Source organism: Carassius gibelio, chromosome A9 (genome assembly GCF_023724105.1).
Source record: "Carassius gibelio isolate Cgi1373 ecotype wild population from Czech Republic chromosome A9, carGib1.2-hapl.c, whole genome shotgun sequence".
NCBI lineage: Eukaryota > Metazoa > Chordata > Actinopteri > Cypriniformes > Cyprinidae > Carassius > Carassius gibelio.
This window is the reverse complement of record NC_068379.1, coordinates 7083457-7227635: the sequence shown is the minus strand read 5'-3', so window position 1 is coordinate 7227635 and position 144179 is coordinate 7083457. Positions and strand designations below refer to the sequence as shown.

Genomic DNA, 144179 nt, shown 5'->3' with positions numbered 1-144179 from the left:
GAGACCAATATTTTATTTTGAACATACATGTTTGCTATCATATAATTTAAGATGTATTCATATATAAATATCAGAATTTACTTCTACAATAACTCTATATTTATGAAGCTTGAAAATACAGATTATCTAAACTATAAATGGATTAACAAATATTATGAGAAAACTAAAAATATATTAATTTATGTTGTAAAGACAGACAAAAGTCTTATAGGTTTGGAATGACTTGAGGGCAAGTAAATGATTTTTTGTGTGAACTTTACCTCTAAGAGCGCAGACCAAGAATAATGACTCTCCAAATCAGACAACTCCAAAGTTGGTTTGAGTTCTGCAATAAAAAACACAGACATCAATGGTCTTAATGAAATGAGCACGTAATCACACTGTTGTTGCATCAAAATGTGAAGTAAACTGGCAGGAGACAACAAAAAAATTTATTTTCTAAAAATAACTTACATAAAATCTCAAGGGAATGATGATCTCCCATGTCTCTTGCTTTTAACATCTACAAAAACAAAAAACAAACATTATTTTACTCTTAGTAAAAAAACAACAACTGATAACATGAAATTATGAAGTTTACTTGCCTTAAACGATCTTTCCCTCTCTTCAGAAGAAGCTGAGAAAACCACCTCCTCACACAAGCAGACTTGTGTGTCCTTAACTCCAGTTAGTTTGAGTTCTGCAAAGAGGGACATCAATGGTTTCAATATAACATATACATACATACATATATAAAATCACACTGTTTTTGCATCAACATGTGAAGTTGACAGGCAGGACACAACAGAAACATTAATTTTCAAAAAAAAAAAAAAAAGTAATAATAATTTAACTTACATCAGTCTCAAAAGAATGAAGTTATCTTGTCTCTGGATTTCAACATCTAAAAAAACACACATTATTTTAGTCTTAGTAAAAATAAAGATAACTTGATGTTATTCTGAAGTTTACTCTCTTTAAACCGTCTGTCCCTCTCTTAAGAAGAACACCTCCTCCTCATCCTCACACAGGTCTGTGACTCCTCACACAAACAGCTTCTGTGTCTTTAACTCTCGGCGCGAGGACAATGAAGACAGGAGCTGGACAAGTCTGAAACATTACATGTAAAACATACTTTTAACAGTTACCACTTCAACAGCCTCAAAATAATTATGCTAGTCTTTACTACACAATGCCGTTTCCTTTAGGAGACAAACATACATTCAGTTTAACCGCGAAAAAAAAAGACAAATTCACATGAGCTTAACCGTGACCATAACCGTCTGTTAACGCCTCAAAGAGAACAGATAATGTAAAATCTTATGTAAATATGACAAAATACATTCACAGACGTTATATTAAAAGTACATCCTCCGTTCAGTAACGTTACATGAGGCAGTTAAGACCTCCGTGTCCGAGGCGAAAACCGCGTCCGTTTTTTTTATATAACGTTAGATATAACGTTAAGCTCCTTTGTTTCCGCCTTTCATAAAACCTTCCGCCTTTCATACAACCAGGTAAACAATAAAAGATAACTTTACATTTTGAATACTTAACGTTACTTACCATAGTCTTTCACTCGCTTCTCGCTTCTATCACGCTGAGAAAATGGCGGCTGCTCGCACTGGAGAGACGTACGATTTTGACGTGACGTGCGTGCTCTCCTTCACGTCCGCGTCCTCAACCCACCCCCGCTGGGTTAAAAAAGATAGTTATTTTCAACCCAAACTTGGGTTAAAACATCCCAAAGTCCTATCCAACGGCCTCAACCCAGCAGTTGGGTTGAAAAAACAACCCAGCGTTTTTTAGAGTGAACCAAACTTTGGAATGGTAGTGTATGTTTATAAAGAAGACAATGATTTCAAATGAATTCGCATGAGGTCTGACTGTGTTTCCTGTATATTGTAGAAGAAATGCTTGTTCAAATAATGTCAAGACATTCTTTTACTCATATATTCAGAACTGTTTGCCATTCTAAAACCCATTTGAAATTCCTGTGAAATTCCATGTTAAAATGCTAATATCAGGAATACAAACTGACCTGTATGGTCACAAGTTCTGTCCTTACGAACAGAGTTCAGTGCAACTTGTGACCATAGTTGCTTTCAGAAAAAACATCCCTTCTCTCTTCACCAGAATCAAGACACACCAAACTAAACACAGTTCAAAGTACGATGAAACACCTCAGTGAATTTAATCTGATAGGGTGTTTCTGCTGAAGCGTCCCACAGCTGCCGGGGGTGAGGAGGATATGGGAGCAGGACAAGGCTGGGGTGGAGGGATGTAATGAGGGATGTTTTACAGGTGCAGTCGGAGCAGGATTCTCTGAGATACTCGGCTGCAGGCTGTGGGAAGGCTATATTTAGATCAAGAGAGAGAGAGACAGTGAGTCTGGGAGAAAAAAAAACGCTTATAATTTTCTGTATTTTTAGTCCCCTCTTTGATCATTACAGTATGTTTAGTCTCTCAGGACTTGTTCATAATTGCTAACTGCTATTTTAATTATAGCAAAAGAGTAATTCAAAGATCAAATTGGTCAGAAAAGTAATAGCACCTCTTATATTCCTGTCTTTGTGTGAGTATGTGGCTTTTGAGTCTATTCAGTCAATGCAGTCTGAGCCGGAAAGAGAATTGATTAGTTAATCTCTCGAGTCTCCTGGTTTTTCAAATCATTCGTTCATCACGTGACAGACCCATAAGCTTTAACCTATTGAGTCTGAGCCGGAAAGAGATTATTAATAATAATAATACCCAACTCTTTATTACCTTTGTAACAACATTCAGTGTATGGAAAATGAAAAAGTAAAAAGCTACAATTTGGGTGCAGAAACGCAGTAACTGTAAGAGTATATAATAATTATAATAATGATGATGATAATAATAACTCTGCACCTGTTTATAAGGAATTTGTAAATTAATTTCTCTATCCAATGCTGTCATGTCACGTGACAAAAGAATGAACGATAGGTTAAAGCCTTTTATACAGTCTTTAAAGCTTATGGGTCTGTCACGTGACGAAGGAACGACTCAAACCCGAAGACTTGTCAGATAAGACGTGAGGTGAGATAATCATTGACTGAAGTCCCAGGAAAACAATGAATTAATCTTTTCTGATTCTTATAGTATTATAGTTTTGTATTGTTTGTAGTGTGATCAACGTTTGTGTATAGAAATGTTAGGGTAGTAACACTTTTAAGATTTTAATTATATTTGATAAAATGAATGAAATGAACGAAATGACTCAGAAAAGATTTGTTCATTTGCTGAACGAGACTCAAAGGTCAGAGTCTGTAAAATTATCCAAACTTCCCATCACTATTTTGAGCTTCCTTTGGGTTCTGTCTGCAAAATGTGACATTTTAAGGATATATTACTATACTATACGGCTTTATTCTACACAATTTCAGGCAGCATTGTTGACTTGACTGCACTATTGGAGGAGAACCGAACTGAACTGGATGAAATCATCCCTGAATCAACAATGAACTGACTTTATCTGATAAACTGACTGTTCTCTATTGTCCTCTTGCATTATCAGCACATGTTTTTCCTGTTTAACACTGTAAAGCTGCTTTGACACAATCACTATTGTATAAAGAGCTATATAAATAAATATGACTTGACTTCAGTCGTTCTACAAGTAGGTTTTTTTTTATACACTTCTAAGATCAGAAAAGTGTACATTAAGGGACCATTCACAAATTTTTATTTTTATTTTTATGCAGTGCAGAATGCACGGGTCTCAAGATGACTATAACACAAAAATAACACAAAAAGCCAAACAGCAGAATAGATAAAGAATTTCAGGCTTTTTTTTTTTAAGAAACAGATTGTGATATCGGGACACCATGATGCCGTCAAATAAAACAGTGGCCATGCCAACTTGATACTGTATACAAAAGTTTGTAACGCTTGCCCCGCCTCCAGGGTCTTCTGATTGGTTAACAGCAGCTCTTCGTGTAAAAAGTTACATTCTTTCATCTTGACACGTCATTGCAAGCATGTTTACATGGAGAAATGTGTTCTGTGTAAACAGTCCCTGAGCTCATTTGTTTTTAACACGGGACACTGTGTCCATGAGTGTGTCTTAACCGCATACAAACACATTCCGCTCTGATGAATATCTGGCTTTGGAGCTTCTGGACTATTGAAGGGAGTAGTTACAGTTAGGGATGCACGATATTGGATTTTGGCCGATATTCGATATGCCGATATTTTCTAAATAATTTTGGCCGATGCCGATACCGATATCGATATATATACAAATATATACTGATATATTTACAAATATATACTGATATATTTAAACTTTAATTTTACTGAAGAGAAATCCATGTATCTCTTCTGTACTGATTCTACCATAAATTTATTATTTTACAAATGTAGACAGACATTCACATCTGAAAAACAGGTCAATTATTTCACTTGGAGAATATCGGTTTGGCTCATCGGCAGAAATATTCATATCGGCCGATACCGATAATGGTCATTTTAAGCTTTTATCGGCCGATACCGATGTTGTGCCGATATTATCGTGCATCCCTAGTTACAGTATGTAATGTTTTGGTTGCAAAACCAGCAATAACCATTCTGCTTGAAAAAAAAAAAAAAAAGGATATGGTGTTATTTCAAGTTTAATTTTGTGAAGCTGAATGGAAATGGATCCCAGCACAGACACTTTGCTTCCATTAACACAAAACAGAGGCTCTGTGTTCCCATTAGTACATGTGTTAGATCCACAGAGACACAACACATCAACAGTCATGAAAGACACACTCATGTCATGATTGTGTGAGGCCTATGAAAATCTACACTTATAGGTACAGTGTAATATCAAAACAGAAGAAATATTGATTTGACTTAGAAATACTCACTTGTTAAATGTGAGGTCCAGAATGAATTGTGATCCAAAGGCCTGAAGTTGAAGTGAAGCCTGAGCGAGATAGACTTTCTATTGGAGGAAGAGAAAAATCAAGATTAGTGTCAGACAAGCTGAACGACCGAACGTCACTGTTTACAGATCATTTCCCTCGAGTATTCTCCAGAAATGTTCCTGTTTTTACTGCACGCTGTAATGTGATGTAATGTAATGTGTAACAATGTGAAGCAATTCCAAGTCAAGGCATTTGCAGCTGCAACAATCACAAACACTTCTTATCGTGATGAGAAGCAGAGCTGGGTGAAACGTGACTCCCCCAGTCCCAGTTCTTAATGTAGTACTTTGTGTTATAATCTCAAATGGTATATAATTTAACCTGGTTTTGAATTTATTTTTTTGGTTTGCTTCCATTAAGTTAATTAATAACAGAGAAATCGCATGATAAATTATCTTTTATTTGTAGTATTTCAATCATTGTATTTTAATGAATAAATAAATAGGCTTTATCAAATGGTGTTGTAATACACAAAATGTTTGGGTTGAATTTCTAGGCTCATTAATATAAAATATTTACAAATTAAAAGTGTATCATTAGTCACAGTCCTACTTCTTTAAGACTTTGAAGTGTGGGCTACGTATTAGGAGTTTGGTCACACAAATTTTTAATGTTTGGGTGAACATTTCAATTAAAACCAATTAATATAACTACCAGTCAACCTTCAATATTTAGATTGGGTTTCTGTGGATATAACCCATGTTCTGTAACAGATGCTGCACTCACCTGTCCATGTGGGTCAGGAATCTTACGGCGAGGATTCAGGTCATGATAAATGCTCTCAGAAGCCTTGTTCAGGAAGTAGATGAGGTGGGAGGGGTATGTGAGCGTGTGTTCGGTCTGCTGTGGGCCGCTGGCATTGTACTTCTGTCCAGCTGCATCATTATCCTTCTGTAGCAGCAAAGACACTGTCTCCTCAGGGATCTCAGGCTCCAACACTGACAACACACACACACATTTCATTTGATGAACACTCCTGACACTAATGTCATCTAAACTAGGCCAGTCTGACGCTCAACCACAGAGAAACCTCAAATTAAACTGTCTGGAGTACTGCGTGCAGACTACAACACGTGCTTCACAAGCAACAAACAATAGCTTGATCTGTTTAATCCACCCTATACCTAAACTTAACTACTCAATTGTAACTATTAATAAGCAGCTAATGAAGAATTTATTGAGGCAAAAGGCATAGTTAAATGTTAGTTAATAGTGAGAACTGGATCCTAAAATAAAGTGTGAATAAAATATCCTCAGTGATATAACTTGAAAAACTTTTATAATTCATGACTGAAAACATTTTTGTAACATGATTTTGATGTACCATTTACATGGTAATGCAATGTCTGATTTAAAAATGGGTTTTAAAGGATGAATTTTGAGATTTTAAGTTTTCAGTTGATAAATAATTTCCGATTATTTCTAAAATGTGATAGAGAAAAAGGCAACGAGGAAGTCTTTTTTTTTTAAACAAAGGTCAAAACTCCTGTTATAATGTAGATTTTTGAGGGTGCACTCTTGTCATAAATTAATATATTACTTTTCCTACATCATTTTTAACAAAAAACCTTGGTAAAATATATATTTGGGAGTCTTAGACCTTTCCAACGATATAGTTTGTCAAGATTAGATTAGATTTGATTGTAATATAGTGAAGTAAACGTAGGCATTATTTGGGACAGGGTGACAGTTAAGGGGTTAAGGGATCTAAAATATGGTCATGAAGAATAAGGCATTATTATGTGTTTTATTAGTACTAATAAACAGTCAATATGCTAGTAATATGCATGCTAGTGCAGCACGATTATCATAATTTTCGAAAGAAAGAAAAAAATCGCATCATAAGCATGCAGAATAACATAAGTAGACTTTGAACGATTAATTGACGCTTTGAACAATTACATAATTGTGACATCCATAATTGTAATCGTGATTAGAAACTCCATAAATTGTGCAGCCCTAATGCATGCTAGTTAATAGTGAGCAATATGTTATACGCATGCTAGGTAATGGCCTCTTAAAATAAAATGTTAACCTATGCATATTACTATTATTTTGGCTGTTTATGGCCATATTCTACATTCCTCAACATAACTACTAAAACCAAAGTTTATTGAGGGGAACTCTTAGTTAATCTAAAGTGTTACCCAAATTATTTGTTTGTTCATTATTCATTAATAATACTTGTTTATCTTTTTATATATTATTATATTTACTCACATATGTTAATAATTACCATTTCATTGTGTAATATTTGTAATTATGTAATGTTTCATATATAACAAATGCATCTGAGAAATAATACCAAACTGAAAGTAGTTGTAAATTTATATATATATATATATTATATTATACTATTAGATTAATAATTCCTGAATCAAAGACTCATGGGAGATTACTAAAGTCAGTTTTTCTAAATAACACGTATGACACTCCAAGCCAGAAGCAATGGTCTCATTTTGCATTAAGTTTAATCTAACTCATGTCTAGGAGAAACGATGAGAGATATTAAAGAGATTTAATTTGTGACGAGTTAAAGACTGAATACTTCTAACAAAACAAAAACATCTGCAGTGTTCTCTGTGAGCTTAGACCATATCAAGCAGCAGAACAACAGTAAAGGAAAAACGCACATGCATGTCCCTCTCAGGAAGGATACTTTGCTCCCTGCACTGCTTTCTTCCGAATCCCCACACAGGATGTACTTGCAGAGCACAACTCACAGAACACATCCCAAACCGGACACACCTGAGGCACATCACATTGCTTCATAAACCCCACCACAACCATCAGATCCCACACTGGCAAACTGTTCAAGTTTTTTACAAAGTGATGCAGTGAAGGTAAAGTACATACCGGCTGATGTCATGGAAGGCTGATTTTGAAAGTACTATCACACACATGATTCATAGCTGGGGTTTGGGATAGATTGACATATGGATGCGGTGACTCGCTCGTGACTCATTGTCCCTGATGGTCCTGATGCTGCACTGTGGGTAGGTGGTGGCCAGCCCGAGATCTCCACGAGCACGCTCCAGATAATGATGAGCCCACACACATGGCCGCCCTGCCCAGCTGATCTACCTGCATACTATTATTAGCATACAATACATAGAATTAAAAAAATACGGAACTTTGAACTATACAAACATATTTCCAAATAATGTTATGCAGAGTTCTATAGTATCTTATACAGTATATAGAAGACCTAGTTAATATATATTAGCTATATGGTCTGTATAATTTTATGTATAAGAATGTATGTATGTTACAGTGACGACGTCCCAGAGATTCCTACTCTGAAGGTCTGTACTGAGGTTGTTATGTTACTGTTTATGTAATTTATTTGTTTGTTCTGAATATCTGCAGGGCTATGACTTGACCACAGGAAAAAAATTTAACAATGCAGTATTCCTGCCAACATACTCTTGTGTTATTGAAAGAATAATGTTTGAGCAATTCGGTTGAGTGAATATTTCAGTGAGTCATTCTTAAAGACTGACAAAGCAAAGCTACCTGCAGAAGGTTTCAATTAAAGTTGCACTACACAAGATTTTTGTTTAAAAATAAAAACGACTGAGTGACTGCACACTTTATTAAACTGTTTTCAAATCCAAGTAATTGCGTTACCCTGCACTATGGTAAATCTATAATGTTGATTTACATTTTGAGCTTTTGTGGGGAAATTCCAGGCTTTCAATATTGTGTATTTACACCATGCCCATTGTTTAAATGTCTACATAATATTACATCAACACAGAAGAGGCTCTAGATTCTATCAAATATGGGCCATTTTACAGAATTAATGTTCTGTTCCACAACCAAAAAATACATTTAAAATGCATTTAAGTATTCAAATCTTTGATGTTTATTAATATTATTCTGTTCTCTATCGAAACCCACAATAATACTTAAAATATTAGCAAGCTTAAAGGGTTAGCACCGAAAAATGAAAATTATGTCTCATGTCATTCCAAACCCGTAAGACCTCCGTTCATCTTCGAGACACAGTTTAAGATATTTTAGATTTAGTCCGAGAGCTCTCAGTCCCTCCATTGAAGCTTTGTGTACGGTATACTGTCAATGTCCAGAAAGCTAAGAAAAACATCATCAAAGTAGTCCTGACATCAGAGGGTCAGTTGGAACTTTTTGAAGCATCGAAAATACATTTTGGTCCAAAAATAACAAAAACTACGACTTTATTAAGCATTGTCTTCTCTTCAGTGTCTGTTGTGAGAGAGTTCAAAACACAACAGTGTAGTGATATCTGGTTGTAACCGGATCTTCTTGAACCAGTTCACCAAATCGAACGGATTCGTTTAAAACTAATCTCCAATAAGCATTAATCCACAAATTACTTAAGATGTTAACTTTTTTAATGTGGCTGACACTCCCTCTGTGTTAAACCAATATCCCGGAGTAATTCATTTACTCAAACAGTACACTGACTGAACTGCTGTGAAGATGAACACCGAGCCGAGGCAGATAACGAACAATAGATTGACTCGTTCACGAGTCAAGAACTGTTTCTGTCAGACGCGTCCGATTCGTGAACCGAGGTGCTGATGATACTGCGCATTTGTGATTCAGCGTGAAGCAGACCGACACACAGAGCGCCTGAACCAAACTGATTCTTTTGGTTATTGATTCTGAACTGATTCTGAGCTAATTTTATAAGACCAGGTAAAACAAAGGCTTGAGTAAAGGGCAATCATCGTCAATGAAGTCATTAGGGGAGAGTGGGGTGATTTGTGCCAGGGGGGAAGTAGTTCCCCCCCTTGTTTCTGGAAAACCATTGAAGAAATTGGTCATTTGACCACATAATTTTAAAAAGCCATCCATTTTACTCATCCTCCAAAGAAGAGAGACATATGGCATATGGAGGGAATCACATTTTAGCTCAAAAAACTGTTGTTTTTTTTCCTTTCAAAGTAAAATTTCTATTGTCAAGGTTTTTTGATTGTAGCGTCTGAACAATTCTAGAAAAGTTTGAAAACATTTCACATATGTTTTAGTGCTTTACCTGTCACAGTGTCTGGTCTGTGTATCCCTGGGTGTCCACTAGAGGTCTCACTTCCCTTATCGTCATTGTTCATTGTTTTCAGCTGTTCCCACTTACATCGTTTGCACCCGTCTATAAAAACCTGGTTTGTTTCTGTCTTTGTTACGGAGTCCTTGTTTAATGTCGATGTTTCCTGCTATCCGTAGTCTGACCCTTGTAGTGTACTCTTGTCTGTTTTCTCGTTTGTTTGGATATACTGGTTTTGACCCTGCCTGGACTGTTTACCCCTTTGGATTTGCCCTTAAATAAACTGCATACCTGCATTTGGATCTCTCCTTGATTTCTGAATCGCCGTACGTGACGGAAGGACTCCGTCCACAACGAGATCCAGCGGTATGTCGGTTGACGCTTCTTCCCCAGCCACCGAGCGGGAGAGAAGCAATCGATTTGAGGGAACCCGCCTGGTCGTGTTTCACGGGACCAGGGGAGGTCGCCGAGGAGGAGGTGGGTGAGAGGAAGCTCAGCATCGCTCTCCACCATGGCCCCCCTTCGACTCGGGGCCCACGTGGGAGGGACCAGAGCTGCCGTCTCACCAGGGCAGAAGAAGAAAGCCAGCGACACTGCCCATGATGCCCGCAGGTCCCAGGCCCACTGCCATCCACGAGGACGTTCCCGAGCGGACCGCTGTCGTCCCCGAGGCGGTGCCCGAGGTGGTGGCCGATGCTGTTCAGAAGGTCGAGGCGGTGCTCGATGCTGCTCAAGGGGCAGGGATGGTGCACGATGCCGAGGCGGTTCCCGATGCTGTTCCAGAGGCCGAGGCGGTGCCCGATGCCGAGGCGATGCCCGAGGCTGTTCCGGAGGCCGATGTTGTGCCCGAAGCCGCTCCCGATGCCGTGGCCGAGGTGGTAAAAATGGGGGGAAATGATAGCTGTGTGCAGAATCTCCTAATCCTGATTGTAAGCCTAAAACAGATATTTCTTGAAAAGTTATATGTCACTTCTGGTTGGTTGATTGGAATGTTGTTCCTGGATCAACAAGGATGTTGTTGTTTTACTTGGTGAAATCGTGCTTGCCAAGAAAAAGATAGGAGAAGTAACAAAGAAAGGGTATAAGAGAACATCTCTAAAGTGATGGACCGGTAATCATCAATCATAGGATAACATATTTTCTCTCTCTCTCTCTCTCTCTCTCTCTCTCTCTCACACACACACACACACATTTAAAGAAAATAATGAAGTGTTATCCCTGAAGGTGATATGCTCCAGAAACTACCCACACCCCAGTTTATATTCCCCTGAAGCATTGACAAGTGGGATGTTAAGCAGTATGCCAAATCCAGATCATCTAGACCTACACACCGACGGGATAATATGGAGAAGTGAGGAGATGGTTATGACTCATCAGTGTTTGACTTACCTGCCATTTGTTTAATTTAGCTAACACTGATTTTAGTTTTGAGTTTGCACTGTGTTATTAAAGAGAAGTTTCATTCAGTTTTTAAGTTGCTAAGGCACAATAGGATTTAAAAAAAATTGCCTACTAACTTTATTCTTATATGTTAAATAATTGACCGACAGTGTTCTATGTCAGGCATATATTACCAAACCTTACCACCATACCACCTTTTTGCCTGAAATGATCCACAAATAAATCATATATTGTGTATTTAAGTTTGTGTTTTCCCAAAAACTACAAAATATGTCTTATTCCAGCAGTTTAATAGGGTAACAATATCTGAATTAACCTTAAATTTGTAATTTTTTATTGAACTTGTCTTGCTTTCATATAACATTACAGTTCATAAAATTAAAATGTTCTGTTTTCGTTCAGAAATCACTGGCACTATTTACCCCAACGTATTCTCACAAAAGGCACAACTTACCTCGACCAGGGGCAAGTTGTGCCACGAGACCAAAAGCTATATTTCTGAAACAATTTAAGATCCAAAGTTATTGTTCTCAGGGATGCACCACATCCTGAAATATATGTACATTCTAAAGTGAAAGAGATTACTGTCATGGCCTCACTTTAAAGTCACTTTAAGTAAAAACTGGCACAACCCACCCCACTTTCCTCCTACGTTTTCTTCAACCGGTTTATTGAATTGAACTGTCCGAAAGAACTACTGGTGATCCGAATACCGATGCAACCGGTTCTTGACTCGTGAACGAGTCGGCTCGGTGTTCATCTTCAGTTCTCTCTTCACAGCAGTTCAGTCAGTGTACTGTTTGAGTAAATGAATGACTCCAGGATATTGGTTTGTTTTAACTCCGAGGGAGTGTCAGCCACATTCAAAAAGTTAACAGCTTAAGTAATTTGCGGATTAATGCTTATTGGAGACGTGAACAGTTTAAAACGATTCAGTTCGATTTGGTGAACTGGTTCAAGAAGATCAGGTTACATCGAATGATTCATTCATGAACCGGATATCACAAACTAGTTTGTTTTGAACTCACAACAAACCCGGAAGAGAAGAAAATGATGAAAGTCAGTTTATGCTATTTTTGGACCAAAATGTATTTTGGATGGTTCAAAATATTCTAACTGACCCTCTGATGTCACATGGACTACTTTGATTATGTTTTTCTTACCTTTCTGGACATGGACAGTAGACCGTACACACAGCTTCAATGGAGGGACTGAGAGCTCTCGGACTAAATCTAAAATATCTTAAGCTGTGTCCCGAAGAAGAATGGAGATCTTACAGGTTTGGAACGACATGAGGGTGAGTTATTAAATTTTTCGGTGAACTAACCCTTTAATATTTATAAAAATCATAATTTATTGGGTACTTTCAAATGGGAGGTGGCTGTCTCGAACCCTAACGCCTGAATTTCAACTCGATTTAAAAAAAATATTTTTCCCAGTGTGGTTTGAAAAAAAAATGTATTTTTTTGTAAGGGAACACATAATTCTCATATTTGGGGAAAATAAACTACATTTTAGTACGGTTAAGCAATTTTTTGTGTGTGTATTTTAGAAGTTAAAATTCTGTAATGTGGTCACTATCAAAGCATTACTGTCACTACCGGAAATGTGAAGTCACAACCGAAACATGAGATGTTTTGTCAAAAATAAAGTATACTGAATTAGCAACTAAGATGTTATGATTGTGTCACAGGTCAGGGGGGCCAAGCTGGACTGCGCCCACCCTTAAACCAGGACCACCTCGAGGAGTGTATCAGAGGGAAAAGTCAGAGACAGAGAATAAATTTAACAAGTTTTATTTTGAAGTAAAATCAAATTGGGAATCCTAACCTAAAATCTTCTTTGTTGCCCTCAAGGATTGAAGGTGAACAGTGCAGCGACCGGGGACTCTCCCGCCCTCTTCGGGCCCCGCAATAGATGGACAGATGGGTGGTCAAGTAGGTATTTCACAGGTGGGGATACGATCGGCAAGCCAGCAGTCTGGTAAGTCTCCTTTGGTAAGTATGTAATTCCAGCCTTCCTTCCTTCTTCCACAGGTACGGAATTTGAGGTGAATGATATCAGTTGAGTACGTATACGGCAGGTGCACCGTCTTACAGTAAGGTGGCTTCTCCTGACACCGTTAGAGTGGATATTCCAGACAAAGCGTGCCCATCTCACGTTCGTGACAAAGGACAGTCACCTCTCTCAGCACAGGTGGGCCACAAGGATGCAACAAACTCTAAGTCAACAGGCTGTGCCGGGTTTCTACTGAGACAGACAGAATGAATGCTTCAGACAAGTATACAGTTCACATGCGTTGGAAGGAACGAACACTTCTCACAATACAGATGAATAGCAGAGATACAGTGGACTCGGAGTCAACGGGCTAAACGGGGCTTCTTCTGACACAGACAGAATGGATATTCCAGACAGAGCATGCCAGCCTCCGATTCGTGACAGAAGAACAGTCGCTTCTCTCAGCACAGATGGGTTACAAGAATGCAGCAAACTCGACGTCAGCAGGCTGTGCAGGGTTTCTACTGAGACAGACAGAATGAATGCTCCAGACAAAGTATACAGTTCACATACGTTGGAAGGGACAACCACTTCTCACAATACAGATGAATAGCAGAGATACAGCAGACTCGAAGTCAACAGGCTGAATGGGACTTCTGAGACCGACAGAATGGAAGTTTCAGGCAAGTATACAGTTCACATGCATTGGAAGGAGCGAACACTTCTCACCATACAGTTGAATGGCAGGGATACAGCAGACTCGAAGTCAACAGGTTGCACAGGGCTTTTCTGAGGCAGATAGTAAATTTCAACAGGGCATCTCTTCTATTAGCACAACAGAGGGGTTAATTCATATCCCAGATGATAATTCCTCAACCTCCAGACAGTTGGAACAGATCAGTGTCACAGGACTCTTACTATTGACGGTCAGCCCTCATAACACATAGAGAGTGCATGGCAAAAAGAAATGTAGCTTACACACACACACGACAATTCCACTTCAAACATATAATGTGGGGGAAAACATCAATTTTAGCCACTGCAAACTCACTTCACGAAGTGCAATTTAAAGCCAGCACTCACATTCGGGTTTCTGTCCGAGGGGAAGGGGGGGGGGGGCGCGATCCTCACTGCCACTGAGGATGTTCTGAGATGTTTTTCTTCACAGTCAGAGTTCACATCACCATTTATAGAGGAGGGAGAGGTAAGAGATCGGTAATGAATCAGTACAATCCACTCAGTGATATTTATGATCGTGATCCAAACACTCCAAACCTCATCCAATTCAGTGTCAAACGTGTGCAACTACAGGACTCAGTTCTCAGTTACTCGGCTCCTCTCCAATGCAAACAGGGTATTTCACTCTCCTTCTGTTGTCCTCGAATCCCTCATCAAGCAACACTTTCCTCTTCATTCACCCATCCTCCAGTAACTATTACCACCCAATAAAACGACTTTTCACAAGGGAGAAAAACCACACCAACCACCTCTCTCTCTTGCTTTTTATCCTCTCCACTGTTGATGAGGCCTCACGCAAACTCTGAGTAAATCCCCCACACCTGTTGCCAATCCGTCATTTGGGGTTGTCACAGCAACAAACGCACACACAGGCCTGGGAACAGGGTTACACTCAAAGCGTTCCCCCGGGAACACTGCTTCAGCGGGAATAAGTTCCACATGCCATTTGTCACACTGTGACAATTGTTTTTAGTTCAATGTTGTAATTGCAAATCAAGGTGAGGAAGCAAGTGCAAGTAAAAAGGGATTTAATGAACACAGTCAGATACACGAGTAATACTAAACAGGATAACAGGTGAGTGAGGCGAAGTCTGATGGCGATACGGGAAGTAGCAACATTCGATGGTGATCCAGGAAGTGGCGGTGAGGAAATGCAGCAGGAGAGAATGACACAGGAACTGAGATGAGCGATCCGTGGGGGTGAATGGTATAATCCGTGGGGGTGAAGAGTGGATGGGATTCCAGAGACACAGACGATCCAACGAAGAGACACAGAGAACAGGAACGAGAGACCAGGCATAGACACGGGAGACTGCAAACAACGCTCTGACAAACACAAGACGGAAGACAGGGCAATAAGTAGGGATCAGTTAATGAGTAGAAGCTGGTGTAGAAGAATAATTAACGGAGACGCCCACATGAAACAATCAGTGCTGACGAGAGACACACACAAACTCCACTCCACCCTCCTGCCAGTCCCAGACGACTCTACCTGTCGACTAACTCCTCTCCTCCGGACCGTAACCCTCCCAGTCCACCAAGCACTGGAATCCTCGTCCCCTCCGTCTCGAGTCCAGAATACGATTGACCGAATAGGTTGGTTCCCCATCTACGAGACGCGGTGGTGGGGGAACCGTGGTGGACAGATTAATTTGTGAATAAAACACAGGTTTAATTTTGGACACATGGAAGGTGGGATGAATCCTCCGGTACACCGGAAGTAGTTTGAGGTGGACTGTCACCGGACTAATGATCTTGGTGATAGGGAACGGACCAATAAATTTGGGAGCTAACTTATTGGAAATGGAATGGAGCGGAATGTTGTTGGTAGAAAGCCACATTTTTTCACCCATGATGTATACGGGAGGCTTAGACCGGTGGCGATCGGCTTTGGACTTGGTGTGCGCCCTCACCTGGAGCAGAGTCTCGCGGGCTCTGGTCCACGTGCAGTGGAACCTCTGGACAAATGCGTGGGTGGAGGGGAACGCGACTTCAGATTCTCGACTGGGAAAAATAGGTGGCTGGCAACTTATGCTACACTCAAACGGGGAGAGGCCCGTGGATGACACTGGTAGCGGGTTATGAGCGTACTCAACCATAGAGAGTTGTTGACTCCAGGAAGGATTCTTGGAGACTAAACGTTGCAACGCTCTCTCCAAATCTTGGTTGGCCCGCTCAGACTGACCATTGCTCTGCGGATGATAACCCGAAGACAGACTAACCGTCGGTCCCAATAATTTACAAAACTCCCTCCAAAATTTGGACACAAATTGGAAAGACATGATCAAGTACAGTAACTGCTGTTTCCTTGGCTGAGGCTAATTTGGGCAAGGGAATAAAATGTGCTGCCATCTAGAATCGGTCCATTATGGTCAAAACGACTGTCATGCCATTAGAGGGCAGGAGGGCGTTAACAAAATCTAGAGCGATGTAGGACCAGTGTCTCGAAGGGACAGAAAGCAGATGAAGAAGCCCATCCAGAGGTCATTTAGACATCTTACCACTGGCCACCAGAATCATTGCTTTACTAAGCCCTTGGTACGGCTGGATGACAAGCGACATTGGAGCAGTGACCCCACTGAATAACGTCGGACTGTAACTGTCGGACTCCTCCGGAATGCAAAACCGATTCGGTGGGCACCCGGGCAGAGGCGTTACCCCTTCTAAGGCCTTCTCTTGACCTTTGATTCGACCTCCCATATGAGTGATGAGATGACTATACTCTAAGGTAAAATACACTCGGGGGTCACCGGGCATTCGGATGAATCAAAAATATGTGACAAAGAATCTGGTTTGACGTTCTTGGAACCGGAGCGGTACGATAGAGTAAAATCAAGATGAACGAAAAAAGTGCCCACCGAGCCTGCCTGGAGTTGACAACTCTTTTACCAATGTCATAATTACATTCAGCAGGAGATAAACGATGGGAAAAGAACGCGCATGGATGCATCTTGTCGTCTGAGGCAGCACGCTGGGAAAGAACTGCACCTACTCCCACCTCTGATGCGTCGACCACCACGAACTGAAGTGTGGGATCAGTGGATACTAAGATTGGAGCCAAAATGAAGCAGCCCTTAGGTTGGAAAATACAGTCTCGGCTGTATTAGACCACCTGAACGTAGTACTGTGGGAGGTCAAGGCGGACAGAGGTAAGACTACTTGGCTGAAATTGCGAATAAAACACCAGAAACCCCTGTAGGACCTTACGGGAATCTGGACTTGGCCAATCTATCACAGTCTTAACAGGGAACTACACTAACCTTTTCCACTGGTGGCACTTGCGCGACTAACTTTTTCAGTTACTGGCGCAAAACATAATTTGGTCCCACACATTTTTCATAGTAAGCCACTCTGGATAATAATGAATAATAATGAAACTGTATTGCATGCAGATGTGCTTTTTATTTTACTTGTCATCTTTTAAACCACATGCCTTCTTGTTTTATTTCTTACAGTACACACAGTGCATTGCTCCGTCTTGGTACCTTAACCCAGGGCCGCAGCTGGGGTTAGAAGGGCCCTGGTGCAGTGGGCCCTGTTTGAAATGGTTTAATATTTACTGTATGTTCATTCTATTTATTGATTTGTACTACTTACACAATGATTTTTTTTTACATTTGTAGGTGTCCAGAAACTAATTTAAAATAGCACTGCATAGTCTTCACTGTAAAATGAAATACACAGTCAAACCAAAGTGTATTCAGACACTTTCAACATTTCTCACATTATCATAGTTTATTTGTTATAGTTTAGAAATTGGTAATAAAATATATTAAACTGTTCTTGATAATGTCAGATAACTTTGATAGAAAAATATGTAATGGAATCAACCAAAACTGTCAGTATGACAATATTTACACAAATATCAATACTTTGTTGAACAATTACCAAGCAATGCTTAATTTTGTTTAGTAAAGGTTGCATTAGCAATTAAAGAAATAAAACACTTAAGCAAAACATGGTCAGGTCCCTAATTCAATATATATATATAAATTTCACTGGTAGTCTACAGTATGAAGAATTTTTGGGTATAATATTTCACAGTTCGCTGTATTTTGCTACACTCACTTACATAAATAAACTAAGCCCCTTCCACACTGCCATTCCGGCAAATACACGGGTAAAGTGTTCTGGCAATTGTTCCCGGGTTGCTAAATTTTGCACTTTCACACTGCTAGTGATTACCCGGGATATGTGCATGCTTTCACACACAACCGGTAAAGATCCCGTAACGACACTTGACATCAGGCGTGACGTGTTATGTAAGAGTAGAAAACGCTAGGCACGTTATACTTTCACAAAAGCTGGTGAACGATCTCAGCTTCAGCGCGGAAAGTGAGGAACTAACTGATCTCTACTTCATTACAATTTGAACATATTTTTTCGGCGCAAACGTTGATCTTCCTTCAAAACAGCCGGTAAAACAGTTTTGCTATAACGCGCATCATCACTTCGACACAGCATTAGATCTGGCTTCTGTTCACACAGCGCTCATCCCGGGTTGAACCCGGCAATGTTACTAGGTCCCCGACCCGGTTTCAATGCCGGAATCAATACTGGGACATGTTTGCTTTCACACAGAGGGCAATGTTCCGGCAATATGCCGGGTCCGACGTGCAGTGTGAAAGGGGCTCTAGTGTCCTGCACCCACTAGTAAAACAATATAATCAATTATATCTGATTTTTAGTTTGACTGTGGATAAATTCTTCTTAAAACTACAAAGTAATTCAGTCAAGAGCAGTGAGTGATTTACTTTCATTCTCTTGGATTAACATTAAAGACACTGATAGCAGAGCTAGTAACTTAGGCGCGGTCACTTTAAGAGACAGTGCATCTATTATAAGTATACACATCCTATTTCTTTCCAACTCTTTACTTTCACTTAAGACCTAACCACATACTTTTCGAACACACTTTCCAAGACAGGTATTTTGACATATTTAGTACGTAATTGTTGTCGTACAAAAGCAAAAAGACTTTGAGACGCACCCTGAACATCGCAGTGCTGAATTAAGCTCTTTCGCATCTTTTTCTGTTTGTTTAACCTGCGATATGTATTTGTTCGTTCAGGTGCAGGAGGAAGCGAACGTCCTGAAAGAGAGCTCGGTTCAGTGTTGCTGTCCATGTGACACGACTCTCTCGTGCGCACCGAACATGGCACGCGAGTAACCAGATGCTCAGTCAAGCTTACCCGCATCGCGGGGCTGAAGCCAACTTGATGTGTTGAATGATCAGAGCACGTTATAAAATGTTTTTAAAGTACACATTTCTGTTTTAATAAATGCTCATAGTAAATCATAGTATATTGCCTAAAACATAAGGTAGGTACAAAAATAATCAGTAATACATTTGCCACCTCATAAAAATTAGGGTCGCATTGTCATTTCAAAAGGTCGCATATGCAGCCATTTTGGTCGCAGTGTAATTCCCTGCTTAACCTTGTCAGGATCCATACGTATTCCCTCAGACGAGATGTAACCTAGGGAGGGAACAGACTGTGCATGAAATACACATTTCTCCGCCTTGACAAAAAGCCCATTCTCTAGTAACCTGGAGTACTCGTCTGACGTGTTGCACGTGTTCCTGGAGAGTCGAGGAAAAAAAATCAGTATGTCATCTAGGTAAACATATATGAACTGATCTACCATGTCTTTCAACACGTCATTAACGAGTGCTTGGAAAACCACTGGTGAGTTGGAGAGCCTGAACGCCATCAAGTTTTCAAAGTGCCCTCTAGGGGTGTTAAAAGCGGTTTTCTACTCATCCCCTTTCCTGATGTGGACCAAATGATAAGCATTACGTAAATCCAGTTTTGTGAAGACGGATGCTCCCTGTAACCTCTAAGGCTGAAGACATCAACAGCAAAGGATACATATTCTTTACCGTGATGTTGTTAGCTCTTGGTAATCAATACAAGGTCACAGGTAACCATCTTCTTACCAACAAAAAAGAATCTCGCCCCCGCTGGAGAAGAGGAAGGGCGAATGAACCTTGATGCTAGAGAATCAGAAATATATTTCTCCATGGCCTCCCTCTCTGGAATGGAAAGAGAGTAAAGTTTGCCTTTAGGCAGGGACTTACCTGGAACTAACTGTATGACACAGTCATAGGGATGATGCAGAGGGAGAGAAGCAGCGCGGGACTTACTGAACACTTCCTTCAGGTCCAGGTACTCCACGGACACGTTTGACCAAACCGTTGCCTCCTCCTGAAAAACAGAAACAGACACAGCAGGACAAGCAGAAACCAGACAAGACTCATGACAACATTCACTCCATGAGGTGATAGTGTTGGATCCCCAATCTACTCGTGGGTTGTGTTTCACTAGCCAGGGGTGACCTATGAAGATGGGTTCCACAGTGGAGTCCATGAGGAGGAGGGGAAGGGTCTCGGTGTGGTTGCTGGAGGTGAGGAGAGTTATAGGTCCAGTGGTGTGGGTGATGTATCGCAGTTCCTGGCCATTGAGTGCACTGATGGTAATCTGATCTGAAAGGGGAGTGATGGGGAGCCTCAGGTGTTGTGCAAGAGTGGTGTCCATGAAGTTACCCTCTGCTCCAGAGTCCAGAAGGGCGTGACAGGTGTGCGTGTTGTTGGCCCATCTCAGTTTCACCGGAAGGAGAGTGGATGATGTTGAGGACTTGCCGGCGGAGATCCCACCCGATAGTAGCCTCGAGTTTACTACTGGGCTGGCTCCTCTTACAGGAGGACAGGAGAGTAGAAGATGTCCCACCGCAGTACATACAAAGTCCTCAGGACCTCTGCCTCTCTCTCTCCACCCGGGTCAGTTGAGCTCTACCCACCTGCATTGGTTCGTGATCGACGACGGGACCGGCTGTGTTCTCCCGGCTCGGGTCGTTACTCTCAGTGTTGGCAGGGAGACATCTAGGACAGGCGTGAGCCCCCAGTTAATCAATATGAGCATACACGCAGAGCGCCAAATCGATGAGTCAGTTGAGAGGTTGGTTCACAACTCGAGTAGGTAGATCTCCCTGTGAACATGGTCAGCCAGCCCATGCAGGAACATATCCCAATGCGCCTCCTCATTCCACTTGCATGCGGCCGCCAAGGTGCGGAACTTGTTGGAATAGACTGCCACGGAGTGATTCCCCTCCTTGAGGTCCGCCAACTCTCAGGCCGCCTCCTTGTCAGCCACGGCCCGGTCGAATACCTTGTTCATTTCCTTGGAGAGTGAGTGGAACGAGGCGCAGCATGGGTCTCAGTTCTCCCACACCGCCGTTCCCCACAAGACGGCCCTCCCAGAGAGCAGAGTCAGAACGAACGCCACCTTGGACTCCTCAGTCTCAAAGGTGCGAGGCTGCAGGAAGAAATGCATGGAACACTTGGTCAAAAATGTTTCGGGGATAGCCCGGGGAACAGACAGCGGGAGTGGTCAGCTGTTGGATCTGCTGGGTGAGCTTGGACACCTGTGTCACCAGCGCTTGGACAGCGAATCCGGTGTGGACGATGCTCTCCTGCTGCTGATCCATGCGGGTGATGGTGTGGTGGATGAATTTGGAGAGTGATGTGGAACTTGCTGCTTCCATGATTGGTCAGAGCATTCTGTAATGGCACATCAAGGTGAGGAAGCAAGTGCAAGTAAAAAGGGATTTAATGAATACAGTCAGATACACGAGTAATACTAAACAGGATAACAGGTGAGTGAGGCAAAGTCTGATGGCGATCCGGGAAGTAGCAATGTCCGATGGTGATCCAGGAAGTGGCGTCGAGGAGATGCAGCAGGAGAGCGTGACACAGGAACTAAGATGAGCGATCCGTGGGGTTGAGTGGTATAATCCGTGGGGGTGAACACAACAAAGAGAAGAACACAGAGAACAGGAAACAAGAGACCAGGCATAGACACAGGAGACTGCAAACAATACTCTGACAAACACAAGACGAAAGACGTAAGTAGGGATCGGGTAATGAGTAGCAGCTGGTGTAGATGAACAATTATAAGAGGCGCCCACATGAAACAATCAGCACACAAACTCCACCCACGTAGTGCAAATCCAGAGACCATGGTTTACCAACCGTGACAAATGTATATTCAAACTAATGAATCCTTAACTTTGAAATCAGAATTGCCAACTTTCTGCCTTTTACAAAGAAAGATTGGATTCAAAATACAACAAATCTGATAAATTACACTTGAAATATTGTTAAAAATGTAATTGTTATTGAATAAATATAAAAAATATATATTTGCAATGTAGATTTAAGCAAAATAGTCAATGTAAAGTCAATATAAACATTCTAATTATTAAATTATGACTACTGTGCTTCAGTGGTGACACATTTGGGGAGATTAAAAATATTCCAAAACTTTATGAAAACACAATATGAGAATTAACTGCACCAAACTATGGGATGAAAAAGACGTGTTTATTTGTGACAGCAGTTCAGAGGGTTGAATACCAAATTATGAGAGGACAGAGTCATCTCAGGCAAAGGTTAGCCTGTGATTGATGTATTTGACTGCAACAATGAATTGGATTAAAAAGAAGAAAAAAAAATAGGACAAGAATGCTGACATTGTTCCAGTTTGTTAAATGTCGACTGGTCAACTGGAATGGTGTTTTATTGAGGCAGCTATTCTTGTAATTTGAATTGGGAATTTACCCTTTAAAATGTAGTCTGAAAGAATAAAACCATGTGTTATAATTAAGCTTGTTAGCTAGTTCTGTTGGTATGCTGACTCATTCACTACAACAGTAATAAACCCTTAACTTCTGAATCCAATGGCAGGGAACAAGGAGAGGGAAGAAGAGGCCAGATTAGCAGTAAGGGAAGAGGAAAACAAAACTATAAATTAAAAATAGAGTTTGTGTAAAAAAATGATGTTGTGTTAAAAATAGTGGAGATATTTAGTTATTTAAATGTATTTATTTATTTATTTATTTATTTATTTGTGAGTCTAAACCATTTGACATTATACATATATCAAGTTTTCAAAAAGCATCTACCTTTACCTTTATTAACCTTATATATTATTTATGTGATATCTATCTAATATATATGCAGGTATGTATGTATGTATGTATGTATGTAATCTCATACCTAAAGTATAAAATGTGTAATGTGGTTTATAAAATGTATATTGTATCCTTAATTTGTAATAAGATATTTGAGTCCTGAAATATCCTATGTGAGATTTTATTTATATATATATATTTTATTTATAATCTCTCTTAAGATATGAGATTCTCATAGTATTCTAAATATAGGCAATCAAATCTATATGTTTGCATAATCCTATGTGAAACTTTAACCTCCTATAAAGTGTTAAACTTTTGTGGTCAATTTAAGTCTTAATACGGATTTATTTTCTTTATTTTTTTTGGAGTGGGGTTCAATTCTTATTCAACTTTATTAATATAACAAAGGCCAAATATGCAAGAAAACAAGAGCCACTATACAAATAATTAAAGCACAATTTAAAAATGTTTTCGTAGATGAAAAATGAAAGAATACATAAATAATGCATTCAAGCTTAATGTTTACCTTAGTGGTTTTGTGTTCTCTAACAGTCTGTCCCAAACATTATCAAATTCCAGGACATCCTGTTAGATTTATTGGGCCCCAGTGGAGCCGCTGTGGCAATGCTGAAAACATGCCTGAGATTTCTGTGCTCAGATGGCATCCACAGCCTTAAACTATAACCCCTAAACAGCCCTTTCCTTCCAAGTTCAGATGTCCTCGCTGACCTCTCCATTTCCACAGAACAGACTGTTCACTTTACGGTCATCAGCACACCTTAAAACATTATTAACACTATTCATTATTAATCACACAGATCATTTAGATACAATAAATGATTAAAAACAAGTCACAGCAAAACTGCACTGGTTACTTGCCAGACATTCACATCTTTTTGTCACCATTTGACTGTGGAAGTTAGTATTATTTGTTGGGTTACCAAGAACAGCAGTGTCTCTCTAAAATAAGCAGATATTTTAGGGCTGATTGAAGGTAAAATATTCAAATGTTTGTTGTTACATGGCAAAAAAATATGACAAAAATTATTAAATTAGGTTCTAGATATTTATCAGTAGATGAAAGCATAACTAATAAGGCAAATCTGGGAAATGCTTTGATTTGTTATAAATATCAGTGTTCAGAATGAGGCCTATTGTTTAGGTAGTTCCTATGCCATGGCCTATAGGAAGTGACTCACAGGCATCCCTTAAGCTTTGAATTTAACAACAAATGTACACATCTTGTAAGGCCATTACTGAACTGCAGCAGGGGGCAGTGCTTGCCCCAAAACATAGATCTAAGACTGGGTTTTGATAGAATATTACAGCTGTTTACAAACCACAGACATATGCAGGACAGTTATATATGTGCTGAAATGTTATTGAAGGGTCGAAGTGCTGTACTATCTACTAATGTAAGAGACTAGAGGTCTGTAAATGTAGTTCAAAAAATGAACCTTTAAGGGTTAAACAGCTTGTCTTGGAGCAGTACCCTTTCTTTACACCTAAATTGTTCATAATATAATAACTTAATAAATCACTTTTAATCAGACAATAGCAGGTACATTTTGTTATTGGTTTTGTGCAGAACGCTGTTGTAATATATTTTCAAATGTAATTAAATCCTGTGATGCAAAGCTGAATTTCTCGAGTCTTCAGTGTTAAGTGATCTTTCGAAAATCAGTCAGATTTGCGCGAGCCGTTCCTGTCGAGAAGCGGATGGTAAACATGCTATGCTATTGGAAAATCACTTTAAAATGATCGAACATGATCTTAAAGAGGCACATAAACTCGAAAGACCGGCGAAAAGAGGAGAAAACATAATCTTGCACCAGCAGTAACACATTAAAATATAATGACGACCTTTACTAGAAGATTTAGGTAGATTTAGGCTATCATGTTTTATTGTAGGCTTAGCCTATTTATTGTGGTACATTTTGTTGAACTTGTTATAGAATTTATACTAGATAATCTGTTAAAGGAATATATTTGTGATCTGTAGCATGTTGTATCTATTGTTCCTAAATGCTAATGCAGTTTTTTTTCCAAAACAAATGTAGATTAATGAGAAAAAAAGGCATTGGACTGGTGATGAATAAAATGCTAGCCTACATAATTACATAATAAGCAAGTGCTGTACATTGGCCAACTGAGAGAGAGAGAGAGAGAGAGAGAGAGAGAGAGAGAGAGAGGACGAGTGTACAGTCACTTCTTTGTAATATCAGCTCTGTTTAGAGCTCGACTCCTCAGTTATCAGCTCTCGGGACAGACAGCGTGAAGTCTCCACCGCACTGCTGTTATTTCTACACGACCATTCACACGATTTACAACTTACAACAAACGGGGGAAACATTTGCCTAAACTTTTGGGGTTTGCGACCTCCTCTAGCGAACTACATCCTCGACGACAAACAAGGTCTGGTGATGTTTGTATTACAGTAGGCTATAATTTTGTTTTATTTCACTCGTTTATGATAAAACGGTATTCTAATTATGAACTATAACTTTTACTATAACTAAAACAATGTTTAGCACAGACGCACTAAATGCATTATTCATTAATTACACGATGAAACCTGTTCATTAATTAGCCTATAAGATTAAAGTACTTTTTTTAATTGCCCTTTAAGTTTGGCAAAACCCCGTTTTCTTTTAAGGAAACATTTCTGAGTTTAATGTTGCTATGGAGTTAATAGTTCTTGAAGGTCTAGATTCTTAGACGTTGGTTTATGGATTTTTCATTAGGCCTATAATGGTTTTGAACTACAATGAATGAAAAAGTTGATTATATAGGCTATTAGACTATAAAAGTTTGTTTTGGTTCCAACTGAAACCAGTTTTATGTTTCAGGGCAGGCTATGAAAACAGCTCTGCCCTTATTATTACAGTTTTGATTCATCCTGCAGTGGCGTGGCATAATTACATTATAATATCAGCTGTTGCTCATTGCACCATTTTCATGCTGTGACAGCTCAGTTGTGACATGAGGTGCCTTATGTTGAGCTCGTAGTACTGTAACAGCAGGCACATTTGTTTCATGAGGGAGAGAGAGAGATAGAGAAGATGATCTCATATCTCTCATTAGGATCATAAAGTCTTCTGGAAGCATTTTTGGAAAGATCCTGCAATGAAACATTCCTCTTGAGTGAGGTTTGTGAGTTAGTGACAGAGCTGAATCATAAAAACTTTCTATGTTATTCTGGTAAAACTGATCACAGACATCATAAAAAAAGATGTCTTTTTTTAGGGGAAAAAAAGAAAATGATTTTATTAAGGTCAAAAATGTGTGTGTGTGTGTGTGTGTGTGTAAGTTCCAAACTCAAACCACATCTTTTCTTTTCACTCATAGCCTCTCTCTCCCTCTCGGTCTCTCATTCTACTCTTGCAGCAAGAACAGGGAAACACCCATCAGGGACATCACAAATCTTTTTGTGAAATCGACAAAGGAATTCTTGCAGAGGAGTTGAAGTCCCTGAGCAGGACACTGTTGGGTAATTCTATAAAACTCTGAAATGTCTTTCAAAGTGCATGTGGCGCAGAGTAAGTTGTAAAATCTGGGATCAATTTCAGCCTATATATATATATATATATATATATATATATATATATATATATATATATATATATATATATATATATAATAAGCTTAAAGTGAGAACTAACATAGACAGACACCTGATAATTGTCTCTCTACTTTATGTCTATACATACATATATATATATATATATATATACAAACCTTGCAAAAATTTAGCAGCACACTTTTTTTTTTTTTTTTTTTTACAGTGATTTTGCAAAAAAAGAGTCAATCAAATTTACTGGGAATTCCCAGTAATTTAACATTTCTATTTAAAGCAAATAATAATTATGTTTAGACTTTTATTTGTCCATTTTTTGTAAATTAACTAGCCTTTTCTGAGTGAGAATTGTTTCCAAGCTTTTTAGTAAATCCTACTCCACATTTTTTTCAGTGTATGTGCCAACTTTGTCTTTTATATTTCCCTTTAAAATCTAAAAATCCCTTAGAAGGAATAAGAATAGATACACATAAGAGAGTTATTGTCATACAGTAAAATTAATGAGCTAAAAAAGATATTTAACTTAAGATTATCTTACTTTTGATTTTCAAATACAGTTTGAAATATTGTTGAAATGTGTTTTTTTTTTAAATGTTAAAATAGCATTTAATTCTGAAAAGACCCCAAAAAGAGTAAACATGTGGTGCTATCAAAACATTACAACAATTGCAACAAGCTAAAATGGCACGATTGCTACAGCAAATGCACTTATATATTATACTAATATCTCATGTTCACTTTTGTTAACACTATCATTAACCTTCTCTCGCCACTCACTTTTACTTTTCCAAAATTTTACAATATATACAGCAACCAACATAATACATTTGCAGGATTCAAATTCATTTGTTTTGAAAATTCTTTTCTGGATATTTCACTTTGAAAGTGACGCAAACACTTACACTTCCACAGAAAAAAAAACAATCAAACATATAGTTGACATTTGAGACTTAATACTATAGAAAAGCACTAAAAGTTTTTCAGTTAGAGTGTTTTCAGCTTGTTTATTTTCATATAAAAATACGGCATGCAGTTGCATCAAACAATAGTATAAACATCATTCAATGTAAATTCTGATAATCGTATATAATAATTGCAATTGCAATTTCAAGGGAATAATCGACAATTATGATTTTTTGTCTTTATTGTGGAGTCCTAAAAACATCACCTTTAAGTAGGATGACCATATTTTAGTTTTCCCAGGGTGGGACCGAGCGGCAACCTCGTGCTCTCTCTCATGAAGCCAATAAGGAAGTGACTAAAACTGCAATTCGCCGACTGGCCGCTTGAGGCTGGCTGCAGAAGAGAGTCAGTCCCATAGACTCCCCATGTTAAAATGCCCAACTTTACAGCAGAAAAAAACATGTTTACAGCCTGGTTCAAAAAATGATTTTGGTCTATATAGCTAATTTTGCCCTTCATGACAACTGTGAGGGGGGTGAATTTTTTTATAACTCATCCGTTTAAATTATATTTAGCCTTAAAGTTCTGCATAATTAAGGGTGTGGCCACTTGAGTGACAGGTGGATTGCCGCTGCTGACAATGCCGTCGCGCTAGGTGGGCGTGGCTTCAGCAATCAGCTCCCGCCTTTTTGCCCATTTTCTATTATCCGGGAGAGTCGCGCGGTGACGCGCTGCCAAGATGGCGACGGCCCGCTCTGCACACTTTAGGCTTCAAAACCAAGGGGCAAGGAACTCGACCGGAAGTTGAAGTCGGGTGGGGGCTGCCATCTTTTAGCAGAACTTCACTTGCGTTAGCATTCCCATTGACTCCCATTCATTTTGGCGTCACTTTGACAGCGAATAACTTTACATCTGAGGCGTTTAAAGACTCTGTCCATTATTTATTTCTAAAGATACACGAAAATGTATAAAGGGCTCCATTACCTTCTATGTTACATTATGGCCCCGTATAAACAGTTTTTGTAAAAAAATAGGCTAACGATTGCGTCATAACCACTCGGCTCTCTGTCGCATTACCGTACAGACAGGTGGAGAAGCTCGCAGGCAATTAACTTAATATGGCGTACTGGCGTTACATTTTAAAATACTATACAAAATAATTAATCAGAATACTTACTCCTGCTCACTCACGACAAAGAACTCCCCGCTCAAGCTCGCCGTCTCTGCAAGATTAACGATGGCAGTTTGCACGCACAGCTACTTAGAAGATTTACATCTGTCAGACAGGTTGCTGACGTCGTCAAGCTTCGTTTGAGTCTGCGCGTCAGAAACGGAAGTGCTAAAAAACGCTAAAACTGGGCTTCATTTGTCTCAGTTGAGTTCCAGGGGGCAAGGAACTCGACCGGAAGTTGAAGTCGGGTGGGGGCTGTCATCTTTTAGCAGAACTTCACTTGCGTTAGCATTCCCATTGACTCCCATTCATTTTGGCGTCACTTTGACAGCGAATAACTTTACATCTGAGGTTTTTAAAGACTCTGTTTGTCCATTATTTATTTCTAAAGATACACTAAAATGTATAAAGGGCTCCATTACCTTCTATGTTACATTATGGCCCCGTATAAACAGTTTTTGTAAAAATAGGCTAACGATTGCGTCATAACCACTCGGCTCTCTGTCGCATTACCGTACAGACAGGTGGAGAAGCTCGCAGGCAATTAACTTAATATGGCGTACTGGCGTTACATTTTAAAATACTATACAAAATAATTAATCAGAATACTTACTCCTGCTCACTCACGACAAAGAACTCCCCGCTCAAGCTCGCCGTCTCTGCAAGATTAACGATGGCAGTTTGCACGCACAGCCACTTAGAAGATTTACATCTGCCAGACAGGTTGCTGACGTCGTCAAGCTTCGTTTGAGTCTGCGCGTCAGAAACGGAAGTGCTAAAAAAACGCTAAAACTGGGCTTCATTTGTCTCAATTGGATTCCAATTGGGTCGCTGTGTCCATTTCTTTTACTGTCTATGTTCAAAACCGCTATTGAGGAGTCTATGGGTGACGTCACGGACACTACGTCCATATTTTTTTACAGTCTATGGGTGGGACTGAGGTTTGATTGATTGATGGTTAAAGTAAGCGAAAAGCGCCCAAAGTAACGCAATCCACAATAGAATAGAATGGCAACGGTTTAAAAGTATCGCAACTACATGGAAAAAACGTCAGGACTTCCCTGCATCCAACACGAGCTGCAAAATCCGAATCCCAGACATTTTGGGTTATTTAGAAATCCCGGCCGGACGCAGATTTTTAGGTCCAAAAAAAAGAAAAAATGTCCAGGAAAAAGAGTATTTACTGTATGGTCATCCTACATTTAAGCAAAAAGTCTCAATTTGTTTTCCATTTGATCTCTTTAAAACACATATTAAAGAGCTCTTAAATGTGTTTTTTTTTTCTTTTCTATTTTGTCTATAGAATGATGGCCCAAGAAGACGGGGACTATGTAAACGACACTTATGAATACATGGAATATGGATATGTAGAAGAGACCAAGGCTGGAGGCTACACTCAGAGAGAAACTCTTCACATCATTTCAGCGATTATCTACAGCCTGGCGTTTACTCTGGGTGTAATTGGGAATGGCATGGTCATCTGGGTGACCGCCTTCAAAAGCAAACGGACTGTGAACAGCATTTGGCTGCAGAATCTGGCCATCGCTGACTTTGTGTTTGTTCTTTTCCTGCCGTTCTCCATCGACTACGTGCTGCGAGACTTTCACTGGATCTTCGGGAAGATGATGTGCAAGCTGAACTCGTTCGTGTGCACCATGAACATGTACGCCAGCGTGCTGTTTCTGACCGTCCTGAGCTTGGATCGCTACATCTCACTGGTCCACCTGAACTGGTCGGAAAGGTACCGAAACGTTCGGAGGGCCTGGTGGGTGTGTGCACTCATTTGGTTCACGTCCTTCTGTCTAAGCTCTCCGGCGTTGATATTCCGTGACGTAATCGAGCATAACGAGAAGGTTGTGTGTTTTAATAACTTTCATGATGAGGACAACAAGCACATGTTAGTGGTGAGGCACATTGCGATGGTTTCGCTGCGCACCATCGTGGGATTTCTGCTTCCGTTTGCAACCATCACCATCAGCGGCGTTCTGCTGGCTATTAAGATGCGGCAGTCCGACTCGGTACGTGTGAACAGCTTCTCCAGAACCGTCTCTGCTGTGATCCTTGCTTTCTTCTTATGTTGGGTGCCTTTTCACACGTTCAGCCTGATGGAGCTGAGCATGCATCACACCACCTACCTGCACTCCGTGCTCATCGTGGGCTTCCCACTCGCCACCAGCCTGGCCTTCTTCAACAGCTGCGTCAACCCGATCCTGTACGTACTGCTAACCAAGAAGGTGCGTAAACTGGTGAGAAAATCGTTTTTGAACTTCACCAAGAACTCGCTGAGGGAGCTCAGTCAGTCTGTGTCTGCGACGGAGTTAGACTCAGCACTGCCCAGCTTCTCTCCTGAAGAAACCACGGCCAACTCCTGCGTCTGATGAGCTCAGCGATCACCTCAAACGCACATGAACTCAACAAACTTTGAGCTTTAAAAAACAAAACATCTAGAGCTCCAACTGCACTAAAAATATACTGGGAAATACTGGCTTTTATCCCTTATATAGTACATTACAGTAGATATGTATTTAATGGATCATCTATTTGTATGTATGTTGTTCAATAAAAAAAAAAAAATCTAAAAATCATATATAGCATCACCTGTAACTATATGAAAGGAAATAATGTACTTTTTTCCTACTAAGTATTTCTGACGAGTATTAGAAATGAATGATATTTCGGCTCTGTTGAACGGTCTTTGTTTAAAAAAATGATTTCACAGAATCAGTAAACTTGCTAATGCTAATGTACACTGCTTAATCTGTTAATTATTAAATAAAAGCAAAAAATAAAATACAATGAGGAACGTATAATGTAAGTGAATGGAATTGATCCTTAAACTTTGAAATACGCAGTGTTTTAGTATAGCCTTAACACATAATATGCATATTAACAGGTTTTTAGCATTAAATATTAATTATTACACTTTTCTATGTAAAGTTAAATGCAGTTTTACAACTTTGTTGGCATGACAATGAAAATTTAAACTATATGGCCTGGTTCCCCAGACAGGGGTTAGATTAAGCCAGGTTTAATTCAAACATTTAAGTATCATTTATAAATGTGCCTTTGAAAATAACAAAGCAATGGCACTGACATATTTTAAAATCTACTTTGGGACCAGGCTTAAGCCTTGAGTATGAAACTGGGGGTGTAACAATATAAAAAAAATAATTTTAGCATTAAGGTCAACATAAGTGCTTTTCAATATTTTAAGCCTCATTCTTTTTTTAGTTGTGACGCATTAAAGCCTTGATTTTTATGGAAATGAGGGTTAAGTTGAAATATATTTTGTCAACATTATCACGCAAATTAAAATCTATATATTTCTTATAAGTAAAAACAGAAATTTGGAAAGTACAGATAACTTTCAGTGTTACAAATAACTTTACTTCTCTTTATTTAAAAGTCAAAAAGTAGCTGAAAAAAGCACACAAAAAAGCCCAGGGCTGGTAAAAATGTGGCCTAATGTTTAAAGACAGCACACTTACTAAATAGATTAAGTGTTTTGCTCAAGAACAAAGTAATAAATGGCTACACCTAGAGGAACATAAAAAAACATTTTCATTTAAAAAAAAAAAAGAAAGAGTTGACTGTTGACAGATATACAGCTCTTTTGTTTACACTAAAAACTACAAACTAAAGCATATCTGAAAAAGAAATACGCGTTAAAATAATAACCAGTTTTCCACACTAATCACTTTGTGAAGTTACACCACAGTTAACTAAAATTTCAGAAGCTATTTTTATTAAACTTCTTTGGGACTGATGACCATACTGAGAATTTAAACTTCTGCTTGTTTTTCGTGGATTTGTTTTTTGTTTTCTTTGACGAAATGTCTGTTTCATATGAGTCAACAGAATTGTCGAAATACTGGCTATTTCCAAACAGGATTCTTGAACAATTCCTGTTTTTAGTCCCATCCCCAAACGAGTAGGAGAAAGGAGAAAGTATTTTACCATACTAAATAAATGCATAAATAAAATAAATAAATGAAATAAAAATACAGTTCAGTGAATATCCACACTGTAGTTTATTGTGGGGTTCCCCTTTGCTTGTTGCCTAGGGTGTTACACAATCATTCGAGATTAGTCAAATTAAAAAAAAAGAGGAAGAAAAAGAGCCAAACAGCCAAAGCACAAGCCAAGGAATGAAGCTAGAAATAGGGCAGAAACAACAACGGGTTTACCATTAACACACACACAAAAAAAAACTATCAAGAATGACAAAATACACTACATACAATACGTACATTCACAAAGAGCCACTAGACACTGTCCAATACATAACATTAAACAGCATTCAACAAGCGGACCATGTTTTGCACTCTTCAGAAGAGACACATTTGTATTCATACCACATATGCTGAGAAGATTTACATCTGTTTAGAGTTTGCACGTCCTCGCCCATGTGTGCAGTTCAATGAAATGAGTTTATTTCAGTCTTTAAGATGAAGTTAATAATTTCTCACACAATATAAACTTTACCAAGTGTTTTCAGACAGGTTTCTCAAACGTTGCCCTCGAGTAAAAAATATTGGTATGATCATAACAGGGTTGAGTGATTGAGATTGAAGTAAGATGGAAATGCATGAATGCACATGTGGTCCAAATATTGCTATTTCTGGATAAGAAATGTTGACGTTTCTATTGGAGATAATTATGCAGTAACAGGGTTTGACTGTAAAAACATGGATGTAGTGTCCGAGAAGTCATCCATAGGTTTCTGAAGAGCGTTTCTGAAGCCAAAATTGTTGTGGTTTATTTATGGATGCTGTTATGAAAATTAAATAATGAGATATAATTTCACCCTCCCTTTTATGTAAATTGCTTAATTTTCCCCAGATGGACCACATTTGTGTGGTATTCTATTGATTTATATATATACAGTAAAATAAGTATATTTTTCAAGAGTAACTTCAGTACTACAAGTCGTGAGACACACATGGACCACAAATGGCACCGTTTCCGGGTGATTGATGGAAAACTGCCTAATTATTTGCACATAGCTTCATAATTAGTTTTGTAAAATGAAAGAGCTAAAGATAATAATACAATCATATATAGTAACGGTCCCTTTGTTTGAACTAAAAGTCTTTTTATATTGTGATTTCAGCATCATGTTGCATTTTTTATGCGCTGTGGGTGGTGACCCCCGTGACCCTCGGCTATATGAATGTTATATCAACATGAGGGCATTTCAATGGTATCTCTGCTATAGGATTACCTGCATGCTGTGTAAAGAGGATTGTGATAAAGCATGATTACTTTACAAAGAAAACATAGTGTCAGTAAACCATGGTGATGACCTGGGTATTTTGAATGGTTAAAGCATTCATCTGATGCTATTACTAATACATGCAAGCTAGCATAACATTTTCTGAATGGGTGTACCATGATTCAGTATAGGGAAGAGGTAAAATAGTTGGAAATTTACTCTTGTGGAAATAAAGTATTGTGAGGAATACTTAAAAAACAATAGTAAATGCAGGCAGTTGAACTTGAGATTGTTTTGAGCCACTTCAGTAGGACTTTAGTACATTTCAAAAGAACTTCTATCGTCAGTATGGTTAAATATGGTTAAAGCATATTGCTGGATGTACTGACGTGCATTTATGGTAAGCTACTATTTACTGTACTTTAATTTATTTATACATAACTGTAATTTGTATTGAAACGTGTGTCATCTATTTAAATACCATTGTTATTACACATTTGTAAATTTAAAGTTGGACATTTCAAGTTTTTATTTAAAACATAACACATTATAGTTAAATCACAATTAATTGCTTTAGTTAATACATGAAAATATGTGTACATGAACGCGCAATAAAAGATTGTACAATTTTTACTTTCGAAGTAAAATTTGGCATTACAAAATACTTTTTAGTACTTAAGTGTATGTGTGTCTAGAAAGTAAACTTTAAGAACATATATTATCTGCAAACATAGTTTTTCTTTAAAATAAATGTTTTATGGATTTGAAGGTCACATGCACATTCAATGCAATTAGGTAGCCATTGTTGAAGGGTGTTCCCAAACCCGCACAGACTGTATCAGTGTTGTTTTTGTCGATGAAGTGTGGAACAGCTTCTAACGATCATCTGGTCGATGGAAAATCTTTACCGCAGTCTCACAGGAGAGTAACTCATGTTTACATTCCTCTTTGTGTCGCATATCAGCGTGGCATGTCAAATTGCTGGTCCTTTCAGCAAGTCTCTTCACATCCCTAAAGCCCCACCAGTTCAGAGACAGAAATGTTGTAAACATGTCTTCAAACGAGTGCTTTTACTGTTGAGTATTATTGAATTCAACTTGAACATTGACATGTAAGTGTGAGTATGCAACATCCCAGCTGTTTCATTGTAGATGAATGATACAATCCAGTTGTTTTTCACAGCAATGCTATAGAAGAACCTTTCAGTGTACCTTCATTTAAAGAACCGTTTTCAACTATAAAGAACTTTCCTCCAACTGAAAGGTTCCATAGATGTTAAAGCTTCTTCTTGGAACCAAATGGCAATAAGGAATAAACACGGATGCACTTTTATAGGCCTTATATACAGTGACTCTAAACTGTTTAGACACTTTTCAGACACTTACTGAAGATCATGCTAGAAAATATCATAGCTGATTGTCTTGACTCTTTGCATTTCTAATTAAAATGTCATCTATGTTTCAATTTGCTATTCTGCACCATTTTTGTGTCTTTTATTCAGCTGATGATTCTTAGTGGATTTATGAAGTCGGTTCAAGCTCAAATCCTATCAGAGGAACCACAGGTGTAGAGAATCACATAAACTATCAACACGATCAGCTAACGGTCGAAAACCACAAAGTTTCACTGTTTGTTTTCCATTTGAAAAGCATAACCCCATCTAAAATCTGTTGTTGCTTAAAAAGTATTTCAACATATCTTCTAATTTTATTTTATAAGAATTGCTTTTGTTTTAATATATATGCATAGCTTAAAACTGCCCACAAAAAGCCCCTGGTCACAGTTCACATTAAATGCATAGAAACGATATATCAACACTGTGCTGAATGACTTTTGTGTTTCATGGATGAAAGAATAGCATGCAGGTTGGGTTTCAGCCTTCAGCTGTGTTGTTTAAGATTGCAGACGCTGTTGTTGTTGATGTAATGTTATTTCACTAGTGAGTCACTGCACTTTGAATAGGCCAAATAAACTCTTGAAACATCATTCATGCATGTAAAAGCACCAACTTGTCTTTGATGTTTTTTTTTTTTTTTGTAGGCTACTTATGACATGTACAAACAGTTATCTACGAAGTTATCTGTCTGCCTTTTATGTTTGAGATCTCAAAGTCTGCAGAGCCTCAGTTAGTTCTGGATCACAGTTGTTTCAGGAGATTGTGTTGGCCATGAGTTTTGGTTCCCTGCAGTGAGAGGCGCAGCTGTTCCGATCCGCCTCAGGACTGTCCCGCTTGTGACCAGGTCAGCATCATAAAGCTGGTGCAGACAGAACAGAGATGACTTATGGTTCCTGTTAAACTGCTGTACACAAAGCATTTTCCAAAAATTATTTTGAACAATGAAAAGTCATTTGTAACTACGCAGTCTTGTGATAATGCGATTAACTGTATATTATCTTGTTTATTACATGGATACTTACCAATTTAACTGTCCCTTTAGCTTTTAAAAAAAAGTACATTGCAGAAATTGCATATATACTGTATATATATTTTTTATTTAGGATGAGCTGCACATTCTCCTATATCATACTGTACGAGTCATAAAAGTGTGAAATATGCTCAAATTCAATTTAAAATATCAGATGTTTCTAGCAAACATTTACAGAGTTATTCATATTAACCAGCTACTTGTCTTCTATTTTGTTTCTCATCCAGCATTTTGAGTCTGAACTGATATATTATATACTGATATATTAAAACACCCGGATACTCTCACCAGCAAGAGAAAAACATTTTCCATCTGAAAACATTCCCGACGTTCCATGTTTCTGAGATGAAACGTGTTTTATTGTCCCTGTGGTTTAGGACCCATCTGTGAGGTTTGGCAGCGATCTGAATTGTTTCGCAGTAAAAGAGAGCAGGACACTCACCGAAACCATAATAATACACTGTATTCATGCACTCGACATGTCCGGCATTTCAGTCTTATCTTCAACATTTGGAAAACAGATTTTTCTTTCTGTGTTGTTTCTAGTTTTGCATGACTTATTCTGTCCAGATTATAAGAGAACATCCCATATGTGTGAAGGAATTGGTGGAAACTGTGGTTTCTAATCATTATATATATATATATATATATATATATATATATATATATATATATATATATATATATATATATATATATATATATATATATATATATATATATATATATATATATGATATTTAGACAGACTTAAAGTTCCAGATCTATACTTGTGCTCTTTTTATTTGGGTTATTTTGCCTTTAATGTAAATAAACATGTGTGTGGTTTATACCCGTGTTGCTGTTGATTGGGCTGACATTTTTGACACATCCAAACAAGAGAAACGTATCTCAAACCCCGATGCACACCGTTTTCAGGAAACATGTCGCTCAAACCGGAAACCTCAGCAAAGCGTTGTGCACCGGTTTGAGCTTGAACTTGCCCCAGGTGTGTGAACTTGCCAAACTCAATTCCTGGAGGGCCGGAGCCCTGCAGAGTTTGGTTTCAACCCTGCTCCAACACACATACTATGTAGTTTTCAAATAAACCTGAAGGATTGGATGGTTGGATCAGGTGTGTTTTGTTAGGGTTGAATCTAAACTCTGCAGGGCTCCGGCTCTCCAGGAACTGAGTTTGACAGCCTTGATTTAGTTCAAAAGGTTTTCAAGGATGTGAGTAGCATACAATCAGTCAAGCATGAGTCAGCCAGCAGACCCAGATCTGGGCTACAAGCCAGGGAAAGAGGCCATGAGAAATAATCCACCCAACGTGTTCTTCCTGCTGGGGGCAGATGCAGACCGTGCTGGTGAAACCTCAGCTGCCCAGGGACACCTTCATCATTTACTGGTGATCTGGATTTTGATGGGTTTATTAGGAAAAAGCTCCTCATAATGAGAGGTGTGGCAGACTTTTCCAGCTGCATGTTCATCAGATTTGACTTCCTACACAAATGTGACGTTCACACCACCCATAAGCAACTATCCAGCACACTCTAGCATCCGTGATCTGGCGCTTTCCTTACAAAAGCAATTTGTATGCCTTGGCAATCACATAGCAATGTCCTGGCAACCATAGAAAAGGGCATAGTTTCATGCAAATGAGTTTAGCACAGACAAGCATCACCCAGGATCTAGTTAGCATTCTAGCCGCTGAGAAACACGTCTCTCATCCTCTGAAGATTTAGGTGTTTAAAATGTGCCTACATATGGTCAAAAAGATGTATGTTATTATGGAAAACATTAACATAATTTATTTTTATTTTTGGGGGGTTGGTTGGCAAACCCATTTAAGGTGCTGGGCTGTATTTCTCAAAAGCATTGTAAGCTGGGTTGATAGTAAAGATCAACGGTGGCGATGGGTCTAATGTACACCTATAGGCTTACTATCCTTTTAGGAAAGGTAGCCTTGCAGACATTAATGACAGATACAACTAGAGAGGGAAGAAAAACCCTTGCAAACTTAAATCCTACTGCTTTCAGATCATTTATAAGTGCATAATATACTTCATACTGTGCCGATGCATTATTTAATATTGACTTAAGTGTAACATTTTCAATTTTCAAAAGAATTGATTCTTCTATTAGCTTTATTCAGTCATTCAGTATGCATGTGTGTGTTTCTCTCTGTCGCCCTCTAGCTTGTAAATACAGCCTCTGATGATCCCCCCTAAAAATGTCCACAAAATGATGATGATGATGATTTTATATATATATATAATTATTATTATTTTATTTTGAAAGTCATGGATATTTTAACCGCTATCTATCTATCTATCTATCTATCTATCTATCTATCTATCTATCTATCTATCTATCTATCTATCTATCTATCTATCTATCTATCTATCTATCTATCTTTTTCTTACATTGTTGATGTGAAAATGACATTACAATTGTACGGAGCCCCGCACATGACATGCAAGAAAAAATAAATAAATTGTGTGAACGATTTACTAATTCATTCCCTCAATGTACTAAAACGTGCACTCGATTACTATTGTGTTCCTTCAATTTGCTAAATCGTGCACACAATTTATAAATCGAGTGAACGAAATAGTAATCGTGTGCACGTGGCTCCGTACAATTGGGTGTTGTAACGTTTTACATTTTGTTATAAAGCATTTCTCGTAATAAATATTGAAGTGTTTTATTGATAATGTTTTATTATAACCTGTGATAAAAAGTGTTGTATGTATATATATATATATATATATATATATATATATATATATATATATATATATATATATATATATATATATATATATATCAGTTTTCATATTCATTTCTGATTTAGTAATTTTGTTTTGTGATTTTTTCATTATCACTGTTGTTAATTCTGTATAGCTTTTTTCTGTTTATAATTAAAGTTGTTTGATTTTTGGTAATTTTATAAATTTAATTTAATTTAAATTTTTAATTTTTACTAAAATATATATTAAATATATAGTAAAACATCTACTATTATGATGCTCTTTCAACTTGGTCTCAGTTGTCATGTCCCCGCAGCGCCGCTAGTGGCGCTGTGAGTCCACCGAGCTCTGAACTCTAAACCCCCGCAGATCTGTTCAATGAGAGCACAACATAACATAATATCGAAAGTACATTAGTGATCGCTTTGACGGTTCACAACCTCAACAGGGAATAATTTTCCGAGGCATAAGGAATTCCGATGAATATTCGGTGCAGTTGATGATCCGTGGCGTTTACACAGTCTGTCCGGAGTGAGAGACCGTAGAGGCTGAACCCACTGCAGGTGAGCGGACTCGATTACAGCTTTACCCGACTCATGAGCGCTCTGATCCCGTTATCGCGCTACTCGAACACCGAGGCTTGGCAGCTAGCGTAGGCCAATGTTTACATTGATATAAAATGGACATTCAGCAACTAATATCATGTTGCGGTCACTGATCCTGAATAAACGGACACTGCAATAATTGTATATATTTTTAAAATATTAATTTGCCAAGGCGTTTAAAAATTAAACTACTAACCTTATTAATGGTTAATCGGCTGCAGCTCCCCGCTCTTTCGGCCTGATTGAACGGGCCGCATCCGCTATTGTTTATACTCACATTTACAGCGATTAATATGGACAAACGTAACGTATTTCATTAAATCGAATAATGTAATTCGCGCGTGCATTGGCTTCTATTTCTGTTTTTGGCATTTTAAATCTGAAAATAAGGCAGTATCACATAAATGTTTCTGTTTCCTGGGTTTGTTTTTAGCATTGTAGCTAACGAGTGAAATCAAAATAACGTGTGATTTTGACAGCCAGAAGCTCAGACTAAGTTTTAAACTGATGATAATATAGTTTTGCAATAACAGGGGCACAATTGTCCAAATACTGCCCAAATGCAATGTTTTATTATTTATTTAGCTTATCGATTTGGTGACAGCGATGTTTACATATAAGTATGTGCTTAAAGAAAAGGTGACATGGGTATAGTTATGATATCTGCAGAAGCGTTTCAGGTCAACTCAGGGTCACAATACCATCAAAAATTATTTGATTTTTGGGGATGTACCTTAGTATTTCCGTGGTCTTCTTCGATTGTTACCATATATGTGACCTAATACGTATATCTGGCAAACATTAAGTGTCATGTATAAACATATATATGATGATTGCACAATGCAATGTCTAAATATGAACTGATCACCTGTGAAGTACATCATTTCTAACAGTCTCAGCCACTTGCAGCCTGAACCATCCTGTGAATCACAGTACAGTTATGTCTAAATCAAGCTGAGGATGTAATATTCACAATCACTTTCATGGCTATGTCACATGCTTGTTTATTTTGGTTGCACGGGTCCTTGTGTTGAGATGTTTGTAGTTAACCTATGACCACATCAACTAGCTGTGACACTGGGTTGCATTTAGTTCAAATATTAAACCAGGAAACCAGAGCTGACTATTATATTGTAAGTGTTTTATTGTTTGGTCCTGATTAAAGCATATGACACATACTATAACTCATGCTACATAATATTTATAGGCTTTGTATAATATACGTTTAGCATTTATAAATTGAATCTGTATTGTGAGTTTAGTTGGTGTTATTTTTGTGGTTTAATGCACACGGTTTTCTGTCTCGTTCAGCTGATGTTCTCAGGGACCCGAGTCACGTGATGTACGAAGGTAAACACATCCATTTCTCAGAGGTGGATAATAAGCCGCTGTGCTCCTACAGCCCCAAACTCTGCAAGCAGCGCAGGTTGAACGGATACGCCTTCTGCATTCGTCATGTTCTGGAGGACAGAACTGCTCCGTTTAAACAGTGCGAATATGTGGCCAAGTACAACAGTCAGCGATGCACCAACCCCATCCCCAAAGCAGAAGAGCGAAGGTAAGATGAGAATCTGTCCAGCAGATCAGAGGCTTACACACGGTCAGGGTTTGTTGAGTGTTTAGGGTTGGGAATTAACAGCCGGTTCTTTTATATATTCATATTAAACATAGTGACAATTACACACAAAGCAGCTCATGATTCGTTGTTTCAGTCTCTTTTAGAGTGTCTCGAATCCCAGTAAATGAAGGGAACTGCAAAAGATACTAATTTCAGTTCATTTCCGCTGTTTTTTTTTTATTAATATTATTCAAGTTTTTTTTAATCTATTTTAGAAATTTCAGTTTCATGACAACTCTAATATGCTTATTAAAGTAGGTAATTACAATAACTGGGTAATAATAAGGTACTGAGCCAGAGCCTTAACAGATATGCAGGCTGTTGAGTCAAACCTTGTTCATTTGCTTTGGCAGATACTGTAACAGCCACCTACAGGTGCTCGGCTTCATCCCCAAGAAGGAGCGTAAGAAGAAGCAGGATGCTCTGGAGGAGGTTCGTGCCCGCGCTCACGTGGAGTCTGTGGCTCTGAACATCACCGTTCCCTCTCTGGCTCTGAGAGACTCTAATGGGCTGGACGGCCTCCCTCCGTCCACACCCTGCTCCCGTCTGACACCAATGCCTCTCTCGGACTCCGACTTCCTCGACCCCTTTGCCTTCTACGAGGAGGACACAGATGGAGAGGAAAGCGTGGCACAGAAGAGCTCCATCAAGAGGAGGCCACCCAGCAGACCAGTGATTGGCCTGAGGGTGACCGCCCGGGACCCAGAGCACCGTCAGCCGGACATCGAGCACTTTAGCACCGTCACTGAACCCTGCACACTTCCAGCCTCCCCACACCCACCACCTCCTCCACCGCCTCCGCCTCTGCCTCAACCCTTGGCGAGGCTTGTCCAGCCCCCTCAACATACAGATCAACATGGGGCAGTGCAGTCTCTGCTATGCAAGCCAGCTCCACCTCAGACTGGGCCTCCTGTTTTGTCTGCTCTGCTCCCGTCAGCTGGGGTTCAGAACCAGTCTGTTAGCCGGAGACCTGTCCCTGCTGCATCCCCTGACCCAGCTGCTGGCCAGGACTGCTCACAGCCCCACGCCGTGGCCATGCGCCCCACTGCCTTTACAGCACCCCCTGTCTGCCTGCTCAGACTGCAGCACCTCGTGCAGCTCTACGCTAAGAGACACAGAGAGCACGGAGACCTGTTCCCACATCTTGGTATGACCTCCTTGTTGCATTAAAACAGTACTTCTCTACACAATACAGATGGAACTAACAAACTGAGAACTAGGGTTGGAAAATTCTAGGGAAATATCCAGAAACCTTCCAAGAGTTTCCAAAAATTCTGGGAAGTTTCAGGTGGATGCATTAATTGATTAAAATAAAATTGTAACACGTTTTTTTTTCACCGTAACGAATATATATATATATATATATATATATATATATATATATATATATATATATATATATATATATATATATATATATATATATATATATATATATTTTTTTTTTTTTTTTTTTTTTTTACATTGTCATTTAGCATTTATGTGTGTCTGTGTAATTTCTTTTATTCAGCAAGGATGCATTATTTGATCAAAAGTTACAATAATGTTACAAAAGAAATGTCTTTTCAGCTAAAATGCTGTTCTTTTCCACTTTCTATTCCTCTAAAAATCCTGAAAGAATCCACTAAAATATTAAATGTTTCCTGAGCAACTAATCAGTATATCAGAATGATTTCTGAAAGATCATGTGACACTGAAGACTGAAGTAATGATCCTGACAATTCAGCTTTGATCACAGAAATACATTTAAAAATGTACTAAAATACACAACAGTAATTTTAAATTGTAGTAATATTTTACAATGGATGTAGCAATGTACTTGATATATGTAACGTTGATATTTGATCATATATGCATGCATGTTTGCATAGGGCTCGACTGGTCTGAGGACAGTACAGATGATGAAGATACAGAGGAGCTTGTTCCTCTAATGCCTCAGGCCTGGAGACTTCAGGAAAGAAGCTCCCATCAAAGGTAACAAAATCACTCCGCTCTCGCTCCTCACAAATTCTGAGATGTTATGTATATATGCCATTTGCAATAAAAATCATGAGTATAGATCAAAATGTTTTAAAGGCAAACAAGCTTGTTATTACCTAAACAGATTTATTTTGTTTGTGTATGTCAGCTCCTCCAATGAAAAGCCGTTTTCTAGGCGGGCACGTCTGGCGCAGCTATGTACATACCTGCAAGAGAGGTATAAACACTTGTGCCGACAGGACAGGGCAGCCACCCGTCACAGCAGATACCGATATGCCTTCCGGAAAGCTCTGCTTCATGCTGCAAGCAAAGACCCAGACTGCACTGCACAGCTCATTCAGAAACTCAGCAAGAGCTCACAGACCTCACCCTGGTGTGTTGAACATGGACTGTGTCTGACAGGTTTACAGGGAGTGTGTGCATTTATAATATGTCTCTATAACCTTTCTTTTTTTCCTCAGTTCAAGGTCTGCAGTACCACACAAGTATGAAAGGACAGTGTGTACAGGAACCACACCGGGTCAAAGCTGCAGCAACATAGCGTTACCATTTTCACGTCACTGTTTTCAACGTATCCTTTCACACATGCTTGCTACGAGTAAAATGAACAGACTTTAGTGGTGGCCTAGTGATGAAAGGATGGTCTGTGAACAGTCGCCAAGTAACACCTACGCGCATCTGTCAGATGTCAGTGTGTTCTGTTCTTGACAGCATGTTGACGCAGATATCCTGTTGAATCGCTCTCAGCAGCTGTTCTCCAGTTGCACGGCACGGTTCGCTGATGGGCAGCAGTGCTCTGTTCCTGTGTTTGACATCACTCACCAAACACCTCTTTGTGACGAGCATGCCAAGAAAATGGTGATCATCTTAAATGGGATGTGTTTACACAGTACGGTGTGGGTTGTAAGTTGTACATAAATGTGTGTGTGTGTGCGTGGCAGGATAATTTCCTGCGTGGGGATGGCAACAGACGCAGTCACCAGCAGCAGCAGCGGCGGCCACGTAAAAAGACCAAGCCACCTGCACTGACGAAGAAACACAAAAAGAAGAGAAGACGAGGTCCACGCAGACCGCAGAAGCCAATTCCACCCGCTGTGCCACAGGGCAATTTGTTAATGCCCTCCCTGTCACTGCCCCCTCACCACACAAATGTCAGGTGCCTATCCTGCTTTCAGATGCATAACTGTCATGTCTCACAAATGTCATTATACATCACAAATAAGACCAGCTTATTCAAGACCCAAATAGGTTGAGTTAATCAAGGGTACCCAGTCCTGTTGCTTTTCCTATACCTTCTTACAAAGTTCAGCGCTGATTCGGATCAGACTCAACTGAACCAGCTATAACGATAACTTCCTTGTAATATAAGTCTTCCGGTTCGATGAAAGTCATGAAAGGAACTCAACATCTTGAATACCGCGGTTTGTTACCACCACAGCAACAACGCAATAGAATCTGTGCTTATAATATGTTGGCCAACCATTCATATGCCAGTCCCTCCAGAAAAACGTGATTATGCGATCACCTGATTTAATGCATAATCAGCCAAAGGCCGCATATTTATGCGGGGTCGCATTTTTTCAAATACGCCCCTCTTTTGTCGCATAAATTGCAGATTTCAGAAAGCAAAATATGCAATCCCTGTATTTTCGTTGCAAAAAAAACTCACATATATATTAGCAGAAAGTTGAAAAATGTTGCTTTTACTTCACACAAGTAAAGCGCCATTTTCCCCCTATTGCCAAGGGAACCTTATGAAGTGACGTAATTACGTGACGTGAACATCATCTGTGAAACCAGGGTGAAACTTGAAGTGCGCAAATCATTCTTATTTGCCAACAAAAATAAGCGCAAAAGAATGCGCGAAGCAGTTTCCGGATTTGTTACATGACAGTGGAGCCAAATTCTATTATGTTATATGTTAAATTATATTGCGAGAACTTGCGAAAACTGCGGTTTGATTCTCACTAGGCTACTAACACTGTTGTAGTTTCATTCAGAAGTTGATGCAACTTTACAGTTGTAAGATTGCACTTTTTTGTTACAGAATAATACCAAAAAATGTACAGTTGTAATTATATTAGTAGTATGTTAAATAATTTACGTTGCAGTAAGAGATTGCAACTTAAATATTCTGTGATTTAGTATGCTCGCTTATCATAGGAAGTAATAAGAAATTACTCTTTACATTAAGGTAGTAGCCTAGTGAGAAAAAGGTGTTGGGGGAATCACCTTTTTTTCTCTTTTTCATCAAACCGCATTTTTTGCAAGCTCATGCAATTTCATCGCATAAAATTGCAAAAATATCCCGCATATTCCATCGCATTTTTTAAGAAAACGTGTCAAAACAAATCAAGGATTTTTGCCCGCAACAATCACAAAAAAAATCTGTGTTTTTCTGAAGGGACTGATATGCATGCATTTCATACGGTATGTTTTCCGACTTTATTCATCTTACATTAAGCTTGCATTCTCTCTGCCTGTTACTCTAGCAGGAGCCCGTCAACCCCTGAACTCAGTGCAGACGAGCTTCCTGACGATATAACGAATGAAATGCCTGCCATTCCCAATGATCTTGAGCTGAATCAGGAGGATTTCTCTGATGTACTGCCCAGACTACCTGATGATCTTCAGGATTTCGACCTTTTTGAGGGTGCGTTCGTATCAGATTGTATGACAACATCATATCACAAAGACTCTAGAGTAGCCCATTTTGACTTGGACCAGCAAGCAATCATACAGACTAGCATTTGTCAATCACCACTCAGGTTTTCTTCAGCTAATGTAAAAATCAATTTGTTGGTTGGTTTGCACTTTGTCTGATTTGTCTTTGTGGATACAGGCAAGAATGGAGAGTTGTTGCCCACCACAGAGGAGGCCGAGGAGCTGGTCAGAGCCCTGCAGGCCATGGGGTCGTATCCCGACTCCCTGGTGTGTTTGTCCTCAATGGGTGAATTGACCCCAGCGGATGGGGTAGACCACCGAACCATGGCCGTGTTCTCGGGGTCAGGGGTCACAGTGACTGGCATCGGAGATCTTCTGAACGGCCGAATGACTTCGGAGACTTTTCCCAGTCTAGAGCTGGAGGGAAACCTCCTGCACGCCCCGACAGACCATCATTTCCCAACGTCCTCTTCTCCCCAGCCAACCCAGAGCAGTGTCACCACACCCTCTAGAAGTCCCAATGGTGGGTTAACAGAACGAACGTTTTCCCAAGCTCCCAAACCCGACTCGTCCCCACCTGGCAGTCATTACAGCAGCGCGCATGTGCCATCTCCCTACAAGGATCACATCTCACCCCTACATTGTGCCTCTTTTCAAACCGACCTGCCTCTCTTGCTGGAGGTGCCTTTGAGTGGAGCACCAGGCCCTCCACGCACCTCCTGGAATAACCTCCCTCTCTCTCTCACAGACCCGTCACAGTTCGGTAACCTCCTCTCTGCTGAAACGCACCTGCTCTCAACCGCTCTGTCCACTCCACCCTCCACATCCCACTCCACCATCCTGCAGCCCACCGCTGCTCTCTCGGTTCTACCCCAACCGGGCCTGACCGGCCTCACCTCACCCTCATCCTCACAGTCTTCGCGGGACCTTCTCACCCCCATCCAACCTAAACTACAGCTCCCACAGTTTAGTGCAGCCTTCGGCCACCAACTGGCTTCCCACAGTGGGATCCCCAAAGACCTGCAGCCCAGCCATAGCTCGACAGCGCCACCTACAGGCATTACCATCACCAGTGCCACTGCTGCCACTCCCCCGTTCCCTCAGAGCAATTGAGTCTGCTTAAAGAGACCATCCCATCTCACATTTTGAGATAGCTCATGATTTTCTTTTGGCAAGAAAGGAGAAGTTCTGAACAATGTTCACTTACTGCTCTTTAATTATGCAGTGTTGTTAAGCTCCAAGAAAGTGCTGCCCTTGTGTACCGCTATACTTCTATTTTTCAGTAAGTTCCACATACTGTCACTGACTGTATTTGAATTTCCACTAAGCCCATCGGTCTGAACAGAAAATCTAATCTGTGTGAACAGGCCTTTAATGACTTCAATTCCAATCTGTTCCTATCACATAGCTATCAATATGTCTTTAGAATACTTGGAATTTAGTGCACGAATCATGTGGACATCTTTTACGGTGCTATCAGTATACATTCACTTTAATTACATGGAGAAGAGCAGTCTGAACATTGTTGGAAACATCTCCTTTTATGTTCTTCAGAAGAAAGTATGGGTTTAAGGGTTAATCTTTTGGGTGAACTAACTCTTTAAGTCTCATCACCAACAGCCCTGTGTCTCACTGGCACCACAGATCAGCAGCAGATTTGAGTCTTTCTGTACACTGATCTCTGCTTGGTCTGTCAACAGTGTCTTCAAGACAGTGTTTGTTGTTGTAGTGATCCAAGAGTTATGTGTTGCCCACATTTACCCCTTTTCCACCAAACGGTGCTAGTGTAGGAGCTGGTGCTCAGTTGTCTCTGAGCCGATCCATTGAAATTGACAGCCAAACAATCTAACTGACAACATTACTACATTACCTGATCATACAGTCTTAGTTTATTCCAGTTTTTTACATTTAATTATTTAATTCTTTTTTTAAAAAGTCATGACTGACGCATATGGTATTTGTAAATGAATCCCTTCATTGCAGTCAGTCAGGGACAGTAATGTTGCTGGTGAAGCTGTGCAACATGTTTAAAAATAGAAATGTCAACTGAGGTTGTGTGCAGCATATTTTTACATTTATAAAGGAGTCTTTTAACATCCAGTGGCTCTAATGTTACTAGTTTTTTTTTTAAACGTGCGGGTTTAGGAGCTAAGCTATGTTTTTCATTGGAAACATGCGAAATTGTCTCAGGCACCAGCACTGTGTCAGTGGAAAAGGGGTGATGGTCTGTTGTACTAAGGCTCGTGAAACAAATTCTATCATATGACTTATTCCTTTAGTATGTATTCCTACAATGGGAGTAGCAGGTGGTTGGTTGGCTTGAGTCTTTGAGATAGGAACGTGCTGATGTGTGTTGGCTGGAGAAAGAGCAGAGGAGGACTGTTGTTTATACTTGGTGTTAGCATCTGTCTTCGGTAATCTGATCACAATTGCTCAACTGAGGAATTATGGTTAATGTGCATTTCCTTTTAATTTATCGCCACTTAACAATGGATTTTTTTTGTCGAGGGAAATCATACTGTGATTTTATTTTTTATATTTTTCCTCATTCAAGAAGATATCACTTTGATATACATCACAATAGGGAAGAAAATCTGATTGCAATAAGGTAACCTTTATAGTTATACCTAGCATGCAAAATTTCAGCCCATTGATTAGCTCAGCATTACATGAGAAGGTTGACAAGGATGCATCAGTGTAATGTGATGTGGCATCTCTGAAAGTGTGATCGGATCACCCAAGATGAAAACAGAGTATAAAACCACTGTCATGGTGGCACTGAAGTTGTACAACTTTCTGATTTCAGACAGTAGCCCAAAATGAACTCTGACACAGCCAACAACCCTCCTATCATTCAGCAGTCTGTCTCTATGTAACAGAAGCTAAGCTTGATGTGGTCTCGAGAGAATCCACCATACGACTTGTTATCAGGACACAGATCAGTATGATTCATTCTTGGGATTTTGCACACGCTAGGTGGACCAAGCCTGGACTGCTCACGTCACAACGTTTATTAAAGCAATAATCTCCTCAGCAGAGTCACTCATGCCAATCTTCAGGTGTGGCTTACTCCCAGCAGCCTCTGCTCTCGATGAAAACTGCTGGATCTCATTCTCCTTATCGGTTCCATTTATGGCTTAACTGTTGATTGACGGCAAAGATCTCAACCTCGACTTTGCTGATCTTGCAGAAACACTGTCGTTCAGTGAAGAGTAAACACAACAATGACACTTTGAGGTAATATTTTGCCAAATATATGGGTTCAAATATTTTTGTTCTTCATGGTGCTTAATCAGTTTAGGACCTCGTTTGGTCTTTCTAATACAAGAGCCCTTGGTGGCAAGGTTTCAGATGGAAGGAATGGGTGGCGGGAGAGTTGATGTCATCGGTTTGTTTTGCGGATATTTGGTGCAATTTCTGTGGAGAATGGTTTGTGAAGCCTGATGGTTCTTCTCCAGACTTCCACAGAAGAATCAGGTTCAAACTCAGCCATTTTTAGCCACCGTCAGTCAGCCTTACGCCACGTGGGACCAATGTTCCCTGCTCATTTCATTTCTCTTTTGAAGATAGACAACAGGAAAACCAAGGGTTTTGGTAGATTTTAGACACTGAATGATTCTCTCATGTATTGTTAAGTATTAAATATATTTATAGAATAGAAACCTCTAGATTGGGTTTTATTGCTTGAATTGAGTGGCGAAAGATAAATATGAGATTTAAAAAAAGAAAATGGCCATTTGCAACATACTTGGTGGAGCTGAAGCATTTAGTGGCATAATGTTTGGTAGTTTTAATGGCTATCAAAATTCTTGTGATGAATCATTTTTTATTGATTGATGTTGTGTATCCGTGTCATTTATTTGGATGAAATACTGTGATCATGTGCAGCAGTATTTTTGATAGCTATCAAAACAGTGGTCGACATTAAAGATATTAAAGACATTAAACCACAACCCTTACACACACTTATCATGTTCCTATCTCACTAATAAAATGAATAAAAAAAACTAAATAATGGGTCTCATTCATGAAAAACCTGGAGAATGAAAGTGAAAATCATTTGAGAATCCATTCTTATGTAAATCATTACATTGAGATCAAATCCAATGTGAAAAACTGAATTGAAATCTAAAATCCAGTGAGAGTTTACGTAAGAATGGTTTTAGATTCAGTTCATTCTCACATAAACTGTTGCATTCACTCCGATGATTGAATTTGAATTATTCATAGAACCATTCTTGTGTAAGACATTGACATGAAAGTGGTTTTATGATGATTTACACACATTCTTTCTGCCGGTGTTTCAGGAACGAGATCTTTTGTGTGCCAGAATGATCACAGGAATACTGGAGCCGTTTGGCCATCTCCTAATTTTGACCATTTTGAAACCTCCTTAAGTGAATCTCAAGATTTGTCTGTAGTGACAAAACATTGCTTGTTTTCTTGGTCATCTCCCTTAAACTTCCTGTGGTCAGCTGCACTTTCACTTGCTTTGTGTTCCACAGGTTCTAAATTACTTTTCTTGTGCAAAAGCCTGATACTTGTGAACAAGAGTTGTCTTTGTTTGTTGGTTCTCCCCATCAATGTTCATCACTTGTGACAGATGCCTTTTTGTTTCTCTATTGAGCTGAAATGCTGTGTGCAGTCCAAGTTTTTACCGTGTTACTACTGTGTGAATGACAGCAGGTCCGCTGCACGGAGAAAACCCCCTGACAAAAGTCGCTTGCACTCTGCGTTTAGATGGCTGACTGATTCCTATACTCACTGAATGTACTGTAGAACCGTTTTTAAAACTCATAGGATAATCTAGTCACCTTTTGTTATCGGTCTTTAATTTGTCTACGGTATTTTTTTTGTATACAGAAGTTTACATTTTTATGTATATTTTTCTTGTGTAAAAATGATGTATTATGTGTATAAACATTCTATGTAATATCTGTATATAGAGTGACAAATTTTGATCTTGTTTTTGGATGTAAGAATTAAAATTGTGTGAATTTGTTGGAGTGTTACGGTTGTTTAGATTTGGTATAACTGTTACACTTTCATTTGCCTTCTGGGCAAACTGACTTTGAGCAGCAGATTTAAAGACACAGGTGCTTCCTGAAAAGAGTGATGATAGCGGAGATCACTTGGAGTTGTACATTAGTCTCAACTGAACTTTAGCACAGATTTATAGTCCTATAAACCCATACGCTCTTCTGTTACGTAACATTAAAATGCTGTTATCATCTAGGAGCAAACAGAAGTGCTGTAACTCAGGATCATTGGAGATACAGGAAGGATAACAAAATAGTTTACAGCTAAATGAAGCATATAATGGATTTTACACACAACGGGATTGAGGGACCATATAAAGCTCATGTGTGTTATATTATGATGTTGAAACACTTTCTTTTCTGGCTAATACAGAATCAACTAAGTCAGTTGTATCGGCTACATTGTCTCGACCAATGGGATCAGTTTGGGACTATGTTTGTCAAGCTATTTCTTTTTTTGCAATTCTGCTTGCTAGTTTTTTCGAAATTACACACTTCAGCTTTAAAATTCCCTTAGTTGGTTGTTCAATAATTAATATGAACAAGTTAAATGTTCCTATAGAAAAAAAAAGAAAAACATTTAAAAGTAATATGAATTTTAAGGGCTAAAAAAAACAACAACAAAAAAAAAAAAAAAACACACAAAATGTTTTTAATAGTATTATTTTTTAACTAAGAGCAATGCTAGCTAATACACATGGACCCCTTGAGATCTATATTTGTAGCTTTTCATTCATGTTGCTGTGCTTCGAGGCATCTAAACTGAAAATAATAAATAATTATAAAATTAAAAAACTATTTCTTCCAGGAATTACTGGAAACCTTTATGGGGTCCTTAAATCCAGTTCACATTTAACAGTTATGTACAGACAGCAGGCAAATTAGATTTATAAATGACAATTACAATCCCACCTTAATAAAACTAAAGAAAATACATAATGTCTTCATGCAGGAAGTCAGTGAGTCAGTCAGTGCTGAGATGAAAACCTGTTAGGCAGAAAACACACATCAGACTCAGACCAGCTCACACGTGATGGCCAGTGCAGGCGGGGAGCTGTGAATATCCCTTTACCTCTTTAACCTCTGAACAACTCCTGTCAGCATAGAGTCGGTGATCCCGGGACATGTCTCTTCAGCCAGGAGCATGGCCTGCTTCAGCTCCTCTAACACCGCTGGCTTATAAACATCTTTCTTCTGATTCAGCTGACAGAAAAACAAACACATCCAATGTGACAATGACAATGTGATTGACACTGGATACATACAGAACTGTTAGTTCAGTCTGCACTGATATTCATTTACCTGATCATTTGCAAACTGCTAAGTTCCACTCTAGATAAACATCTGCACATTCACATAATACACAAGTTAGAAGGATCATCGGAATCAAATTCTCACCTCTGCAAACAGTGGCGATATAATCGAGGACTTGGAGTCTTTGCTCTCGGACAGAGGCTTTGCAGTGTCTGGAATCTAAACAATGAGAGGCAGATGTGAAAGTATGATGTAGTATACATGTATGAATATCACTACATGAGTTAAAATCTGTGCTTGAATGCAGCATAAACTAATATTTGCTCAATTATTTTTTTTTATCTGGTTGTGTTTTGGTGATTTTTGAAGTCAGTACTACTCCAATTCACAAGGTGTCCTAACTGCAGGTGTCGACAAATACTTTAACTCTCAACATGATCCACTGGGCAGTGGCTACTGGATTGCACCGCAGCAGTCCCTTGCCCCTGCTCCTCTTTGTGATATCCATGGACAGGATCTCAAAGCGCTGCTGGGGAATGAAGGGTGCCCAGTTTGGCATCAGTTTGGCATCACTGATATTTGTGGACGATGTTGCCCAATGGCCATTTTGGGCTGTGGCCTGCGACACAGGATTACTGGGGCAGTTTGTAACAGAGTGTGAAGCTGTGGGATGAGGGTCAGCACCTCCAAATCGGAGGCTTTAGTTCTCAGTTGGAAAAAGGTTGATTTCTCACATTGTGTAGGGACTGATCGGGAACTGAGCCCAAAGGCGAAGCTCTTGGTTTACCAGTCAATTTACATTCTGACCCTTACCTATGGTAAAGACATTTGTGTAATGACTGAAAGAATGAGCAGGTGCAAGGGGTTAAAATGAGATTTCTCCCTCAGGGTGTCTGGGCTAAATGCCAAGAAGCTCTGACATCCCAGATACTTTGTTGTAGAGCTACTACTCCTCCAAAAGCCAGTTGATGTGTTAGGATGCTTCCTAGACACCTCCCAATGGTGTTCCAGGCACGTCCGATTCCTGAAGAGACCTCCATACTTGGAAGGCCTGGAAATACCTTTAGATGCCCCATAAGGAGCTATGGAAGGAAAAGTATATATTGGTAGCCCAACATAGTCTGCAGCTACTGCGACCTGGTCCTGGATAAACAGCAACAGAACAGATGGGTGTAAGTGTAATGGAGGCCAGGTGTAGGTGCTGTGCAGGTAAACCTCTCTCCTCTGATCTCAAGAGGCACACTATAGTGACTGATGTTTGTGGCTGCAGTCTTTAGCCTTCTTGTTAGCGCGCCCACCTCCCATGCCAGAGACCCGGGTCTGAAACCCACTCGGAACGAAAAAAAAAAGTGTTGTGGTGCAAACCCAGAGGGGTTACATAAGGATGATTCACTAACATCTAAAAAACAATCGTTTTTTTTTTCATTCTAAACCCAAAGAACATGTTTATGCTGTCTTTCGAATAAAAACACCTGCTTTTATATTTATTAATTTTTTTGACACTGGCATATCTGATTTCTTACCTCTTGTAGTTCTTCATTTTGTATGACTCCATTGTGTTTCACTGTGGGCCTATTTCTTATGAGAGTGCCGAAGTTCCAGTCATCATCCACAGACTCTCCAGATGCTTCATCGTCATCTCTGAAGACATACACACACATTTTCTCAGTGAATAAATAATTTGAATATTAATATAACTAAATGTGCCAATGTTTGTTTTGCAATTACGATTCTGAATCGGAGCTGGACTCATCGCGGGACTGTTTTGCTTTCCATCTCTTGTACTTGTCGATAAGATCCATCAGGAATGATGTCTTCTTAGCATATCGAGTGATAAATTTGTGTTTCAAAAGCTCTTTAGCTGATGGCCTCTGGCAGAGACAATGCAAATAATATGTGTTTTAATTATACATGTCTATATATGAGGGGTGGACAGCACAGGCCCCCAAGAGCCATTCAAGTGTCAAAGTAGTCCACCCCTGCTACACAGTATACCCATGCAGAAATGTTACTAAAATCCAGCTTGGCAGGCCACTGCTCTGCAGAGTTTAGCTACAGCCCAAGTCAAAGACACCTATCAGGTATCTCCAATTCTGCTGCTGGAGTGTCACCTTCCAACAGAACTTATGTTGCATTCACGCCATATTGTAATTACCATAATTCCGGAAATTACAACATTGGACATTCTAATTGGAGCTGTTCTCGGTTTTGGGATTATGCTTTTCTATGGCAACACTATCAATGCCTAAACAGAGCCTCCCAGATCACAAATTGTAATTATGAGTTCTATGAGGACGTGAGTGCTTTTTCAAGTTGGAATCTTGTAATTATGTGAATTCCAATATCACATGAACACACCTTTAGCTCCAGTACTAATTAAACACACCTGGAACCAGCTAATCCCTGAAATCTTTCAGGTAGCACTTACAAAGTTGGGGTCTTTATTGAGACAGGCATCCACAAACTCTTTGAGAACTTTGTTGTTGCTTCCCTCTAGTGTGGGTGAGTTTTCCTTGGGGATGAGAAATAACACCTTCATGGGATGAAGTTCAGAGTGGGGTGGCTCTCCTTTTGCTAGCTCAATTGCAGTTATGCCCAATGACCAGATATCTGCCTGCAATACACACACACACACCAGAGTGACCTATTCTACATTTGCTAAAATGTGTGAAAACAAATGTCATTGCTCTGGTTGAGAACTGATGATATACAATAGACTCTGGATAATAACTTTAAACAGAGCAAGATGTTTTCTAAAGATCAATAGGCCTATACAAAGACACAGTTTATGGAAACAGAGTGGCTAAAGCAGGGCTCGCTAACACTCCACCTGGGAACTTGCCCTTTTGCAGTGTTTTAGATTCAGCTAATCAAGGTTTTCATGATTACTAGAAAATAACAGTCAGATGTGCTGGAGCAGGGCTGGCTACCCTGGGTCTAAATGCTAACCCATGCCAGGCTATGATTAAAAGTTTGGTTCATGAATTACACACTGAACGGATCTGACCTTTGAGTCATACTCTGACTGTTTTATGACCTCTGGTGCCATCCAAAACGGAGTGCCCACAAACGTGTTCCTCTTCATCTGTGTGTCTGTGAGCTGCCCGGCTACACCGAAATCAGCTAGCTTCACTTGACCCTTCTCTGACAACAGGACGTTAGCAGCTAGAGAAAACACAAAACACCGATTCAAAATGTTGATTTGAGCTATCGGAACAGAAATGCTGGAGATCATTTAAAGATTTCAATGGTAGAAAATTGTGTACCTTTAATATCTCTGTGAATTTTCTTTTTGGTGTGAAGGTAATCCAGACCCTTCAGGATCTCTCTGAGGATGGTGGCAATGTGGGACTCGTCGAGAGCTCCGGGTCCCAGCTGTAGATTAAATAACTTTTGTTAGGAGACCTTAGCAAACATGTCGGATTCTAAACCTTTGGAAAAACACAGCTATAATTATATACTACGTAACTATAATAGCTACACAAATTCCTAATTTTTTTATTGGTAACAAGGTCACCACTTCTCTCCTGTGTCTCCAGGACAGGTTTGAGAAGCACTGGCCTAAATTACTTGTAGTCCTCTTAGAGCAAGGTTACTCATTCCTGTTACTGTTGTTTCAGTTTCATCTCTGCTCTAACACACCTCTTAGTAGTTATTATGTGTTCCCAAATATCTTAAATAGCTGGTTCATGATTAGGGATTTTGTTTAGGGTTGAAGCTAAAGTTACATCTACAGGAACAGGACTAAGCACACGTACCCTAGAAATGTGTTATTGTAACGTCCACAACCAAAATATTTCTTAATGAACATTTACACTGTTTAACAGCAGCTTGCAGAAATATGTCATTTTTGTGTCTTTTCTTGTACAACCAGAGATATAGACTGTACTGTTCAATAAAATTAAGGAAAGTAAAATTCTTACCAAATCCAGAGCAGAACCCCCTCCTAAATATTCCATGATGATCCATAGTTTTGTGTCCTGCAAGAGATTTCCAGTCATATAAGACCTGTTTGGACTGGCATATTTAAACTTGTCTTGTTTAAAAAGCAGCATTCATTTAAAAAAATATCTAAAACCATGCATCAATCCTGTGAAATTTCCAAATTTTATTGGAATGTCACTTATCCATTCAGATGTTCCCATCAGCTGTAAAGCAGGAGTAGCCAACCGTGCTCCCGACAAACGACTTTTCTGCAGTTACATTCCTTCTCCAGCACACCTGCTTGTTATTTTCTGGTTATGTTCTGGTTCATGTGTTTTAAGCCTTCTAACTAACTATAAACAAACACTCACGGTAATACAAAGACTTCTTCAGGAACATATAGAGACACTCACGATATGGTAAACAATCACATGTAGGAACAATCACAAATGTGGAACAATGAACCGACGAAAGACAGAGCACACTAGGAGATCTAAATAGGGGAACTAATTAAGACACGACAGGTGGCACAGATAGGACAATCACGACAAGACTAGGATAACAAGGGGGGCGGGGCAAGGGAACGAGACAACACAAGCACATGGCCCAAAGACAAGGCCATGTGCTTGTACACAAAACACGGGTCTGTCATGATCCTGCCTCCAGACTAGGGAGAAATCAAGGACACGAGGGCAGAATCATGACACACAAAGCATGGTTTAAACAATCCTATAAGATCACTGCAAATCACACTGCACGACATGCATGCAGACTGTACGCTGATGACACCTTGACTCGTGGCTACAACGCAAGTTACTATAGAATAATAAAAGCACATCAGCATGCACTGGTGGTAAACAAAAAGAGCACTACAAATCACAGTTTACATCTGCCAAACTGTGACATGGCGCTAAAACAAATAACTGCTTACATCTAGCTCTAAGCAGTTTTATGTGTTAGCGCCTTGATTTCAAGTCGCGTTTTAATTGGCTGGTCAGTAAACGTGGGTCGTAGCAGTAAACACTGTGTGATGATCATGCTGAATTTCTGACACTGTCAGAAAATGATTGTAGGCTGTCTTTGGTCGTATATCTGCGACAACGGTCAGCTTTGAACCTCTCTCACTGTAAGACATAATGGTTGCACTTTATTTTACAGTATGTGTACTTACATGTACTTATAGTGTACCTATCTAAGAAAGTTCTGGCAACACAAGGTAACTACATGGGGTAGGGTTAGGTTTAGGGGTAGGTTTAGGTTAAATACCTAGTTATTACATACTTAAATGTAAATAATTGTGCAGTGTGTCTCTGGCTTTACTAGGGTTGGAGTTGAATGGTAGGCCTTCAGGAGCATGGTTAGCTTCTCCGGTGGTAAATGGTATCAGATCACAAAAGCACTTGGACAATTAACATATGGGACACACTCTCACAACCTTAGGCAATCCTCTGTGAGAGCTCTCTAGGCATTCTATGGTGAAATTAGCCTATTTGGAGCTATTTTAATCCACAAAAGGCCTATTCACACTAAGGTATTTGCACTTGGTTAACTATTCAGTCGTGAAAAGACTATTGCTAAAGTCCTCTAAAACACATTCAAGACTTTAACCACCACAGGAGAGATTAGGCCAAGTATTAGTGCATCTCATTGGTTAAGCCACATATATAAACTCTACTTTTCAAAAAGAAAACATTATCAGCATACAAAAGTTTGGACCCTTGCTATCTCCAAACATCATATAGCATATAGAATATTTAAACATTAAACTGCTTCAGGGAAGTGATGCAATGGCCTCACCTTCAGATAAGAACCATAGTATTTAGTGATGAAGGGGCTGTCACACTGGCTGAGGACTGTAATCTCCTGTTGGATGTCTTCCACCTCATCTTCAGCTTCCTCCAGATCAATGATTTTTATAGCAACCACCTGTTGCGTGCGATTGTCAATGCCTTTAAAGACCTCTCCGAACGATCCCTTCCCAATCCTGTCAAGCTTGGTGAATAACTTCTCCGGGTCAACTTGTAAATTCTATAAGAGAAAGTTGAGGTCGTGATCAGCCTTTTGGGGTTACATAGCAATTCTATTCAGTTCAACTTGCTTCACTTGAGCACAAGGTCTCATCTGCACATACACCATCTCTAGAAATACACCTGATTAGGAATTCATTGATATGATATGCTTCTGTCTATGTTTCAATGGCTGTTTGAAGGATTCTCAAAATCTCTATTAGATATTAAGAAATGCACTATAGGTTTATACAAAGGTTTAACATAAGGTTTACAGTTACCAGATGTGTGTGAAATCACAATGTAATCCAAGTATGGCATAGCAAATCTCACAAGTTACTGGAAAGTGACAGGTGTGTTCTGCAGTCCCAAAGGCATTATTGCATACCGGAACATTTTAACTAGAGTTTCATTTTTGAGGCTCCAATGATCAGAAACTGTCACCTAACCTGATATTCTCTTACATACGCTTATATATCCTTGCTGAACCCTTAATTGCTCCCTGGCACTGCAGCAAAAATGGCTGCTCACTGCTCCGTGTGTGTGTGTGTGTGTGTGTGTCCTTGGATGGGGTAAATAAATAGCACAAAATTAAAGAGCTCAAATTCCGAGCATGGGTTACCATACTTGGTCTCACGTCATGGCACTCATTCACTCAAGTTAATGTTTTGACAGTAAGGAACTTTCAACACAAAGCAATGACAAGCACATTATGACTCTATAAATGTTAAAGCAGCATTTGCTGAATCAGATACACAGCTAATCTAATCTCTCACACGTCATTTACAATAACCACAGTCACAGCCTTTCCACTAACGGTGGCACTTTGGTCTTCAGATGTTATGTGATCACCTCTTGAGCGTTATCCTGAAATTATACCCAAATGTCAAACTTTTACAGTGGCAAAACTTAATGAAATTAATATACTTATAGAACATCTCTGCTAGTAAAGTAATTTTCAATGCCATTTTTTCACAAATACTAACTTCACTCACTAAATACATACATCTGCTTTTCAAATATTCACCAGTTTTTCTGACACTAGGACCATGCTGTCAGCAAGCAACAATAACCAGAAAACACTCATTCACACACAAACACACACAGTACCTTTGTTCCTATAGTGTCCATGACTATGGCTGCTGCTTCCTGCGTATGCTGTTCCCACTCATGTGTTCGTCAGTCCATCAGGACTCTTTATCATGAGGGTGTAACGGGGCGGTGACACAGCCGCTCTCTACCACAGCAACAGGGTCAAAGAGCAGATGGCCTCTCCTAATGTTTATGAATACAGGCTAAATACAATTAATTCCACAAAACTGAACAATAAAGAACGTGATTTAAAACCCATGGGAAAGATGAGTCTGATGCAAAAAGTGATTTTCGTCATGAGTATCACTATAATCACATTTATTAATACAAATTCTTCCCTTATATTGTTCCAAGTCTGTATTATTTACTTTAGTGAAACACTAAATATATATATATATATTTATTTTTTGGGTATTTTGTTTGGTGCATTGTAGGATATATTGGTCACACAGGAAGATATGGTTGAGAAAGTCAATGAAGAAATTTGAGCCACAATGCCAAGGTTACATTACATTTTCAATTCAATTCAATTCAATTCAATTCAAGTTTATTTGTATAGCGCTTTTTACAAAATAAATCGTTACAAAGCAACTTTACAGAAAATTATGTTTCTACAATATTTAGTAGTAGCTAGTAGTTTGTGCACATTTGACAGGATTTTAGAAAAAATAAAAATAATAATAATAATAATATAAGACGTAGTCAGCTAGACGATGAACTATCAATATTATTAATTAAGTTATTATATGATTCAGTGACACATTTAGCAATAATTGTTAGTTCTGTTTGTTGATTCAAGGTAGCATCATCTGGGGTCCTCTGAGGGTCAGCATCATCTCTTCTCAGGTGTTCTGGATCCAGACTGGAGCTTGTTTAAATCCTAGTTACCACGGGATGTAAATCCCGTGGCGAAACATAGAAACAAAATACAGACATCATTAGCATAGCTGCTGATCCAACAAAGTAAAATTAGTTTAACCCAAGTTAATGAATAAAAATGCACCTTTGAACAGATGCAACTACACTCACAGTTAAAAAGATACATTATTCGAATGCTTGGCGAAAGAGATGTGTTTTTAATCTAGATTTAAACAGAGAGAGTGTGTCTGAACCCCGAACATTATCAGGAAGGCTATTCCAGAGTTTGGGAGCCAAATGTGAGAAAGCTCTACCTCCTTTAGTGGATTTTGCTATCCTAGGAACGACCAAAAGTCCAGCGTTTTGTGACCTTAGGGTGCGTGATGGGTTGTAACGTGGTAGAAGGCTAGTTAGGTACGCAGGAGCTAAACCATTTAGGGCCTTATAGGTAAGTAATGATAATTTATAACTGATATGGAACTTAATAGGTAGCCAGTGCAGAGACTGTAAAATTGGGGTAATATGATCATATTTTCTTGACCTGGTAAGGACTCTAGCTGCTGTATTTTGGACTACCTGTAGCTTGTTTAATGACGAAGCAGGACAACCACCTAGAAGTGCATTACAATAGTCCAGTCTAGAGGTCATGAATGCATGAACTAGCTTTTCTGCATCAGAAACAGATAACATGTTTCGTAGCTTGGCAATGTTTCTAAGATGGAAGAATGCAGTTTTTGTAACATTGGAAATATGGTTTTCAAAAGACAAATTGCTGTCTAATATAACACCCAGATTTCTGACTGTAGAGGAAGTAACAGTACATCCGTCTAGTTGCAGATTGTAATCTACAAGATTCTGTGTAGTGTTTTTTGGTCCAATAATTAGTATCTCTGTCTTATCTGAATTTAATTGGAGAAAATTGTGTGTCATCCAATCTTTTACATTTTTAACACACTCTGTTAGCTTAGATAATTGGGAAGTTTCATCTGGTCTCGTTGAGATATATAGCTGAGTATCATCAGCATAACAGTGGAAGCTAATTCCGTATTTTCTAATAATATTACCAAGGGGCAACATATATACTGAAAATAGAAGGGGACCTAGGACGGATCCTTGTGGCACTCCATATTTTACTGATGATAAATGAGATGACTCCCCATTTAAGTAAACAAAATGGTAGCGATCGGACAGGTAGGATCTAAACCATCTTAGAGCCTGCCCTTGAATACCTGTATAGTTTTGTAATCGATCTATGAGTATGTCATGATCTATGGTGTCGAACGCAGCACTAAGATCAAGTAAGACTAGAAATGAGATGCAGCCTTGGTCTGACGCAAGGAGCAGGTCATTTGTAATTTTAACAAGTGCAGTTTCTGTGCTATGGTGGGGCCTGAAACCTGACTGAAATTCTTCATACAGATCATTTTTATGCAGGAAGGTGCTCAATTGAGCAGACACAACTTTCTCTAAAATTTTAGACATAAATGGAAGATTTGAAATAGGCCTATAATTTGCCAGTACACTAGGATCTAGTTTTGGTTTCTTAATAAGAGGCTTGATAACCGCCAGCTTGAATGGTTTTGGGACGTGTCCTAAAGTTAACGACGAGTTTATGATATTGAGAAGCGGTTCTTCGGCTACAGGTAACAGCTCTTTCAGTAATTTAGTGGGTACAGGATCTAATAAACATGTTGTTGGTTTAGATACAGTGATAAGTTTATTTAGCTCTTCCTGTCCTATGGTTGTAAAGCACTGCAGTTTATCTTTGGGTGCGATGGATGAAACTGAAGTGTTAGACGCTGTAGAATCTACATTCGCTATTGTATTTCTAATGTTATCTATTTTATCAGTGAAGAAATTCATAAAGTCATTACTATTTAACGTTGGTGGAATATTTGAATCAGGTGGCGTCTGGTAATTTGTTAACTTAGCCACTGTGCTAAATAAAAACCTTGGATTGTTTTGGTTATTTTCAATGAGTTTGTGTATATGCTCTGCCCTAGCAGTTTTTAGAGCCTGTCTATAGCTGGACATACTGTTTTTCCATGCAATTCTAAAAACTTCTAAGTTAGTTTTTCTCCATTTGCGTTCAAGACTACGAGTTAATTTCTTGAGAGAGTGAGTATTACTGTTATACCATGGTACAGTACGTTTTTCTCTAACTTTTTTCAATTTGATTGGGGCAACAGCTTCTAATGTATTAGAGAAAATAGTGCCCATGTTGTCAGTAATTTCGTCTAATTCGTGTGTATTTTTGGGTATAATTAGCAGTTGAGATAGATCAGGCAGGTTATTTGCGAATCTTTCTTTGGTGGCTGGAACAATAGCTCTGCCCAGACGGTAACGCTGCGACATATAGTTAATATCAGTTATACGCAGCATGCACGATACAAGGAAATGGTCTGTAATATCATCACTTTGAGGTACGATATCTATAGCAGTAAGATCGAGTCCATGCGATATAATTAAATCTAGTGTATGATTAAAACGATGAGTGGGCCCGGTGATATTTTGCTTGACTCCAAAGGAGTTTATTAGGTCAGTAAACGCAAGTCCTAATGCATCATTTGTATTATCAACGTGAATATTAAAATCTCCCATGATTAGCGCCTTATCAACTGTAACTAGAAGGTCTGAGAGGAAATCTGCAAATTCTTTTAGGAATTCTGTATACGGCCCTGGTGGTCTATACACAGTAGCCAGAGCAAGAGATACATTAGATTTCTTTTGCATGTCTGACAGAGTAACATTTAGCAGAAGTATTTCAAAAGAGTTAAACCTGTATCCTGTTTTCTGGGTAACATTTATTTGTGGAGAAATGCCCATGGCATTGCCCAATCACTGTTTAGGACTCACACAGACACACTAACACCTTCAGTCCTTTAGTCAGTTACCAGAGAGACCCACTTTTACAACAGATTTCAATATTTTGCTCAATAAATGTTCTAAATCATAAACCAAACCAACCGGAACTTTTAAAGCATTTTTATTTTGCGTTTTATTTTACATTAATCACCAGTGGGACAGTACACAAATGTGTGGGCTGAAAGCCTTCTTCAGTGTGTTAAAAAATTCAATCCCTTCACCCACTTTTTAAATCATTAATTACATTGACTTCATCATTTATTAACCAATCTTCAATCTCTGAAAACACACGTACTCCATTTCAGTGCTGGACAATTTCCAGTTGCATACAACACAAACCTTCATGTCCACCAATACATTGTGTAACATACCCATGGCTAGAATAGGAACTACATGTGATCCCGTATTTAGCACAATTATACAATTAAACAGTTTGGATCTATAAACTTGAATCTCTGGCTTCAAGCGGTATGAATGAGGAATTCGATCTTTCTGTTTTCCGAATTACAATTAGTCAAATCAATCTTAAATATTTTGTGGCGTATACCTTGAGTATTTACACTGTGAAGATTTGTTGGTGGATTTCTCTTCAGGATCATTGGTACTGTAGTTGCTGATCATGAATTCAGTCTTAAACTTAAATTGAAATCATATTTTGAGACATTAGTGGCTTCAACAAAAGCATAGTGTGTATGAGGGGTCGCCAACCTTGCTTCTGGAGAACCTTCCTGCAGTTTCAGTTTCAATAAAAACGTCATTATCAAGAGGCCCTGAAGACCTCGATTGGCTTGTTCAGGTGTGTTTAATTGGGATTGGATTGAACTCTGCAGGATATCTTTGCTGTATATTAATTAAACTTTCAGAGACTGTTGTGCTGTATTGAAGTGCAGGTGTTGAGATAAGCTAATCACTGCAAGACAATCTTTAAAATGGTTCTTTGTTAAAATATTCATATATTTCTTATTACTTGTCCAAATGCATCAGTACTCATATGTACTGCCTCTGGGTTTAGTCATGATGTCAGTTTGTATTTCAGCCCACAAACCTAATTCAGCATGGGTTTATGTTTGGCAAATTGGACACCCATTTGGTCATTTATAACATCCATCTTGGATGATTTTTTTTATATATATATATTTTTTCTCCACTGAGATTGTTCCAATGCATAAGGAGATTACATTCTGCTTTACTGCTACTTAAACTCAAAAGGCTCAAGACCTACATCTGATTCACTCAGCGGGGTTTTACAGCCAACAGTCACACGGAATTAAACATGATGGATGCAAACATGTCTGTTTACCGTTTGTAATAAATATGGAAGAAAAGGGTAGATATTAACATATTCCAACATAATCTAATCTTCACAAATCTTATATCTTAGTTTGTTTGAACTCCTGATCATTTTTCTGGCCTTCATCTTTTTCCTCCATTTCTACTGTCTCTTTCTCCTTCTCTGGCTCGAGCCCTTGTTCTTTCCTGATCTCCGCTGGGTCTATGTAGGAGCAAAAAGAAGCCATGATGGAGAAGATGATGCTCACAGACACTAGCAGCGATGCAAACAGCACGTCCTCTGCCCACTGTGGGAGAAAACACAGAGAGTCGTGAAAGGAATGTTTCACACAAAAATAAAAAATTCTGTCATTTAGTTTGTTCCCAGCCTATATGGGAATATTCCTACAGCCTGGCTGAATATGTGTGGTGTGTCATGAGCTCATGTGCAGCACCTGTTTGGGAAGCTTTCCCAGCTCTGCAACATTCAGCACAATGATGTTTCCCACAGCGTTAGTACACAACCAGCCGGCCTGCAGCACTGACTTCATATTCTTTCCTAAAGATATGGAAACACAGCTGTTGAGAAGGAAGCGTTCAGAGAATTATCTCTGGATATCAAATGGCAAATTAAATATTCCAGTGTAGAATGCACTATTAATATCACATGTTATTTGCTAAGACTAGGTTTAGTGATATTGTCAATAACATTAAGCAATTTAATTCCAATTTATTCCCAGACATGAAAATACCCAAATGATGTGTCATTAGTAACCTTTTGAAATAATACTTTTATTATTATTATTATTATTTTGGAAAAGTGTGTGAAAAAATGTGTTTTACGTTCCGTCACAACTGTGACCGGTGGGATAATGTGTGTTCTGTTAGGCTACAAGCAGCGTGAAGTATGTGTGTCTGAATGTGTGTTGTACCTCAAATGAGTCTATCAGACGATGTTCGTTGGGTGAGATGGTCACATTCGATGTTTTGTTGTATATGTTCACCACCTTTAGCTGGCTCTCAGAGGATGAAGGAAAATTTGGCAATGTTTTCTGCTTAGAAAAGTGAAATGTCCTGTTGAACATCTGTTCCATTCAGTGACATGAATATGATTTACACGTCTCAAACTCACATCAATCTCAATCTGGACCAGAGCCGCAGAAACAAACGCCATGGCAGCAAACAGCATGCCAACCGTCATTCTCTTCAAAGAGCTGGAGCGGGGAACAGAGTCATACATCACATCAGCTTCAGATTAGAGATCAATCATTTCCTATTATTAGGAGTCATACCTGATATTGAGGCCACACTTTTGGATGAGAGAGAAAATTAACCGGTCCATAATAGGCACCAGGAGTTCACAGTCGGACAGAGAGAAATGAAATTATTATGATGCATTAAACTGATCACAAACGACAACAAAATACATATATAATGCTACAAAAGATTACTAATTTAGGTAATTGCTACTCTTTTCTTAAAAAGATTCCTGAAAAACCTGCATAATGGTTTCCACAGAAATATGAAGCGGCACAATTATTGTCAACATTGATGATCATGAGAACACATCAAGATACATACGAAGTCTCCGCTCATGGTGGTGGCTTGAAGAGTCCAGCAGGAGCCCTGGACACAGTCAACGGACACAAACCGTTACTAAACACTAGCCCACCCAACAGACCACGGTGAGAAATGACAGATATTTACCTTCTGATCAAACCGGGTCCAAAACATGGGCAGAGGGATGTAGAGGAACAACACTTCTTTATCTGAGCGTTAAGAAGTTTCTGTAGAAGAGAGAGAATAGAGCAATGAGTGTGTGTGTGTGTGTGTGTTGTATTTCCTGTTATGGGGAACAAATGTCCTCACAAGGATAGTCCCCATGAGGAAGCAAGCTTCTAAACAGAATGTAGATTTTTTTGAAAATGTAAAAATGGAGAAAGTGCGAGGGGCATGTTTCAGGGGAAGGATGAGCAAAAGGAGATAGAAAATACAGTTTGTGCATACAAAAATCATTACACCTATGGAGAGTCCCCAAAAAACATGGAAATCAGTGTTTGTGTGCCCACTTCACCATGTTTTAATGGGGGGAATTTGTTCCCAGAATTGAGCAAAAAAACATTTTGGGATAAATGCAGAAGATTTCTCTTAGGGTTAGAGTGTGGGTCATATTTATAACTAGTTATATATAAAAACAATATATAATGTTCCTATTTAGATAAACTAAGTTAAGCCAATTAAACGTGCATGTGTACGGAGATCTTATTTCTCATCAGCCCAGTCCATCCAGTGTTCACTCTTTGGATATCTGCTGTTTCTGTGCCTGAAACCGTTTTTGATGGCAAACTACAGAAAAAGAAGACAAATTTTATGCAATGATTACAAGAGTTATGGGATTAAAAGGATAGTTCACCCCAAAAAATGAAAGTTCATGAATTTATATTGTTGATAAATAATTCGCACAAGACAGGGTTTTTATAGTTAAAAATAAATAAAGAAAATAAAGAAATAATTAACTTAAACCTTTTTTTATTTATGCAAGTTTTCTTTTTTTCCCCACTGTTTTTGTTTAAAATAACTAAAACAAAATAAATGAAAATACTAATAAAAATAAATAAATAATAATAAAACAATACAGGCATACACAAAAAAAAAATCACAACAAAATTGCTCAAATTAAAATGAAAACAGAAAATATAAACATTAAATCAAATTCAAATTATTTACAAAAACTACAATAAAATACTAATGACAAAAAAAACACAGTTTGATATACATGCCACTGCCAGAGATGAACACCACTGTAACACACAACACACATCCGAAACACATACACAGATCAGTGTGTTTGCATGTGTGTGTACAATTTGTGCAAGTCAGGAGAACTCAGTTTTACCGAGAGATACGACCATGAGACCCCAAAAGGATAACACTGCTGCTGAGTGCGGATGCCACACTCCTGAGCTGCACACATGGAGGAGAGCCATTAGTCAGGACGGGAGAAGTGGAAATGTGCATGTTTATGTGCGTACCTCTCAGATCAGGTGTAATGTGTGTGGAAAGAAGACGTCCTGCATTGATGCACGAATAAAACACTGAGAAAAACGTGTTGAGCTGACGACTCTATAAGGATCAAAACACAACATCAAGCTATTATTCAGAAAGGCTAAGAAGATGCTGTAAGCTTATGAAGGGGTTAGGAAGTATTGTACCTAATGTTCCTGAAACTGATCGCCACCAAATGCCCAGAGCAATGAGGACCAAACCCAGCATGGACAGAGCACTGAAAGAGAAACACACTTTATAGATTCAGTTCTATCAAGGCTGTTTAGTGTAGTTCCATTTAAAGAGTAACTTCTGAAATAGAAAATACAAAATAAAATAATCAGTATTTTGAAACATGGTGCTGCTGCAAGGTAAGGAAGAAAGAACCCTGTAACAGATCTAGACAGGTGGTGCTGGGGAGGAGGAGGGCTAAAGCAAATTATCCCTGATCCACAGTACTGACGTGGATTAGATCAAGATTAAAGTAGAAAGAGTTGAGTAGACAGGAAAAGGAGATCAACTGTGTTGTCACTGGGCTTTTCAGAAGAGTTAATGCTGTATTTAATTTAACATGTCAAACAGAAGTTTAGAAGTTATAGTTAAAAATCTATTTCTTTGTGAAGATTTTGAATGCATTTTACTGCTGTGTCATAACGTTGTGTATCTGGATCTAAAAAAGTATGTATATAAAAAAACTGTTTTGCTGTGTTTATTAACATACTAAAGCACATAATTATATGATTAATTGTATGTATTGATACTGCATTTAAAGTTAATATAACTTAAATGTCTTAAATTGCAAATTCATCATTAAAAATGTGTAATTTCAAATATATTTAAATACATGGCATACATTTTAATAGAAATGCATTAATGTGCATATTAGTTTAGTTCTATTTTAACAACAAATTATACAGTAATTTATTGACAGTTAAAAAAATATTAAAGTAAGGTAATATAATATTAACAATAATTAGCCAAATAACTACACTAGTTATAGCACCTTGAATATGAAAACAACTATTTTTAGACAAGAACACATCAACTCACTTTGATTAATTTACATAGTTTTTTTTTTTTTTTTTTGAGAAGGTCATTGATAGCAATAATTTTCAGATTTTTATATACTTTATGCTTCAAACCCAATGATGCAATTAGTCTTTTATCTTGGAGCTGGTTGGTCTGGTTCATTGCTCAGAACTTGCTTCTGTAGTTTAGTTGTAGTTCAATTCTGTTGTTATCTGTGGGTGAGGAACAGAGCTGCATGGTGTATTGATCGATTCACATGTGGAAGGTGAAGTTATGCCGTGTGCCGTCTCTGTTTGCATCTGTTACACAATGAATAGTGCTGACATGGAGACCTGGCCAATGGCAGACACTATGGACAGGTATATGATGGTTCTTAAAATGCCATGTGCACCGAGGGAACTGCCTCTACAAAAAACATACTTGAACTACTCGACCCAGGAGTCAGCATGATGGCACCCAAGATGGGGTCAAGTAGCACAACGTAACATGTGCCAAGCTCTAGGTGGCACTGTAATAATTACATTGCTAATTTACATTTCTCTTTCTACACACACAAAGACAACATGAACCATATGGGCAAAAACAAAATCACTGAAACCATCAGATGATTATCACATTCAAGGGAAATCTAAAACTTTTCCTCAAACATGGCACGTTAAATTCCATGTGTCTTGTAGTCTGTCTCCTATTAAAATATTATGAATAATATAAATATATAAAGTAATAAAGATCAATCCGATTGTGTCTCAATGAAGAAATTTGGCATATGTGTAAACTGTCTTGGAGTAACCAGTTCTTGACAGTTTTTCCAATTCACATAAAACTTGGCATTAGTCAAACAGTTTCAAAAATATGCATGCATATTTCTCCATGTAGCCTGTAATTACTAACTGACTCCATACAGTATATTCAGAGTACAATATCCAGAGGTCTACAAAACCTGGGACAGATGGACACCATGGTGGTTTCTGTCCTGTGAGAGTCACTGCACAACTGTGTGATCGAAAACACTGATATTGTTTGATTATACCGTCACATCTACTAGGATTCTGATGACTGACACTTGCTGCTACAACATTTCATCACACATGTACTACTTACATTCACACAATTTTTTTGCATGGCTTTTCTTTATTGAGAGACAAAAATGCACACCTATCTCACGTCACAGTAGGAAAACCTCTCACAGAACTCATTGACCACAATAAAGAAAATGCTGATTGGATATCCACCACAACACTCAGCAGTCTGTATCAAAACACACAAATATGCAATACATAAGCTATAAACATTTGGAAGCACATTATCATATGCCATAATAATTATAAACAATGGCAGACATTTACATGATGCCAAAACACACACACACACACACACACACACACACACACAGTGTCTACTACAGAGTATACCCAAAAATAGCTTGTATTTTATATATTTTTATTGCATAATGTTGAAATAGCCTACTGTTATTTCTCTGTGCATTTTTTTGTGTGTGTGCTTTTGTTGCTAGACTGATCTATCTACAATGGATAAAAAAAAAATATGGATTGAAAGAAAAAAACGAAACAATATAATGGCATTATACAAGATGCAAGGAGCATTATTTAATCCGGAGGACATTCATGGCAAATTTACATTGCTTTTAGGAACAATTTTGTTTCCAATCTTTAATAATACACACAGACACAATAAATGTTTTTTAAAACTGAAATAACTTAATCTTTGCTGGTTAACACAAACATGTAGCTAAAATTATTTCATTAATCTTACCTTTTTCTTAGCCTCGTCCATCTTTTCGTCTGTGAGAAGTTACATTTTTAGTTCACATTCAAAATCACACCAATAATAATGATCATTTCTGTGCATGTTAATGGTTTAACACACACACACGCACTCACACTGTGTGTGTGGATACCTGTGTGAGAACAGACCTGACCAGGGGCAGGACGTCTGAGTAAGAGCAGCTGGAACAGCTGTGTGTTTTGTGTGTGTGTGTATCTTATTAAACTGGACTGTGGCTTGTCTGCTGTATGACACTAACAAGAGCAAGACTGATAGATAATACTCAGGGGTCCATAGGATGAAAACACCAGCTCACACTGTATTTCTACACAGTTTATAGTGGATTACAGAAGAAGAAACATTAAATCAATTCAGATCTTCACATAAAAAGACAAAAAAAATGTAATAATAAAATAAAAAAAATAAAGATGTCTAAACGAAGACAAAAAACAAACAAAAATCAAAACAAGGCAAAAAATAAGACAAAACCAAACAAGACAAAACTAAAAATTAAAGACAAGACGAGACAAAACCAAAGCGAAACCAAATTAAGACAAGATAAAACTAAAACAAAAACAAAAAAATAAGACAAAACCAAACAAGACAAAACTAAAAAATAATGCGAAAGACAAAAAAAAAAAAAAACAAGACTAAAAATAAGACAAGAAAATGCACAAGAAAAAAACTAAAAAACTAAAGGCAAAACTAAGACAAAACGAAGAAAATAGAAAGCAACACAAGAAACTAAACAAGCCAAAATAAACAACAGAAACGAAAAGGCAAAACACAACAAACAAGAGACAAAACAACATACAAAAGACAAGTTAAAACGCAATATTATATGAAAATTAATGTTGGCTAAAAATCTACAGCTTAAAATAAAAAACCTTAGAGGGTGTTTGAGAATTGTGAGATTTTATTCAAAGCATTAGGGACATTATCAGTTTAAACACAGCAGAGCCGAGACTATTAAATACAGATACAAACATTATCACATTCAGCTGTCCCACAATATAAAAATATTTAATATCTGGCATAATGTTGAACATTAGCACTTGTTTCTGAACAAGCTCCGCTGCACCTCCAGTGTATCACATGCAGTGAAAGTGCTGACCTCATCACACAATGCCACACCCACTCAAACACACCCACGACACACGGATCATAAACAACATCTGAGCTTCAACAAGTTAGACAACATGAAGAAATAAAAAATATATATTAGCAGAGGATGCAGACCCATTCTCCCTCTCTCCACAAACACTATTTCCTCTGCTCTCTTTACTATGGCTATTAATAAAACTGGCGCAATGGCCAAAAATAAAATGCATGCTTTTGATTAAGTCTCCACAGGAAACAGTAGGTGAAATCCCCTGGATGAGGCAGAAAACATTCAGATCTCCTCCCGAGAAACTGCCCTCGGATCTCCTTCACGATATCAAGGAGAGCTGTAGGGCGGGTGGAGGGGTGAAATGAAAGGTGGAAGGTCATAAGGTCACTGCAGGGGTCAGGTTCACACCACTGAGGAGGAGTTTGGCAGGCCCTGGATAGTGGAGGCAGTGGGTGTCCCGCTGATGGCATTGAAGATGTGCAGTGAATCGGGCAGAGGACCGCGCATCCCATCATCTCCTGGACTGATCTGGAGAGATGGAGGAGGAAGAAGAGAACGATCAGGAATCATCGTCAGAAATCTGCATGGAATCTGACCAGGTCTTTGCATTAACAAACAAACAAGTCAATAATTAAAACAAAAAAACAACAAGATAAAACGAAACACGAGAAAACTAAAACCGGAATAACAATAACAAAAAACAACACAAGAATAAACAAAACACGAGAAAACTAAAAACAGAATAAAAATAACTAAAAACAAGACAAGAAAAAACAAAATGTTAGAAAAAACCAAACACATGAAACTAAATAAAAAAAAGACAAAACAAAACATGAGCAAACTAAAAACAGAATGACAATAACAAAAAACAAGACAAGAAAAAACATGAGAAAAAAATAAACAATAAAAAAACAAAAACATGAAACTAAATAAAAACAAGACAAAACAAAACACGAGAAAACTAAAAACAGAATGAAAATAACAAAAAACAAGACAATAACATCAACAATAACTAATTATTTAATTGCATATGTACAGTATAAAGCATTGAATTACAAGAATGCTTCAGCTGCAGGAAATAATTTACCATTCAGTCTGACCGTGTAAGCAAAATGGAAAAGAAAAAAAGGAGAGATTAAAGAAGAAGAAAAATAGTAAATTAACACAGACATGAAGTAGCAGAGGTTTAAGATCAGTGTGTTTGTGTCTTACATGCTCGTTCATAATGATGGACAGATCTTTAGTGAGATCTCTGTAGTTGGCCTTCATCTCGTCATGATACTCCTGCTGATCTTCTTTAATCAGACGCTCATTAACACCTAAACCAAGACCACACGCCTCCACAAACTGCCTGCAAAGCACCACGCAAACACACACCGTCTCAGATTTCTGTTACAGTCAGTGTAAGCACACACATAAACTGTTCCAATACATTTCTTGACTAAATCATAAAGTGAAGGAAACAGAGTACACAGAGCTGTAAATGAGCCAAAGGTGGCTATTTTAGAAAAAAAAGGTCAAATTTAAGATAAGATTTATTTAAATAATAAAAAAAATGCATAATTCAGTTAACATAACTCCACTACTGTTTACATAATATTGTTTGTGATATTTCATAGGATCTTTCATCATTTTAAATGTTTTAGCTGTTTTGAAGTTTATCAGTAGTTCAGTGTGAGCTCATTATTATTACATCACATATAAGAGTCAATAAGTCTCCAATGCTCAGCAAGCCTTCATTTATTTGAACAAAAACAGCAAAACAGTAAAACTGTAAAATATTGTCACAATTTAAAATAACTTTTCTGTTTCAATATGTTAAAATATAGTGAAAACAGGCTTATTTTTGTGAAAACGGGTGATACCTTTTTTTTTAGGATTCTTTGATAAAGTTAAAAAAACAGCATTTATTTGAATTAGAAAACTTCAGTAACATTATAAATGTCTATACTGTCGCTTTTGATCAAATTGATTCATCACTGCTGAATAAAACTATGGGTAGCACTTTATTTTACAGTCCTGTTCCCCATGTACATACTATGTACTTATTATAGTAATTACAATAACTATGTAATAACTAGGTACTTACCCCAAACCTACCCCTAAACCTAACCCTACCCCATGTAGTTACCTTGTGTTTCCAGAACTTACTTAGATAAATACACTATAAGTACACTATAAGTACATGTTAGTACATGTACTGTAAAGTAAAGTGCAACCAAACTATGAATTACATAACTGTATATGTATATATATATATATATATATATATATATATATATATATATGCAATGGTGTTTATAATAGTTCTAGTTGAAGGACTGCTCAGAGACTAAAATGTGTGTTTTTTACCGGAAAACTTCTTTCAGCTGTTTGACTTTGTTGTCTGGGTATTTCTTAGTGCTGGCATCATCCAGGAAAGCCCTGGCATAGGCAAGAGGGCCAGCGTTTACCTAAAGAGAAGATAAAAGTCAGCTTACAGACTTAATAAAACTGCATGTGTGTGTGTGTGTGTGTGTGTACCTGCACGCTGATGCTGCCCTGTAGTTTGAGCTGCAGCTGGATCATGTCCACATCGCTGCAGGAACACAGCTGTCTGATCTCCAGCACCTTCTTACTCATCTCATCGATGGCCACCTCGATGGGGTTCAAATCCACATGGTGCTGATACATCACCGCGATCCGCTTCTTCACGTACGGGAAACAGTGCGTGGCTGACACATGAAGAGGAACAACGGAAGATTTACTAGTGAACTCTAACCAGGAATAAAGTTATTATTATTATTTTTAGTTAGGGTGGTAATAGCTAATGCATATAAAAGGTTAATTGAAAAGCACTTTTAAAAATCCTGATCGTTGAACAGTTTGAATATGATTATCTCTCTTATATTAGAGCCTATATATATCTATATCGTGCTCGGTGTGAACTGGTCTTTAGTGTGTGTACTCACTGGTGAGGATAGTCCTGCGTTTGCACTGTTCCTCTACGCCGCCTTGTTTCTTGCCTGAAACGGTGAACGGCATCTCGAAGACAAATCGACGGATGTTGTGGCTCCTCTCAAAGTCGGTTTTTCTCTCCAGCAGCTCCTTCTCCTCCAGGAACGGGGTGACATGAGTCACTTGGATGTAGGCGTATTTAGAGTCCAGATCCTTTGGATTAATCTGCACCAAACAGTAAAAGGCAGTTATAGTTGCAGTGCTAGTTAGGCTACACTGTTCAGCACTGGTTAAATATGTCTGGACGTCTACATCTCATCACGGCAAACACAAATCTTGATTCTTAAATCTTAAAATCTTCTAGAAAAGCCTACACTGCAAGTATACACCATAAAAATTTAAATGTGCATACCAATATATCAAGAAGTAACTTACACACTGCTATCTTCCATAATTTATTTTCAGCTTCAGGACAAGAACTATCCACTTTATAGCAGCACATATATGAGGCATATTACATCCTAAGTTTGGGTCAATAATAAAACTTTTTCAGCAACAGTGCATAAAACGGATCAAAAGCAACAGCAATTTATTAATAAAATTAGGAGTGTGGGTAGTTCTTGGCCAGAATAAGCTGCAATGTGAATCAGAATTGGTTTTGATAATCATGATAGTCATTTCTTACCTTTCCAGAATCCTGAATCATTTTGACATTCTCTGCTCCAAACTTGTCCGAATACAGTTTGAGGAGTCTTTGTGAGATCTCAGACAGCGGGGTGAATTTGGGCTCCTTGTATATATATTCTTTCCCATCTTCATCCTCGAAGAATCCCTGAACAACAAGCACATCTGAATCAATCGGAAGATAGTAGAAAAATCAAGCTACTTGCCTACTCATTTCTGAGTACTAAGCTAGCCACAGGACACAATTATTTTCAACAGCAATCTGGAAATACTAGGAGGAACAAAAAAACTGTAAAAGTGTTTAGATCCTAATTAGTAAACAGGGATTATGATGATAACAGACATGAAGAAGTGATGTTGAGTTTACCTCGTTCATCTCAGAGTCAACACACTGGTACTGCTAGAGACACAGACCACCAGAGCGACAGAAACAATGACCGCACACAGTCAGAAACACACTTCAGAGGAGAGACACTGCTGTGCTGTCTAACCATGCATTAGTTATTATCTTTCTAGTCATTTCATATAAAAAGAAAAATAGGTAGTTGGGTTGAAATATGCAAATAATGCAAATCTAATTTTCTGACACTTAATTGCATGCTAATGGTATATAAATCAAAACGGGTTATAGTTATAATTCATATTAAATGCAATTAGCTGAACTTTGTTTTGATGCCGCTGCTAAAGTTTGTAGGTCTCAATTTCATAATTACTTCAAACATGATTCAAAGAGTATTGTCAAATTTACCAACAAGCATTTATGACACTTTAGATGTAATATCAAATAACGCACTACAGTTAAAATCATAATCAAGTACTTCACATGTGCTTCAGTGTTAGTCACACGTCAAAACAAGTCTACTTTAAAGCATGACAAAACACAATGATTTAAAACATCCTTAAAAGGGGGGGTGAAATGCTATTTCATGCATACTGAGTTTTTTACACTGTTAAAGAGTTGGATTCCCATGCTAAACATGGACAAAGTTTCAAAAATTAAGTTGTACGTTTGAAGGAGTATTTTTGTTCCAAAAATACCTCTTCCGGTTTGTCACAAGTTTTGGAAAGTTTTTTTCGAGTACGGCTCTGTGTGACGTTAGATGGAGCGGAATTTCCTTATATGGGTCCTAAGGCACTTCTGCCGGAAGAGCGCGCGCCCCCGTATAGCAGAGCACTGAGAGCACAGACATTCACTGATCAGAGCGAGAGCGAATTGTCACAAAAGGAGTGTGTTTTTGGTTGCCAGGGCAAGACAACCCTGCACAGATTACCCCCCCCCCCCAAAAAAAAAAAAAAAAAAACAGCATTAAGGGACCAGTGGATGGAGTTTATTTTTACAGAGTTGTGTTGTGTTTTTGTTTGTTCCCTGCATTTCGAAGATGCTTGTTTTACAAACAAGGCCCAGTTTGACACCGGATTTGCACATCGTTTATTTCTTAAGGATAATGCAGTCCCAACGAAAAAGGGTCACGATCGTGTGTTGGAACCACATGCGGTGAGTAAAACTGCTTCAAATATCTCTGTGTTGTTAACTTAGCTATCGGCGCGTAAGCACATCAAGTAAACAACATGCGATGTTGTCATCAAACTGCACTTCCCAAATGTACAGCTTAAAAAAAAAAAAAAGACGACATAAAGTGGAACTTAGTCATTTTCCAAAACTGCTAAGCAAATATATAGAGTTTCAGTACATACCACATAGAGACGTCGTTTGTAGCAGTCGATTCTGTTCCCCTCGGAATGTCTGTTTTCCCCTCGGGTTGTCAGGTCCGTGTAATAAACCCAACCAAATAGTCAATCAAACATTTTCCCAAAGTAGCCTAAATTCCGCGGATTTAGCAACTTTCCCGCATGAAATACACCAAACACACCTGGATGTAAGGAAAGCAAAAAGGGACACATTTCTTGCTACACTGCAGTATAGTAAAATGATTCTCACACTCCGGTTTATGTTCTTTTTTTATTTTTTTATTCATCTTGCAGTTGTTCCGTTATTTTTGTCTTATGTTTTTACATTTCAAGTTGAAAACCCTCTCGTCTTAAATTATTATTGAACTATATAATTTTTTGAACTATTTGACTTGCCGTACATCCAGTCACGCTTCTTGCGCACGCTAGTTCTGATCGTAAGTATAGTAACTCGGCAACTACGCAAGAATTGTAGTATGTTTGCGTAAAGGGGAACGGACATACCGAGGGGAACAGAATCAACTGCTACACGTTGCTGGTGCTGCTCTTGTTAAATTTCAGCCTCTGGATCTGATTCTGGATCATAAATATACGCTGAATCTGTCTGTTAGCCATGGTTTGTTTTGGATGTTTTTTTCCTCACGTTAATGTCACAGCTTCCAAACGCTCTCAATGCAAAAGCTTACTCGCGCTCGTGATTCTTTAGCTCCGCCCACACGTCACGCCTCCAGCCGGTCGTGTTTTTCCGGGAAAAATCGGTATAGACTATCTTTCTCTTATAAATATAATAAAACTAAAGACTTTTTGAAATTATGAAGGATGCAGTACTACTCTATAGGTACTCAAGATTAACAGGATATTGAGTGAAAATGAGCATTTGACCCCCCCTTTAAAGTAAAACTTTTAATTTGACATTATTACAAAGGGCACATTGAAGTGGCCTTTTATTTAATCAATTATATACTACGTGCAGTATCTTCCTTTTAAGATTTTGAAGTGCACTACAAATGCACATTCAATACAATTAATGCAAAATATGCAGAGGACTGGAATTGAGGACTACTGCATTAGAGGATTTGAAATCCCATAAAGTTTTACGCCCCAGGCTGGACAAGATAAAATATGAGCATAGAAAGAAGTCCAGTAGTCCATGTCAGGCCAAAGCAAGCTGAACTCAAACACACAGGACTCACCGATGCCTTCAGGCAGTAAACCAGCAGAAATATGATTTATATCACAGATAGATAACAGATAGTCATTATAGAGCTCGTCCTGATGAAGACATGATGAGTGAAGCGGATGAGACTCACCTGACCGAAGAAGGCTACTCTGAAATATGTTCCCAGCAAGCGCTTGCCCGTGTGCATGACCTCTGTGACCTTACTGTAGGCACGGTGCAGGGTGTCATAGAAGTGAGCCAGTCTCTGCCCAAAACACCAACAACAAGAGTTTACCAAAGGGAAGTGTCACTTCTGCACTGAAGTGTGTCATTTCAGGGAGAGAAACCTCGGACAGATGGATAAACTGTGTATGCGGTATCCCTCTCATCCTCAGATATCAAAACACAGTGTGTGTGTTACTGCTGTACCTCAAAGTCTCTGCGTTTCTCATAAATGGGAATGACGAGTTTGTAGATGTCAGAGATGAGTTCATAACGCTCCGCTTTCCACAAACCATCGGCACATTCTTCCAGAAGCTCCATCAGGACGTCCTATGACCCACAGACAAACACACACTCAAACCCTTACAACTAAGATACTAAGTGTACAGTGAATATTGAGTCTCACTTTTGGTCTCCACATGACATACTAAATACATTTTCTTCAGAGCAGATACTATTGCTATTACTATGAATGGTTTTAGTTTTAGTTAACTATAAAAACCCTGCTCCAGAGAGCTGAAGACTGTAGATCAATCTTATTATTGTCACAGTGGAGATACGCTCACTGACCATCACCATCAGTTACATGGACATTAGTTTATTGCTTCCCTCTTTTACTGGACTAATATTAAACTAAATCAGCTCTGACACTCTTTAATGCTGTATCCTAACCTGCTGCGATGAGACAAACCTTGCATTTAATTTCCCTGATCAAAATATGATAGTGAAACCTTATTGGTCCACCTCAAAATGTAACATTAAATATCAAATACGTTCTCGTACTGTGATTGTGTAAGTAGTTTAGCATTCAGTGTAAACTGACAATTCAAATCGTCCCTGTCAGAAGATCCAGATGTGGATATTCAATGTGTTTTTTAACAGAAACAATGGATTCCTATGGAGTTACTCACACCGCTGATATTGTAGTAAAATATATATGCAGGAAGATATATTTTCTGCAGCACTTTATGTATTTAATACTACTTCATTTATTTAATTCCACCATATATTTTTGTTGTTGTATCAAATCAATCTTAAACTCGTTTCTCCTGACTTCTCCTGGGTTTCCCATCACTCCTTCTGCTGAAGGCTACTTTGACCTCTGAGGTGAACGCAGTATCTGTGGGCTGTCAGACAGATATTCACCTCATTAAAGTGAACATCCTGCATGCCCACGTCTTCCATCATGGACGCCTCCTCGTCGATGTTTGGAGTGACCACTCTGAATGCAGTACAGCCCTGTTTGAACATGCCTACACAAACACACACACAACCATTACAATTCACATCTGGAACAACAGACAGTTTCCTGAAGCACTATCACTTTAAAAACAGCAGCCAGCTGTGTGATCATGTCTGGTAGAAAAGGTGAAAGGTCATTGTTTGGAGTGAGTCCTGGTCATTAAGTGTCTTAATTCTTAGAGATGCAGCTTAATGTGAGTTATATAGTGCGTGATAACTTATATCATCACAGGCTTTATCAGACATGGTGAAAAGAGAAGGTGAGGAAAGAAACAAGACTTAGACTGTTCTTCACACTGACTCCACATGACTAAAGGCTGTAATAGCATGTGTTTGTGCATGTGTGTGTCTAACCTTTCCTCCTCAGGTATTCGGCCACCAGCGCTGACACATGCACATAACACATGGCTGCCTGAAGAGAAGCAAACAAGAGGACATGAGCTTCACAGTACGTCAGACAGATAATTAGATAAGTGTACGCTGTACCTCAGAGAGGTCTCCGTTCTTCACATGGATCCGGGCCATGCTGTCCAGCCACGTCTTGCGGAGTTCAGGAGTGCTGGCGTAGGACTTGGCCAGACTGTACTGCAGGTCCACCAGCATCTCCGGATCTCTCTCGTGCTCCTTCATCTGAGCCGTGGCCATCAGCACAGTCCGGATCTTCTTGGTCAGGTCTTTGACATCGGATGGGAATGCCGTGTTCTGCAGGAGGAGGACGAGTGACTGTGTGTGACTGTGCGAATCTAAGAGTATACGCTTGTGCACAGCTTCATTTGCACAAGCTATTATGGTTCAATCCAATACTAGAAAGTAACATTCTAGAATTGTATGTTAAATGTATATTTTATTCAAGATTTAGTGTTTGCATGTACGTGTATCTGAACTGACTTTGATAGTTCTGTCACTGTTGGCACAGTTGTTGATGATTGACAGCGACTGCTGGAACCTCGTCCCTCCTATTCCGATGACATCAGCGATCAGCTGACTGACGCCAATCACCACCTGAGGAATCACAGCGTGACATCGTTATGACATCATCCGCTGCTGGCGACACTGAATCTGGAGACACTGCGTCATGTGATGAAGGTGGTGTTTTTGCACCTGCAGGTGCGTGCGGATGAAGGATTTGCGTCCGGTGTAGTCGAAGTTGCTCTTCATCAGGAAGTAGAGCAGATGAGCCGCGTCGCTGCGGATGGAGCTCAGTTTGGAGTTACAGCATTTCAGGATCTCATAGCAGAAAGATGCACACATATCCGCACGGCCCTCGAAAAAGGTACAAGGAAACTGGACACACAGGAAAACAGCAGCATGAACAGTCTTCAAAAATCATTTTACGTGTCCTAAATTCTGCTTTATCTGTGCTTTAGGTTTAATTTTTTCTGTATTCCAATTTAATGGTTTAATACAATTTTAATGAACATAAAGTCTAATACATTTCATATAACTGTAACAAGTTAATAATTAAATCTCTGATTTAATACATATTTATTATCAGAAACAGTGGTAATTAAATGAAAGCATAAATCATTAACCATTTAATGATTCCTTTAAAATATAATTCTAGAATATATTTATGTTTCAATAATATAATATACTGTTATTGTAACAATTCCTATTATTCTTTTTTTTGTGCTGCACAACAATTATGTGATATTCCTTAAAAAAATTAAAGGTTTAATTATTTTGTAAGAACTCCATAATTAAATATCAGTCTTTTGGAGTTTAATTTTCACAGACACAGTTCATATAGCAATTCGATCAACTGTTCACTTTTTATATTTTTGATTTATTAATCATAATTTATCCATATTTTTCCAAATTCTGTGGCATTATAGGTTTTCTGTCTCTATTTTCCACACCACAGAAATTATAGGGCCCTAGAAATTTCATATTTTTGGATGGACCATCCCATTGACAGCCATTGATTTGATGTGCTTACTCTATTGTCACACTCACCTTGTAGATGAACGTGCGAAGGGAAGTGAAGACCTGCTTGAGGGCCGTCTCTGATTGGTTGATTTGTAGGAAGCAGAGATGAACCTGGAACACTTTCTTCATGAGGGGATTGTGGCCGTGATCCAAACTCAGCTGAGTCTGAGCGCAAACACACATATAAACACACACACTGTTATGAGTGAGGAATAAAGCACATGAGATCAGGTGATGATGATGATGGTGTCTGACCTTAAAGCCCATGATGAAGATGCTCAGTGTGTCCAGAACTGTTAGACAAACTTCTGTGGCAATGTTTCCTTCCAACAGAGACTGATTCAGCACATCTGCATCTGAATGGCTGTAAGCTACAAACACACACACACACACACACACACACACACATAGATGAAACTGTTCATTTCACAAGCTCAAGAAGTAAATGAGTTTGTTTCTTCATCGGAAATATTTCAGAAATGTAGCATTACATCACTTGCTCAACAATGGATGCTCTGCAGTGAATGGGTGCCGTCAGAATGAGAGTCACAACAGCTGATAAAAACATCACAATAATCCACACCACTCCAGTCCATCAGTTAACAATAACGACCAAACTCATTCTTTTTTAGCCGTTTTTAACTTAGCTTCTGGCTAAAATACGAGCTCACTAACCATAATATTCCTTTCTCCAGTCATCTCATCTGAATCAGGAGAGAAATATGCACAGATCAATCATTGTTTACAACCATTTAAATGCACTATATAAGGTTTCTGAAAATTTGTCGGTGGATTTTTATGTAAGAGGTCAAGAAGTGGTGTTACAGACTTGTGTTTTGGCGAGATACGACAGTTTCAAGTTAAAATGTCTTAATAATTAATTTGTTTCTCATAGACACGCAGCTCTTCACTTCACAAGACATTAACTGATGGACTGGAGTGGTCAGTATTATTATACGTGTTGATTACTGTGATGTTTTTATCAGCTGTTTGGACTCTCATTCTGACGGCACCCATTCACTGCAGAGCATCCGCTGGTGAGCAAGTGATGGAATGATGAATTTCTCCAAATCTGATGAAGAAACAATCTCATCTACATTTTGGATGGCCGGAGGCTGATTACATTCTTCCAACATAAAATGTTACAAATAAAACAGAAGAAACCCTTCTCTTCTTGTCTTTTATTCAAAGATGTATGAGCTGGGTTAGAGCGCGTCTGTCTCACTGTGGTTGTAGGTGAAGGAGTTGTCCAGACTGTTGAGCTGCTGCAGTCTCATGTGTAAGGCTCCTGTCCTGCTGCGGGACACAGGAAGAGTCTGAGAGCGTCGCTCGTGAACCACCGGCCCAGATCCCTCCAGAGTCCTGAAGACAGCGTCAAAACTTCACAACTTCAAACACTCTCTGACACCAATACAGCGTCTGTGATCACTATTAGTGGTCGGCTGAAATGTATATGTTATCAACTGCTCTTGGTATCTATAGCATGTCAAAAAACATGCTATTATGAAACTGTATTTATAACATGATATATTGGTGTAACACTTGATAAGAGGGTTTCATTTGTTACATCATTTAAGTACACGTTGGTATGAAATACAATGATACTTATATTTCTAATGTACTTACTATATGTTTATAATCTGCTATTATAAACGTGCAATGTTAGTAAATGTTTGTAAATAAGAAAAGACATATGGAAGAAGACGTTACCTTGCAATGTGTCTCTTTCCCATGTATCTGAACTGATGAAGACACACCCTGAAATCAGATGAGAAATGAATGATGAGTGTATGTGTGTGTGTGTTGTGGAGGTGAAGTGCAGCACTTACTCTAGCAGACTGAAGAAGTTCATCAGGTCTGTGGGTGAAGCTTTATTCCAGTAGTTGAACAGAGCATCTAACACACGGCAAGAGTATCAGTTAAAGACAAGCATGTTCGTATCATCCCAGTGTGTGTGTGTGTGTTTGTACCTTCAGACATGCTCTTTAGCACGTGCAGGAAGCACATTAATATGTTCTTCACTTCAGATTGGTCCAGTTTGTCACAGCGGAGCAAAGAGCTGCCCAGAACCCCAGCGACATGACCCTGACACAGAGAAAAACAAGATCAGAAATTCACAGACCACAAAACATGTAATTCACGACACTTAAGTCTCACTTGTCTGAAGTTTTGTCCATTTTTGTCTCTTTAAATTCAATTATATTTTGTTTGATCAACTGCAAACAAGTGTTGTTTAATTAAGTGTCCAAATACTTTTTAGGGCAACTGTAGATACACACCCAGGCGATTATAAGCACTCACACACACACATGCACATCCACTAACACCTCAAATCACATGCACACTCGAATACATGGCTCGCACAAGGACCATGATACTGCACGCATTCAAAACAGCCATTCACATGTGCAAGAACAGCTCTTTCTCTACAGACAGGGAGAGCAGCTCTACACACACACACACACACACTGCTCTACAGTGATAGCACAGCACTGGCCAGAACATCCCCCATGTTCCCCTGTCAGCACAGTGTGGAAACTATGAAACCCACAGAATAATGCGTCTGTCTTTCACTTCATTTATCATGCGGATACAGAGATGGAGACTGAAGGACTGTTTTTGGACTCATTCAAATGCAACAAAAGAAGAGAATCAAAGAGAGATCAATCAGTGCGCCACAGATTTACTGACTCAGCTTCCTGAGACTGGAAGCATCAGCTGTGGATTTAGGCACAAGATCTATAAAATACAGACGATGTCTGCTCCCCACTGAAAGATGTCTTAACCAGGCCATATCATGACACAGAGCTAGATGCATTCCTTAAGACTCGAACTTGAACTTCCAGTGCACAAGACCATTTATGTGAAAGAAAAAAGGCCTAAATATTAAAACCAGTTGCCATTTTATTCAACATCTATCTAAATAATGTGCAAAAAAAAAAGAAAATGTACAAGCCAGAGTTATGAGAGGATAACTGAAGGTGTTCTGGTCTGACTGCAATTAAAATATTGTTTATTTGCAAAAACAAAAAAACAAAAACAAAAAAACACATGACTATAAATATATTTTCCTATATTTTACACAATTCTATACACATTTATTTATTTAACACTAATAAGACCGATCTTTTGTCTATTGATTGTGAATGAGCTATTTTTTTTCTCAGCTTTAGTTTTTTTTTAATCACTTTTAATTCCAACAATGGTTTGAAACGCCCTGCTCTCATGGACCGTGTTCCCAACAACCTGCACATATTTTTATTATCATACACACATTTATAATGTAGGACACAATAACACTTTTAATAAATGAGATGTTTAATATTAAACGAAAACAAACATCCTGAAGATTCGTGTGATTTGTCAGAGATCAGTTTATATGAAGCTCCAGTTCAGGTCTGATTCATTTCTTTATACCGAAATGCTCATCATTCAGCTTATCATGTTTATTATGTCACTGAATATTAATGTGCTTTGTAAAATAATTAATTCTAGCATCATTTCAAAGAAATGTATGTTCTTCAATATTTTCTGTTTGCTTATTAAATCAGGTTTATAGCAGGTGTGATTAACAAGCATTGATGTAAATGAAGGACGGGGTCAGGTGGAGTAGCTATAAACCAATAGATCTCATTTGATTAAAGAGAATATAGAATTTACAGCTGATCTTATGACATCACAGTGACTGAGAGAATGTTTGGAATCTTTGAGCTTCAGAGTGTGTTGTGTGTGTGTGTGTGTGTGTGTGTGTGTGTGTGTGTGTGGGGGGGGGGTCATTATTCTCTCTGATTAGGTTAGATTTATTGGTTTATAGCAACTCCACCTGACCCTGTCCTTCATTTACATTAATGGCATTGCTTGTTAATCACTGTTAACACCTGAAATAAATATGATTTAATAATCAAACACAGAGAAAATATTGACAAACATAAATGTCCTTGAGATTTTTCCATAACATTGTAAAATAACTAAAAAGTTTTACAAAGCACATCAATATTCAATGAGATAATAATAAACTCACATAACTGAAGCTAAATGAACTCTAATCTAGGAGATCTAATCTATGATGAATCAAATAGCAATTGGGAGTTCGGTTCCATTTGTGAATTTTAGAGGTGCTGTGTGTGTGTTTTATTTCAGTAATAAACCCATTATTCATTAGAAGTGTTATTGTTTTCTGTCCAGAAATGTGTTTGAGCAGGAGTTTTAAAGCTATGTGTGAGTGAAATATAATGTTATTAAATATGGACGGAAATCTAATGTAAAATGTATTTAACACAATCAGTTTTTAACACGTTCACAATGAGAATGTTTCGGTTTCATTCAGTTTTGCAAATTACTAATAAAGCTGAAAATCTGAAAGATTTACATAGTCTTAAAGGTACAGCTGCTATAAAACAACAAGAAGAGAAAAATAAAGCCTGCCTTCTGTTGAACACAAAAGAATGTTCGGAACCAAATAGTACTACAGCAGCCATTGCCTTCCATAGTATTTTTGTTTCCCATACTATGCAAGTTAATGGCTACCGCCAACTGTTTGGTTACCAATATTCCTCAAAAGACCTTCTAGACCCTCAGGGAAAACAATGCATTATGACCACTTTAACACAGTCAATCCTGATCTTCTAGCTAAGGGAACGGAGGATGAGTAAAGCCAAATGCTCACTCAGGCACTCAGACTGGGACAGTGTAGGGTAAGAGGTCAAAGGTGGGTGGTAATAGCAGAGCGGCAGGGCAAGGGTCATAGGTCATCAGTGATGTAATACTTGTGTAGGGTGTGTGTGTTGCTCAGCCGGTGTAGACAGCAGAGAGAAGTCCATGGTCTGGCGTTTGAGACGTGCAGAGAGAGACGTGTCCTCTGAGTCAGTAAAGAAACGCAGCATGCTGGCGGAGTGACGGCGAGTGAAACGCTCCCGCTGAGCGCCGCGACAGCAGGAGACACACAACCACAGGTTAGCACACACACACACACACACACACCTGTTCATACAAGGATAACTGTACAGCCATACACACACACTCCGACACGTAAACACAAAACATAATAATAGTCCATCATTAATAATGTGCTAAAGAAGTGAAAATCAGGTCATGTGAGCAGTACCTTGTCTAGGGGGAGTGGCTTGTCAGTGCTGCGCTCTGATAGGCCGTTCCCAGAGTCCGAGCTGATAAGAGAGCTGCGTGAGTCAGTGTGCCATACAGAGCTCACGGTCGCAGTGTGAGGAGAGACTGACAAACACAGACACATCAATACACTGGACACAATCACGCTCAGACCATATTACTCTCAGAACAATTATCTGAACACAATTATTTCAACCCTGTTAAAGCCTTACATAAGGATAACAGTCAAAAAAATCAAAGTTTATTGAATGTTTGCACAAAATAAATGACAAAAAAAGTATCATATTTGATACATGAGACATTTACAGTGTGGCTCATACAGTACAAGGAATATTAGAGAATATTGAGCTCATACTTGAGGAGAAAAGAAACACCTTAGATTTATTCATGGGCTCAAAATGAGCAAAAATATTACATGTAGTGCAGCTGCTGATATTAATATGGCCAAATAGTAAAATAAAATTCTGTTTCTTTTTAAAAGTATAACATTACTTGCATAAAATCGTAGAAATATCACTTGTCACTCTATATCTCAATGATGTCTTTAAAATGACTTTTAAATGCTTGGTTTATGAACAAAACATAATTGTTTGAAACATTTAATGCAATGCAATACAATGATGACTGAGCCTGATGGATCATATTTATTAAATACAATACATCTGATGTATCATATTTAAAATGACTTTTCTATATATATATACATATATTTAAAAAATGTATTGTGTATGAATTATCTAGTAATCCGGCTGGTTCGGACGCTGTGTCTCACCTGTTCCTGATATCACTCCAAACACTTCTTTCTGCAGGCTGCTGTCCACCGGACTGGACACATTTTTTGTAGGTGTAATCATTACATGATCATCACGCCCATTCTGCAGGTTTGGAATGACAAATTTTAATTTTCAGTGAACTATCCATTAAAACCTGCAGCAAGCCTGCATGTGTAGTAATATGCGGTTCTATAATGCTGCACAGTCTGAAGCAAACACTAGGTGTCAGACTTACAATGTTAGTCTGGTTGGTGACAGGAGACGCCTCTGTAATGTTGAGCCTGTGGACGTTTTCCAGCAGCAGACTGAACAGAGGCAGGTACAGCGTAGACAGGCGAGCCTGCTGACCCTGAAAACAGACAAAACACGCTTTATATTTAATACATTCAGAGCTGTGTTCTGAGCACACGTGTTCATACCAAAAGGACATTGCTTATTCACCTTGGAGGAGTAGCGATCGTCAAAAGCGTGTTTGATCATCAGGTTCTTCAGCACCTGTACAGCGATCTGACGGATGTCTCTGAACTCCTGCACAGCTCCGCCCACCTCCCTCAGCAACAGCCCCACCAGGAAGTGATTCTTACAGAAATCATCAGTTAAAGAGTAGTCCAGCTGAAGATCTGACAGAGACACAGAGAAGTGTGTGAGTTCAGCACCAAAATGTCACTCCTGTACTACTCCTGAATAAAGACAACAGGCATCATATCTATCGAAACAGAAATGATAGCGGAATAGTCCAGCCCAAAAATACAACTTCTGTCTTCATCAACACATTCAGACAATAAAACAACAAATACATTGTTTTTTCACATTCGTGTGACTATGATGCATTTAATTGTTTTAACTAAACGTGACTAAATTTATGTACATGTAGAAGTGACTTTATTATTAGTATGAAATATAATATACTATTGTATATTGACTGTGGCAGTGGTTCTCAACCTTTTGACTATTTTAGAGCTTGGCAAAGAAAACCTAGAAAAACTTATATTTATTATAAATGAATATAATAATTTAATAATTTGCATTACATTTTCAGGTTTAGAAATCACACTTTTTAAAGTAGACTATATCACATATTCAGGGTTTTCAAGACCTTGGGAATCTTGTTTTTTCAAAGAAAATAAATAAATAAATATTTTGATTTGTAGTTGTTTTGGCTTATTTTAATACTTCATCATTTAAGTCATCTTGAGGCCGCCTTGGATGTTTGCTGAAGGCCCCTGGTTGAGAACCCCTGGATTAGAGGAAGACAGCAATTTTGAAGGCTATAATTAAATATAATAATTATATAAAAAAAAAATTTGATTTCAGCCTTCAGTCCCATTCCATCAATATTCTACAAAGTCTTTTATTTTTCACACTTTCTGTTCTTCTCTTTAATGATGGCTGACCTTGAAAGCGCTGGATTCGGCCTTTCCCGAACGGCATGGGCAGATTGAGAGGAACGTAGTGCTCATGATTACAGACCACCTTCAGAAACTCAAACTTAAACTCATACAGCGTCTAAGTGAGAAGGAAACAGAGAAAGAGAGGCATCAGATTGCACCATGGGAAATCCTTCTAAGATGGAATATATATTTGAAGATAAATAATTCTCATATTCGGTTGTAAACGGAGATAAAAAAGCAGAAAAAAATTACTTTTGTGTCTCCAGGCATGAAGCAGTTGATGTAGTTGTTGATCTGTTTGAAGATGAAGCCTCTGTCCATGAAGGTGAAACAGCGCTGGTGAAAATGATCATTGGTTGAGTTTATTGACTGATTCTAGACAACATCAATAACACTTCCTCAAACACTTCCTACAACTTATTTCTGATAAAGATGGTAGAAACTGTAAACATTCTCTAGGTTTGTTTTACCACAAATTCAAAATTTGAACTATTTAGTGCTTCACAGAAACAAACTAGCGTGCTTTTACGAGAGCTGCAATTTGGTTTGTGGTTAATGTAATCTGAATACATAATTAAGATTCTAATAATGAGGTACATTTTGCTGGATTAACTGCAGAACAAAGCAAAAAATAAATAAATAAATAAATAAATAAATAAATAAATAAATAAAATAAAGCAAAGCAAAGCAAAGCAAAGCAAAACAAAGCAAAGCAAAACAAATAAAACAAAACAAAGCAAAACAAAGCAAAGCAAAGCAAAGCATAACAAAAACCAAAACAAAGCAAAGCAAAATAAAATAAAGCAAAGCAAAACAAAGAAAAGCAAAGCAAATAAAAGTAAAGCAAAACAAAAATCAAAGCAAAGCAAAATAAAATAAAATAAAGCAAAGCAAAATAAAGCAAAGCAAAACAAAGAAAAGCAAAAGCAAAGCAAAATAAAGCAAAGCAAAGAAAAGCAAAGCAAAACAAAGAAAAGCAAAAGCAAAGCAAAACAAAGCAAATGCAAAACAAGTGAAAGCAAAACAAAACAAAACAAATGAAAGCAAAGCAAAGCAAAAAAAAACAAAGCACAGCAAACGCTAAAAAATTGAAAGCAAAGCAAAACAAAACAAAGCAAAAGCAAAATAATTGAAAGCAAAACAAAGCAAAGCAAAACAAAACGAAAGCAAAACAATTGAAAGCAAAACAAAACAAAACAAAGCAAAAGCAAAATAATTGAAAGCAAAACAAAGCAAAACAAAACAAAAAAAAGCAAAAGCAAAATAATTGAAAGCAAAACAAGGCAAAACAAAACAAAACAAAGCAAAATAATTGAAAGCAAAACAAAGCAAAAGCAAAACAAATGAAAGCAAAGCAAGGCAAAACAAAGCAAAAGCAAAACAAATGAAAGCAAAGCAAAACAACACAAAATAAAACAAAGCAAAACAAAAGCAAAGCAAAGCAAAAAATAAAATTAAAACTTCCAGATCTCAATCCTTGATGCTTGATGACTTCCTCATATTGTGAGAGCAGACCAGCAGCTCGGCTCACCTTGATGAAGACAGCAAGGCTGTGATTGGCGTTTCGTGTTGCGTCCAGGTTGTCTTTGTATTTCTGTGTGATATGAGGCATCAGCATGGTCACCAAGGTCTCCACGGAGTGATAGAATGAAGCGGAGAAACGCTGGCTCCTAGACAACTAAAGGACATGGCAGGGGTCAAATCACAGGGGGTTATTTCACAACTGACATGGAAAAAAAACATCAGATTTATGGACTTCTGGTTTGATTTTTACATTTTCAGGAGAACATATGTCTTGTGTTTGTATGCTGTAATGTTACCCATCCTCACCTTGGCTTTGCCCGTCTCAATCAAGTACTGAGCCATAGACTTGACTAAAACCTCAAAGAAATACCAGGAGTACTAGAGGAGAAACCAAACAGATTCATGAGGACATACAGAACCTATAACACATGCAACGGCCACTAAACCATCAACACTGCCATGGGCCTTACACATTTATTCAAGAGTGCTATTAGTATACTTATTTAAAACTATTAATAAAACAGTATACCTCAGTTTGTATGTACTTACCACAGACATACAAAGAGACTGCACAATGATATAGAGAAACCTTGGCTCAAGTAAAGTAAACCTACAGTACAAGTAAACTTTCAACATTAAACCTGTTAAACTATTATACAGCGTACTTTTATAAACTCAGTAGACAGCTAGAAGTACATTTAACTACTATTAAACTAATAAGTTAATTTGCAGTAAAGCTCACTGTATAGTTGCAATAGTGAGAAAAACTTAGATGTAAACTAGTTGTGTAGACAATATGACCACAGTTACACTTTAAGTACACTTAAAAGTATACTTTTCTGAACTAAAAAGTAGTTTAGACCTGGGAAGTTTTGACAAAGTTTGAAAACTTACAATTATACTATTAGTACACTGATTTGATTATAATTGTTATATGTAAACTTAAAAAATATGAACCTAAGGTTAGTTAATGAAACAAACTTGAAGTGTTCTTCTTCATTGTGAGGGATGTTGAATCTGATTCGCTGGCTGTACCTTCAGCAGTTTGTTGCTGGTGAGGAAGTCAGTGGAGGGTTTCAGGATAGTGGTCATGGTTTTTGCCAGTTCCTCGTGGACAGTTTTACCATTGGTTAAGTTTGTCTCCACCTTCAAAACATACTACTCAAAAACAAAACACAAGAAAACAAGACTGTTAATTACAAAGGGTTATAATCAAAAATACTTGTTTGACATCACAAGCAAAATGTGATGAATCATGATGCAGCGCACCTTTACATAAGAACGCAAGTGATGCTCCAGACCCTCTTCATGACACTGAGCAACGACATGAATCATCACCCTGACGAGAGAAGAGACAGATTGAGGAACAGGGTTTTATCATTAGCTGAAACCAAAACCCAAAACACCTAAATCCCAAAACCTAAACTAAGCAAAGCAAACTAAACTAAACTAAACTAAACTAAACTAAACCTCAAACCAGAGCAAACCAAACCAAACCAAACTAAACTAAACTAAACCAAAACCCAAAGCAAAGCAAACTAAACTAAACTAAACTTGTCAGGGTTAGGCAAGGGAGGAACTCAAGTGCAGTACAAAACAAAGAGTTTATTAAATACAAAAAGGGGAAAACAAAAACCCACGAGGGGGAAAACAAGGGCTAGGGTAGACACTAAATAATTCTACAAAACTCAATAAACAAGGCAAACAAAGACTCAAGACAGGAGAACACTAACTACAAATAACACTCACGGCTATACAGGATACAATCTCAATCACAGGTGAGGAACACTCAAATCACAATGAACCGACGCAAGACAGAGCACACTAGGAGATCTAAATAGGGGGAACAATCAAGACACGACAGGTGGCACAGATGGGACAATCAAGACACGACTAGGTTAACAAGGGGGGCGGGGCAAGGGAACGAGACAACACAAGCACATGGCCCAAAGACAAGGCCATGCGCTTGTACACAAAACACGGGTCTGTCATGATCCTGCCTCAAGACTAGGAAAAACCAAGGACACGAGGGCAGAATCATGACAAAACTAACCCAAACCAAACTAAACTAAACTAAACTAAACTAAACTAAACTAAACTAAACCTCAAACCAGGGGCCTGTACCATGAAGCTGGATTAGGTGGCTAGCCAGCTATGTTTTAGCTTAGTTTCCGCCAAACCTGGGTTTTAGGTACTATGAAAGTAGCTCGGCTTTAATCTGTGTTTTAATCTATTTTTGCTCCAGCGCAGGTTATGTTCTGGATTAAAGATCTCAAACTGAAGGTGAACCAATCAGATGTGAGAGAAGTGACACATGTCTGACACAAAGTAACTCCAGTTTAACTTGCTCCAAATTAAAGGTCACTTATGCTTAAAAAAAAAATATATATATATAGAAGTCTGGCTTTAATGATAATAACATCATTTTATGATTTATATAATTATTGTGATTCAAATTATTATTTATCTCTTACACACAAGCAATTTTAGTTTAACAGTTATTAGAAATTATTTTAAATAAATATTGATGTATACAGATCATAATATAATATAATAATATAATATAATAATATAAATAAGCTGTAGTATCAAAAGACTGAACTATTAAAAAAATTACAAATCTGAACTTACATGTTCAAGTCTCTATCACTATATATTTTCAAATGTATAAACTAAGTTAACAAGTTCCACTTGTGACTACACTGATGGAGCAAGATCATTTATTTTATTAGTCCTCCTTCATTTTTTTATATGACATTTAAATTTGTCATATTCTTCAATCTCTTAAACTTTTGCAAAACCTATAACCTTTAGTTTGGATTCTCGCTGGGTCTCTCGCGAGAAGTAAATCAAACTTGCTTTGTGTTGCAAGGCTCGTGATTGGCTGTTCGCCAGCGATGTCACACCTTCATGTGCATGCACTCCACAAACTCAGGATCAAAGCCTGAGTTGACAAAGAAAGTTGATGAACAGCATCATGGTACCAACAAAGCCGGATTGGAGAGGTTTGGTTTTGTCAACTCAAAACTAATCCTATAACTCTGAATTTGTTCAACTACCATCATGGTACAGGCCCCAGAGCAAACCAAACTAAACTAAACTAAACTAAACCAAAACCCAAAGCAAAGCAAACTAAACTAAACTTAAACCTAAACCTAAAAGCAAAGCAAACTAAACTAAACTAAACTAAACTAAACTAAACTAAACTAAACTAAACCTAAGCAAAGCAAACTAAACTAAGCTAAGCTATGCTAAGCTGAACTAAGCAATGCCAAGCCAAGCCAAACTAAACTAAACTTAGGTTTAGGTTGCAAAGCAAAGCAAACTAAACAACTAAAATAAACTAAACTAAACCTAAGCAAAGCAACCTAAAATAAACTAAACTAAAACTAAGCAAAGCAAACTAAACTAAACTAAACCAAACCTAAACCTAAACCTAAGCAAAGCAAAGCAAAGCAAAGCAAAGCAAAGCAAACTAAACTAAACTAAACTAAACTAAACTAAACCAAAAAGTAAAGCAAACTAAACTAAACGAAACTAAAACTAAACCTAAACCTAAAAGCAAAGCAAACTAAACTAAACTAAACTAAACTAAACTAAACTAAACTAAACTAAACTAAACCTAAAAATAAGTGTGAACTAAATAGTATTTATAAAAAACACACATTAAAAAAATAACTACAAATGAAACTAAAATTAAAATGAAAATTGAAAATACAATTAAAAAATCTAATTCTAAATATTAATAAAAACCACGGTACAATCCATAAGTGAATGTATTAACTACCATGAACGAACCATGAACAGTACATTACTGTAATTATTCATCTTTGTTAATGAAAATATTGTTGTTAATTGTTAGTTCATGTTAATTCACAGTGCATTAACTAATGTTAACAAGCACAACTTTTAATAATGCATTACTAAATGTTGAAATTAACGTTAACTAAGACTAAGAGATGCTGTAGAAATATTGTTCATGCTTAGTTCATGTGACTAGTGTTCATGTTAACTAATGAAACTTATTTTAAAGTGCTACCAACACCCCTACAATAAAATAGTAGCAGAGAGCTGACAGCTGCTCGGTACAGACCTTGTGACGTTCACAGCAACATCATCCTGACCGGCGATGGTGAGCACACGAAACAGCTGGTTCAGTATCGTGGGGAGGAACTTCACCATCACATGAGCCTCCATGGCATGCAGACTCTACAGAGGATGAGAGAGACCGAACTGTGATCACAGGATGAGATGGGTGAGAAACGCCTGCTAACGCAGACCGAGCAAACACCTCCAGGCTTCAAACAGCAGGTACCTTCAGGTATTTGATCAGTTCTCCTCGTGACTGGCCTGTGGATTCAATACTCTGGCAGTGATGAAAGAAGTTATGCAGATGCTGATCCTGATCAGAAAGAAATATATATATATATATATATATATATGTATTAACACTTGATATAACATTTTGTACCTGTTTACTTTGTGGCTAGTCTGATCTAAGACACGTCATACCTGTGTGTATACAGTGGACACCAGCTGTGTGGAGACTTTGAGCAGTGGCCTTCCTCCATCCACCCACTTCACCTCTTGACCAGTGTGCTGCTGAAACACACACACACACACACACACACACAAACAGGGGGTTGTGTGAAAAGCTATTAATTAAATCATAAAATGTATTTACACTTTATCTGTGTCCTTTTTACAGTGTAATTATACATATACATACTGAGTAAAATTAATTAACTACATGTGTTTACTATATGATCAGGGTAAGGACTGGGGTTTGGCTTACTTGCATATAATTATGCATAATTAATTGTTATTACAATAGTACTTAACATGCAATATGTTTAACAAGGACACGTTAAAATAAAGTGTAACCGGAATTTTTTTTTTAAATGAAACAATCAAAATGTAACGCTTATTAAAAAAGATGGAATATTTTATTTGTTTACCTCCATGTCACATGACCATTAACCAACATGTCAATAACTGTGAACATGCAAATATGTTGTTAAACAACTGAAATATTAACTTAAAATCTTAGGGGATACGGTAAGTAAATATTTTAGGGTTTTAGTTTTTTTTTTTTTTTTTTTTTACACACATTGTCAGTAGGTGTAGGCCTCTAAATATGCATTTTCAGGTACTTTAGGTAGAATTTCATGCTCTGTCATGATTATATGTAAATTTCACCCTCCGAGTATATGTACCTGTTAGGGCTGCACGATTAATCGCATGCGACTGCCATGCGAGTCTCGTCAGTAAAGCCGGTTCTGTGATTAGCGGTAAATGTCCATCCACTGCTTTCAAATGGAGCCGCACTTACTACATAGAGCCGTAGTTCGCTGAAAAACTACGCAATAACGATATTTTGGATGAAAACCCCATTGACTGCCAAGTAAATAACAGCGTCAAGGTCCAGAAAAGGACCTTTTTTTTTTTAAGTCGTCGTTAGAATACTCCATCCTCCATCAGACGTGCAATCTGGGTTATATGAAGCGACGGGAAGATTTTTTGTAAGCGAAGAAAACAAAAATAACCACTTTATTTAATTATTTCTTTGTCAACGTCTCCTCTGTGTCTCCATATCAATGTATACTGCGTGTGCTCTTCTGTGTCCTCCGCACCAAAAGGATGCGCTGTTTCTACGTGTATTCAGCTTTGATTTTAAATAAAACACGTGTTATGGAGTGACAGAGGACAGTGTTCCCGTTGCTTCATATAACGTTTTTTCAGTTTTTCTTCCAAAATATCTTAAATTGAGTTTTTACGGGTTTGGAACAACATGGGGGTAAGTGATTAATGACAACATTTTCATTTTAGGGTGGAGTATCCCTTTAACAACTTAACGCAACACATCTCAATACAACTCGATACAGAAACAAAACATAACAAAATACAAAAATAACAAAACAAAATGGAACAGTAACAACAACAAAAAAACATAATAAAACTAAACTAAACAAAAACACAACACAATACAACAAAACAAGAAAACACATGTTCACACACAAAAGACAACACTGCAAACAAAACAAAACAAAACAAGAAAAACCATGTACACACACAAAAGACAACACCACAAACAAAACAAAAACAAAAAACAACACAAAGCAACAAGAGAAACCAACAAATCAAAACACACACACACACACACACACACAACACACACACACACACACACACACACACACAACCCCACTAAAAAAGCAACATGATCAAAATCAGTGTTTGGGTCTCTCACCTTGCTGCTGTTGTCCTGGTAGCTCAGGTAACCTGATGGCAGGTTAGCAGCCACTGCCACCTGCTGTTCATTCATGATGACTCTGCCATCCTTCAACAAGGGGAGCCAGGCATAACCCACTACAAACACACACACACACACACACACACACACATACAACACAACACATAATGAGTGGGTAGAATGGTACACTGCAAGAAACGTGGTACTTAAAAATGCCAATGTATGCAGCCCACACATTCTGTTTTATTAGTAATAATGGATCTAAATATTGATTCTCTTTTTACTCCTTCACTGTGTATTTTCAGCCCAGTGGTTAAGGCTGCTTTCAGAAGGTTTTATGTGAATGTGTGTCTCACCTTGTGTCTCCACCTGTTCTCGTCTCTTAGTGCTGGCTTTGCTGTTGCTGTCACAGCTGATGTGATAGAGAGTGAACAGAAGATGATGTCTGTCCGTCAGCTGAGTCGGCAGCTCTATCTTAAACTGGACATGATAAAAACACAGACAACACAACAGTTTGACCTTAAGTGCTGCAAACTCACAAACATGCAGTGATGTAGAGCTCAGAGGTAAACATCTCACCTCTTCATAAAACTCTGGGTTTTGCTGATGGTGTAAGACTGCAGCAAACGCTTTCTTACAGAACAGAGGCCCTCCTGGACGCCCGTATATACACTGACAAAACACAAAGCAGACCCCATCACGCACAGATAATCACCTAGTGGAGGAGTTATTGTGATACAAATCTTAATAAATGCAATGACTATAAATAAATAACATTCATTGCTCTCCAAGACTGCATTTATTTGACAAAAATGCATTAAAAACAGTAGTATTGTGCCATTTTATTACATATTATTGTATATCTATAATTTTTTTGTCAAATTTAATTCATTCCTGTGATATAAAGTTGCATTTTCAGCATCATTACTCCAGTCTTCAGTGTTACATGATCCTTCAGAAATCATTCTGATATGATGATTTGATGTTCAGGGAACATTCAAAAATGATTTATTATCAATACTGAAAACAGTTGTGCTGCTTTATATTTTTGTAGAAACTGTGATACATTTCTTTGATGAATAATAAAAAAATTGTAGCTTCTGGAGGCCATACCCCTTAAAGCTGTTATATGATGCATTTTCAAGTTTTCCTTTCTCTTTCAAATGCTACAAGCTGTTCATGAATAGATAAGATCTGTCTCAAACCCAAAGAGATACTCTTTATGAAAGTTAAGACTTTCCCACGCTCCCGTAAAACACTTCTTTTAAACACGCCCCCAAGTCTACATCACTATGTGGAAATATTTGCATAACACCTCCCAAATGTTCACGCAAAGAAAGAAGGCGTAACTTTGATTCTCGCTGTAGTAATGTTGCTGCTGTTGCCGCCATGTCGTGGAGACGCTGTGTGTTTCCTTGTGAAAGCAAAGCTACTTTTTTTGCTCTTCCAAAAGAGGACGCAACTAGAAATCAATGGTTAAGTTGTATTTACAACACTGTTCAAGAACAGTTCAACCCCAAAATTTAGTGTGACTGTTTCCTGATCCTGGGAGAGAAGACTACAATGCAGGCGCTTCTGCCTCACGGTCTGTAAGTACGTTTACAAGTGTAAAGGATTTGCCACAGATGATTCAAACGTGAGTTTTGAGCAGTGTAGAGTACTCAATTCCAGTCCTCGCGCCCCTTGCTCTGCACATTTTGTATGTTTCTCTTATGGCTTCAGACAAAATATGCAGAGCTGGGGGCCCAAGAAATTGAATTGAGAACCACTGGTGTTTGTTTGTAGATTCTCCGATCATGAATGCAGACATGGTTTTATGTTTACGCAGAGCGATGCAATGCAACGCATAAAAACACAGTATAAGTCATTATAATCCATAATTATGTCCCCACTGGATGCAACAAATGTCTCGCAATGGGTTTCATTGTTTTAGCCGGTGTTATGACCGGGACATGCATCACAGTATGAAAAGGTGTGTAACATTTCTTTCACATGCGTGAGGCATTCGGCCAATCACATCGCCCTGGATAGCTGGCCAATCAGAGCATACCTCGCTTTTCAGAACAATGAGCTTTGTAAAAAAACTATGCGTTTCAGAAGGCGGGGCATAGAGGAGAACCAATAATGTACAGTATGTGGAAAATGATGTGTTTTTTAACCTTGAACCGCATAAACATATTTCATAACACCAAATACACTACATAATGTTCTTTTGAGCAACATCATATGACCCCTTTAACTGTGATAAAATCACTCCTAGGATTGATTGAGCGTTTGTGTGGGACATTACCTTCAGAGGGAGAGCGTCCTCTTCATCCGAATCTCTGAATTCCAGACACAGAGCAATATTTCTGGCCTGGAATCACAAGAGGAAAACATGAAATAAGCTCAACTGACACTTCGCTGAGCACCAGCTTAAACAATACTGATCTTACTTAACAACAACAGAAAAAGCTGTTGGCTGTGTGGATATTAGCAGTACTGTTGATCTTTAGTCTATATGCTGTTCAGTTAATGTGTTTCTCTGAGTTGATAAGTTTAGTATGGTTTTACCTTGGTGAAGCTCTTCTGGCTGTCGTATTTGAGATGGCGTGGATACACGTACAGGTGGTTGTTGTAAATTGTGAAAGGCTGGGAGCATTTAGGGTTAGACGGCACAAATTCCTCCACCTCAAACACCAGCCTGCTCCGGTCTACAACTTCTGTCTGACGAAGAGGAAGATAGGAGGCCGTGACACAATCTATAAACACACAAGAGATCAACCAGTCGACCATGAAACAATCCAAACATTAAAAATGTCTGATTCATACAGAAATGCATAAGAAAGCCTTACTAGTCAAATCTGGTGCGACGTTATCAACCGTGACATCCAAATTACCCAGAATCACAGGCAACTTGGCCATCTTTTCTGGCCTGAGAGAAGAGAAAGCACGGAGGAGGGAAAATAAACAAGCGGAGAGAAACTATTCTGTTTCTAAAATATCAACACCCCTGACAGAAGAGAGAAAAACAACACCATCTTTCTTGTGAGCTGAACAAGAGTGTGTACAGCATGGCTCTGCAGGTCATACAAACACTAAACACCTGAAACACTACAGAGTGTTATGATTGGAGAACTGACTTCCTGAAGTCTGCCAGCAGTCTGAACACGTCCTCGTTGGAGAGCTTGTTGGCGTCCTGTCGGTAGAGAGCGGAGAACCGAACGCTCTTGTCCACCGTCCCAGAGGCGTCCCTAAACACCGGCCTGAGAAACAGACACAAAGCTCACCCTGCCGCTTGCCATTTTTCCTCTCGGGTGAAAGAGATAAGAGCGCACACACAGACACACACATCCTGCCAAGATCATCTTATTGCAAAGATAAAATTTAAAATCTACAACCGACGCCCTCTTCTAGAACAAAAACAGTAAAGCAAATATATCAACATTATTGATTGTACTCATGTTGCTTTTGTTTCTCATGAAAGGTCAGTGCGTCTCACCTAGCGGCCCACGCAAACGGCATTCGGTACTGACCCAGCCGGCTGCAGGATATCTTAGCGCTCTTTAAAACCTTCTGAGCAGCCTGAGGAGAGAGGAAAGAAAGAAAGAAAACTTGCAAAGCATGCCATTTAAAATGGCACTGTCTAAAGCATTTCACATTATTTCGATCTGAATGATATTACTATAACACACCCAGAAGGGAATGAGGGCTAGTATATCTGAGTATCTGATCCAGAAACCTGAGAGCTTTAAATACACTCGCCAACATCTGGATTTATCCACATTTTTTGACTTTTTCCAGAGGCCTAAAAGTGATGATACACACACACACACACACAGCAGTGGTACCTTAGCAGAGTCTGAGTTCTTCATGTAAGGCTCGGCACAATGTGCTATTCCTCCCTGTAAGACCTTCTCTATCCGAGCGACCAAGAAGATGTCAGGGTGCGGAAAGGTCACCGAAAACACTCCCTATAGACAGACAAGATTAGAAATGTAAAAGATTTTCACAAACAAGGGTAGGGATGTTGAATGTACACTAGGGTTTGACATCATCAATACTTTTAAAATGAAATGACACTTTTATTTCGCAATGATGCATTAAACTGATCAGTAACAGTAAGGGACTAGGGGGAAATAAAGTCTCAGTTTCCACAAAAATATAATGGATAATATGAAATGTTTCTTGAGCAGCAAATCAGCATAAATCGGCATATGATTTCTGAAGGAATAAAGGACATTTTATAATATATTAAATTTATTTTTGTATTTTTATTCATATTTTTATTACAATTGTAATATTTCATCCACATTTCCCTTCATAAATCTATTTTATAATAGGAAAAAAAAAATGACTCATGACCTTAATGAAATAATGTCCCTAGTGAAACATTTAATTCAAGTGCCATTTAAGCATACAATCATACATTCTTTATTAACTTAACTTAAACTTATTTGCTACTTTATACATTTGAAATAAACAAACATGCAAAACAACTGACATTTAAAGGGTTAAACTCCTGAAAATAAATAGATTTTTGGTGGTTAGTATCAGCACTAATGTTAAAGAGAGTGGGAAAAAAACTATTTTTTTTGTGAAAGTATCTTTTAAACCATGTTTGTCCCTGTAATACTGTAAATGGCTTTTGTTTGAGACATGAACCAACAGCAGGTCTCAGCTGCTCCTCACCTGTCGTGGGAACTGAATGGCGCTGTCTGTCAGGCTGTTGGCTGTGTGTTGAGCTGCTTGTGCACTGTCTGCCGCTGCGGTGCTGTTCTGAGCTCCTGACGGAGGAAGCAGCGCTTTCACAGACGGATGGTTCATATCCACATGGAAGTCCGAGGAGATCTTACGGCCACTTTGAATATCAAACAACGACAGAGAGACGAAGAAGGGCTCAACCTGTAACACAAACCAGTGCAGAAACTCTCAGATGAAACAAGACGAAGGTGGTTTACTATAGACGGTAAGGTAAAGTACGTTAGTGGTTGGACCCTCTTCGTTTTCCTCCACACAGCTCTGCAGGTTGAAGGACAGGTCGTTACAGTTCACCAAGATTCGCTTCCCGAACTTTTCCTCGAAGGGCTTCACATCTGGCTCAATCCCGGATAAATCCAGTTTCTGCTCAGTGAAGTGGAGGGTGAGATGAATTATAAGTTCATGAGATTCATTTATAGGCATATTTAATTTATTTACACTAGCATCCAATAGTTCGGGGTCAGTAAGATTTTAAAGAAGTCTCTATATCTGCGATGCAAAGCTTATTTTTTTTAAATAAAGTTCTTTTGTTACATTACAAATGTTTTCTAAACTTCAGTGTACATTAGTGTACAGTAGTGCACTTGTATCTTCAGTGCTGTGCTCGTTTAGTGAAGAGGGGAAAACACAAGCTTCTGTAATATTTCTATTTTAGTGATGTACCTGTAAGTCTGGGTCCAAGGTAAAGAGTTTTAGCCGTGTCTCATTTCTCATCCTGCTCTCGATGTCTCTGGCACTCTGGAAGAACAGAGCAGAGAGATATCAGTCAAAACCTTCACAGCTTTTTGATTCGATTCGGTTTCTGGACAAGTGCGACCTGCCTGAAAACTGTCCGTGCTGCTAGAGGAGTGGTCGCTTTTTGCCTGGTCATCATCTACAACAGAGACAGACAGAAGAAATCAATGCACCCCACAGTAACTCTCTCAGAGGCACAGTCATGTCTCTTAGTCATTGTGTATACAGTCTCTCCCATGTGTGGAGGTCTGAGTGGTTTGTGCGTTTGCCTCAGGAATGTGCATCTAAATGTGTCTAAAATGAGCAGATGACTAAGGGTTTTGATCATCTTTACACACACACACACACCGTCGTGTAAGTCTCCGTTCCTCTTCTCCTGCACGGCGAGCTCAAAGCTGCTGTTGAGGATTTTGTTGAGGGTGTTGATCCAGTCGTCCATCTCGCTCTCAGAGTCCGCAGCCAGAACATAGCCGCTCTTATCCTGCATCTTCAGCTCGAACGCAAACCTCCGCACACGATTGTTCTGCACACAAAGAGTCAAGGGAATGGATTCATTGCATATAAAAAAAAAGTTCATGATTAACTCACACGATGATACATTTGCCACGGTAAAAACCACCGCAAGCTTTTTCTCTAGTAGACCACTTTGGAGGGGTATCATGTATGTGATTAATTACATCATCTGTACAACTTTAATCATGCAATCTTGTAAAACCTTCTCAGAAGCCTGGGAAAGAAGTGAGATGATTTCCATATGGAGGAGGAGAGATTCCCAACCCTGCCCAGGGCAGTTCTTACAGAGGGGTTAAGTGTCTTTAAAGGGATGCGTTTAAAAACATAAGAGCAGGGGCATTTAGTCAGGCAAAGACAAACAGAGAGAAATGAAGGAATCCAACTATTTTCTCTCCATTTGAGTTATTTTAGTATCACTGAGATATACATATATTATTTAAGGTAAAGGCATTTTTGGGGTTTTAGTATTTGTTAACTATAATAACCCCAGTCTGAGTAAAAGTCAGTGCTCTCTTGAGGCAGATATGGGGTGAGGAGGTGAGGGGTGTGTCAGAGGTCAGAGGTCAGAGGGCTAATTAAACAGACACAACTCATTACAGATGATGACAAAGCGACGCATGTACAGTAGGGTGTGACGCTGACCGTACCTATGAGTGATTACGGCCACAGGTTCCAGGAAATTCCTCACAAAAATAGCTTGGGGGTTCGGCGGGGGCCGTAGTGCTTTATTTTTGGGAGTGCGTGTTGAAAATTCACTCCCAGAGAGAATGCTTATCAATTATCATAACACATCCTTCACTCTCTCCTTTCTTTGCCTTCTCATCTTCTCAGTACTTATTATGGAAATAATACACTTACGTGTGCACTGAATATAATGCTTTATGACATTTAACTGCTTGTCAATTGCAATTACATGAAAATGTTTTATAGTTTAAATTTACATTAAATGCTATTAGTTGAATTTAACTGTTTTTTTTTTTCATCCAACTTAAGCATACTTAAGTTATACTAAACTTAAACATCTTTATATGCAATTTCCTAATTCCTTCTATTGTCTTTGAAATATGGTTAAAGTGAATGCCAAGCATTTATAGTAAAGTAAAATATACTTCAATACCATGAAGATTTCTGAACGAGAGAGGTTTGTGTTGTGTGTGTTGTGCACACCTGCAGCACTCCCATACAGGAGTCCAGGAAGATGGTTCCTTTGGGCTCTTTGTTGATCTTCTCGTCCTTGTAGAAGTTGAGATTATATGATCCATCACCCAGCTGCGTCAGGTGGAAATACCTTCTTTTGAATGACTGCGTGAAAAAAAGAAGAGTGTAAATGAGACATGAAAAACAAACACATGCGTAGACATAACATCTCCTCAGGAATGAAAAGTCTCACCCTCATGGTGACGCTGATGGCGCTGTTCATGTTGCCCTTATGTAGCCAGCCCTGTTTAATGAGACCACCCTTCTGAGAGCCCAGAGAGGCCGTGTCCTTTAAACACACACACACACACAAGAAATAGTTTTGTGATGGCAGTCCAAGGTTTGTCTGTTTGATCCTGCAGTAGAACAAAGTGGGAGTCAAATAAGGAAAAAAGAACAGAATCCAGACCCACAGCTGAACAGAACCTCAGATAAACCTGATTCAAAGAGTGCTACAGAGCCTCTCATAACCTGTATTCCCGTCTCTGGACGCTCACATGAACATAGTATCTGAAGACCTGTAACTAAACTCACAGTGTCCATTATTCAGCATCAGCTTTCACCTAAAGTGGATGACAGAAGAAACATAGCCGAAGTCTTCATGATTTTACTCCACCCAGTCCCTCTAGGATTTGGAGATCACTATTTTATTTCCAGAACTTGCTGGAAAAACAAAGCAATATCATCCATGATATTACAGGCCAATAAAACCTAATTCTTCATTAAACCTTGTCGAATGAATGCCAAAACAATTACAAGCATAGACCAAATATAGCAAAGCTACAAATAAAATTCTAATATTAGTTTTCAGGCACAGAAATGTAATAATTAAGTGTAAAATACTACTTCATTATGTAAATTAAATATAGATTAATCTTTGAATAAGTTGTGTTTTATTGTTTGATTAACATTAAAGACACATACAGCAGCAGTTATTTATAGGCTGCTGTCCCTTTAAGACCAGATGCACGGATGCAATATAATGATACACATCCAGTTTCTTTTTGTTTATGTTCACTTAACCATCTGTTTAAGAGAATACATGCTGAGATGGATATTTTGAGATAATTTTGTGTGTATGTGTCCATTCACGGACAAGGATACGTGAAAGAGGATTCTGTGTGTGTGTGTGTTCAAACAACAGCACGAGTACCGAATTGAGCTCTCTTTAGCCTCTTTTTGCAATGATGGTTTAAAATGCTTGGAAAGACTTGCACATGCAAAACATGTACAAATGATTAACTATGATCCATTTCACCCCTACAAGTGATTGAACAATGCAAATCAATGACACAATAAGCCAGAAGCGGCGGGTGATTTTGTGAGCCCTGTTTTTATCAAGCTTAACCAGCAAGACTTGATAAGGCAACTTCATCATAAAAACTATATAAGCTTACAGTTTGGCTGGTGACAATCTTGCTATACTGGTCCACCAGCTAGTCCGGCACCAAGCAGCTTGGACAAACGTACTGGTATAAACAGTTTTTTTTGTGAGAAGCATCGGTCCTGACACTACAAGGTGTAGAAGAGAAGAGAAATGGCCTAAAAGAACTTTTAAAAACAATAGAAGGTTAAACTTTAGTACAATGGGTCGGTTCGTCTCTGAATCATCAGTTAAACACTCCTTATTGCTTTACTCTTGACACTCTGCAGATATAAACAAACCACACACACAACAGCATTTTACAGATGAAATGCTTGTGTTGTGATTGTGTGGGTGGGCAGAGGGAGTCTGGATGCTTCATAGACCTCACGGAGCTGCGTTCACTCAACACTCACACACACACATATCTGAGCTTTCCAGTCAGAATGACTGTACAGTCTTGGGCCAGTCCAGAAATATGAGCAGTGTTTGCTTATGCAATTTATCTTTGATGATCTAACAGCAGCTTTCAAATACATGAGCAGAATTTATATTGAAATGCCATGAACAATTTAAGAAAGAGCATACATGGTGCAGCTCTACTCTGTCTCTATATATTGGTCGGGTCTTTTCTTCAACATAAGTCTCCGGTATTTTTTATTTACTATTTTACCAATTTTATCATCCCTGCAAACTTGCTAATTATTTAACACTTATGGTTAAGGATTTATTAACAACAGTTTAAATATGAGGACTAGTAAAAGCGATGCTTAGCTCGGCAATACAAATAAATGTTAACATTCAAGAAAACAGCCTGAATGATTCTGATAGGCTGTGATATAAAATCTTAATGTGGCGAGCTGTTATGATTAGCTGTGTTGTGTGTTAACTGCGATGCCAAAACACACTCATTATCACAATATCGTTCTATGAATAAAAAAAATCTATCAGCAACAAAATTAGACAAATTAGTCTAACGGGAACTTAGAGCTATTCATGGTCCATAGAGGCCAAAAACTCAGCATAATAACAATTATACTGCCTTCTTCAAACCTACGACCTGACTTACATAACAGTCTGTTATACTGCACGCATTTGGGCTAAAATAAGAAACGTGACTCAATCTTGAGTGGGAAGCTGATAAGTAGAATTAAAATCATGAGCAGCATTCATGGAAAGAAGAATTCTGGGAAGAGGAAGGCAGGAGGCTGTTAGGTCAATGGATTTGGCTATGTCCATTCTGGGAAAACCTGGAAGTCTGATCAACTCATAGGACAGTTAATGAAATAGAATTTGAAAAAAGTATATATGAACCTGCCTTAAAGGTTCACAGTTTCAGTTTAAAATTGTGACATACAATGTCATAACATCTTGATCTGAACAAAAAAAATTACATCTGTTTAATATAAATGAAAAAGTTCTTACAGGATTCCTAAAGAAAACCAAATTAACCAATAAAACAATAAAATAAATACAGATGTTGATCCTTTCCACTTAGATGTCACAGGTTTTTCAGTTTGTATTTATGTTCAGCGTGGAAACCGCGATGAAACTGCAACGCAATCACCACCCCATACTGCACAAAACGCCCCCAAAATGAGAGAAAGCTGCAGTCTCCTACATCCCACGTCGACCTGCCCCGAGCGAGCCCCTCTTCACGCAGGACATGGCGCCACCACAATCCAAAAGCCCAAATGACGGCATGCTTCAGCTTTGTACACCGAACCAGAAACAGGGACAATTCTTTCATCCTCCATTACTAGCAGCGAATAGTGATATAAATGCTAATGTTAGTGGCGTGCCCTAATGTTAGTATTTCCTCTCACTCTTGCTGTCGTTCAGAGATGAAGACTGTCATCTAGCGGCCACGATGTAAACTCAAAACAAAACAACTTTCATGAATCTTGTATGAATTTTTTATTTTTTTTAATATCAATATTCAAAAAAATTACTGTGATATTCACGTGTATCCATATTTTCTTACACCTCTAGTCAAAATTATGACCCTATTATTAAAATACACAATTTTAGTGCATAGCAGAGGTACACTGTATTCTATAAAGTGAGCTTTACAGCATCTGTCGCACATAATCCTGTAGTATTTATTAGAGGGCAAACATCACTTATTTCTTTAGTTGCAAATAAATTAAGGTTTTTGAGGAAAACATTCCAGGATTTTGCTCCATTTAATGGACTTTTTGCAGTCCAAATGGCAGTTTTAATGCATCTACAACATGCTCTGCTCAACTAAAAGCCGAGGAATAAGAGTCTTATAAAAAATATAAAAAATGTATATACTTATTTATTTTATTTTATTTTTTACCACAAATACCTTTAGACCTTTAGCCCGTTGGCCACCACTGAAGTCCATTATATTGAGAAAAATCCTGGAATGTTTTCCTTAAAAATCTTAATTTCTTTGTGACTGAAGATAAAAAGACATGAACATCTAGATGACATGGGGGAGAGTACATTGTCAGGAAATATTTATTTTGGAAGTGAGCTAATCCTTTATGACTGATTATAGTAGCTATGTTTCCATCCAAAGATGTGAAGTTAACTTATGCGCAAAACTTGAATATCGCATACAGCATTTGCGAATTCCATCCAATGAGTCAAAGAGAACAAAAACATCTCTTCCTTGATAAACTTGCACTAAATATCTAAAAAAAAAAAACTAGGAGAAGCCACTGAATATAAGAATTTTCATATGACATATAAGACAGTAATTACACAGAAATACTTTGATGACAGACTTTCCTCAGGCATTTCAGGATGTCCAAAACCACATATAGATGCTGTGAATGAGATCGGTCTGCTGGTTAGTCAGTTTATCCTGTCTCATAGTGCATTTCAATGCACATTTTGGAATTTATTCAGTAAATGTCGTAGTTTGTGCACGTTTTCTTATTGGATAAAAAGTTTGTCCTACTCAGTTATGCGCTTAAGTTATTTATGTGCAGTTTTAGAATTCATGCGCATCTTGGCATTTCCATCCAGCGTTTTTTTATGGGATAATCCAAATTCGCATAAAAATAGGTGCATTAAAACATAGCTACTGTTAAGAGTTCAACAAGAGGGTCACAGTGCTGAGAGGTGTGTTTGTGAGTGTATTTGACTTACCTCATCTTTATCCACATCTTCATCCACCTCAAAAACATGCTGCGCTAAATGATCAGGTCTGGACACTTTGCTGTGTACAAAACAAAGCACAAATGAACACAGGAAAGCAGCACTTGCATTAATTGTTTAAAAGTTTGGGGAAGCATTTTTATTTTGTCTTCTTTTTTTTATAAATTGAGATTTTTATTTTATTCTCCAAGGATTAGCTTGACAATAAAGACCTTTACAATGTTACAAAAAATTATATTTCAGATTAGCTGTTTTTTAGAATTTTCTATTCATCAAAGAATCCCGAAAAAAGTAATAATTTACAATAAAATAACAAACAATTATTTTAAACAGTAAAAAATATTTCTAAATATTACTGTATATTTGATCAAATAAATGCAGCCTTGGTAAACATAAGATACTTCATGTACTGTACATAGAAAAATGACAGACAAAACTAATATCACCTAAGAAAAATATTTTAATCTATATTTGTGACATCTTTTTTACTACTAATACTAATTTGCTTGTTTGGAATTTATTTTCATCTATATTTGTGTCTACATGAATTTCATACCTCTCTGTTCAGCTTTATATAATGATTGGTAATGTCTTTCTAATGAAAGTTTTTATGTTTCTTTACCAGATAATCAGATCTTGGCTGCAGGCTCATCCTGCTCCACACGTCTCGTTAAAAGATTAAAAAACATCTGGCCATTTAAACAGTTACTAAAGGCCTGTGTGTGTGTGTGTGTGTGGCAATGTGGAGATGATGGCCTCACTCACTGTTCCTCTGCTCTATTGTTACCCAGCAAAACACATTTCCTGCTCTCACCAACACAAACATCTTTCCAAGAGCTGACAGTAACACACACACACACACACACACACATACGCACACACACAGAGCAGCCTAGGAGCACATCGTAACAATGATACCCTGCAGTCCTCGGTCTTTACAGCTATAATCAGTCACAGGCTGCAGCATGTCTCGCTCTAATAGAGGTTCTTACTTGGGAAGCTGACGGAAGTCACTGGAATAATCCTCATATTTGTAGTTGACGACATGCCAGTCAGAGATGTAAGATTTGATGCACTGTAGGAATAAACACAATAGCATTAACATCATCAGCATTGCCTTTGGCATATACAAATTGAATAATGATTGCTCACAGAAAATCTCTTTATTAAAAGGACTCAAATAGGTGTTTTGAAAGCCAAGGCTACAGACTAACTTGACAGGCTAAGCAGTGGTGCTCAAGTGGGAGATGCGGGTTCATTCCTGACTTGCAACATGTCCTAGATTCATTCCTTCTCTCTCTGTCCATGATGTCCTGTCCCTTCTCTATACTGTCCTTACATTAAAGAAAAAGACCCTAGGAGTCAATGTGTAAATTTAATTTATGAACCAGTTTACTAAAATAAATAAAAATAAATAAAAATAAATCTTCAATATTAAGTAAATTATTTTTCCTTTTTCTTTTTTAAATTAAATGTAATTTTATTTTATTGAATTTTCAGTGCAATTGTAATATAATTATATTATTTTTATTGAAATAAATGAACATTAACTGAAAAAAATCACTAAAAATATAACTAAAAATAACTAAACTAAAAGTGAAATAAAATAAAAATTAACATTCAATATTTTTTTTAAAAAAAGGAACTAAATTTATTTAAAAAAAAACTGTCAAAAAAAAACAACAACCAAATTGCTTTAAAAAAACTGGTTTGATTTTATGTCAAATATAAAAATAAAAACTAATTCAAAATAATAATAAATACTATGCAATGCAATGCACTTGTTTTGACTCTCGATTGCAATAATAGAGGGGAAAGTATTTAAGGGGCTGAAATGGGATCATAACGAATCACAAACGGGATTCAAACCTGCATCATTTGCCTGAGCACCACAGCTTAAATGATCTGGAGCATGAGTGTTAACTGCAACCACATCCTTGACTGCTTTTCTCCTTTCTGACTTGAATGCAACAGCATTACTATTTTTGAGTAGCTGTTTTATGCAAAGTCACCCTGCGCTTAAAAAGATCTCATTTATTCCCTCAATTCTTTGCTCTCTGTCCAATCAGATTTTTAGGAAGAGGGGAAAGAGATGAAAGGCAGGGGCAGGAAAACCCATTTCTCAACAGTAAATTTGGAAAAAGAGTGGAACAGAAGGAGCACTCAATATTTAAACACACAGCATGAGATCATATTTGCACAAACCTGATGAAAGTTAAAAACACACTCATGCACACTCCAGCAACAATCCCTAGTAAGATGCAACATTTTATGAATCATACGCACACTAGACATAAAAGCTGTTACAGAAGAATTATGCTAATTTCTATCGACCTCATCAAAATAAGCATTTAAATATCATCTTATTTATAAAATAATTAATATGTATATGCATTTTGTTATTCAGCATACTATTATAAAGATCTCAAGTGATGTATTTGATTATTATTTCAAACATCAGGCTTTATGGGGTTAATGTGTTATGTAAATTATACAGTACATGCATTTTATTAGCCGTCCCTTTTGAGGGCAGCTTCTCGTGTGGACTGCAGATGAGATGAAGCTCGCTAGGTTTAGAAATCTCATGTTCAATCAATTGGACTGGACAGCAGCCATGTGTCTGCCAGTAACATCAGTGTGTGTGTGTGGAGTTGAAATAGTTTGGGAGTGTCCCGTGGGTTTATACCTATCTGGCAGTGAGTGTAATAAAGTGGGAATATCTGCAGAACAATGGAGCACTATTCTCCTCTCAGCTAGGAGGGAGTGTGTTACGTGAAATGAAGGTCAATCTCGAAACAAAGTCCTCTCTAGAAACAACAGAGGAAATCCTCTGAGTGCAGTAAGTGTGTGTGAGGAGGTCAAACGCTCAAATACTGTTCAAGAATAATAGGTGCCACGCTCTTCTGTCTTACACACACACTCTGGACGACTGAGAAGGTAAAATATCAGTTCAATAAATGTGAGACAGTGAAGTTGTCGTTACATTGGAAGTGCTCTGTGTGTGTGTGTGTGTGTGTGTGTTTGTGCACATGTGCCTGTGTGTGTAGGTCTGTGTGTGTGTGTTTAGGTCTCTCTCTCTCTCTCTCTCTCTCTCTCTCTCTCTCTCTCTCTCTGTGTGTGTGTGTGTGTGTAGGTCTCTATGTCTCTCTGTGTGTGTGTGTGTGTGTGTAGGTCTCTCTCTCTCACTGTGTGTGTGTGTAAGAGTCTCCCTCTGTGTGTGTGTGTGTAGGTCTCTCTCTCTCACTGTGTGTGTGTGTGTAAGAGTCTCCCTCTGTGTGTGTGTGTAGGTCTCTCTCTCTCACTGTGTGTGTGTGTGTGTGTGTGTGTGTGTAAGAGTCTCCCTCTGTGTGTGTGTGTGTGTGTGTGTGTGTGTGTGTGTGTGTGTGTGCGTGTGTGTGTTTGTGTGTAGGTCTCTGTGTGTGTGTGTCCGTGTTTGTGTGTGTAAGAGTCTCCCTCTGTGTGTGTGTGTGTGTGTGTGTGTCTCTCTCTCTCTCTCTCTCGGTGTGTGTGTGTTTGTGTGTGTAAGTCTCTCCATCTGTGTGTAGGTCTCTACCTCTGTGTGTGTGTGTGCAAGTCTGTCCCTCTTTTTTGTGTGTGTGTGTGTGTGTGTGTGTGTGTGTGTAGGTCTCTCTCTCTGTGTGTGAGTGTGTGTGTGTGTAGGTCTCTCTCTCTCTGTGTGTGTGTGTGTGTGGGTCTCTCTCTCTCTCTCTGCGTGTGTGTGTGTGTAGGTCTCTCTCTCTCTCTCTCTGTGTGTGTGTGTGTGTGTGTGTAGGTCTCTATCTCTCTCTGTGTCTGTGTGTGTGTAGGTCTCTCTCTCTCACTGTGTGTGTGTGTGTGTGTGTGTGTAAGAGTCTCCCTCTGTGTGTGTGTGTGTATGTGTGTAGGTTTCTCTCTCTGTGTAAGTGTGTGTGTGTGTGTGTGTGTGTGTGTGTGTAAGTCTCTCACTCTCTGTGTGTGTGTGTGTAGGTCTCTACCTCTGTGTGTGTGTGCAAGTCTGTCCCTCTTTTTGTGTCTGTGTGTGTGTGTGTGTGTGTGTGTAGGTCTGTGTGTGTGTGTGTGTGTGTGTGTGTAGGTCTCTACCTCTGTGTGTGTGTGTGTGTAAGTCTGTCCCTCTTTTTGTGTGTCTGTGTGTGTAGGTCTCTGTGTGTGTGTGTGTGTGTGTATGTGTGTGTGTGTGTGTAGGTCTCTCTGTGTGTGTGTTTTACCTCTTGCACAAACAGACTCTGTGCCTCTCTCAGTGCATGTGGAGGTATGGAGGGGTAGAGCGTCCGGATCTGTCGTGGCAGCATACACACCTGCAGAAAAAACACTGTTGTAATCAAATCGATACGATCTATAATCACAACTATACAACACCTGACTGATCCAGCCACCTCCAACAAATCAGAGATGGCCACGAGAACTCAAGCACTCAGAAGTGACACAATCGTATTCCTTTTAGATGTTCCCTTTTCAAAACATTGATGATTTATTAATAATAATCTTACAGTGTTATTTATTTCTTATCACATCTTCATTGATAACATGGCGCAAATTTGAGCTCATGAATACTTCATTTGAGCACCCAAAAATTAAAAGTGCCAAATTGCCAATACCAAATTATATTGTATTATATATTTAACACAGGGCCCTCTGACTTTCATTGCATTTTTTCAAATGGTCTTCTTTTATGTTCCACAGAAAAAGAAAAATCATAAAGTTTTGGAACGACATGAGCTTGAATTTTCACTGTTGGGTGAACTCAGAATCACAGCTCTCATGACTGACACTGAAACTGTTATCCCACTTTGGTTGCTCAAGCAAACAAATACACAGTTTCAGTGTGACTTTTTGTTCAGTATAACTCTATTTGGGAGTTTTCTCATGAGAGAAACACTACAACTGGACAAACAAAGCAGGCAGGATGAACTCAAGCAGGTTAGGGAGATTTTCAGAGCAAAACTCCCCAGCCTGACTCACGTCCGCCAGATCCGCACGACTCAAACTGCCAGCTTCAGTGCTTATGGACAGACAGTCTCCATCCATCCAGCCAATAAGAGCTTGAAAGAGGACAAGAGTGCTGCATGAACTTGTTTAACCAATCAGAACTCTCTCTCACACTCTCAAAAATAAAACACGATACTGCAAATAATTCAAGAAAATTAACCTGCCGATAAATAAAATATTATTATTTTAAAAAATAATAGAAAATACGTATTAAAGATACATAAAATGATAAACTATATTCTCCTTTAGCAAACAGCATTTTTTAAGTATTTTATTTGACAATTGAAGGTGTGTCATACGCTCCCGAGCCTAATATTTAGGGTCATTATCATTTAACTAAAATTAAAACCATTAAAAACATTTTCATTACTTGAAATAAAATAAACACCAAATTAATTAAATAAAAAAAAACATTCAGTTTAGATTAATAACTAAAACTAAAAACTAAAACTTTATATAAAAAAAAAAAACTATATGGACATAAAAATAAATTAAACACAATAAAATTACAAAAAACTTTACTATAATTAAAATGAAAGCAAAATAAGTAAATACAAATAAAATCAAATTTAAAATATCAAATTATATTTCTATATCACTGATACCAATATAACTAATCTAATTAAATCAAATATCTAATCTTCATAATCTACTGAATTTTTGGTGATTTGGTGACAAATTCACAATGTTTTGTCATCACTCATTTTTCATTATCCTTCTTTATTTTTCATGAACCCTGAACAAAGTCCAGATCTGAGATGAAATGTATAAATGACTGTCCGTTTACCTCAAATGCTCTTGATGTTTTATATTGAGAAGGAAAGTGTTTCTCTGTGTGACCAGGATCAGTGGTTCTCAGAACCAGCGGAAAACAGCATTAACAGCATTCCAAAGAAAAATAAAAACACACAATAGAGCCCTCCTGTTCCCAAACTTCCCTTCCTGAAGCCCTCACTTCCTCCTGGAGAGATGCTAATTGCAGCGGGTGAGAAGCAGACTGAGGACACTGCCATAGTCTCCCAGGAGCCATGCTCAAACTCCCAAATACCATGAGCACATCACTACAGGACAGCACTGTGTGAGTATAACTTTAAGAGCTAATGAAGATTCACCAACCTGTCCTCCAACCAATACGCTCGTATAGGTCGTCTGTCCTTATCCCAATTCCTAAAGACCCATCAGAGCATATACTACAATTGCATCCCTGTCGGCAAAAGGTTGTTTTGATATTAATGTTTTGTTCACTTTTATTTGCACTCTGGTTTGTGTTTCGTGTAGTTCAGTTGGTAGATTATTGCGTTATACCTTGATATGTAATCATGCTATCATGGGTTCGATCCCAGAAAACGGACGTGCACGTAAAATATATAAGCTAAATAATTCATAATTTAGCATGATTTCTGTGAGGGTTAGGTTTAGGGGTGGGGTTAGGTGTGGTCATTTGAACGAATAAGCCACCTAGTAAAATATGTAAGAATTACTGTGAGATCGGTGTAAAAAAGTCCACACATTGCAATTAAATAAACGTGCGTTTTGATTGGTAATGACGTTATACGTCATTTCATGACGACAGACGCAACGTGATACTGTCATTATTTTTACGCCCACTAGAGGCCACTTAACTTTAAAACGTAAATATAGGTCGTAATTGTCACGGTTTTCGCTGCCTGAAGGAATACGGAGTCGAGGATAAAAAGAATAAGGCTTTTAATATATCCAACACAGGGGATATCCAACATGGAGCACAGAGGTAGACACACGTAAGTAGCAAGTGGTCACAAGTGAGGACAAGTGAGCACAAGTGAGAAGACCCGACAAAACAGAACTGAAGGACAAGGCTTATGTACAACAGATAATTGGGGAAACACAGGTGGATGGAATCATTAAATTAACAGGGACATGGAACACATGAGGAAGATAATGGACACACCTGGGAACTAATCAAACAGGGAAAGACAGAAACTGGGTCACGGGCAAAAACACATTAAATGAGTCCAGGTGTGTGACAGTACTCCCCCCTCCCGGTAGGTGCGTCCTCGCACCGTAGAAACAACAGGGGGAGGCGTAGGTGGGAACTTGGGAGGAGGTTCCGGTGGAGGACGGACTTCCAGGAGGGGGCCAGCAGACAGGGACCACAGAAGGAGGAGCCAGGGAGGAGACGACGGAGGAAGGAGCCAGGGAGGAGACAGGAGCAGGAGGAGCCAGATGGTCCACCAGAGACCAGCCAGGACGGAGATCCAAGGTGGAGTCGACGGCGGGAGGAGCCATGGTGAAGGAGGGGTCGACGACACCAGGGGGCCGACAGGCGGAGACTGCACCGGTGGGTGAGGAGCCCAAGATGGAGCAGCACAGCCGCAGAGCCAGGGGGACGTCGAGGTTCCGGAGGGCCTAGGTGGAGCAGAAGGCTCAGGCGACCAAGGCGGAGGCGGGGTCCTGGCAGACCGATGTGGAGCCGGAGCGACCGAGGATGGAGGTGGAACCGGAGGGAAGGAGGAGCCTGACAGAGCCGGAGGGATGGAGTGACGAGGTGGAACCAGAGGAGTGGAGTCCCGAGGCGGCGGATGGTCGACGACTGACCAAGGTGGAGCCGGAGGGACGAGGGAGCCCGGTGGAGCAGGTGGGATGACAGGCCACGGTGGAGACGAGGGAGCTAAGAGCCAAGGCGGAGCCGCTGGGTCGAAGGACCGAGGAGGAGTCCAGGGCTCGGAGGCTGGAGGCGGAGACAGGGCCTTAACACGCCAAGGCGGAGCTGGAGACTGGCAGTCCAGCGGCGAACCACCGCGCCCCGATGGCGCGGACTGAGGGTGAGCTGCGGGACTGACTGGCACCAGCAGGGATGACGAGGAACTGGCTGGTCTAGGAGGAGGAGAGAGGAGAAGGATGGGAGGAAGGACAGGAGGATCAGGACTGGACGGAACCAGCGAAAGAGAAGTAGAGGGACCAGCAGGTTTGGGAGGAGGCGGGAGAGGGAGGCTGGGAGGGAATACAGGAGACACAGAAGATTCAGGGCTGGGCGGAACCAGCGGTGAAACAGAAGATTCAGGGCTGGGCGGAACCAGCGGTGAAACAGAAAAATCATGGCTGGGCGGAACCAGCGGAGACACAGAAGATTCAGAGCTGGGCGGAACCAGCGGAGACACAGAAGATTCAGAGCTGGGCGGAACCAGCGGAGACACAGAAGATTCAGAGCTGGGCGGAACCAGCGGAGACACAGAAGATTCAGAGCTGGGCGGAACCAGCGGAGACACAGAAGATTCAGAGCTGGGCGGAACCAGCGGAGACACAGAAGATTCAGAGCTGGGCGGAACCAGCGGAGACACAGAAGATTCAGAGCGGAGCGGAACCAGCGGAGAAACAGAAAACTCAGGGCTGGGCGGAACCAGCGGAGAAACAGAAGATTCAGGGCTGGGCGGAACCAGCGGAGAGACAGAAGATTCAGGGCTGGGCGGAACCAGCGGAGAGACAGAAGATTCAGGGCTGGGCGGAACCAGCGGAGACACAGAAGATTCAGAGCTGGGCGGAACCAGCAGAGACACAGAAGATTCAGAGCTGGGCGGAACCAGCGGAGACACAGAAGATTCAGAGCTGGGCGGAACCAGCGGAGACACAGATTCAGAGCTGGGCGGAACCAGCGGAGAAACAGGAAACTCAGTGCTGGGCGGAACCAGCGGAGACACAGAAAACTCAGGGCTGGGCGGAACCAGCGGAGAAATAGGAAACTCAGGGCTGGGCGGAACCAGCGGAGAAACAGAAAACTCAGGGCTGGGCGGAACCAGCGGAGAAACAGAAAACTCAGGGCTGGGCGGAACCAGCGGAAATGGAGCAGAGGAAATGACTGGAGGAGGTAGGAGTGGGAGACTGAGAGGGTATACAGGGGAATCAGGGCTGGACGGAACCAGCGGGGAAACAGGAATATTAGGGATTACCTCCGTAGACCAGTCCATCAGATCCAGAACTTGCTCCATATGACTTTCAGAGACTGCATATAGCTCACCCTCAGTCGCAGGAGTGTGGGCAGGGCTTTCCTCCACGCCCTCGATCTCCACGAGGACTCCCGCGATGCACAGTGTTGCCGGCTCACACACCTGGTCAGTCGCGCTCTCGAGTTCCGGCTCCCTGTCAGTGAATGGCTCGGGCTCTGCGGCTGCGGTGGGCTCTGGCTCCGTGTAGCGAGATGGTGGCTGGCTGGTCTCTGGGTCGGGAGTGGGACTGGCGAGATCCTCAATGGGGCAGATGGTGAAAGATGAGCCATTTCTCGCCAGAGTCCACTCCACGAATGCGGCGAAATCCTCTCGAGGACCATCTTCGGACGACAACGCTCTGCATTTGGAGTTCAGGCTGGTGTTGTAGAAGGTGCAGAGCGCGTTGTCCGGGTAGCTGGTGGCATAAGCTAATAGAATAAACTGTCTGGTATGGTCCTCGAGAGAACGTCCTTCCTGCTTCAGCAGAAGGATGAGGAATTCGGGACGATAGAGGGGATCCATAGAAACACTACAAAACAAAAAGACTGAGAAAAAACGAAAGCAAAACGGAGGGAAAGACGCGGTTTTCTACTTTCTCTTTTGAGGTCGGGTCTTCTGTCACGGTTTTCGCTGCCTGAAGGAATACGGAGTCGAGGATAAAAAGAATAAGGCTTTTAATATATCCAACACAGGGGATATCCAACATGGAGCACAGAGGTAGACACACGTAAGTAGCAAGTGGTCACAAGTGAGGACAAGTGAGCACAAGTGAGAAGACCCGACAAAACAGAACTGAAGGACAAGGCTTATGTACAACAGATAATTGGGGAAACACAGGTGGATGGAATCATTAAATTAACAGGGACATGGAACACATGAGGAAGATAATGGACACACCTGGGAACTAATCAAACAGGGAAAGACAGAAACTGGGTCACGGGCAAAAACACATTAAATGAGTCCAGGTGTGTGACAGTAATAAGGTGCTTGCACAAACGACCTATATAGTCGTTTTTTGTTGGAGGACAGGCTCAGATTCACTCAGTGGTTGAAGACCTGGGTTGGTAACCTTAAAGGTCACAGGTTCAAGGCAAGCTCACAAAGGGATACAATGGTGTGATGTCATTTTCAATTTAGTGCAGATTCATATTGGATTTCTTACTGTTCGCGTTTTTATTACTGATCGCGTTTTGGGCGTGCATTATCCTATCGCGTCTTTTGGAGTATCTATCTCATACATGAGCGATTTTAAGATGCCGTGTCAACGCAAAAGAATGAACTCACATAAATAAAACAGTGGACAAATCCGAAGACCCCGGAGGCGGGGCAAGCCTTACAATCTATTTTACAGTTTTTCAGGATCTCTGAGGATGTGTCTGTGAGCCGGCCGCTCATAGATCAGGATGGACAGAGCCTGGTGTCATGAGATCTGTGGCTCAGGTCACAAAGTCTCATTGTTCAGAGATTAAAGCTGAAATGTGTCATATTTCAATGTTACTTACTGTCCCAGTCGAATGTAGAGAGACAATGATAAGTAAACCATTAGTAGGTTGATGTTCTGAGGAGTGCAAACACTGTGGACGTGGGACCGGTTTCACCGGCTGTGAGTTAGTTACAAATAAGTAATGTAAAGGGTTAGTAATTTACAACTTTACAACTATTAAATATATTTGAGTTGCACCATCAAACTATGTTACTCAATGCTATGTTTCATATAAACTAAATATTTCTGAAAGCCTCTGACCAAGAGTAACAACTTGAATGAAATATCTGACTGAGCTGCATCAAGAAGCTCATGTTTCACCTGAAAGACTTCAATCCTGTAAATATACACGAAAAAGTTGACATCTACACTCATTTACATTTTAAGAAAGAGAACTTTATGTTACTTTAACTTTGTTAGTGGCTCTTCAACACAAAACACTGTTTAACGTTTGTTACGTGAGACAAAAGATAGAATTAAAGATGAACTGAGATGAAGATGATCTATGTTCATGCATTTGAAGGTTGATTCATTAAAAAGTCCTACAAAATTATTTAATAAAAGAATAAATAATTATTATAAAGCATTTTCGTTTTTGTTTTTTTCGCCAAAGTGCATCCAGAATTTTTGGTTTCGTCTCAGAATGTCCATTTTGGTGCATCCCTAGATACTACAATAAAAAAAACTGACTGGAAAGTCACAGATGTTCTGACCTGGAAATCCTCGAGAGGAAACTGCAGCATGTCCCTGAGTCCATCGCTGAGGATCTGAGTTTTCCTCTGCACCAGCACACTCTCATAGTCCAGAGGCTCCACCACACGCGGCTTCACCTAAACAAACACACACACACACACACACACTCAGCACATCTTACAGATATAACACTACTAACACTCCAGCATGTTACAGGGTGATGCTCATGTTTACTAATTAAAAGGAAAAATAGTGATAAAAAAACTGATTTAGCTTATGAGGCAATGGGTTTTCTGTAAAGTGCCATACTGAAATACTACTCCCTGAAAACCTCAATGAGCAAGACACTTCAGATACATCATTGGGATTGTACCTGTTACTTAATAGACTCAATATTATTTAATGAAAACACTGTCAGGAGACTCCAACTAACTCCCCCCAGCCCTAATAAGAGCTCAGGAACAGCGACAACAACTTTCCCTCTGACTTTTTCCTTTAAATCTCTTTCTGTAATAAAATAAATTAAATAATAATAATAGAAGAAAAACATGTTGGACAGTATGATAATTTTGGATGAAGTTCTTAGTTATATGTTTCCACTGATATAATATAGAAGGAATCTAGGAGTGTGTGTGTGTGTGTGTGTGAGACTAAGTGAGATAACACAGTCCACTCACACATCTGGGAGTGATACTGGCAACATGACCTCAGATGCAGATCTCCAAGGAGACGGAGTTGTTTTGATGATGATATCATAACCAGATAGACCAATCAAAGACTAGAATCTCACACAATCACCATCTTCACTGACTGTACAACACATTAAAGCCTTCAGACGCCACATAAAATAAAATGATAAAATAATCATCAGCCAGTTCAATCCCTGCAGAGTGTGTGTCATGAGCATAAGTCAGGCTAAGCCAGGCTCAGTGGAAATATGTGCATGTGGCGACATTTCTTCAATATAATATTACATTGCTTCTTGCTTACTTTTCAACACTTTCCAAGTGACATACAGGTATGTGATGCTAGGAATGTGATCAGTTTAATCAGAAACAGATTAAGGGCAATTAAAATTGTTAATATTTGAAAATGACGTATACATCACCTTCACAAAAACCTATCCTAAACCTAACCGATAGTGTAAGAACACAAGCAGACGTGAAACAAAAATACATTTTCCCTTACAAGTCTATGAACTCTTTTTTTCCTGACTCATGAGACTCGTATCTGACTTCACAAGTTCATTGCTGTACCAGGTGTGCTACAGAGCAAGTTTACTGTCACTTGCAAGTTATTTTACTAATCATACACATTGGTCTTAAGAGGTCTTAGCATAGTATTGCGCAAGATGCCACACAAAAATAGGTATTTATTACTCAGTAATGTCCCCTGTAATCAAAAGTTGTTGGAGGTTTACTATAACTAGTGTTCATTCCAGCTGGAAACTGTGGTGAATTATATACATACGTACAGTTTTTGGAAGTTTGCAAAAATATAGGAAGAGGCATGTTTTTTTACACTTAAAATTTGCACAAAGAAAAGTAAAGTAAAAAAGCTAAATGTAAAAAAAAAAATGTATTTAGATGGAGTATTGTATGTCATAGCATGTGTACAAACACAAATGGGAAACACACACACTCACACACACCTTTATTTATTCCTGGGAACATGAATAGGACAATGTTTGCACAGTTGTGTTGTGTTCAAAATGGTAAAATTGTTATTTTAAAATTGTTAAGGTTAGGCTATAGATTTTATAAATAGCTGTATACAGAAACAAGAGAGTCTGTTTTAATGTCCTCATTAGTAAACTTTTAATGTTTTGCTCTTTAATGTGTAACTGATCAGAAATCTGATATCAGTACTCAAGAACAGCTGTGTGAATCTGTGTCTATTTCTTTACACTGTTTCTGAAACACCCAGACACACTCCAACTGGACACAACAGACCCACAAATTTCAGCAAACAGAAAATGTGAAAATTTAGAACAGCAGAATATATAAATTGACCTAAAGACATGCACGTGAGCTTCTGTGATCTCCACATGAATCATCTCGGCACATTCATCTCTCTCTTCTGAGGAGCAGAGCACTCTCCACTTTGAAGCAAGAAAACAAAAAAAGGCTGAAAGCTGAGCTCAACTCCTTTGTGTGTGTAGCAATAGAAACACAGGAGAAAGATACAGTATGTGCGCGTGACAGTCGGGTGTGTAGAGGTGTGTTTGTGTGTGTGTGTGACGATAATGCTGGAAGAGACATTTGAGAACTTTTTAACCCTTCAAAACCATCATGATTCCTTCCAGGTACGCTACTGTTTAATAGTTTGAGGTCAGTATGATTTTATTTTATTTTTTATGTTTTCAAAAAGTCTCACCAAGGCTGCATTTATTTGGTCAAAAATGCAGTAAAAACAGTAATATTATGATTTACAATTTAAAAATGTGAATATATGTTAAAAATGTAATGCATTCCTTTGATGCAAACCTGTATTTTCAGCATCATTTCTCCACTTTTCAGTGTCTATCATTATTGCTGAAAAAAATTATATTGTATTGCAATTACACTGTCAAATCTAACCTTAACCCTTATCTCACCATTAAACCTGACCTAAACCAAATCTGAGCCTAACTTAAACCGTATCCCACCGCAGTAGAAGCAACGGTTTATAAATCCAACATGAATGAAATCAGTACATTGTACCTAACAATTATAAATGACTTATTACACAGTAGTTAAAGACACCTAATCTAAAGTGGGGCATAAATGTCTTATTTAAAGTCTTAATTTGTTTCTTATTTAAAACTTATTTTAATCAGTTAAATCTTGCTGAACCCAAACCCACACAGTTTCATACAGTAACATATCAAATGTATATATCACGGTACTGTATGATCTTCTGACACCATCACTGTACCATGACACCTCCACAACACTTTCTGGAAAGACTTTTCAACCTGATCCAGTTTACAGGCACTAAATGGCTAAATCCATAACTTTAAAAAGACAGACCGAGTCACATTAACAGCTGGTCACCAAAAAGCTGCCTGGAAAACACAAATGACTTAAAAAAATCAAATGTTGTCTGACTATCAATGTATCACAACTGATTAACCTTTAAACTACCATTCAACTCAGTCAGACTATCATAAAGCTGTTTAAAAAAGGCTGTTCTTTACTATAAGACAAACAGGAGACTGAAAAAAGGATTCAAAGAGATCGATTAAACCAGCAAATTATTCCCTCATTTAAAAAGCAACAAAAGCGTCTGAGGTCAGACTGACATCACTTACCTTCCCCTGAGGACCCGCACCGTCCTGCTCTTCCTCCACCACAGGGGGGACATATTTAAACTGCTGGGGAGACTCGATCACCAGCTCTTTCTTGGGCACTTTGCCCGTCTTGCCCTGCATGACTACGAACTCTCCACATCCAAATCTGTCCTGTAGAACGTGCAGCTGCGCTCCTCTTGACATCCAGAGAGCAGCCAGATCTCAGCATGACCAGCAGCCCGCTGCTCTCTCCAAAACACACACTCACACACTGGACACAAGCCTCACCTCACGCTCCGACTGAAGACAGACGCCCCTCCTACACTCCAGAGCCCACGGGAATCACCATACACTCACTCACACACACACACATTCCTACCCCCATCAGACGCCTCATGGGATCCACCTGCACGCTAATCACACACACACACACACATATAGACACACACACACAGTCCTTCTGTGGACTCTTAACAGTGTGTTTGGGTTTGTTTTGTGTGTGTGTGTGTAATTCCCTCTCAGCAGATGAATAAACATGGTGTGTCACAGAGACAGGAGGACACACACATCAGCGGATGACAAGGTAAACAAATCAAATACTTGAGTGAAAGTGTAGTTTCAATAATAAAATATCACTCCAGTAAAAATGCAAAAGTTGCTCACTTTTCACGGCCGAGCTCTGAGTCAGTCACAAAGACTCAATTCACAAACCAATCATTCATTGAGATCTTCAGGTTCTTTGATAATAACAAGCCCATCTATGAATCAGACATTATCACGTCTAGGAACGCGTTCAGATGCTTGAAAAATGTTCAAAACAAGTGTAATACAAAAGGAAAATACTCCACTGTAGCCATTCGTTTTGAAAGCTGGTGTGTCGAGATCAGTGTTGACGTTATCCTGAGCCCTTTAACCTCTAATAACACGCTGTAGTTCATAAAGGATGGGACGTTGGTAGTTTTCTTTAAGCTGTTCATTTACATTCAGGCCCATGTGGACAGTAAAGAGTGTTTCTAAACTCTCTCTCAATCCTGCCTGTAGGAAAGAACAACTTCCAGACAACAATGGAAAAAAAAAGAAGAGCAAATGGCTTCTTCTCCTTAGAAATATCGCTGTGGCGACCCCTGAAGGGAAAAGCCGAAAGAAGAAGAAGATACTACGACCTAAAAGTATGTACTTTTTTTGTGAGGGAAAAGTACATACTTTTGAGTGTGTAGCAAAAGAGTATGCACGCTCTGGGACATACTTCGATGACGTCATGCAACATGAACGACAACGTGGTTGACTAGTTACGCACACCACAACTGTTAACGTTTCATTCATTCTTTATGTCCAATAAAATTTTATTTACTATTCCCATCATTTTTTCTCATCGTTTTTTTTCACAATACATTTTATTATGTGTGCTTCTACCAAGTTGAGGAGTGAGGAAGCAGGGCTGCGTCGTTGTAGAACCAAACGCAGGTTGTTTGTGAGGTGGCTGGTTCTGACGTTCATGTGCAATGTGTGTAACGAAATAAAATATAACTTTAATTAGGGTTAAACATTTGAATTCTTACACTTAAAAGCTGAGGGCGCATCTCCGCTGCTGCACCCGGCTGCCATGTTTACATCACCACAAAGCCATCGCAAAGCTCCTCCCTCCCGTACGCAATGGGTTGTGGGCAATATTAGCACTTAGAGTGTGCATTAATCTGCACTTCGAATTTTAACCGGAAATAGTAGACCATCCGGGTATCTTTGGAATACTATTTTCAACATACTACGATTTGGGACGTACTAATTCTAGTTTCGCATACTATTTAGGACGGATAGTATGCGAATTGGGACTCAGCAATACTCTTTCTGTAGTTTCAGGACAGATCGCAATAGTGTCTTAAACTAAACTTAATTTGGATGTCCCCACCTTTCACAAAAACAAACGTGTGTGTGTGTGTGTGTGTGTGGGTGGGTGTGGGTGTGTTATCTTTTACTGTACAGAGACATGAGGGCGGAAGGTTAGGAACTAGCACAGCTGCGCTCACACACACACAGAGACAGACATATACAGTCACACACACAAACAATTACACACACACACACACACATTTAAAAAATTGTTTTAACAAGTGTGTTAATTATTTGACACATTTGAAATGAATATATTTTATTTATATTTATATATTAAATATATCTGCACTTCATTGCAACTTCAATAACTGTGCAGTTACTAATATATTTAAATACATGCCATGCAAGTTTTGATAGAAATGCCATTAAATTATATTTCAGTTTGTCAGTATATACATTCAGCAGCACACTTTACCCTGCTTGAGTAGGTCAAAATAATAATGACTCTTACGTTTAACTAACTGCATTTAATAGAAATGTTAACGTTAAGGATAATACTACATTTACATTTAAATTGCAACAAAAATGCATTACGGTTTCTGAAAATGTGACATTTAGTTATAGACATTTAGGCATTTAAGTTTCCCATACTTTGCATAGGTTTACATTTTTTTGTGCCAAATTGAATTTCACAAGGAATAGTTAGTTCATGAATAAGTTTCTACTGAGTGTGATTCTGTGGCTCCTCAGCTAGCACCCCTGTGTGAACTTGAGGAGAACTGACTCCATACATCCACTAAACATCACCAAAACACCAGCAGATTTAAAAGACAATGAGAAAAAATGAAGTCAAACTAAGCAATCAGAAAAAAATCAAGCATGATTTCAATACACATATAGACACGTGCAGTACATGCTCAGTCTGACCTCTGACCCCTCACATCTACATCATCCCACCATCGCAGGGAATGGTGCATAATCAAAACGGATATAATTGCCAATCGCTCCCTGCAGGAATGGGGAAATATGAAGAGGGTGTAACTTGGAATGTGACAAAACACACACTTCCCAGAAAACAGAGTGAGTGCAGTGCAGTTTCTACTAAAGACCCCCAGAGAGCTCAAACACACACACACGTTGTCAACAGTGAGTGAGAGAAGTGGGAAGTGTGTGAGAGAGTGTGTCAGTGTGTGTGTTTCCAGTCTCAGATGTCTGTTAATTATCTATTGTTTTCTCCATGATGTGCGAGTCGATATGTGATATTCTCTCACTCTTAGGAAGTGTGTTCAAAAGCTTTCATCAGACAAAAACAATCATTAGACTTTTTTAAGATGACATGTAAATGGACTGAAATCCAACTAGTTTAATTTTGTGCCACAAACAGACGTGATTGAAGCTCAGCTTCATCCAACACACAGTAAATATGGGCTCAGCACTGTGACATACAATGATAATTTGATCCTTCAAACGTTTGATTTTGCACCGCGTCATACTTGGACAGAGAGATGAGACTGTAGCCTGACTAATCAATAACAGATTATAACTGCAATGCATTCAGTAAATGCATATTTTAAGCACATCTGAGTCTGTTTGGTTGGTCTGGTATAGCTCACAATAAGAATGCAATCAATCTTGCATGGATTTGAATATATATATATATATAAAATGGATTAGAAAAAGATTTATTTCATGTTAAGTGTACTACAAATACATTTATATATTTATGTACTTAAAGTAAAATACCCTATAATAATAATAATAATGTTATAAAACTGGCAGTACTCCACAGTTTTGGTCTTATCTGCAAAATCCTACACAATTGTTTTTTCCAACACATCATTTCCATTTAGTGTATGTGTTGATTTAGCATTGTGTTTTTCTACACATCCCTGACATCCCTCAAACATATAAAACATGACAAAAACAGGCAGTGAGATCCTTTACCAACAAACTCATTCATTCAACTCAAAGATCAACCTCTCTATGGAGCACAGCATACACAAGTGAGAGCTGCCACACACACACACAGCTCTTAAAAACATGAGGAAAGCAATGGGAAGGCAAAGCTCTGCTGCCACCTGCAGGCGGGAAATCACACACACACACACACACACACACACACACACACACACACCACACACAGTACAATAAAGTGCTCTTCATCTTATCAGTGTCTACCACACCAGTGTTTAAGAACCAAAAAACAAGTATTAACAGATGCCACAAAACACTAAACATTCATTAGTGTTGGAGAACTACCACATAACGGTGATTACACCCCAACTTCACCACTGTTTATGTGCTTATCATTCCTGTCCGTTCTTCATCTCACTTCATTCATTCATTCAGGACAGATTTATGAGTGTTGATTCATGACTCGGGTTTGCACAGTCGTCAGCTGAACACTGAATCACCAATCACTCCTCTGCAGGAATGTGAGTGTGTTTGAGGGGCGTCTGAGCGAGTCTCGGCGTGCTCAACAAATCTACACTCGACCCCCAATCGCCCTCGTCACTCTCTCTGGAGGAAGCACAGCACGAGCAGTGCCATACAATCAGGTAACAACACCTGAAGAGACCAGACCAGAGGAGGAATTGAGAAGAAGATCTCGTGAAGACAAGCCACATCTGAGGAGATGGGTGAACACTGGAGATGATTCCAGATTTGGGAACATGAGCAGAAGATACAGAAGGAGATGTGAGATTGGACGATGCACCTCATTTACTCTATTTTACTGTAAAGCATCATGAATCCCAGCGAGTGTGTGCAGCAGAAGCTGTGAGCTCCAGGACCCGACATCTGTTCACACACGCAGCGTGTAACAATGCGCCTCATGGACACACACACCCTTCCGGTGCAGGAAACTCATTTAGTTTGAGTCACGTGATCTCATTTATACAGTAGAGCCGTGTTTTATTCTGTTTCCTGTGTCATTCAGTAGAGATAACCCTGCCCCACACATCAAACAACCTTATCTCCTGAATACCACAAATACTCACAGGGGTGCAAAAAGATCTTTATCAAGTGAAATCTCGGGGCGTCTGTTGTTGCTGTCTCTCTCTCACTGATTCAGTTTACTGGCATTAAACCTGACTTAGTCATGCTACGCAGGAATACGTGGAAATCACACACAACTCTTTCCTCTGGTTTCAAAAACTGATGCATTAGAGTACTGTCGACCAAGGGTTGCATCACATCTCAGAGAAACGTCTTCAGTACAAGTAAGTGTTTGCATCTTAAACAATGACAAACGACTTAAAAAGTCATTTAGTATTATCATTCATAATATAAGTGTTTTTCCCCTATGCATGTTTCTGCAAGTTCTTCACACCACATTACTTTGATTTAGTGGACAAACATCTTTCAAATGTTTATAATTATATTTAAACTGCTATTTTTTTTGGGGGGGGGGGGGGGGGCAATAAATAATAAAACCGTATGCCAGTGTACTTTTAAATGATTTCTATCTTTTTGATGATTATTTTTTATTATAATATCAAGGCAATCTAGTGTTGTTATTATTAGCTAAAATGCTAACCGTAACTGAAATAATCTAATAAAAATGAAAGATAATTTTAAATATAAATAAATACTATAATAATTTATAAACAACATGTGAATTCAAATACTTTTTTTTCATCATCCCCTAAAATATCTAAAAGAATTTTAATTAAAAACATGTCATTTTAAATTGATTGCATTCAGTTGTGAGGAAATGCATGTTTGCTAAAAGCTTATGAGAAAAGACTGCTGCACCGTTTATACATCACATAGGCAGAAAAATAAAGATATGATTGGCTTCTGTACATTAGATGATCCTTTCCTGTTAAAGTGGGTGATTGTTGGCACTGGCAGGATAAATAAGCAACAATATGCTGCAGACTTTATGTCGACAGACAGAAGTGTTGTTCTGTGAGACTATGGCTTAAACCCACAAAACTGAAAAAGCACCAAACTAAACCCCGATCTGACAGATCTAAACATTGTGAGTGTGGATGTTATCTGGAGGCCATTTGAGGTTCAGCATTTCAGAGTCCTGACATAATGGGTTTTATTTTCATTTCCAGAAAGCTGTGGTCAGGGCTCCACCTAAATATAAATCAACAAGAATGGAAAAGAAAAAAGAAGAAATGACAGATGTTGTGTAAAGTGGTAACTGTTTATGCACAATCTATTAATAATTCACTTTAGTCAAATCGCACAGAGAAATCACAAAATATCCCCTTATAGTCCACACAAACACACGTTATGTTGAGTCAGTCTATAAACACACACACTCACACACGTGAAGAAATGTGAGGCATGCAGCGTAACTCTGGCAGAGAGAGCGTCATTGAAGCTGAGCAGCTTAAGTTATACAGTCTCTGACTGAGATTAGGTTTTTTTTTTTATGACAGCTGCACTCTGACCACGCTGTCCATGCTGCATGTGTCCAAAGAACAATAAAAAACACCACAGGAGGAGAACATGAATGAAAGCGTCCAAATGTAAAGTATACACTGACCAGCCACAACATTAAAACCTATAACATACCTCAAGCGAAATCAAAGAATAAAATCAAATAAATGCTGTTCTTTTGAATTTCCTATTCTATTTCTACACAGAATCCTGAAAAAAACGTATCATGGTTTCTATAAAATATCAAACTGTTTTCAACATTGATAAAAATCTGAAATGTTTCTAGAGCAGCAAATCAGTAAGTCAGTGAATAAAAAAGTTATTTAGAATTATAACAATATTACTGTTTGTACTTTATCAGATGACTGCAGTCGTAATGAGCATAAGATACCTCTTCTAGAAACACTTAAAAATCTTACCAGTCCTAACATTTCAAACGGTAATGTAATACTTATACACAGTAAGCATATTGGCTTATGTAATGAAAATCAGAGGAGCTTTACTTTAATTCCACTGCTGTTACAGGTATTATATTTATGCTTTTCACTGTGTCTTTCTTAAATTAAAAAGAAAGTAAAAATCTATAAATATGAGGTCTATTGGAGATCCCTATATTGACATGTTCGCTTCATTCAGACGTGTGGAAGTGTGTGTGAGGAAATGAGTGTTTGTTTGGTGCCGGAGGCGTCTGAGGAGCTCATTCAGTTGACTCTCTGAGAAGGAAGTTGCTATTATTGTCTTACGGTACATGTGAAAACTGACACTGTTGACTTTCTTAATAAATATATCTAGTGTTACTATCGCATGTTTCTACAGCAGCTCTTTCTACAGAACAGAGGTGGAGTTTGTTTGCATCCTTTTCAGCAGAACTGCTAATCAAACCTAAATTTTCAATCAAGCAACTGGTCAAGATGTCTCAACAAACAAAGCTTTTAGAGATAGTATTATTACTCACCTTTATGAAATCTACAAACTACTAAAAACTAAAAAATGCTGGCTCTGACCCGCCTCGCTCCCAGCATCAGATCTTGGTTCTGACTGGTAAAAACCTGTGCGCTCTGCCTCTGGAAGTCGTGTAAAGCCAACTAATGAGATTAGAGCTAGTGATTTCATCAACAGACACAGACGTTCAGTGAATCAACGGAGGATGTGTTGTCTGAGGATACTGACTGTGGGAAAGATATCACAGGGTGTGTGTGTGAGAGAGTTAGAGAGAATGGAAAGGAAATGTGGAGGGAAATAATCCTGGCTTCGACCACACATCTGAGAAAAGTCTAAACTAAACCCTTGTCAGACTGAGCAACCAAAGTCAAATATTTAGGAGTGAAATCCACATCCATTATGTGCGTCTGAGCCAAACCACAAGACAGCGAGACGAGTGTGTGTGTGTGTGTGTGTGTTTGCTAGAACAGTGAAGTGTGTTAATGCTGAATATATCCACACAAATCGTGGACATCCATGTCATCCCTATTCCTACATAATGCACCTCAACTGAACAACAAGATGTTTTGGAGAATGCTGGTAACCTACCAGTTGACGGTATCCATTGACTTCCATTGTATGGAACAAAATACAATGGAAGTGAACGGTTACCGTCAGCTGTTTGGTTAACAACATTCTCCAAAACATCTAAAAATCAATAAAGAAACACTTATACAACATCTTACTGTATACATCTTACTGTATACAACATATTACACTGTATACAACATCTGAAACGTGTGCTGTTTCTAGTGCTGACACTCCAGGACTGATATTACATTCCAAAAGCAATGTGGGATCATATAACAAACCACCATATTTTCCCTTATTCAAATCAATGATACTCTAGTCATCCTCATTTGAATGTTTAGAAAGAGAGAGTGTGTGTTATTGCGCTGGAGTATAGCCCAGAGCTCAGATCATCCAGACTGTCCTGCTGAACTTCACTGTTATGGAAAACAGATCCACTGCAGATGAGCAAGAGAGAGACAGGAAGGGCTTGGTTCTCTGTGTTGTGTTGTACCTCCTTGAAAAATAGTTTTCATAATATCATGATGCCTAACGACACATAGGCCTAACCTAGTCAACCATACAACCATCTGGACATGTTACATCCAATTCATCCTGTATATGACCAAAACACACACCAAACTGGACACAGTTGCACAGGGAAAGCCTGTGGTTAGATAGCAGTGTAGCTACAGAACGGCTAAACCAAACCAAATTCAAAAATACTACACCTGCCTGTAATCAATGACACACCGTACAGTACACACACTTGCAAACACAGGAAGTGTAAAAAGTGTGATATAACAAAACAGGTTAGTTGTGAGCTGCTGTTATAAGAGCCTTCTCATTCATCTACTTGTGCACATACTCAATTGTCATTGGCCAATGAGTTAACTAAAAAGTGTTTAAAGGATCTCTCTACTGTACATGGGTTTTAATTTATAAACAAATAATGCAGAACAATTAGTTCAACCCAGTAGCAGCTTTGACTGGAAAAGGCCAAATAAACTGAAGGAAAAGAGGGAAGGACCGAGAGCTTGTTGATATAAAAGCTTATGCGTGCTTTATTAAAAGAGTTTTTTTTTTGCGATTAACTTCCAAGAGATTCAAGCCAAGCTCTTCAAGATTAAATACCACTGGTCAAAATCTTGGGGTTTTGAACATTTTCTAATATTTCTGAAAGGAGTCTCTTGTCAGGAGCCCATCATTGCTGCATTTATTTGATAAAAAAAAAAAAACAGTAATATTGTCAAAAATTATAACAATTTTCACTTGATGGCCTCGTGGGCAGCGTCAACATATAGTCCCATTGTGGACTTTTCATGTTCCCACCTCACTTTCTCTCTCAACCACTTTGCTTCCTGTCGACCTACTGTCCTTTCCAAATTAAACACCAAAAAATAAATTATATATATATATATATATATATATATATATATATATATATATATATATATATATATATATATATATATATATATATATATATATATATATATATATATATATACTGTTCAAACCGATTATTGGATCTCTCCTAACAAACAAAAAATGTATGTCATGCAACCACTGAGCAAAAAAAATATATCTATATTACAATATAAAACAGTTTTCTATTATATTTTAAAATGTACTTTATTCCTGTGATGAATTGTCAGCATAATTACTCCAATCTTCAGTGTTACCTTTTTTTATTATTATTACAACAATTACCACTCTTAATCCACTCTTAAACTTACAACCCTTAAAAAGTAGTACTGTGGCATTCCAAGAATCCCATGTTAGGCCTACATGTCTGGAAACCATGCAACTTACTTTTGACAGGGGAATCCCCTCAATATCAAACAAACTGTGTGTGTGTGTGCGTGTGTGTGTGTGTGTGTGTGTGTGCGTGTGTGCGTGCGTGCATGTGTGTGTGTGAAGCGGAGGCTGGACATCATCAGAGCAGCTCTCCTGTGGGCTGCTGAATGAGTGTGTTTATGAGAGGAAGGAAGTGTCTTGGAGGACACTCTGAACAATGCGGCTCACACTCTGCCAGAGAGCAATCAGTGGGAACCAGGTTGGCCAGTCCCTCATCTCTATCTCCACTCAAAACATTAGTTGTACATCATATGTGGAACGTGTTTTTCTGGAACATTCTAGTTGGATATTTGTCTGAAATTGTTTTGAGCAGAAATTTAAAAGTAACATTTCAATAACGTTTGTAAAATGATCTAATTGATTGTTCTCTATGTTTACATAACCAGGTTTACAAATGTTTCCATAACTTTCAAACATTCTTAGTACGTAGGTTAATTTTGTTAGTTGGGATACCAGTAAGCAGATATATTACCCAGATATATAACTTCATCAGTGAACACAGGCCGACTGACTTCCTCAGGTGTCTATATGCTTTTGTGTGTTCGTGATGTCAAACGCTGTTGATTTATTATTGATTATTACAGACTTATTGATATAGATGTGCAGTGAGTTGATTTATTATTGGTTGGAGGGGGAAGCCACACTTGGATGATCTTCATGCCAGTTTATGATGACATATGATGACAGTTGATTCAGGCTAGTATTTTGATCAGATCTACTAGTTAAATGAGGCTTGTATTTCAGACGGTGTAAACTGGTGGTGAATGTCGGTGGTAAACATAACACGTCAAGTAACTGTTTGTTTTTGTTTTCAGAGCCAGTAAGTGCCTATTAATGCCCACCTGAGCAAAGTCCATGATTAGTCAAAAACCGTACAAAATCTAGCCAGATGACTATCACCCGATAGATCTGTAATACACGGGCATCTGCGCACATTAACCCTCGAAACACAGCAGGTGTTTTACTGACCACTGCTAGTAGTGTTTAAAGTCAGCATCCTACAGAGTTCCAGAGGTAAAATCCCATTCATTTTCTCCAAAGAGAGCTTATTTTAATGATTACTTAAAGATAGACCTACTCTGAGCTACAAGGTTGTTAACAGAAGATAAGCTTTTGAAATCATCAGTCTGCATTATTTGGACTTTTTTTTATTATTAAACTGTTTATTACTCTGGAATTTCATGGTGAAAAAATACATTACCAATGATTCAGCAAAGAAAAATCCACAAATCACTGTATATATATATATATATATATATATATATATATATATATATATATATATATATATATATATATATATATATATATATATATATATATATATATATATATATATTATGAAAAGGATTGATAGCCTGAATGCACTGTAAGTCGCTTTGGATAAAAGCATCTGCTAAATGCATAAATTTAATTTAATTTTAATTTAATATATATATATATATGTATATATGTTTTGTGTGTGTGTGTGTATGTGTGTGTGTGTGTGTGTGTGTGTGTGTGTGTGTGAACTTCTTTAAATGTAAATTTTTATATTTCTCCATTGCATTAAATTAAATTAGTGTTTTTCTTTGCAATGCTTAATTTCCCTTATTAAAGTAGAACTGGGAAACATTAAAGGAAAAAATGGATGGGCACTGTTGCACTCTATTGATAATACGCATAACTAGTTTTTGAACAAACCACGGAAGTATTGAACTTTGGCTTTGTCGTCTTACATGCAATGTACATGAATGTTACTTCTAGACACTTTGTTTATTTTTTTGTATTGTTACTTTTCTAAGAAGAAATACTTGATGTTTACCTGGTGGTTAATAAAGGGAAGCTAAAATGGGCATAGATCATTCTCAACGGAACCTGAGCCATTTCTAAAGACTTGTCTTGTTTCTTTTGATTTGAGTCTGCAAGTTAAAAGCAATCTATTCAATAGCAGTCTAGCACAGTCTAGACACAAGTAACACCTGGCTCTGGGAATCACCCACAATACCCTATAATTGTAGTGTTGCGTTTTGAACAAATTTGTATTACACACAGAACTAATTATATCAACTTGAAGACATCTGAGAGGAGGACTTCACAACCTTGTGTTAGAAATCCATCCCGCTGTCCGGCCCAAAGTCCAGAGTGGGTTAGACTGAATTCACAGATGAACACCTGATTCTTGATGAAATGCAAAATGAAAATAACCATACTTACAGTTTACACGCCTAAACACATATCTGTGGCTCTCCCTCGACCCCAACACACAAGACATGTGTGTTTAGAGGCCTGTCAGGGCACAAACCATACAAATGTGACACAATCTGTCCATTATTCTACCAACACAGAGTCACATTTCATCCTATTTACATACATAATGCAGGAATGTAATTGTGTCAGCTCACTGGACATACACACACATTCTTTGCCCACCATATGCTTCCTTGAGAGTCCATTCTGACAGTTCGGAGAGCATCCTGGGACTGAACTCTCAGAGGCTCTGCTCAGGACGAAAGACTAGCATACTGCTTCTTACACTGCAGTGTGCACTGCAATATATTTTAAATAATAGGCAAATAAATAATACAAATTAAAGAAAACTGCTGAAAATTGGAAACGTTTTCTCATAAGATGGGGTTGTTATTCTACTCATTGATCTCTGTTGTATTCTGCACATTTTGGCAAATGTTATCCCATGTGTACATAAAACGAACATTCTGTGCGCAGTATGCATACTACATAAATAGTAGGTAGTATACAGCCTTAAAAAGCTTGTGGGTTTAAACAACAAAAAGTTTCAATGATTCATTCACACAAGTCTGGACTCCAATCACTTCCTTTTGAAGACGTCTGTATGGGTTGAGAGGAAACACCTGAAATGTGCAAGAATGCTAATTAAGTATTCATTTACCAAATACTTTTATCTAAAGAACTAGTCAGGAGCGGTCCCATGATGGTTACTAAAGGGGATACAGTTCATGCCTCAACCGTTGTGGGATTTAAACCAAACACCTTTAATAACTACCAACCCAGATCATTCAGAACTAAATCACAGTGATTGAACAGAAGGCAGAGATGTTCATTCAAACAGTTCTCCAGGAAATACACCGCCTTTCTAGTACAGAAATAATAAATGTAGTCTATTAGTACAGTTGTGTGTCTATTACACTCTTTACCTGTAAACAGTTTGGATGAAGTCCATTTCTGTATCTAAACAATGTGCGAGGAAAGTTGGAAGCATCACACACAACAATAGTTCTTCCAACAAAAATGCGTCTGTAGTCTATGAACTCCATTAATTAATAAGTAAAAGAATGCCAAATCGGCCTCTCACCACATACTTATTAATCTAATGTGTTAAATCAGTAAATGCATTGGGGCTGAGTGAATGTGACACGACACTGTCATCAAATTAATAAATAACAACGGCATACAGATTTTTATCCAAAGCTTAATTCACTTATTACAGGGTCAGCGCCTTGCAGTAATCTTAAGTAGGCTATTACTTTAAGCTCGAGCCTCGAGCCCGTAACCTGCAGTAGGCTAATCAGTTGCACCTCTTAACCACTGCACCGTTGCACAAACTCACCACAAAAACCGAGGTCCTGACCGCCTCCGACACGCTCTGCCGGAGCTCCGCCGCCGTGCCCGGTTTACCGAGCCCCCGGGTGAACTTACGCGTCTCCACACGAGTCGGGACGGACATTTCAGATTTTCAACTTTCATTAATTTCCAGCAGACATGTAAATAAATAAATTAAAACACATTCAAAGTTTGTGTTCTCCGCTGTCCCGACTATAAGCGCGCGCCTTCGCGAGCGCCCGAGATTTAAGAATGCTTCCTAAAAGCCCTCCGCTCGTCCAGCCGTAAACTCTCATGTTCAGATGAACGAGACGGATCCTTTAGTCCATGTCTGCAGTGCTTTAAAATCCCCAGAAAGTTTTGGGCGGTCTAAATGAAACCCTTTCCCGTGCTGTCATGGTCTCATGTCCGAGTGTTTTTGGGAGGTTTAACACGCGTAATCCGCTCGAGTCTCGACCCCCTCCCTCCGTCCCCTCACAGTCCAGATAGAGAGAATTTACGAAGTCTACTACGAACAAGTCCTGCTGCTTAATATTCATGAGCTATGCCAAGGTCCCCAGAAACGTCATCCCTAGTTTATTTATTATTCACGAACCAGCCTTCAAGCAAAGCGCGCGTGATTCATTTCATATTAATGAGCTAATTGTTTGCCATAGTAGGAATCGTTAATTCTCTACCCCGACTGGTATTTAATTAAACACATATCTGCTGCATTACTACAGAGTCTAGGAGTCGCGTAACTTTCAGGAATGTAACTATATTGGTCGTTTCACTTTATCTCCTCAAACGAGCATCAGGCTCTTATTTTTCTTTTGCGAGGGGCCAGTGGTAATATAATGGGGTAAATCTCAGCAGGAGGGCCATATACCTGTGTGTGAAATCTCATTAGCTCCGCTTTACACGCTGGACGAGAATGCACGGAAATCCTCTCTAGTAAGAGCTCCAGATGGCGAAATGTAAGCACGTCACTCTGAAGTGATACGAAAATATATATATATATACATACATATATATTGTGATGATAATAATAATGTACTTTGTACAGGGGGAAAATAGATTTCTGAAATAAAATTCACTAAATAGGCTGTCGAGAAGTTAGGTGATGGTTTTGAAACATCTCTCAAATAAGGATTTATTTTTATTATTATTATTTAGTTATGTGTCATTTGTGATAAAAATGATCATTTGTATTATGTAGGATTATAATGACATTTCCCATTTTTGGTGAGAATAAAAATAATGTATGGTTATTTTAATATTCATTCATTTTCTGAACCCCCTTCTGCTACTCTGGCCAAGAAATGATCCCCTTCCATTATAAACAAAATCATCCATATACATTAAAATATCATATATTATTGCATATATATATATATATATATATATATATATATATATATATATATATATATATATATATATATATATATATATATATATATATATATATATATATATATATATATAATTTACGTCCTCGCTGATGATATACTGTAATATCGCCCTCTGCTGACCAGTGTAATGCAGGGTGAAAAACCACAGAATAGTCAACCGGTTTCTGGATTGCGGTTTTATTGCTTTCATATAGAGATTTTTTTTATTGCTTTCATTTAGAGATTTACATTTTCAGTCCCTCCCCAACCAACCCAGAACAATCTGCCAATTAATAGTAATGAGAATGGGGTAAGTTGAGCCAGTGGGGTAAGTTGACCCACCCCTGCACCTGTACACTTTTACTGTCATGTGACCTTGAATTTTGAACCCACCCATCATTTCTGCCAGACTGTGAAGAGGAGAAATGCTTGGGAGGAGTGGAAGGCACCCATTCACGTTAGAAACTGTTATGTATATATTCTGGATACATTGGGATAAATTAAACTGATAAGAAACACCCTGAAATTACTTTAGATCCTTTTATTGTACTTCTGCCTCATTTTCCCTTATTTGAAGACCACATAAGTAAAAAAATAATATTGGCTCATCTTACCCCACTCGCCCATATACAATTGTGATGTATACTGCACCATGCCTAATGTGAACCTTTCTTAATCCGATGAAAATTATAGTTCTAAAATGACAATGAGGGGAGTCAGTCTTCTTAAATCTTTGAATAACAAAATATATATTTTTCATAATGAAATGCTACATGGTGAAATAAATGTAGAATTAAATACCTTATTTGTGTTATGCTCTTAACGGCACTTTAACTCCTTAAGTAGAAGCTTCAGTAAAGTTTGTCAGAGTTTACATATTGAAGAAACATCTTTTCCCAGATTCAGATTTGCAATGCATCTACATTATTCAATCCGAAATGGAAACAAACAGAAACACCCAACATTGTTTTGGCACATTGGATTCTGGAACCCAACATGGTTTCAGCTGATAGAAACAAAGTCTAAAACATAGACATTTGTACTATAAAAAGCATAGCACTGAAATGGATTGGCATTCTTTTAGAGGCAACAAGTGACATAAAATTTCATAAAATCCCAGTTAAAAATGCAGGGAATGCTCTTACATGATGTTTTTTACACTAGTGGAATAAATGCAAAGATTAAAAAGCACCTGTGTGTTTATGAGGATTGCCATGAGATTAAAGGGGAATTTCACCTCTCATAATCTCTGAGCCTTTTTTAACACTTTCCCTTTCAGTTTCTGAACACATTCGTTCTGTTTCTTGCACACAAATAATTCAGCAAAAATACAAATACTAAGAATGAAACTTGCCTGAGGCTGATATTTGAACTGTAGAGTCTTGGAAAAAGCTCAGAAGTGAAAAGGTGACATTCCCCCCATACTTTGTAGCACTGCTATAAAAAAAAAATCAGTCACAAAAAAGTGACATAAAAGCACACACACATACTGTATAAGTATATATATATGTATATACAGTTCAGACCAAAAGTTTGGAAACATTACTATTTTTAATGTTTTTGAAAGAAGTTTCTTCTGCTCATCAAGCCTGCATTTATTTGATCAAAAATACAGAGAAAAAAATGTAATATTGTGATATATAATTACAATTTAAAATACATACATACACTGAGATGTTTGCTCCATATATGCCTGCATTGGTCTGTTAGTTTGTTGGTTGTTTGTTTCTGTCCAGGTCCGATGGCAGGTTCTGTCCGGTTCTGTCCGGTTCAGATAGCGGGTTCTGCTGGCAGAGACTGTAGCACTTCTGATGACCGTCATCCATCTACACAGACATCAAAATCTTACTATATAACATCACGTTATAACACTAGCTTTGCATTTAGCTTGCAAAAGATAAAGTGCTTTTTTATACTGGTCAGTTTTTTTTGTTTTTTGTTTTTGTCTAAAAGTAATTAACACTCTCATTAAAAAAAATAAAAAATAAAAATAAATATTATATAAAATAACATTTACATTGTGAATATCATTTGAGAAAAACAAATACATTTGGCTGTAATAAATAGAGTATTTCCAAAGTATCGGTTTTCAGTGTAGTTTACATACAGTATACACTCTTTGGTGGACTAATGAATTTTGCTGTACCTTTTGAAAAAGTATTCACTTTCCATCTGGAAGTAGTAGATATGAGATTTGAAATGCAGTTTGAAGACGTGATCTTTATAGGTGTTTTAAGACTCGCCGGCATGTGTTACTGAGTAACCCAACAATAGCCAGCGGATACTCATCCTTACACAGAGAGAAGTGTCAACAGAGAAAGAAGACATTTCACACACATCCGACACATTCACAGAGTAAACACATGAAAGTGTGTGTGTGAGTGTCTGTTTTACCTTGTGTGTTTTGTACAAGAATTGGGAGAAATTGGTGAAAACCACCCAGAGTCTCTGCAAGTCATTACTGTTTTTGAACTTTCAGAGCAGATTTCCCGAGAGCTGGTTCTGTCAGGCACAGTGACCGAACTGTATTACACATTTTCATGTTCAAACATAGAGATGAGCAGATGTAGGACTGGCACCTCTGTGGCGATGCTGAAGTCCATCTTGGAAACACTGGTGTTGCGATGCCAGCACACATCTGCATGTAGTGTTTGCTGAATCATTGCCGTTGCATGGCAGAGATGTTCGAGACCCACAAAGTCCTCTGACTCCACTTCAGATGCCCCTGAGGATTCTGGGATTCTGGGAAAAACATGTGTCCTAAGACACTAGAACACGCTCCCTAAAGTTGAGTTAGCAAATCACTGCATTATTGAACCATGTGGCAGCATATTCTGAATTCTGTACGCTGATTATAGCCTCGGATTAAAACAGCTGATCCACGGCAGTATAACATTAAAAAGAAGTGCATTTAATTGAGTTGAATGTGCACGTGTCATTTACTTTAAATCTTAAAAAGTATATTTATAAAAAAAAAAATTACGTGCAGATGCTATAATATTAAGGAAATAAAAAGCCAATGAAGTACTTAAAGAGAGTCATTTACATGACTTATAACAATATCACATTAAAAGTTTTACTTTAAAGTACATTTTAAATCAGTTTTAATAGTGAGTCTGTTACGGAATACCAGGACAGGAGGCTCAAAGTAACAGAAACAATTTATTGAGGCACAAGCAGAGGATTAGGTTGTGCAGGGTGATGTGATGGAGGCAGTGATGAAGGGATCCGTAGATGAAAAGCTCAAGTCGATGGATGTAGTATACTCACACAAGGAAGGCTGGAAGCTTATGGAGATCGCTGGAGAGAGGCAAGTAGAGAGGGAGATAGTCCTAAGAGTAAGCATTCAGGTAAGACCTTGTTGCGAACGAGACTGGACGCTGACTGGGTGCGTGTGTGTGGTATTTGTAGTGAGGAGGTGATTACAGGTGGATGAGGATCAGGTGGGAGTCACTAGTACTCGGGTGAGGGAGTGCACTGTGACTGGTTGGTGATGGAACCTGGCATGTCTGTTACATTACCCCCCTACCCATGGTACTTCGTAGGCAGCTCCGTCTTCAAGGAGAAGAGGAGGGGGGGGGGGCTTCGGCTACGCCAGGCTCTGTGGAGGGAGAAACAGAGGGATGGTAAGGATTGAGGAGTGAGACATGGAAAGTGGGGTGAATCCGGTACTCAGGTGGTAATTGGTGCTTAAAAGTAACTGGATTGATCTGCTCTGTGATGGTCAATGGGGCAATAAATCTGGGACTAAGCTTGCGGCATTGTAGGTGCAAGCAGATGTCCCAGGTGGACAGCCAGACCTTCTGTTCAGGTTGGTATTCCGGAGCGTCAGATCGGCGAAAGTCGGCTGTCATCCTGCGCCTACGTAGAGCCCGTTGCAGTTGGTGGTGGGCCGCTTCCCAGACGCTCTCACTCTCTCGGAACCAGTAGTCAATGGAGGGGACGTCCAAGGGCTCAGCTGACCATGGGAAGAGCGGTGGTTGGTAGTGAGCACTCACTGGAATGGAGTGAGTCTGGTGGTGGGTTGTCGCAGGGAGTTCTGTGCGTACTCGGCCCACCCTAGGAACTGGTTCCAAATGTGCCCATTAGATTGGGGATGGTATCCAGAGGACAGAATGATGGCCACACCTAGGAGTGAGTGGAAAGCTTTCCATACCTGGGAGATGAACTGGGGACCTCTGTCGGAGACGATGCCTTCTGAAATGCCAAAGTATCTGAAGACATGGTTAAACATTTACTCAGCCGTTTTCATGGCCGTGGGTAGACCTTTCAGAGGGAGAAGACGACATGATTTAGAAAAATGATCTACAAAGACAAGGATACAGGTGGAATTATCAGAGGGAGGTAGATCAGTGGTGTAATCCCCCATGTTGGGCCACCAGAAACATTCCCTTAGCAGCGAGAGGGTTTCATTGACCCCCGGGTGACCAATGCCAAGAGACGTGTGAGTGGAGTGCACCGTGTCCTGGGGATGTATTGACGTCCTGGTGAGCTACCCGGTGGAGTGTTGGCGGAGGGATTGGAGGAAGGTAGGGTCTCGGCGGACCAGGTGATTGGACTGACGATTGCCTTCTCAGGAAGAATACTTTCAGGTTCTTCTAGGTTCTCTTCTGGGGCGTGACACCGGGACAGGGCATGAGCCTTGATGTTCTTGGCCCCTGGGCGGTATGAGATGGAGAAGTTGAAGCAGGTGAAGAATAGCTGGGACTCCCCTGCTGCTGCGACAGGACCGCTCTGACTCCGGTGGTGGAGGCGTCGACTTTGATGACTTTGAGGGTCGATTTGGGTCAGGATGCACCAGGAGTGGAGCGGTCATGAAAGCCTCCTTGAGGGAACTGAAGGTCTTCGTGGCAGCTGGGGTCCAGGACAGAGACTTGGGTTTGTTACGGAGGAGGCTAGTAAGAGGGTTGGTGATGGAGCTGTAGTTTTGAATGAAGCGTCGGTAGAAATTGGCAAAGCTGAGGAATCGTTGGACTTCTTTGATGGTGGTAGGAGTGGGCCAGTTTTTGACAGCGTTCACTTTCCCCTCGTCCATCCGGATGCCACTGCTATCAATGTTATACCCAAGGAACTGCACTGAGGGCTGGTGGAAGGAGCATTTCTCGGGCTTGAGGTATAGTTGAAAGTCCCTCAGGCGTTGCAGGACCTCTGCAACATGGCGACGATGTTCCGCTAGGCTCCGAGAGTAAATGAGGATGTCATCTATGTAGACGAGGACTAACTTGTGGATGAACTCCCGGAGCACCTCATGGATGAAGTCTAGGAATACGGCATCACCAAGTACTCATAGTGGCCAGTAGGGGTGATGAAGGCAGTTTTCCCACTCATCCCCCTCATGTATATGGATGAGGTTGTAAGTGCTGCGGAGGTCCAACTTGGTGAACACAGTGGCACCACGGAGATGTTCCAGGGCAGCTGGGACGAGGAGAAGAGGGTAATGGAACTTGACTGTTATGTTGTTGAGGGCACGGTAATCAATACAGGGCCACAAGCCTCCGTCCTTCTTCTGCACAAAGAAAAAGCTGGATGCAGCAGGGAAGGTAGATGGACGGATGTAACCCTGAGCCAAGCGCCTCCTTGATCTAATCCTCCATGGCCTTTTCCTCCAGGATGGAAAGGGGATAAATCCTTCCTTTAGGCCCTGGTTCACCCGGAAGCAGATCGATGGCACAGTTCCATGGCTGGTGTGGAGGCAGCTTGTAGGCCCGTTTGAGGCAGAATACGTCGCTGAAGGGGGCGTAATAGGTCGAAATGGAAATGGATTGCTTTTCAACCGGGCTCTTGATGGATGTGGTACAGACAGGTAGAGTTTCCTGAGGGAGTTTGGCTGGAACAGGGAAATGAATAGCTTGATAACTAGCTTGTTGACACACTCATGTGGACATGTGAATACTACATGCAAGCTTCAGAGATGAATAACGTAAATTACCCTAATGATGATGATCACTGAGAGCTGTCAGTGCACAGCTGAAGGGTAGAGCTCATAGTGACCTAAAGCCAGAAACCATCACTCAAACTCAGCTTACTGTCGAAACTGTAGCCTGAAACCTGACTGTGTGTGTGTGTGTGTCTGTGTGTGTGTGTGTTTGTAACTCACCACAACTCTCCTCGAGTTCCTGGAGGAAGTGTGTGTGGTGGGAATGTAGCAGCTCATGGGTGGAAGTCAACAGTGTCTTCAGAGCATCAGGAACACTCCCTGAAACAAATGACATACACACACACACACACACACATGTAGAATACACACGTACACACACACACACACACACACACACACACACCATATTACAGCACCTGGACCTGCTGATTTGAGAGTTAATCATTGTGGGGTTCCCTGCATGTGTAGCTATACTTATTATGAATGTTCATGTTGAAAATGTAGTTTGTAATTAATGTGTAGTTTACTGAGCGTAGATCATGATATAATATGACGATATACAACATTTCAAAATTGTGTCATCAGTTTTGTTTTTAAGAAATGACTAGTTTTATTCAGCAAGGATGCATTAAATTGATTAAAAGTGACAGTAATTAAATTTATAAAGACAGTTCTAAGTCCTAATCTAAGAACACGTTTTTCATAAACATATGAAGCAGCACAACTGTTTTCAACACTCAGAATAATCAGAAATGTTTCTTGAGCAGCAAATCAGCATATTAGAATGTTTTTTGAAGGATCATGTGACAGTGATGATGATGAAAATTCAGCTTTAGGGGACAGAATATTTACTCAGCCACTGGACAGAGTATGTGTTCATGCTCGTGTGTGCAGCTGATAGAAAGTGTGTGTGTGTGTGTGTGTGTGTGTGTGTGTGTGTGTAGAACTGATGAAGAGTCTGTCCTTCATTTACCACCGTGATCAGCTCCAGGTCCCTCAGGTACGTCCTCTCAGTGTTCAGCAGCTCTTTAGAAATGCAGTATGTGTTATCAATAGGACGGTTCTGCAAAACAGAACACACAACACAGCACAAGTCATCAGTACAATATAACACTTCATCAACTATATAAGAGTTGAGAGATAGAGATGGCATATTATTCATAAACACAAATAAAGCCACACATGTAGGCTAATGGACTTTTAATATTTCTGTTGTCCTCCTCATCATCATCATGCGTATGGCACCAGAGTCATCAGCATTGGGGGAGATGAGAGGAGACGGCGTCGCTAATCTACAGTCATCAGCGTGACCGTTAACTACCCCAGCACACGTCACCTCTGAGACCGAGAGAATGAGCATCATTAGCACAAACCTAAGGCAGATTCCTATTATATTTATCATTTTGATATGTGATGTGTGCTTTTAGACTTAACTTTCACTTATTTTAGCATGCAAATATGCATAAAAAATAAATACATAAATACCATGCTACTGCCATGTTTGTCTCAAATATTTATGAAGGGAGAAGCATGTTAATCTTTGAAGTACCATGTGAATACCAT

At 38.9% G+C, this 144179-nt stretch overlaps 4 protein-coding genes, 2 long non-coding RNA genes and 1 pseudogene across 11 annotated transcripts in view; 2 read left to right on the top strand and 5 right to left on the bottom strand.

The window, feature by feature from the left end:
• Positions 1-508, bottom strand: part of LOC128019567 (uncharacterized) — a 1611-nt gene extending 1103 nt beyond the window's left edge. Inside the window, exons 1-2 of the long non-coding RNA XR_008185201.1 lie at positions 454-508; positions 261-325 (exon numbers count right to left, since the gene is read on the bottom strand). This is a non-coding gene — a long non-coding RNA (uncharacterized LOC128019567). The remainder of the gene's footprint in view (positions 1-260; positions 326-453) is intronic.
• Positions 509-583: 75 nt separating this feature from the next.
• On the bottom strand, positions 584-1788 carry LOC128019568 (uncharacterized). Its single transcript, XR_008185202.1, has 3 exons — positions 1546-1788; positions 838-1089; positions 584-679 (listed from the first exon to the last, which is right to left on the bottom strand). It is a non-coding gene; the product is annotated as an uncharacterized LOC128019568 (long non-coding RNA).
• A 23474-nt stretch (positions 1789-25262) lies between these two features.
• On the top strand, positions 25263-32824 carry LOC128019565 (chemerin-like receptor 2). Of its 2 annotated transcripts, none has more exons than XM_052605628.1 (3): positions 25263-25470; positions 26404-26545; positions 30010-32824. In XM_052605628.1, the coding sequence occupies exon 3, from the start codon at positions 30011-30013 to the stop codon at positions 31082-31084; it is 1074 nt and encodes a 357-aa protein (XP_052461588.1). In that variant the 5' UTR covers positions 25263-25470; positions 26404-26545; position 30010; the 3' UTR covers positions 31085-32824. The 2 variants fall into 2 exon arrangements, with proteins under 2 accessions (XP_052461588.1, XP_052461587.1); XM_052605627.1 differs by having other exon boundaries at positions 25264-25470; positions 26443-26545.
• A 6537-nt stretch (positions 32825-39361) lies between these two features.
• On the top strand, positions 39362-50958 carry LOC128019563 (INO80 complex subunit D-like). 2 transcript variants are annotated; one of them, XM_052605625.1, is made up of 10 exons: positions 39362-39642; positions 40996-41242; positions 41656-42449; positions 43174-43276; positions 43431-43655; positions 43744-43853; positions 44007-44140; positions 44224-44438; positions 45778-45935; positions 46125-50958. In XM_052605625.1, exons 2-10 carry the CDS (start codon positions 41025-41027, stop codon positions 47057-47059), a joined length of 2892 nt encoding a protein of 963 aa, XP_052461585.1. In that variant the 5' UTR covers positions 39362-39642; positions 40996-41024; the 3' UTR covers positions 47060-50958. The 2 variants fall into 2 exon arrangements, with proteins under 2 accessions (XP_052461585.1, XP_052461584.1); XM_052605624.1 differs by having other exon boundaries at positions 39402-39642; positions 45775-45935.
• Positions 50959-51778: 820 nt separating this feature from the next.
• On the bottom strand, positions 51779-59393 carry LOC128019564 (serine/threonine-protein kinase 24). The gene is made up of 11 exons (XM_052605626.1): positions 59280-59393; positions 57961-58191; positions 56163-56219; positions 55506-55614; positions 55247-55404; positions 54668-54853; positions 53968-54110; positions 53763-53880; positions 52384-52458; positions 52058-52188; positions 51779-51972 (listed from the first exon to the last, which is right to left on the bottom strand). Exons 1-11 carry the CDS (start codon positions 59298-59300, stop codon positions 51954-51956), a joined length of 1248 nt encoding a protein of 415 aa, XP_052461586.1. The 5' UTR covers positions 59301-59393; the 3' UTR covers positions 51779-51953.
• Positions 59394-63611: 4218 nt separating this feature from the next.
• On the bottom strand, positions 63612-70121 carry LOC128020358 (solute carrier family 15 member 1-like; annotated as a pseudogene).
• An 889-nt stretch (positions 70122-71010) lies between these two features.
• LOC128019562 (dedicator of cytokinesis protein 9) lies at positions 71011-135933 on the bottom strand. 4 transcript variants are annotated; one of them, XM_052605619.1, is made up of 55 exons: positions 122247-122621; positions 118975-119091; positions 112036-112125; positions 108823-108905; positions 107822-107891; positions 103529-103624; positions 103306-103440; positions 101974-102148; positions 101712-101764; positions 101554-101628; positions 101113-101253; positions 100822-101034; positions 99981-100103; positions 99632-99714; positions 99273-99395; positions 98985-99064; positions 98704-98891; positions 98441-98506; positions 96730-96822; positions 96507-96630; positions 96148-96266; positions 94410-94499; positions 94213-94299; positions 93991-94106; positions 91167-91236; positions 90933-91055; positions 90204-90275; positions 89905-90051; positions 88626-88709; positions 88377-88488; positions 87424-87602; positions 87218-87331; positions 86982-87084; positions 86190-86314; positions 85852-86001; positions 83056-83170; positions 82915-82981; positions 82796-82843; positions 82311-82447; positions 81341-81456; positions 81113-81250; positions 80258-80440; positions 80045-80158; positions 79643-79858; positions 79511-79568; positions 79061-79167; positions 78122-78244; positions 77844-77957; positions 75212-75244; positions 74846-74992; positions 74175-74385; positions 73747-73937; positions 73576-73676; positions 72436-72574; positions 71011-71751 (listed from the first exon to the last, which is right to left on the bottom strand). In XM_052605619.1, exons 1-55 carry the CDS (start codon positions 122427-122429, stop codon positions 71626-71628), a joined length of 6486 nt encoding a protein of 2161 aa, XP_052461579.1. In that variant the 5' UTR covers positions 122430-122621; the 3' UTR covers positions 71011-71625. The 4 variants fall into 4 exon arrangements, with proteins under 4 accessions (XP_052461579.1, XP_052461582.1, XP_052461580.1 ...); XM_052605622.1 differs by lacking the exons at positions 75212-75244; positions 85852-86001; positions 122247-122621 and adding an exon at positions 135373-135933; XM_052605620.1 differs by lacking the exons at positions 75212-75244; positions 85852-86001 and having other exon boundaries at positions 122247-122650.
• Between the last annotated feature and the right edge of the window lie 8246 nt (positions 135934-144179).

Coding starts and splice junctions, on each gene's coding strand:
- LOC128019565 (XM_052605628.1), top strand. CDS start 30,011: ATGATGGCCCAAGAAGACGGGGACTATGTAAACGACACTTATGAATAC.
- LOC128019563 (XM_052605624.1), top strand. CDS start 41,025: ATGTACGAAGGTAAACACATCCATTTCTCAGAGGTGGATAATAAGCCG. Junction 42,450..43,173: donor AGACCTGTTCCCACATCTTG/GTATGACCTCCT, acceptor ATGTTTGCATAG/GGCTCGACTGGTCTGAGGAC. Junction 45,936..46,124: donor GGATTTCGACCTTTTTGAGG/GTGCGTTCGTAT, acceptor TTGTGGATACAG/GCAAGAATGGAGAGTTGTTG.
- LOC128019564 (XM_052605626.1), bottom strand. CDS start 59,300: ATGGACACTATAGGAACAAAG. Junction 54,111..54,667: donor TCAATAAAGACCCCAACTTT/GTAAGTGCTACC, acceptor TGTCTCTGCCAG/AGGCCATCAGCTAAAGAGCT. Junction 53,881..53,967: donor TCCAGCTCCGATTCAGAATC/GTAATTGCAAAA, acceptor GTATGTCTTCAG/AGATGACGATGAAGCATCTG.
- LOC128019562 (XM_052605619.1), bottom strand. CDS start 122,429: ATGTCAAGAGGAGCGCAGCTGCACGTTCTACAGGACAGATTTGGATGT. Junction 82,982..83,055: donor GCTAAAGAGCATGTCTGAAG/GTACAAACACAC, acceptor GCCGTGTGTTAG/ATGCTCTGTTCAACTACTGG. Junction 79,569..79,642: donor AGAACGGAGACCTCTCTGAG/GTACAGCGTACA, acceptor GCTTCTCTTCAG/GCAGCCATGTGTTATGTGCA.